Here is a 144,179-nt window from a genome sequence, read left to right as displayed (position 1 = left end):
TATTGACTTTGTATTACTGTGAAGTCAAATAATGTAAGTGAAAGAATTGCATGCAGCATATTTCATGCAGTTAGCGGCGTGCAGTCATATATATATATATAATTGCGAACTGTGAGGCCCACGTAATTGTAGGATAACTGAGTGACAGTAGAAAGTGCTGAACAACAGGCAGGACAAGAGGTGTACAATACCGTGGTTTGTTTTATTTTTTCCAACAATGTTAAAAAGAAACAAAACACAAAATAAAACATAGCCTGGAGTTTAGGGCCCTATGCTAAACTTTCTCCACCACCGCTACCCCCACTCACCACTGAGCCTACCTAGGGGCTTATCCCAGAAACTTTAAGTTCAATAAATAAACAACACAAGAGTTCTTTCTTCTAAACACAATCCAGAGTTTTACTTGGCAACATCAGCTTGGATCCTGATGCGTAGAGCTACAAGGTGAGATGAATACCATTCCACAGTTTTATGAACTCTGCGTTTGCTTTTATTTAGATTTCTTCTTTCTTTTACAAGTTTCCTGGACCGTCCACCAGAGGGCGCTGCGGGATCGGAACTTGCAGGTCAATAGTTGTGGTAGCACATGTTCAGTGCTCCCACACTTGGATCATTGGGGTATTGCACTATGAACATCTCACTGTTGTCCCTTCTGTTGCCAAGGTAGTAGTTAAAACATTCACAATTCCAAGTACAATGGCAAGTGTGTAATCCTCAGTTTTTCTTTTCTAGGCCTTCCTTCTCATGAAATACGGTGGAAATCCAGCCTGCTTTGGAACACCTTTCAAGTCTAGTCACTTCCCAATTTGGGGGACTTAAACAACGTAAATTGTCTGTTTAAATACACTTGCTCTGGTTGTGAAGAAACTACAATTCCCTTTGTTCCATCCTGGGAAGTAAAATGGTAAAAAGAGAAAGAACGTTCTGGAACTGTGTGGTTGGTGATCTGTGAAAGCTACAGGAAGGACATCTGTCAGCAAACCAGAAGCAATACTCATATAACTACCTTAACGTCATAAAATAAATAAGAAAAAAAGTAACATCGTTCAGTTCAGACTTTGTTTGATTAGACAAATTAAACTTGAATTGTCGAGGATCGAGGTTTCATCTGCATTATTTAATTTTCTTCTGTGTCACTTCTCTAACCAATGAGGCCAGCGTGAAACTCTGATCCACGCAAGGGGAGTTTCGTCTACAATTCATTTTCCTTCAGAAGAAAAAGGCTGTGATTAAAAGAAAAGGACTCGTTTTTTTTCTCTCATTCAGTAAATACCACTTCATTATTACTTCATTTTTAAATTTTCTTTGCTAATAGAAATATATTTTACATATTGCCTATTTGGTGAAGATCTGGTACTGTGTAAATATTAGTTGCAGGACTGTTTACTTTTAAATGTTCATTTGTCTTTTAGAGACAACACTGATTTTGTTTGGATAGGATGTAAAAGAACAGTTTTTGTTGTATATACTCCCACAACGCAGCAAACGTGCCATCTTGTAATAAAAAAGGTACTTGTACTGAACAACAACAATCTCCCTGGCATTTACAATAATGCAGCTGATGCTTTGTCTTATCTACAGGTCTCCAAATTCTACAGTTTGGTCCCTTCAGCAACTCCAGCTCCCCTCCAGACACCACAGTTTCATCACCTGGTCTTTGACTGAACCCAGCGCTCTGTAATCTTCTCCGCTCTGCTCAAGACCATATGGGAGCTGCTCTCTCAACGTCCACCAGATCCTCCTGTTCTATAGGCTGGTCTTCATTCTTTAAGTTTTGTGCACACAATAGAATATCTCCAATTCCCTTTAATCAAACCTGAACCCTAGCCTACATTGTCCATGCAAGACTCTCTACACCTGTCTCCATCAACCATAAAATCCTACAACATTTCTGCCTTATGTCTGTACTTTTGTTGACACATCTATCCATTCCAGCAGTTCACCTGGCACTCATTGGAATCTCGAAGAGTTTCCCTGCCACCTCCCCATCCAGATAACCTATATCAATAGACATTCTTTAAGTTATTCTCTATTCTCTGCAATGGCTGTTTCAATCCCTTCAAAGCCTTAGTTACGGAAACTATGTGCCTGATTGCCTTCTTCGGTTTCCTAAGATGCTCAGAATTTACAGTTCCATCTATTTCCAGTTTTTTGTCTCTAGGTGTCCGTTCCAGTGACCTCCAGATCAGCACTTCATCCTCTTTCTATGATCCTCCAAGACTGAACAGCTTCGCCAAGGACAATTCATCCAGCTCTCAAAAATAGACTCCCCCCTTTGCCCATATTCCTCCTTAAATAAGTACTTATCAGCTAAGAAACCTTTCAGCCCTTCTGACCGACTGTTTATTGACCATACCCGGTCTGCCATATAAAGACATTGGTTTCTAATCCACCTCTTTTCTCTTATCTCGAAAGCAGGAATTTCCCCTCAATTCTACACTCCCCACTCATTCAGAATCAGCGCAGACTTGACATTTTTACAGCACACCAGTCCATAACATGCCTGAGTGGAGTGGGGGGGGGGGGGGGGGGGGCGCCAGGACCACCAGAGGTTTTCCCCTAATAGAGTGGAATTTTTCCTCTCCACTGAGCGGATGGCTTACACATAGCTTGTTTCACTAACCATTTCTCTCTTGTCCTCATTTGTTTATATGTTATGCATCGGCACACAGTCTTGTTTGTCCTCAGTGTGGGTTCTCTGTCAGGAGCCGGGGGTGTCCACCGTGGGTTTTAATCTTTCCTAAAACCTCATTAACAATATAAGGCCCCTCCTGACCATCTTACCCACTTTTGATGCCCAGTTACATGTTGCCACGTCACACTCCATTTCCAATGGGCATGACCTGGCCTGGTCTCCCAGTTGGATGCATCTAAAAGAGGTAGGGGGGAAGGAGGGAACATTGGTTACATATCTGTCCCGTTGCTGGTGTGGCAACGGGGCAGGGGCAGCAGCTCTACCCTGGAGAGGAGGCAAGGTTGCCCATTGGGGCTAGAGAGCTAGAAGGTCTCGGCCCTGGTGTTGAGGGTGGAGCAGAGAGTGGAGGTGGTGTACGGCTGCTCCGGTGGACGGGAGCTGTGAGCCGGTTGGTATTGGTTGAGACCAGGGAGTCCTCGAAATGCTCAGCCAGTGTTACTGCTGCTTTAGACATACATATGGACAAGTGAACGGACAGTTAAACACCTCCACACATCTCCATAATCTGGTCAATAACTTCTGCTAAATAATTTTAAAACCAAGTTTCAAGTGTATGCAAAAATGTCAGTGTGACATTTTGGGAAGAGAATGTATCATTCTGGCTTGCTAAAAGTCTTTGTAAACATAGCCATTGTGCTCCAAACTATCAACTGATCCTAAAATGTAGTTTTATTCTGGATTTGTGTGAAAGCTTTAGAATTTGTTAAGGGTAAAGAGGGTTGTCTGTGTTGCAGCAGGATGAACCCTGGGATTAGTAACTGTACCATAGTTAAAGTTTCCCATAATGCAGCCATTCTGGAATATTATTTCAGTAGATAGGATGCAAATAATGAGATGTATTATTATTATTATTATTATTATTATTATTATTATTATTATTATTATTATTATATTTTGCTGTCATGCAACTTTAGTTTCAAAGATACAATTTTCATTGAGGGATCATAAATTTAATAATACCTGTCTGCTGCTTTCTAGATTATTGACAAATTAATCCCTTGAACTTTATTTTAAATGCACATGTGTGCTAGGGAATTCCACTCAACTCAAAACAACAGTGTATTAGCATAGGGAAAAGTGATTTTAATTAATTTAACATGGGTTGTTTAGTTCATGGTTTACAAAAGCAATATGCTCAGCTGAGCTGCAAGCCTTTGGGAGGGCTTTCTGATTCTAAAATAAATTATGAGAAGACACGTGCAGACTTTTTTTTTCAGCTGAGCACAATCCCCAGTTAACAGTCTTCTTGTGCAAGCACCATTTTCAACACAGCTGGTTGCAGAATAGCAATGGGCTGGCCTTTGACAAGGGCGGCAACAACTTGATTTGTCAGATTTGTCTTAAGAAATAGAAAACCCCTTCTGTCGGATGAGGGAAACCAGGCAAGAGCATTACCTGAGATACCCAGGTCACAGAGAGAATAGTATGATCAACAGTGTCAAAGACAGAGGAGCGGTCAAGAGAATCAGAATGGAGGGGAGGGAGGCAGCCCAAGCAGAGAGGAGATGCAGTGTGGTTCATTGGTTAAAGAAAATGGCTTGTAACCAGGCAATGAACTGACAAAATGCAAGATGCTATACAGCTTAGATGGCCTCCTCTCATTTGTAAATTGTAATTGTGGCAGGCTGGTGAGTGGATAGAGGCCCAGAGACAGTCTGCAGTTCAAAAAAAATAACTTTTATTATAAATATACAAAAATGAAAGGGAACAAGGGCCAAAACAAAGCAATTTAAACACAAAAAGAAAGACAAAAAGCAAAACTAACAAAAATAATAATTTCCAGGCTGGGCAATGCCTTCACTGGATTTATCAAAATTAAAAATCCACACACCAAAAACCACCAACCTGCTTCCTCAGCTCCCTTCTCCTCAATGAGAAGCAGAGGCCTCCTTTCATGTCAGGTGGCTAAATGATAATTGAATAATTACATTAGTTGATTGCTCCCACCTGGGGCAATCAACCTGGGCAAGGAGGAGAATTTAACTCCATCCCTGCCAGTATTTCCAAGGGCAGGGCCCTGCTCTGCCACAGTCATATTCTTGCAATAATATGTTGCAGAGCACTAATGATCATTGACAGGTGATATAAACAAATATTTTCTAGATTTGTTATACATCATAAATGTTATACAGATTTCCCCAAAACCTTTTTCATTCTATTGTACTTTGTGGCTAAATACTGATTTTCTGTATGATGTAATGGTACTTTACATTAGAAAACAATTTAGTACCATCAGCCAGTCAGCTTTAATGGGCTTCTATCAGACAGTAGATGCCTGCTGAAATGTTACAGCTGTGAATCAAACTCAAAATCAATCCACACAAGTGCCAGCTTTTTCATTTTGACTTGCCATAATGAAATCTCATCTTTTGGACAGTAGATGCTAAACACATTTTCTTTTGTGTTTTTATTAAAATAATAAACCTTCTATTCCCTTTTGGGTGCACTTTGTAGAGTTATTTATTGCCGTTTGCACTTTTTACTGATTTAACAAAACATTTGTACAATTTTAATCAATCGAAAACCTGTACTGATTATTTGCTGCTATTGTGTAAACTGTATACTTCTAGTAATCAGAGTAATTAGCAGGGTTCCGAAAATATAACGTTAGACGTCCCCAAGTGTTGCTACAACTGTTTAAATAACATACCTGTATTTTTTTTTTCATTACTAACATCCTTGCACTTATACCTTTAAAGTCTGTTTCAAAGCTATTTTCAAAATGTCTGCTCTAGTGCACTGATAGTGTCAGGGTTATTGCCTACACTGTCAAACAGCTAACACAGCAGTAACGATCCATGATGTGGTACGGAACAGAAAAGCCAACACAGTTGTTTCTTTATTTTATTTTGTTATCACTCTTCCTCCAGTGATTTAGAGGACATATCTCAAACCCCAGTGCACTACAGCACACATTTTGAAAAGAGCTTTGAAACAGACTTTAAAGTTGTCAGGATGTTAACAAAGAAAAGAAAAATTACAGGTACGTTATATAAACAGTTGTAGCAACACGTGGGGACGTATAAGGCTATATTTTCGGAACCCCACTACTTACTCTTTAATAGCTGTTAAATTAATAAAAAGGACCTGAACCTTTTTTTCTTATTTTGTTCAGTGCATCATTGCACTGACTTGGTGTAGACTGGCTATATTTAAAATAATCCCAATATGCGTCTTATTTATAACCCATTCTGAGCATCCACTGTCTAGCGGGACTTGCAGGTCCATGTGGTACGATTGTTTGCATTCTTTAAAGCATTCAAAGCAATCTGTAGCTGCAGGAAACCTCTTGCTGCAATGTTAGGACAGAAGAAACACCCAAAAGGCAGTGGCATTTTGAAAAACATTGACTCATTTAAGTTTGCAGCTGTGATGCTCATGGATGTTATTCCTATTGTGATTTTCTAGAAGACAGATTTAGCTGTTGTGAATCCAGCATTGGAAACAGTTAGAAGTCAGTTAGCTCACCAGTGCTGTTAGATGCTCAAATAGGTTGTTTTTGAGGTGAAGTGATTATTTATTATATTACTTAAAGTAACAATAATGCGTAAGTTAATGAGAAATGAAAGAGATACTAAGAAATTTCAGCTGAACTTTATAAAGAATTTATATTTATGTTAAGTGGAAAATAGCAAATTGTGTTCCCACTAGTGGCTCATCTGGTAATGGCATTATATTACAGTCTGAAGGGTGAGTCATTGTCAGGGGAGCTCTGGTGGAAGTGGAATCTATTTAAAATTGTGGCTGTAGCGTCTGATGTTAATGAGCCAGAAGCTCTGTCATTAATACACAGTTCAGTCTCTGATTGGTATATTCCTTTGCAGTTCCCCTGTTATTCAACTGTTCAACCCACCAAGTCATTAGATGTTTAAGAGAACAAATGAATACTATGATAGAGTTTAATTAATTTGGCTATTATTAGCGTAACCATAATTTAAAATGACAGAAGGCTAGGCCCCTTGTAAGATCCAAATGGGGGGACTAGAACAGGCACACCAAGTAGAAGACTCTGGTGTTGTAACAGATTCATCGCTGTCAGCAATCACATAGTGCAGGAAAGCAGTTAAAATGGAAAAAGGAATGCTTACCTAGTGTGAGCCATCCTAAATGTGACATAGAGTACTTGGGAGTAGCACAGAGCTGCTTGTAGTGAGTCGGCTCATGCAGAGACATGTTGTGAGCAATGGCCCCAGTGTCAGTGGCACTCAGCTGTGTCCTTGGTAAAATGATGGTAAGCACACTCATCTGAAACCATGGATTAGCAAAGAAATGAGACCAGAGCCTGTGTTCATTTAAAAAGAAAATGGAATAATCTTTTCTATGCAGATTGTCTTTACAGATTGTAGCTAATCAGAAAAAAAAACAATTGTGTAATAAAGCTCCTTCAGTGACTGTGTGCTTAATTGTACCATGTTAGGTTTCCTATCTGTATATCTATTTTATAATGAATATATGTATAGGCCGTCAGATTGTAGCTAATCAGAAAGAAAACAATAATATAAAATATGTTTTCTTAGTCGCTAAAGAAGGGCTGGTGACAATAAAAATGGATCTTTCAACCATTTGTAAGACATTGTGTCCTTGTGGAGATATCTGAGGTGTAAATGGACAGCCCAACTGATAGGAGTCTTTTAATCCAATTGACTCTAAAATGACTCAGGTCAGAGTTGTAAGTGTAAACACACTACTAACAGACTTTGTAAAATATTTTGGAGCTTTATAGTTCATTGGGAATTGAGCTTAATTAAACCTAATACTGTACTGGAAAGTCATTCTGTGTTTCATAGTCCAAAATCTAATCTCTTATCTGCCAGACCACAAGAAAATGTCACCCTCTCCAAGCTTCAAAGGGACTTAATTTATTATACTGGAAAGAGACTTCCTGGAACCAGGAATTTGAAAGGGCTGGTGTTTTAAGAGTTAATGGGCAACAGTGACATCTAGTGGATAAAACGTACCCTTTGGTAATACTCAATGGTCAGAGATAATGAGAAACTTGATACATCTAAAGAATATTTGTTGTTATTTTGTATTGAATCTAAAACGATATAAATGTACATAGGCATGAAATGTTCTTGTATGTAAAACCATAACACTGGGAATATTATAAATATTGGACAACAGTCCTAAGTGTTTTATACGGTTATTTTACTACATACATTAAAATATTTAGACGAACATATAAACAAACGTGTATTTTATGGTGAAAATAAAACTAAAGCCTGTAGTTAATTCCAAGAGACTAGGAAAGTTATCTCACTGTGAGAGTGAGTTTTGGGTTTTAAACATGTTTTTCTCAATGGTTGTAAGAATGCTAATTGAGGTGTAGTGTTATGGTATGTCATAAATAATATCTTAACGGAAATCCGCCAAACACAGAGTCCGAGAGAAGTATGTTCGTCCTCTTTATCCAATTAACCAATCCCAAGAGGTGGCCAAGAGCTTATCTGATTGATTATCCAAAATGCATTTAAGCTTGTGTTTGTCCTGTTTTGTACGTGCTGTCTTCCACCTAAAGTTGCTGCTTGCTTCCACCCAAGACGTGACCACTTCAAGGAGCGTGTTCTCGTTTCATCAGAGGTACTCACTGCCAAACATCATACGAAGCCATCTACATCACAGCATGAGTGAAGTAACCATTGATATGGAAACCATCTGATACGACCTTCCAAGCAACGTGCCTGCCTACATATCTGCTGGTCGACACTATTAAAGCTGTCCGTCTCCAGAAAAAATGTAAGCGAGATCAGGAACTTTGTTCTAGAAACTGCCGTTTCTCCATTCAAGTAACTGAGTGCACCATCCTGAATTCAAAGGTTATTTCTGACTTATGTAAACCTATGGTACGAATTCAGGTGTGATATGCAATGATGACTGTTAAATCTACTTTCTTCTCACATTTAAGCTAGTTTGACCACTAGTATTTAGGTTCAGGCAGATCCCTGTGACAACTGGAAACCATCATAAAGATCTATTTTAGGTCTGACCAAATATACTGTGGCAGGCTGGCGATTGAATAGAGGCCCAGAGACAGTCTGCAGTTCAAAAAAATACTAATTTTATTATAAATAAACAAAAATAAAGGTGCACAAGGGCAAAATAACAGATACTCAAACACAAATAAAGCAAAAACAAAACTCACAAAAATAAAGGTTTCCAGGCTGGGCAATGCCTTCACTGGTTTTAGCAAAAAAAAAAAAAACCCCAACCCCAACCCCAACCCCAAACCCCAACCCCAACCCCAACCCCAACCCCAACCCAAACCCAAACCCAAACCCCAACCCCAACCCCAACCCCAACCTGCTTCCTCAGCTCCCTCCTCCTTAATGGGAAGCAGAGGCCTCCTTTTATGTCAGGTGGCTGGATGCTGATTGATCATTAATTAAACTAATCATCTAATCAACCCCAGCCACCTGAACACAATGAACCCAGGCAGGTAGGGGAATTTAACCCCATCCCTGCCAATTTCTAAAGAGCAGAGCTGTGCTCTGCCACATATACGTTTATATTTACTCTACAAGTATAAAGTTATTTGCTGCACTTAAAGTATTAGTTAAAATCAGCTTTATCAACAAATAAGATTTTAGGCTAAATACATTCAGTTCTTTCAGCCTTCAATCTTCACAGCTCATTCTTTTAAGCCCTGGGATTAGTCTGGTTGGACTCTCTCCAGGGTCATAATGTCACCTAAAGAAGGCAACACAGATTTAAAATATTTTGTTAGCTTCGCCTGTGCATGTCTTTAAGCTAACATCAGAAATGCAAAATTCACTATGTCTAAAAATGTGCTTTTTGCATTCAACAGTGTGACAAGATGACTTTGTGGCGACGTCAGACGAGCAAGAAGGTAGACAACAGTACTGTGGTTAAATGCGCTGCTGCACGTTTTAATAAACAAAGTAAACAGTTAAACAAAACACTTCACAAAACAAAACGGCATGTTGGCCAAAATAAATACAGACAACCAAACGGGACAAACCAAAACCAGTATCATGTGGGTCACGAGTAGCAATTGTTATATTTAACTAACGTTCTTTCTTCCTGAACACAATAACCCTGAGTTAGTGATTTGTGCATCTATATTTACAGCTGTGCCGGGATTCAATCACTAATTAAAATTAATCATTCACTTGAATCCCAGCATGTGAACTAATTTGTGCAATCCTCGTGCCCACATACAACTACACATTTTAAAACACCCGTGCTGCATAACCTGTACTCCGCGCACCAATACATACACACCATATAAAACATAAAACACAAAAATCAAAACAGGGGCAGGACACCCCACCACAAATGGTTATGAATTCACGTGTTTAGAAGGATTTATTATATGATTGCATGCTCCATATAATGCAAACTCTTTATGCCACATTTTGCACAATTGCTCAAGCAAATGCATCCCTCATTAAGTGACTATACAGCTCTTCTGGGGCAGCAGGGACAAAGGGTGTTTTCTAATGAATGATTTTCCTTTCTAAGCCTTCTGGAACATTTAGGGTGGTGTTTGTGCATACTGATGGTAATGCAATGTTTGAAGTGAGCTTTATTATCCATTATAAAAAATCCTACTTTTATTTACTGCAGTATTGAATAAAATAGACACATTTCTATTGCTTATAACATTAACTACATTGATTTAAGGCCATTGCACACAAGATCAGTTTCTTTATACCAATTTAACATGCAAAATTGTCAAGCATACATTTCTTATTGTTCCCGGCACACCAGGCTAAGTTTGGAATTTGAATTTGTGGCAAGGCGGAAGCCCTTCTGGTATAAATAGGGGGTGGGTGTATTTTGGATTTAAGTTTGGCATGGATTATTATTATTGACAAGGGCCACACAGGCACCCAGGTTTATTTTGTTACCAACTGTGGCAGAGCAAAGCTCTGCCCTTTTAAATTGGCAGGGATGGGGTTAACTTCCCCTGCCTGCCTGGGTTTATTATGTTCAGGTGGCTGGGGTTGATTAGTTGATTAAATGTTGATTAACGATCAATCAGCGCCCAGCCACCTGATATAAAAGGAGGCCTCAGCTTCTCATTTGGGTGGAGGGAGCTGAGGAAGCATGTTGGTGTTTGTTTTGTGGTTTTTTTGAATTTTCTAAATCCAGTGAAGGCATTGCCCAGCCTGGAAACTTTATTTTTGTGAGTTTTGTTTTTGCTTTATTTGTGTTTGAGTATCTGTTATTTTGCCCTTGTGCACTTTATTTTTGTTTATTTATAATAAAATAGTTATTTTTTTGAACTGCAGTCTGTCTCTGGGCCTCTATCCACTCGCCAGCCTGCCACATTTGGTGTCAGAAGTGGGATAGCGCCACCTAGAGGCTCAGAGCAGTATTTTTTTTTTTTTTTGAGAAAAAAAAAATGGGAAAGAAGAGCAGACAGTGGAAAAGGCAGGACAAGCAGCAGCTGAAGAAATGTAAGCTGCTGCAGCCACCGCTGGAGGACCCGGCCAGCCTCTTCCCCTGGTGTTCCTGGTGTGGGAAGGAGGACCATCGTTGGCGGTCCTGCCCAGACGTGCCACCGGCAAACTGGTGTGGCCGGTGTGAGGAGGACGGCCACAACTGGGCAGGATGCCCCTACAACCAGGCCCAGGAAGAGGTGCCGTGTTCACCCCGGGCATCAGGGGCCACCCCACTACCTCCAGCACCACCACCTTCACCACCGTCCCAGGAGATCTGGGACTGGTTGATGCACCCTGAGGCAGACCTCGTCCACGATCTCCCCATAGTTATCAACACGCTGTGGTGTCGAGATGGGGAGAGGTGGGAACAGTGGGAGGAACAACACCACCCGGCGTCCTTCCCAGAGGTTGCCCTCATGGTGGTTAATTACCTGGCGGTAGACATGGGAGATCCACCGGTCACTCCAATAAAGAGAGGTGAGCCGCCTTCCCGAGAGCCAGAGAGGGGTGAGCCGCCTTCCCGAGAGCCAGAGAGGGGTGAGCCGCCTTCCCGAGAGCCAGAGAGGGGTGAGGAGCTGCCGTCGCTCCCAGAGCCAGAGAGGGGTGAGGAGCCGCCGTCGCTCCCAGAGCCAGAGAGGGGTGAGGAGCCGCCGTCGTCCCCAGAGCCAGAGAGGGGTGAGGAGCCGCCGTCGCTCCCAGAGCCAGAGAGGGGTGAGGAGCCGCCGTCGTCCCCAGAGCCAGAGAGGGGTGAGGAGCCGCCGTCGTCCCCAGAGCCAGAGAGGGGTGAGGAGCCGCCGTCGTCCCCAGAGCCAGAGAGGGGTGAGGAGCTGCCGTCGCTCCCAGAGCCAGAGAGGGGTGAGGAGCTGCCGTCGCTCCCAGAGCCAGAGAGGGGTGAGGAGCTGCCGTCGCTCCCAGAGCCAGAGAGGGGTGAGGAGCTGCCGTCGCCCCCAGAGCCAGAGAGGGGTGAGGAGCTGCCGTCGCTCCCAGAGCCAGAGAGGGGTGAGGAGCTGCCGTCGCTCCCAGAGCCAGAGAGGGGTGAGGATCAGCCGTCGCTCCCAGAGCCAGAGAGGGAGGAGGATCTGCCGTCGCTCCCAGAGAGAGAGAGGGAGGAGGATCTGCCGTCGCTCCCAGAGCCAGAGAGGGAGGAGGATCTGCCGTCGCTCCCAGAGCCAGAGAGGGGTGAGGAGCTGCCGTCGCTCCCAGAGCCAGAGAGGGGTGAGGAGCTGCCGTCGCTCCCAGAGCCAGAGAGGGGTGAGGAGCTGCCGTCGCTCCCAGAGCCAGAGAGGGGTGAGGATCAGCCGTCGCTCCCAGAGCCAGAGAGGGAGGAGGATCTGCCGTCGCTCCCAGAGCCAGAGAGGGAGGAGGATCTGCCGTCGCTCCCAGAGCCAGAGAGGGAGGAGGATCTGCCGTCGCTCCCAGAGAGAGAGAGGGAGGAGGATCTGCCGTCGCTCCCAGAGAGAGAGAGGGAGGAGGATCTGCCGTCGCTCCCAGAGCCAGAGAGGGAGGAGGATCTGCCGTCGCTCCCAGAGCCAGCGAGGGAGGAGGATCTGCCGTCGCTCCCAGAGCCAGAGAGGGAGGAGGATCTGCCGTCGCTCCCAGAGCCAGAGAGGGAGGAGGATCTGCCGTCGCTCCCAGAGCCAGAGAGGGAGGAGGATCTGCCGTCGCTCCCAGAGCCAGCGAGGGAGGAGGATCTGCCGTCGCTCCCAGAGCCAGAGAGGGAGGAGGATCTGCCGTCGCTCCCAGAGCCAGAGAGGGGTGAGGATCTGCCGTCGCTCCCAGAGCCAGAGAGGGAGGAGGATCTGCCGTCGCTCCCAGAGCCAGAGAGGGAGGAGGATCTGCCGTCGCTCCCAGAGAGAGAGAGGGAGGAGGATCTGCCGTCGCTCCCAGAGCCAGAGAGGGAGGAGGATCTGCCGTCGCTCCCAGAGCCAGAGAGGGAGGAGGATCTGCCGTCGCTCCCAGAGCCAGAGAGGGAGGAGGATCTGCCGTCGCTCCCAGAGCCAGAGAGGGAGGAGGATCTGCCGTCGCTCCCAGAGCCAGAGAGGGAGGAGGATCTGCCGTCGCTCCCAGAGCCAGCGAGGGAGGAGGATCTGCCGTCGCTCCCAGAGCCAGCGAGGGAGGAGGATCTGCCGTCGCTCCCAGAGCCAGAGAGGGGTGAGGAGCCGCCGCCGCCTCCGCCACCAGAGGGAGCCGGGCCGCCGCCGCCGCCTCCGCCACCAGAGGGAGCCGGGCCGCCGCCGCCGCCTCCGCCACCAGAGGGAGCCGGGCCGCCGCCTCCGCCACCAGAGGGAGCCGGGCCGCCGCCTCCGCCACCAGAGGGAGCCGGGCCGCCGCCTCCGCCACCAGAGGGAGCCGGGCCGCCGCCTCCGCCACCAGAGGGAGCCGGGCCGCCGCCTCCGCCACCAGAGGGAGCCGGGCCGCCGTCGCCGCCTCCGCCACCAGAGGGAGCAGGGCCGCCGCCGCCGCCTCCGCCACCAGAGGGAGCCGGGCCGCCGCCGCCGCCTCCGCCACCAGAGGGAGCCGGGCCGCCGCCGCCGCCTCCGCCACCAGAGGGAGCCGGGCCGCCGCCGCCGCCTCCGCCACCAGAGGGAGCCGGGCCGCCGCCGCCGCCTCCGCCACCAGAGGGAGCCGGGCCGCCGCCGCCGCCTCCGCCACCAGAGGGAGCCGGGCCGCCGTCGCCGCCTCCGCCACCAGAGGGAGCCGGGCCGCCGCCGCCGCCTCCGCCACCAGAGGGAGCCGGGCCGCCGCCTCCGCCACCAGAGGGAGCCGGGCCGCCGTCGCCGCCTCCGCCACCAGAGGGAGCCGGGCCGCCGTCGCCGCCTCCGCCACCAGAGGGAGCCGGGCCGCCGTCGCCGCCTCCGCCACCAGAGGGAGCCGGGCCGCCGTCGCCGCCTCCGCCACCAGAGGGAGCCGGGCCGCCGTCGCCGCCTCCGCCACCAGAGGGAGCCGGGCCGCCGTCGCCGCCTCCGCCACCAGAGGGAGCCGGGCCGCCGTCGCCGCCTCCGCCACCAGAGGGAGCCGGGCCGCCGTCGCCGCCTCCGCCACCAGAGGGAGCCGGGCCGCCGTCGCCGCCTCCGCCACCAGAGGGAGCCGGGCCGCCGTCGCCGCCTCCGCCACCAGAGGGAGCCGGGCCGCCGTCGCCGCCTCCGCCACCAGAGGGAGCCGGGCCGCCGTCGCCCGCCTCCGCCACCAGAGGGAGCCGGGCCGCCGTCGCCGCCTCCGCCACCAGAGGGAGCCGGGCCGCCGTCGCCGCCTCCGCCACCAGAGGGAGCCGGGCCGCCGTCGCCGCCTCCGCCACCAGAGGGAGCCGGGCCGCCGTCGCCATGCTACCTTGGACATTCGGGGCCCCCTCAACCAAAGAAGGCTTGGGGGCTCCGACATCAACCCCGCCCACCACCACCCACCATAACAGCCCACCCAAGGGACATAATTGGACTCTTGGGGGGAGGAGGGGGGGAAGGGGGGAGTTGGCCGATTGCGGCCGGTGTACGTTGTACATGGGGGGAGGTGTGTGGCAGAGCAAAGCTCTGCCCTTTTAAATTGGCAGGGATGGGGTTAACTTCCCCTGCCTGCCTGGGTTTATTATGTTCAGGTGGCTGGGGTTGATTAGTTGATTAGGTTGATTAACGATCAATCAGCACCCAGCCACCTGATATAAAAGGAGGCCTCAGCTTCTCATTTGGGAGGAGGGAGCTGAGGAAGCAGGTTGGTGTTTGTTTTGTGTGATTTTTTGAATTTTCTAAATCCAGTGAAGGCATTGCCCAGCCTGGAAACTTTATTTTTGTGAGTTTTGTTTTTGCTTTATTTGTGTTTGAGTATCTGTTATTTTGCCCTTGTGCACTTTATTTTTGTTTATTTATAATAAAATAGTTATTTTTTTGAACTGCAGTCTGTCTCTGGGCCTCTATCCACTCGCCAGCCTGCCACACCAACAATGGTATTTTTTTTCTTTGTTTGTTTTTGCTACAGTTCTTTCAACATGTGCAAGTGCCACACTAATGAACAGAATAGTCAAAACCAAATGATAAAAGGAATAAGGAAAGCAAAAACACTGTAAACCAAACCACAAAAAAGTGCTGCTAAATGCAGGTTCTCGCTACCTCCACTAGTCTGCGAGGTTTGAGTTTCAATGACGCGCCCCTATTTCTTATTATTTACTCTTATGGAGTTGAGCTAATCCCTAAATCTCTAAAGACCATCACCCGCACTGTATTTGCCCAGTACGGCTATGTAAATACAATAATCAAAGCGGCTGTCTTCTCCAGTTGCCTCCGTTGCTTTTCTTTAATTGGCTCCAACGCCACCAGCTGCTGTAAGAAGCACAGGCCCCTTTACTTGTACTCCCTCTGTACAAGTTCCTTCTCTCTCCTTATTCTAATTATCTTGCCAGAGCTTCTGCTGGGTTGTATCCTGTAAGGGCTAACCACAAGAATAGGAGAGCGTCGTGTTTATAGGATTGACCACCCACCCAAGATCCATCCCACAACCAATCAGAGGTCCCCGTGACACCCCCTCTTTATCTAATCAACATGATTGACAGATTGGTCAAATAGGGCTTCCTACCCATGCAGGATTAAGCATGCGCCCGATAGCTAGCATAGATCTTCCTCCCTGTCACACATCGTCATATCATTGACTCATTTTCTACTCTGATTTCCAGAGTGCACTTCATCACTATAATAGTATGCAATAGAGTGCACTTCATCACTACAATTCCTGCGTGCAGTACCTTACACTTTTCTCTGTTAAATGAAAAGTGTAAGGTACTGCACGCAGGAAATAAAAATGTGCATTATAAATATCATATGGGAGATACTGAAATTGGAAAAGGAATCTATGAAAAAGACCTAGGAGTTTTTGTTGACTCAGAAATGTCTTCATCTAGACAATGTGGGGAAATTATAAAAAAAGGCCAACAAGATGCTTGGATACATTGTGAAAAGTGTTGAATTTAAATCAAGGGAAGTAATGTTAAAACTGTACAATGCATTAGTAAGACCTAATGTAGAATATTGTGTTCAGTTCTGGTCACCTCACTACAAAAAGGATATTGCTGCTCTAGAAAGAGTGCAAAGAAGAGCGACCAGAATTATTCCGGGTTTAAAAGGCATGTCATAGGCAGACAGGCTAAAATAACCGAATCTATTCAGTCTTGAACAAAGAAGACTACGTGGCAACCTAATTCAAGCATTCAAAATTCTAAAAGGTATTGACAATGTTGACCCAAGGGAATTTTTCGACCTGAAAAAAGAAACAAGGAGCAGGTGTCACAAATGGAGATTAGACAAAGGGGCATTCAGAACAGAAAATAGGAGGCACTTTGTTTTCACAGAGAATTGTGAGGGTCTGGAATCAACTCCCCAGTAATGATGTTGAAGCTGACACCCTGGGATCCTTCAAGAAGCTGCTTGATGAGATTTTGGGATCAATAAGCTACTAACAACCAAACAAGCAAGATGGGCCGAATGGCCTCCTCTCGTTTGTGAACTTTCTTATGTTCTTATGTTCTTAAGATGGCATGTAACACATGATTAAATACACAGCTGTTTCTCTAGCTACAAAAAGTTGGAAATTGTTCGAGCTCTTGATAAAAACCTGACAATCAGACACAAGTCGCCGAACAATTTGGTCTTTCCCGTTCTGGTGAGTTGTTTTACCATTCTCTCTCCTTGGCTGACCATGGCTGATGGTTTTCCCTATATGGAACACAATTGCCAGTAGTATCATTTTTTGTTGCGTGTAGTTCTGTAGCTGGGTCGGGCCTAGCAGCTTTAGCCATGTGAAACTAATAAAATAAAATGAAAACCATTGAAATAAAAAAAGTAATGTTTATTAATGTTATTTAATATACAACTTTTTACACACAAAACAGGTAAAACAACAAGACCCTTTTTAATTTCTACAGACAGCACAAGACAGCTGCCCTATTTCAGTTTGAAAATCAACGCCACTCATTGGCTGAACAGGTTAACACGTAACAAGGAGGAAAACCGATCTCCCCAATGTGGATAGGGAGGGAATGGGCAGGGCGGATGGGATTGATTGACAGTTTGCAAGTGAATGAATCGAATGGATAAAAAGCATATCCAATGACAAAGTGCACATCAAATGGATAAATGACTCATATTTAATGTTTGTTAGTTTTTGACATTCAACTGTTGAATTTAGCATTCAATTTTGAATTTATTATTTGATGCTAAAATTCAATATTCAATACTTGCTTAAATTTAATGTATAATGAATTGTCATTTATTATTTAATTTTGTTACTTTCGCCTCCCATATTTGAGCAAAACTGATATGCTGATGCATTTTAATGTGTTGTCTTCATCAGAGCATATTGAAAGCAGGACTCATTAGATCTATTAACTGCATCCAGTACTCATTGTAATTTAACACCCTATTCGATTACTAGAAATAGTAGTAACAATCTGCTATACATTGTAGCTGTGGTGTGAAAACTGCTATTTGTATTGAAGCACTGGAACAGCAGGCAAATGGATGCTCTCTTATTAAATTATTTAGCTCAGATAAACAGCTCCAGGACATACTCTCACACAGCTATATGAAAACCAGAACATGACCCTGAGCTGCATGCAGGCAGCTCCTAAAAAGTCCCCCGAGCCCTGTTGGCTCACACACAGGGGTACATTTATATACACACGGTCCACGGACCCTCAGTCCCACTTGCTTACTCCTTCACCATGTGATCTAACAATTCGATCCACCCTTGATGCATAGCCAAGCCTTGCATTTCGGGCACCAGAATTTAGTCTTCTTGACTTGGCATGGATTGTCTTTGCATTACACTCTTGAATGTCCTCATGGTACCGTATGTACTTTTTGTGACACATAGCACAACTCCTGATGGATTAACTGGTTCAGTAGGGTGATGTGAGCCCAAATCAATTATCCGATCCTAGAGCAAAGATGGTTCAAGCTGCTTGCACATCACCTGAAGGAAATCAGAAACCGACTGCATTATGTTGTCATCCAAAAAATCTTCAAAGTAGCAAACCCTTGAATTGTGAGGACTGTGATCTCTAAAGTTGCCATTGATAATGAAGGAAGAAAGCATGGCACACTTCTGGATGATTTTCTTTTGCCACTTCCAGCATCGTCCACTGTGATTCAGCTTAGTGCCTGATCATTTATTGCCACATAGATTCAAATAAAGTAACACAGCTCTTAGACTCAGCAACATCTGGAGGAATATTTCTGAGCCTGTAATCTGCTTAAAATCACCTGAGGCATTGCACCACTGTGTGTAACTCAGACCAGGTTATAAATCTCATCTGCAGTAAAACCCACAAATTCTTCCTCTGAGCTGGAAGCAAAATGTAAAACTCTCCCTGACATTCCTCTACCTGATTCAGACTCAGACATTATTAATTAACTATATGTATTATATGTAATAATACCTACAGTCTTAACTGTCTCCTCCTTCACGAGTCTCATATTTTCTTTTTTCAAATCGTCAGGCATTAGGGTCTAGCTATTTTTTAGATAGATTCTAGTTAGATTCCTGGCTATAAATCTTTAACTAGAAAGGTTACAGGTACATGTCATACATGAAAAGAATGTGCACACACTAGGCTTTCATTTTAAAAAAAGTCTGAAACTCATCCTGTTCAATACAGATTAAAAAAAAAAACAGAAAAAGAGAGTTGTCCAGAAAAAAAAAAAACATTATTTATTGTTTGTAAAAAATATTTTAGCATGGTCAGCTCAAATTTGATAGTGAACAATGAAACATGAACATGGAAAATAAATTGAACAACTTGGATAATAAATAAAGGAATCATGGCCAAAAAAAAGGGACCCCAAAGGAGAAAAAAGAAATAAAAACCCATTTAAATTAGTTGTCCCAGGCACCCTGATCATGTGGCACAAGATGAAGCTGTTCACAGTGGCTGGAATGGGCAGCAAGGTGGCGACCATGGCAACATAACCCTAAACAGCTCTGGTCTCATGCATCTGATCCACAAACACGAAAAACAAATATATATATTTTTTGGAAAATAGGTCCTTGTGCCTTCATTACAAACACTTGCATTCAAGGCTCCAAATCTCCTAATATGGTCATCTACCAGAAATACACAAATAGGAACTAATTTTAAAGCTCCAAAATTCCAATGAAAAGCAGGGCTGTCTCTCACAATGCCTGAGTAAAAAGAGTTAAAGGGCCAGGTTGTCGGCGGGATACTTAACATTGGACGGACCCTAAAGAATTAAAGCTTTTGTTAACCAATGTTGCAGTTGTTAACCAATCAAGGCTATTTTACGTTAATGAAATCTTCCTGGTAACACATGATGTGTACGAAGCCGCTATTTCGGTTTGAGGCTTGCGATGTATGGGGCATGTATGTCAAGCTGTTCTGTCGGCTTCTGGTGTTTATAGAGTTAAAAACATTTCACATGTTTTTCTGAACGTAATAGAGAAGCAACCTTACATGACACCCAATTTACTATGTGGTTTAAACAGAATAGCCACAGGTTTTATTAATCACTGTAAATATTACTGAACATTTATGCGGTATGCAGCGAGTCAATATATATCAAATCACATAATGCTAAACCAAGCATCGACCAAGACCCTGATAGGATCCAACAATACCCACTGTAGAAATAACTGGACTATTTTATTTTAAATATTAGTTAGTCTTCCGAAAATGTATTTGGACAGTGTTTGATGCGATTAATATGTAAGCCAATGTATTGTACTTACATAATAAACAGCTGAAATTTTGGAATCTCTGCTGCCTTAGGCATGTTTCAAGAAGAGCACATAAGCAAACACATGCTTATCACCTGGAAATCACTGGCATTCATTAATGCTCAACAAGAAAAGCAACCAGAAACTACAAGGAGAATTTCTTTTGCGTTACGTAATGGACTCCTCCAGGCTTGTGACTCTGAATGACTCTATTGAATGATAACTGTTTCCTTTGAGGCACTTACAGGAAAATGGCTTTGATATGACCTGAAAAAAAGAGAATACATTGGTTAGAACTCTAGAATAGATGGAATAGATCAAAGGACTCCAGATTCTAGGAGATAGGATTCTGCCTACAAGTAACAGTTTTAATGAAATATTTACTAAGGATGTAGTTTCTCAATGGATCTGATCTTTTTGCAGAATTTTATCACAGTCTTATTTTTTCCATGTGTATTGTATCCTATACAGGCCCACTTGTGCAATTCTTATCATTTTAAGGTAATTGTTCTTTCTTTGCATTTTTTTTAAATGTTAGTGCCATCTTGAAACAATGTCAACTTTTTATATTTTTCAGATAATGCTAATTAACATACTGAAAACTGAAGTTTTTTAATGATAGTAGGAAAACTTACTTTAAAATGAACAATTTTGAGATTAAATTCTGTCCTCCCTATTGACAATAAAGACTTTGATTAAGTGTCTCTAATTACTGTGTATTTACATAGTATTTACTTAGTAAATGTGTACGTACACATAATTATAATGTTATTATGCATAGTTACAATGTACAGTATATGTAAGTATGCAATTGTATTAAAAAATGATTAGGGTTAGACCATGCAAAAAGATTTACGCATTAAGGACATTGTAACATGCCTAATAACATTGTAATTATGTGTAAGTACACACATGTATTTACTAAGTAACTACTGTGTAAATACACAGCAATTAGAGACACTTAATGTAAGGTGTTACCTCGACTTTATTTTTACCATTTAAGTCCCTCTCTTCGTTTGTATTTCCAGTAGGTGAAAGGCTTCAAATCCTAGTTGTCAAACCACTTGACACTTAAATTTCTAGCAAAAACTAATTTGTTGCTCCCCTTCAAGACTTGCCTGTCTCTCCTAGTCTCAGTTCTTTGTTCTCCACCGCACCACTGCCTCGCTTGCAACAATGCAGCCTCTCCTTCCAGGTGGTTACTAGACCCCGTCCCCTACCCTTGGATGTGACCTCAATTGAGGAGCCTTCTGTTAGCCTGTAAGGTGATATCTTATCACTCAATACATGTGATTTCTTAAATCCTTTTTTTTTATTATTACTTTCTCTGCTGTGAATAGCTGCAGGCTTTGGGTTTTCACTGCGGTGTACAGTAATGTCTGTCATTCACATGTCACACATCTGTTCTGGGCAAAACTCACTCTTCAGTGGAAGAATTATTATTTCCAACAGGACCTTGGCAAAAATGCATCACATTCATCCAATAAAATCAGTCACAATTTATTATTTACAGATATACTATACTTTAATTCTGTATGCATTTGTTATAGAAACATAGACAACAGTTTTGTGGATTCTTAATTATCCAAGGAGAAGTTAAGATTGCTCTAGGTCTGAAAGAGCAGAAAACAAAAAGAACTGCAAAGTCACACGACCTCAGAATGGCAACAATATTCAATGAGATGTCAATGTCATGCTCACATGTTCTGCATGCAGTGTTTAACTTCGTAAATATGAGGTCAGTACCTCAAATATCAGAGCGATGAGGCTTGATAGTGCAGCAGCAGCAGCTTTTTGAAATTGCTGACAGATTAAATACTAGTACAAAAGTTCCTTTTATATTTCATTTATACAAACTCAAATTGAAATCTGCAAAAACATAGATAAGTGCACTCTTTTTAAAGTCTCTCAGATGAGGCAACTAAGTGACAGAAGATTAATTTATCAAGAACAAGTATATTTGTATGTGTTGTTCAAAATGTTAGAAGACACACAATTCTGCCATCTAAGTTCATGTCATGCACTAAGAGGTAAACAATATAAGGGGTCACATGATGCTTTGAGGAGGATGGAGGCAAGGTTGGAGAGCTGCATGTAGAAAAGGAGAATTACATAAAATATTTAAGGGAAATTGTACTTCTGATGAAAAAAACATGATGTATCTATGGATAACAGTGGAGGGAATAAAACATTCAAGTTCAAGCCTCAAAAAAAGTCTTGGCAACAAGTGTCAGAAACCAAAGTCTTCACAACCGTCCTCACTGCCAAAACAATAAGAGGACAAAAATAATACTGAGAAGAAAAAAAATTATAAATTAAGCAATTTTTGATTAATTGAAAAACCTTCAAACAATGTTGGAGAAACTAATAACAAATAACATGGAATTTAAAAATCTGCTTCAGAACATGACTATACGAATGGGGGAAACTGAATCTCGAATATCCTGTGCAGAAGATGCGTTAAGGAAACAGGACTTGACTAGGTATAAACCTAACGAAACAGGTAGTACAATTAAAAGAGAAACTTGATGAATTTGAGAACAGAGCTAGATGCAAAAACATATGAATTGTTGGACTGACTGAGGGCTGCTAAGATACTAACTGTACAGAATTTATTCCACGATTTTTGACGGACATCTTCGGAAAGGATTCTGCGACTAACAGGTTTTCATTTGAAGTGGAGCGAGCACACAGAATTGGAACAGGAAAACAGCAAAGCTTTGAGTCCCCAGACCAATAATTGTCAAATTATTTTGATACAAGGACAAACAGAAAATATTGTGTCTGGCTCAACAAAGATCTACTCTTACATACAAGGAACGTCAGATTTCATTCTTCAGAGACTTTTCAGCTGAAGTGCAGCGAAAAAGAATGCAGTTTAACCAGGTGAAAAAAATACTTAAGGAAGGTATGACATGATTTACCCAGCTTGGGTCCAGATCACCTACATGAGCAATGGATAGCTCTTCAAAACTGTTGTGGAGGCAAAAAAGTTTATTCGGGACACATTTTCTGAGAGTTTGGAGAGGAGGGCTGCATAGATTGACATACTGTCTGACAGAAGTGATATTCTCTCCAAAGAATGGGGGGAAAAAAGTATAATAGCTATACATATGTATATAATAAGGTATGTGTTGCACTCTATGTGAACATTATATGGTTTAGCACAGGTTGCGCATTCTAATAATTAACCATATATATATATTGGAGTGCTCCCTGGATATGTATACAGTTGTAATTATTTGTAATGAATTCCTTAAATTAATCTTAATATTTAAGATAATTCAATATTTCTTTAATCTATATATATATATAAATTATTAATATATTATAATATATTATTAATAAAATTATTATTATAATCATATAATAAAATAATTAATTGCCTTTAGGAAATTGTTACATTCATGGAGTTTCCATGCGGGTCAATTTACATGTGAAATGGTGATGCGCATGCATGTTTGGGAGAATTACTGGGGTAAATCAGGTTTGTGGCCGAAAAAAACGGTCAAAGAGAGGGATAAGGTAAATCTCATTTACTCGTGTAAATGACGAAACACACGGGATATCCATGCCCAGTTTCACATGGAAACCCGCATTTCACTTGTAAATGTTAATGAGTGTGTTTATTCTTAACTATAAATATTACAAGGGAGCAGGTCAGTTGTTACTGTGGATTCCAAGACCTTAGAAAGTAGTGGCTGATGGGGATTTTATGGTTAGCAATGGTGTAGTTTATCTTAATGATAATGCGGGCGGCTTTTTTTTTTTAATTATTGTGTTTTGCTGTGTCTGATCTGTCATGTTGTATACCTCTTGTGGGTTTACAGTTCTCTCTAAACCACTTACCATGAACTGCATTATGCCTGTGTTATAGTATTAATGCAGCTGTTTGAGAATACCCTTGCTGTTTAAATGTCTAACTGAATTAATTCCTGTCCTTTTTTTGATCCCAGCTATTTCCAAAGACATCGCATGTATGCCCTCCACGTTAATAAATATAGTTGGTGAACTGGATGTCATGAGCCAGCTCGATCGCCCAAAACAGCACAACAACATATACCAACAAGTTGTTGATGCCCTCTCAGAACTGACCAAATAAAGTTGCAAATGAATGTATTGATTATCGTTAACAATGGTTATTTTAAATACTGATTGGTATTGTATGTTCTGTATATAATTACATACAATACTGTCATAAATGTCTTTAATTTTGTTTTGTTGAAAATTAATTTAAAAAATATAATTTTAAAGAGGTAAAGACAAGATAATACATTTGTGGTGGCATGTCAAATAGTCAGCCCAAAGACAAAATCAGTGAATACATACTGTAATAAAGCCTGTCTAATGTAATAATGTTTGTGGAGCAGTCCTAAAATATCACACACATCATCAAACTACCAGATTTCATTGGCTTTGCCTAGCAGGATTATTAAAGAATATCCATAACTAATAAACTTCAATTCAATGACAAATGTTTGTCATTGAAGTTTCTTTTAGTATTTCTAGATTATAAAAGAACATATGCCAGGGTTCATCCACCTATGAAAGAATACATTTTAACAAAAATTGCAGACGTACCCCCCACACGATTCTCGACAACAATGCTAATTTTAAATACTCCATAAGCAGACATATTTGAGTCATACGTCATTGTGGTCAGAACAATGCAGCAGAGTTGTCTTTAAGACAGTTATTTTAGTAATTTGATTAATAAATACACAGTCCAAAAGCAAAGAACATAGGCGAGTAAAAATAAAAATGACTAGTTGCCAACAAACAAACAAAAAACAAGCAAAAAGACATGGTTACACCGGTAGGCTATATCATGCTATTAAACTCTACAGCCCACTCAAGTTCATATTTAAAGAAAATCTATTTAAAACACAAATGCCATGTTTTAATTGAAAAAAGTAACATTTTATGTGAAACAACTTTTTTCTAAAGAGGAAAAAAAAAATTAGAAAATATATTTTCCTCAAAAGAAGCAGATGAGCATACTGCAATGAAATAAAATAATGTCTTACATCCTAGATGAACTAACTTAGCTTTAAAATATTGCCCATTCAGTTTTAGTGAAATACTGTAGATCTCTGAGTAGATACAAAGTGCATTCCTTGAGCACCCCTTTAGCGCAGCGGGCTTTAAATATAAATGTTGTGTTAGTTGAGCTTAGTGCTAACACAACAAGCACAAAAGTTAACCGAATCATGCCTAAAACTGTTCTATAGAGAAAAAAAAACAAGACAAGCCCAACAGTGAGAATAATGTTTTGATATTTTTTTATTACTTGGCCTAACTCCCTGCTTGCTTAAGTTTAATTAGTATTATTATTTCTAACCCATTCTCCAGTTAAGGTATTTTTGTATACACTGGTAAAATGTATTCTCTGCAATCACTGTGTTGAGATGAAAAATGTGTCAAAACTGTTACTTTGTATATCGTGGTGTAACTGTATGCTAACATTATTTCGCAGGTTTCGTTCAACTTTATGAAGCAAAATTAAATACAATTCTATAAGGTGATGCTAATCTTTTGGCCAGAGCTGCAGTATTTGGTTTAGAGAAACTGAAATACAATAAAGCCAAACATATTGTCAATACCAAAGAGTTGTTTTAAAACACAGTCTTAGATTTTACTAGACCCGCTGCATTGCTTAGAACCACACAGCAACCAATTGAAGTCACATTAAACCCTGTGACGCCTAAGCAGAATGACCTTATATGGACATGAATATGACAAGTTTGTGTTTTAGCGCTTGTAGTTTGGCACTCTTAAATTAGAAATTAAAACCCGATATATCCATACGCATGCACTCGCACACAGAGGTAAAAAAAAAAAAAAAAAAAAGAAAAAAAAAAAAAAAAAAAAAAGCATATCTAATGTTAAAAAAAAAAAAAAAAATATTTAAAAAAAAAAAAAAAAAAAAAAAACAAGACGGCTAGTTTGTCCTAGTACTTCCCTTTCAGGGTTTATATGGGCCGTTTACTTACTCCTTGAGCCTTTGAAAACATCAATAAAGTTGCATAAATCAGGCATTAAAAATCATTTTGCGAAATAATTCTTACTTTTCCCCTTTTGAAAATCAAGCTGTGTATGCATTTGCGAAGTTATGGGTATGACCCACACAAAAAAAAACAAAAAAAAAAAACAAGATTGGCATGGATGGCCGAGTTATGACATGAGACGTCATTGATCATGTGAGTTTTTTTATCTTACATTGCTGATTTTGAACTGCCATACTTTTTCCAGACCTTGAGCGATATTGTATATTTTCCATACTTTTTTAAGACCTGGAAAAGTTGTTATAAAAATTCCATAATTTTCCCAGACTTTCAAAACTGCATACAAACCCGGTTATGCTTTGTTCTTTTCATGTCATTCTCACCTTTTTTCATTCCATCTCCCTCAACTATAATCCCTTCCTTGCACTCCCTCCAAGACCACATGTCCCCTAAGAATCCGCTTTCCATGACTTCTGCATTGGGCTTTAGGTAATAATTTGCTTCTAAATGTATGCCCTGTTCATCCTACTACACAAAATAAATAAGTAAACCAAGCAAATAAACACCTAAAAATAAAGTAACACGACAAAGCAACACAATCTTTTCAGATGAAGGCGGTTTCAAAGTGTGCACTTTATCGGAATGTGTCACGGTTGTATCCTGTGGCTGTTCCTGGCAGTCTTGTTACTGAAGATTATTACTCAGCCCGGGGTGTCTTATCTGCTTGGAGGTTAATAAAAAGCCAATATGGTGCCTGTAGATACACAAAGGGGGGGGGGGGGGGGGGACACTGAAGGTGAAATTGCCCTCTGCTTTTCTATGTCAGTTTCCAGGCATGGCTTCACACGCTATGGAAATTGATGTTCCACTCTGTTATAATACTCATTGAAGCTGAGATTAATTGACTTTGTTTTGCTAGTTCTGCAATTGTGACATGACATGAACAGCATGGGGTTTTAGTGTATGAATTAAACTAGATGATCTTTTTTTTAAAAGTCTATATTGATATGCATTGATATGCAGTATTGTTAAAGATGAATGGAAGCAGGATGTATCATAAAGATCTTCATTAAAGCATTCGCAAAATTAATAGTGATTCATGACTTTTCTGGAGCACATTACAATACAGTATAGTTGCCTCTCACTAATCCGGGCCTAGCAGTCCATACAAGCTGCATCCTGTTATCAAATCCATGCTAATAGCAGCTGTAAAAAAACATACTTATTTCATAAATCTATGAAAAGGGTGTAAAATATTGATTTCATTGGAAAATACTTTGTCAAAACGTTTGTCTTTGTAACAGACATACTGTAACTGTCTCCCTCCCCCATATGAAAACATGAAACATACGGTAGACAATGCATTTCAGTATAACACAGATTACAATGCCCTGAAAAAAATCAATCATCTAAACAGGGTCCCAACTAATTACAGTTGCTTCATCAGTAAAATTCTGGAGCAGCATGTAGCAAAACAATAAAAATTCTCTCGTTTTAACATGCATTCAAATACCATTTCAGTTTGAAGGCTGGTATACCTGTGAACCAGGTAAAGCTCCTGCTTACTGCGGCTGAGAATAAACACATGTCCCCAAGTCCAGGGCTTCTCAAAACAATATATCTTTTTAAAATCTGTTTCCTATTTTTTAAAATATTACACATTTATCTAAACACCAGGTATGGTGTATTTGAGAGAATAAAGGAGACAGAACCAGGATAAACTGTATAAAACAATACGTTCCTTATTCCATCATCCAGCATACAGAACTCAACAGAAACCTTTTTCGAACACCTGGCTCGCACATGTGCCTTTGCATTTATACTCCTTGTTTGCACGCCACCTACATGTGCAGAGCATACCCTTTAATTAGCGTCTTCACATGCTGTGCACGTGAACAGTAACTGTGACTTTGCACTTGCAGACCAGCAACACAGCTCCAGGTTTATAAAGTAATTGCTCGTTTCCATGGCCAGCCAACTCGAGTTGACTCGAGTGCCCTCGAATAGATCTGAATTTTCCAGGAACTCGAATGATGGACAACTCGAGTTGTTGATAAAGGAGCCGTTTCCATGTGTGGTATAAGGGTACTTTACTGAAAACATTGCAAGTCTCATTATTCTCGGGTCACTGTGCCTAATCCTTGCTTATTGTTCATTACCTACAATGAACAATATGAAGCTATAATGTGCTTTATATACATGCCAGTCGGGCATAGAATACCCTAATGAAGACGTGGGGTGGTGTCTAGTCTAACGCTGAAATCAGAATAGGTCAGTGATGGCATGCCTCAATGAGGATCTAAAACTGGAAGGGAGTCCAGTCTACAATGTGTTCAGTGAACAAAGTCTACTGTTTTGCACATGAGGGATGGATAAAGCTAGTGGTACATACTTGATACATATAAATACTACCTATCATTGATTATTCTGACATTGTTTATTTAAATCTAGGTTGCATCTCTCTATAAGCTTGTTTTACCTTCAGTGTTACAGATGGATATATCATCAGTTGTTTTACAGAAACAATGACTGTGATGTTGTTGTTGGTTTTTCGTCGTATACGGGCACTCTGTTGGGCCTTATTGCATATATCACACTAATTCAATAAACTAAATATTAAAATGTGGGAGAAGGCCATCTAGACAAAATGTCATTTCAAAGAAGTAAGCTGCCAGTCTCGATTTATAAATGTGCATATACAATTTAGAACCTGTGTAACCTGAAACACTGGAAAAAAACATCTTCTTTCATAGACCTTTAACAAGTCTACTAACATAACAGACTTTAAAAATAACAGACCATGTCAACTGTATAGATTACAGTGTTCAAGATACAATAAAGCACATACTGTACCATGCACCGGTGATACAACTTTGAATTCTGTGTTCAATGTCGGCCACCACAGTACCACATGAACATTGCAGCCCTGGAGAACAACTAGACTAGACTAATCCCAGGGCTTAAAGGAAAGTTAACCCTGACCAATTCTTGTGCAGCACAGAAACCAGGACCAGTGGAAACAGTTTGTAATAATACAAGTTTGTTTATTTCTCAAAATAATTCCAGTCCTCTTGATGTGATTTTCAATAAAAAAAACAGTTTAATTCTGAGACAAAGGAAATCCAATGATACACAGTACAGAACGTAATCACATGCGAACAGCACAGACAAATCTTCAAACAAAACAATATTGTAGGTTTAACCTTACAGGACCCTTCAGCGACATCAAATGAGCTTGATGAAAGCGTACAGAAATATATAAGGCACTAGAAGGTTAAAATAGAAGGCAAAACCAGCCCCCCTTCTTGGAAGTCGCCCAGCTGAAGTCTTCGAAGACTTGTACCTGCGATCGTAATCAGTATTTTAATTAGCAAAGCAGCTCATACATAATCAAGGGTACTCAGGCATAGAGGTAGCAACCGTGTTTGTTATCTTGTCTATGTGATAAACTCCAGCTCCAGATCCCAGTTGTCTGTTCGTGAGAACCGGCCTTTTGTTGGGTTTGATAACCCTTATGTTAAACACTTGGAAAATCAAAGGGTCCTTTTAACTACAAAGGGACCAGATCTTGTCATGCTTTCCCAGTCCCTGTCTATAAAGCTACTCAAGGAGAGGGCATTAAATGGTTACATTTTTATATGAAACTTCGAATCTTACAAGCTGGAAACTAAGTGGAGACAGACTTAGGAGAGAGGGCAGGAGACCGTTTGTTTGTAAATGTTCTTATAGTATTGTGCTGTCCATAGGTTTTTCATGTACTGTACTGCAATGTTCTTCACATAGGAATTCTGGAGTGTCACATGTGTACAGTAACTACAAAAGTAATTTGGACAACAGGGAGATACGACAATCGTCTTTAAAAAATGTTTTATTGTTGCTTAATTATTAAACAGCATCAGCAGTTTGTAGCCATATTATCCACAAGACATGTTTTTTCGGATGATATTGCTTCTGCAGCCTAGTAGGTTGCCATAGTGTAAATGACAAGTGCTGCTTCGGTGACTGGTTGGATTAATAAACTAGCCATACAGTACAGCATTGTGTTCCTAATGTGGCCTGCAGTTTATAGTGGGAGGACCACTGATGCACTGCATCCAAGTTTGCTATTAGATACTAGTTTACAATAGGATACACTAGGGAATCATGAAATAATCAATTTTACTATCACATTAATTGGCATACGGTTTGTAATATATAAAACCTACTGATTATGACAGACAATGCAATGCAAGCTGTTAAAAAATAAAACAAATATGCTTTCTCGGATATAGTGGAAAATGTATTTTGCAGACTGGAACAGAAAGTTACATAGTGCACAGTGTGAGATCACAATGAAAAAACTTAAAATGAAGAAATGCCAGGTTTATGTAAGCAGTCCTGTTGAGGATTTGGGTGTTGAAAAGGCAGAGGATGAATACCCATCTGGCATGTATATCTGCACTGCTCGGTGAAAAATCACTTCATGTGCTATCTGTAACAGCAGAGACGGAAGATAATGCACTTAGAGCAACCTGCTGACAGGCAAGGAAATTGCAGCTACTGATCCTGAAGTCAAGAAGAAAAAATGAGAGAAAAACACACAAGCCCTGCTTTTTTTTTTTTTTTTTGAGGAAAAAACTTCAGAACATCCAGTGGCCCACTTGTGTGGACTGTGATCATGAGAAAGGGTTATAGACTAAGAACATTTTTTTTATGACTTACCTTTGTGTCTTGCACTGTTGCAAGTTCTTATTAATGTGAATTGGGTTAACATTCAAATGGGCATTGCCTCACATTTCAGCATGATGAATGTATAAAAACTGTTAAAGCACACGCTACCAACAAAATAATTCCAGTAAATCTTACCATATCTATCTATCTATCTCTCTATCTATCCATCATTCTGTAGGTCTCAGCTGTTAGTGAAGAATATTTAATGAATGCTCCTTGCAATGTTTCACGTCTGATCAACTTTGTAAGATTGCAAAAAGGAACTAAGTCTGGATTGAAAACACATCAGTCACAAGAAAAGCAGTGATTGGTACTCAAATGCGAGCAAATGCGTCTAAGCAAATTATAAAATAATAAAAAAAGAAAAACATTTAATATCCATAGTGTTCTTTTATCATTACGAAAGAAAATAAGAAACATTATAACATTAAAAATCAAACACACGTTTAAAAAATCTTGATAGAGGAAAATGTAAAATCTATGAAGTGATGGTAATACATATTAGAAAAATATTTACTGGACTTATTTTCTTAGCTATATGTACTTTAATACCAGAGCAAGAGCTGCAGGCTGCTGTTAAACAACAAAGGGTACCCAGCTAAAAAGTCTCAAGGACAACACAGATAATTAATTTACTGCACACTAAGTGATGCACAGCACAGTGGTGAGAACAGCCCACTGAGAATCTAGAAATAGGCCAGCCAGGAAAATAAAAATCTGATAAATGGACAATTACATGAGTTCAAATGAAATTAATTCAATTTTCACTTCAAAATTAGCTGACTTTTTCTCCAGTGAAGTTAGCTGTAGACCCCTTAGCAATGAAACTGAGTGCTGGGAAGTACCTAATAGAAAACAGTACCCCTCATTAGACCTTCGCTTGTTCGCCTGCAAGTTGCTTAATAAGTTAGTTCGAGATTGAAGAAAAGCTGCACTTTTTACATTTAATAGCAATTCTGGAGTAGAATAGTCATTTTTGTGCTTTACAGTAAGTTAATAAATTACGCGGAGGATGTCTCTTTGTCAGGTTGTTCTCTTGCCTGGACTGCATACGATGACATGTCTTATACACTGACAAAGATGCAACATATTAACTTTAGCCTTGTGGTAAGAATAGTATGTGCTAAGTACACCTGCTCTGACACAGGAAAGATCAATATTTTAATGGATAACAGTTGTACTTAAATCTGTTGTTAATGAGGGAATGAGCTAGTAGAATTTGTTGTAGCAAAGCATTAAAGAGGCAAGATTTATCTGTAGAGTCAGCATCAATGCCAATATTGAAATCCCTCATGCTAACAGAAGGGTTTGGGTTGCCAGAGATATTTAGCTAGTTTCACAGACCCAGATTAGCACCAACAGTGGAGACCATGGTCTCATTTGAAGTGTTTTTTAAAACCCCAAAAGTAAAGACTAAAGCTAAGGTTTACAATTTTAGAAAAGTAAACTATGAAGGTATGAAACAGAGACTAACAGAAGTAGATTGGAGTAAAATAGAGAAAACATCCACAGAAGAAGGATGGTTGTTCTTCAAAAATGTAGTACTAGAGACGCAAAACAATTACATCCCTAAAGTAGACAAATCTAAATGTAAAACTAAATTGCCAAAATGGTTTAATAGATCAATTAAAAAAAATATTCAGCGAAAAAAGGCACTTTATAGAGCATTAAAAAAGGACCAAAAAGAAAGTACGCAGAAAGAGTACACAGAACTGCAAACGCAAGTCAAAAAGGAAGTTAGAAAGGCCAAGAGAGAAATAGAAATGAACATTGCTAAGGGAGCTAAAACCAATTCCAAAATGTTTTTCCAATATTACAACAGCAAGAGAGCATTCAAAGAGGAGATTAAATGTTTAAGAGATACAAATGGCAAAATCGTAGATGAAGAAAAAAAAATAGCAAATATATTAAATGATTACTTTTCACAAGTTTTTACAAAGGAAGATACTGACAACATGCCCCACATGTCATCCAGTTCCTATCCAGTTTTAAATAACTTTAGCATAACTGAGGCAGAAGTGTTAAAGGGACTAAGAGCTCTTAAAATAAACAAATCCCCTGGGCCGGATGAGATCCTCCCAGTAGTACTCAAAGAAATGAAAGAAGTAATTTACAAACCGCTAACCAAGATCATGCAGCAGTCTCTTGACACAGGGGTGGTACCGACAGACTGGAAAATTGCAAACGTAATACCGATCCACAAAAAGGGAAACAAAACTGAACCAGGTAACTACAGACCAGTAAGCCTGACTTCTATTATATCCAAACTTATGGAAACTATAATAAGATCCAAAATGGAAAATTACCTATATGGTAACAGGGTCCTGGGAGACAGTCAACATGGTTTTAGGAAAGGGAGATCATGTCTAACTAACTTGCTTGATTTTTTTGAGGATGCAACATCGATAATGGATAATTGCAAAGCATATGACATGGTTTATTTAGATTTCCAGAAAGCTTTTGACAAAGTCCCACACAAAAGATTAATTCTCAAACTGAACGCAGTTGGGATTCAAGGAAACACATGTACATGGATTAGGGAGTGGTTAACATGTAGAAAACAGAAAGTACTGATTAGAGGAGAAACCTCAGAATGGAGTGTGGTAACCAGTGGTGTACCACAGGGATCAGTATTAGGTCCTCTGCTATTCCTAATCTACATTAATGATTTAGATTCTGGTATAGTAAGCAAACTTGTTAAATTTGCAGACGACACAAAAGTAGGAGGCGTGGCAAACACTGTTGCAGCAGCAAAGGTCATTCAAAATGATCTAGACAAGATTCAGAACTGGGCAGACACATGGCAAATGACATTTAATAGAGAAAAGTGGAAGGTACTGCACGCAGGAAATAAAAATGTGCATTATAAATATCATATAGGAGATACTGAAATCGGAGAAGGAATCTATGAAAAAGACCTAGGAGTTTTTGTTGACTCAGAAATGTCTTCATCTAGACAATGTGGGGAAGCTATAAAAAAGGCTAACAAGATGCTCGGATACATTGTGAAAAGTGTTGAATTTAAATCAAGGGAAGTAATGTTAAAACTGTACAATGCACTAGTAAGACCTCATCTTGAATATTGTGTGCAGTTCTGGTCACCTCGCTATAAAAAAGATATTGCTGCTCTAGAAAGAGTGCAAAGAAGAGCGACCAGAATTATTCCGGGCTTAAAAGGCATGTCATATGCAAGCAGGCTAAAATAATTGAATCTGTTCAGTCTTGAACAAAGAAGACTACGTGGCGACCTAATTCAAGCATTCAAAATTCTAAAAGGTATTGACAGTGTCGACCCAAGGGACTTTTTCAGCCTGAAAAAAGAAACAAGGACCAGGGGTCACAAATGGAGATTAGACAAAGGGGCATTCAGAACAGAAAATAGGAGGCACTTTTTTACACAGAGAATTGTGAGGGTCTGGAATCAACTCCCCAGTAATGTTGTTGAAGCTGACACCCTGGGATCCTTCAAGAAGCTGCTTGATGAGATTCTGGGATCAATAAGCTACTAACAACCAAACGAGCAAGACGGGCCGAATGGCCTCCTCTCGTTTGTAAACTTTCTTGTAAACAGAATCTCATCAAGCAGCTTCTTGAAGGATCCCAGGGTGGCAGCTTCAACAACATTACATGTTAATTTAGGTACGATTATGCAAGATTTGAGCTAAACAGAGTGTGAAACTAGCCGACAATGTGTTCAGAGGGAGGAAAATGTATAACTCCTCTAAAATGATTAAATCCCAGAAAATATGAAAATATCTGCACTAATCCATTGACATTATGTGAAGATTAATTTAATTTTTACATTAGAACACAGTGATTTAACACAATACTGTACTTTTGAATAGACACACCTTGAAATGTATTTGTCTATATAACAGAATTTATAAATTATGTCAGCAATAAATAACACACGTACACTCCTTTCTATAATGGGTAATTTGATGGTACTGGGTTTATTTGACAAAAGATTATTATTATTTTTTTTTTACGTTTTGTAAATTATTTTTTGTACTTTATATTTTTGTTTTCCAAGCATATTAAAAACAAAAAACATTTGCTTATATTTTGAAAAATAATTCAAACATGAATATTTTTATTCCCAACGCTTAGATTTTGCAATCTCTGTCCAAAAACAATAATAATAATTTAGACTACACAAGAAAGTAACAGTAAATAATTATTTAATTATTTTTGAAAAACAATGCAAATAAACCTCTTCTGTATGGCTAGAACAGTGCAGTTCCAGTTTGAGAAGTATTTTAGCTTCAGGTCTTTCAGCAGAATTCAGTGGAGGGGATCAGCCAGATAGGAGTCCAAGCTGTGGCAGCTGTAGCAGGCAACACTGTCCGGGATCCATTCTTGTGTCACCACACTTGAACTGTATTGCCGCTGAGTGCTGTTCCAAAAGAGACATTAGAAATATTGTGTGTAGAACCTCCCCAGCCTCTTGAATGGAATGTGGAGACCCTGGAGGACCCCCATCTCCTGGAGATCAGTAGACTTTTCTGAGGGTCAGAAGTACCCAGACAGTATTTATTGTAATGCACCACACCATAAACCAGGGAAAAAAAACTGATACTAAAAACTACAGTGAACACCAGAACCATGTAAGTTTCAATATACATGTTCTTTAATGCATTCCACTGATTTGTTTATGATCTGTTGCACCATATTTCTGGAATTGAAATGCCGTTTTAAACTTGTTTAATTCTAAATGTTTCTAAGGTGACAGTAAAAAACACTGACTTTTTAGAAAGATGGAATTTCATCTGTATAACTAGGGCTGGGAGTTTTCGATTACGTCTGACTGTATACAGAGTATCAACAGACCACTGCAAGCAACCATTAGCAATCAATAACATGCATCGGAATAATACAATTCCATGTAACAATTCAGTAGGGTATAATATTTTAACTACATCAGAATTCCTGTCACTTTAGGTGTTACTATTGTATAACATGATAATAAGTAACACAGCTGCAATTGAACGTGCAAAACTTATGGCCTCACCTTCGAGGTCAAAAAGACAAAAACGACATTAATGTAAAAGTTGTCTGAACAGTCTGAACCCCATACTGATCCAATTCCATAACTAATATTAGATAGATAACACATACATATGTAGTTTCCTGCTGAAGCTAAGCTGATATATATATCATCCAGTCAGTCGCAAGCATACACCAGGCAGTCAGATTATTATTTAGTCATTTAGCAGATGCTTTTATCCAAAGTGACTTACAGAGACTTGAGGGTGAATCTATGCATCACAACTGCTGCTGATGATGCAGAGTCACTTACAATAAGACCTCGGTTTTATGTCTCATCTGAAGGATAGTCTCTGATCATGTAGAATGACACCATCAGCACAATGCAACATCCAGCTAATGCATTACTTATTTATAAGTAGCAGTCTATAAGTGCCCAGTGTATTTTTGTCTTTAAAAGTATTTAAAACATGCCAGGGAAGGCCCTAAATCACTTACAGCGATCGAAGGACTTCATATTCTGTTAGTAATTTAAAAGGAGCAACACTTAAGAACAAAGACATCATGAACTGATTTGAAATTAAGCAGTACATAAGATTCTTGACACGTATTTTTAAGTCTAATGCTTTAGATTTGTTTAAAACTACTAACCATATCACTACTAAGGTAACACAATAATTTCAAAGTAGAATTATGTGCCCCAGTATCAGCAGCCACTACCTTACAAACAGCATTATACTGCGCCTTGAGAAAGGGAATGAACACAGCCTACTTTTATTTAACAGATTTTTTAAAAAAGGAATAGGAATCTAACAGTGTATTTACCTAAATCTGATCTTGGAAAAGGCAGATGGCTTTTATGATATACTTCCATTTCACGGATTTACGCAGTAGAAAGCAAAATTTGTAAATTACTCTGTAACTTAAAGATCCATACTTTCTTATTAGTGGCACTCCTGTAAGAATGGAAGCAGTGTCCCAGTATTCATGGCCTTGACCTGCAGGTCAAAGGTTTCCCCATAATCCTTGTTATCGTTTCATTTACCTGTTGAACCTCTATGACCCACTTTGTGAGACACGGACGGTGAAGGATAGACAAATGGAAAGCTTTATTTTTGTATACAGCATCTTTTGTTGCGGGGCTGTATGTAAAGTGTGTCAAACTTAATTTATAAAGGGGCATATTGTAATTAAACAGTTGATTTAAAGGGCAAAAACCCCTTTACTGTTTTTTTTTCTTATTATTTTAGGGATAGAGGATACAGTGGAAACCGCAGTGACACGAACTCAGACCTAACAATTCGCAGCACAACAGAGGGTGGTGTGATGTGCCATTTATTTACCAGCCATTATGTGCTTTTCATGCTAGAGGGTGCTATGTGGAATGCAATGGTTTTTCATGACATATCGTGTTTGTGCCACAAACGTTTACATTTTATATAAATGTACTGTACCCTTTTTTCTTTCGGAATATCAGTGGTTTGTAGAAATAGTTTGTTTTTAGACAGTTGCTTAGCAATACAGATTACCTGCATTGCAGCATTTCATGAAAAAAATAAATAAGTTGCAGTCACTAACTTTTCATGACAACAAAAATAAATCATAAAAATTTTGCGACACATGGTATAAAAACTGGGTAGCATTAAAATAAACAAAAATGGAAACTATAGGTAATATATTAAACATCCATCATATATTAGACTTCCATCACTGCAAGCTCTTCCTTAAGGGTGGACAGTGCAAGGAATCTGGGAAAAATCAATACATTAATCAATTCTCCTGCAGTGTCTCTTCCACTTTGGTTTATTTACTTACAGGGCTGTATGTGAATAAGCAAGGCTCTTTAATAACTGTGGCTACACCATTCACTCCAACTGACCTGTTATAGCTGATGCAGCATAAGTAAATAACTAAATAACATAAACAAATAACAGAAAATGTTTCAGTTCATACAGCAAGTTTTCTTTCTTTCTTTTGTAGTAAGTTTTGTAATTCATTTTGCGTTAAGTCGCAGAATTGCCGTTCAGCAGTTTTTTCATTCAGCCATTTTATCTTGTTGTTTAGGAGTGGAGGTGGTGGGCGTTCCTTTGAAAAGGGGCGGGACTGACAGTGATGTGAACCAATCACATGACAGACGGAGACCGGTGGTGTAAGAATGTGAGGCAAATAGTTAAAACCTATTTTTTCTCCTATGATGAGGTTTTAACCAATCACAGGCCAGAAGCACTATATAACATATTATATATTGTTGTTGTGCAAAAAAAATTAAAAATCACGATGGGGGGGAACCACACTGTGTGTAAAATGTGGTTTTCTGGTTGTAACGGAGTGGTGGTCTGAGCTTGCCCGCACCCACAATCACTTTTTTCAACTTAACACTGAGGTTTTTTGGAATATATATATAAAATAAACACCAACCTACTGTTTTAAATAGAGTGAATAACCCAAACTATCACACAGTAGGCCTATATTTAAATCAGAAAGTATTTATTGAAACCACCCTGTGCTCAACTAAGTAATGGAACTAATGCAATTCCTTGTCGAAATGTATTTTGTTTTATCCTTTTACAAGAATGCAACCATACCTGTCATCTGATATGCCATCATTACGGTTAACCAGGTCATGTTTCATCGGTGCAAATTAAGTGGTACGAAATTATCCTCTTATCTGCCTTCAGTTGATGACTGAGATTTTGGTAACTAACAAATCATACACACCTATAAAGCAATTTAAAAAAGTAACATGTGCCACATTATTGTTGAATCCTGCATTGTATGACCTTACAAATTATAAGGACAACCACAACCGAGCTGTTTTGAAAATGAAAGCTAATTCCAGCATGGTGCTGCTACATTTAAAAGTTTCATGCAACACTAACGGGTTTGTTCATAAATATGATTGCTCCCATCCTGCCTTTTCACTGCATTTTTAAATGCTGTACAATTTAAGAAATTAAGTAGTAATAACAGATTAAGTGATAAAAACAAAAACAAAATTGTTGGCATCTTCCTGATATTTGTATTTATTTTTCACAATTTTCTCAAAGCCCTACAGCAGATATGCTATATTAGTCAGATCATTTTATTATTTTTTTTCTTTATAAAAAGAAAAATTCTGGAGTGAGTTTTACAGTTTTGAGGACACATATGTAATGCTAATAATCATTGTGACTGCCAGAGAAGAAACGTCTGCCGAGGAAAGGTATATGAACAAATAAACAACAAATAAATTACTTTACAGGATTAGGACAATCCTATTAAATGAACATATCATATTTAAATGTACTTAATACATATTAAAGATGAAGTACTTAACTGATATGGAATGTTATATCAAGGCAATACAATAATACTGTCATATTAATAAAAAAATACTGAATGGATATAGCATTCTTCCAACTGAGTAGTATGCATATTTTGCTGCTTACTTCTGTTTGATTGCTGGTGCAGTTTCATTAGAAAATAACTCAGTTTCATTACGTTTCACACTGCTGTAAAACTAGCTTGTCCAATTGACCCTCATTTTTTTTTTTTTTAACTGCTTACAGAGTTATTTTGGATATTTCCCATTAACATCCAAACAAACTAAAGCAACCTGATATCGTACTAATGCCATCAATTGAACCTAATGTGAAAGGAGCCTATAACTATAAGAAAGTTAAGCAGACATGCTTACACTGAAGGAGGCACTAGCCTAAACTGGGCTACTTTACTTAACTTCTTCCAGTTTTAACCAAGTTTCTCAATTCTGCATTCTGAGCCAGTTGCAATCTGTGCATTATCAATATGGGTAGAACAATAGTCCAGTAAGAAAAAGACTGGGAGACTTATAAATATGTAAGAGAACAATGAGAACCCCTAGCCCAACCCGAATAAAGGAACAACGATGACTCAACCACAAAGGAAACAACTAATGTCCTGTTCAGCTATCTATCTGTGTTCAGTTTCTGTTACTGCCTAAAACCAAAAACAATAGCAACTCAGGCACCCTGTATGAGATAACAGGGCATTCAAGCTTCAGTGCCACTGATCAGGAGGCAGGCTACTCATGATTGCATATTAAATCACACTGTACCTGAATATTTGTATTAGTGAGAGTTGATAGCATTACAGCCAAATGCAATCCAAATGCAGGAGACTAGGAATGGATGGAAAAATATAAAATATATAATATATAATGATTTTGACTAGAAGTAAGTAATGGATAAATGCACAACATCTCTAATTTGAATAGAGGTACAAGAAGCTTTTTTTAAAAAGGCACAAGGTACATGTCCTTGCCATTGTTGTGAAAATCAAATCTACATTGTAATTAGGTTTTCACTGCATTAATATTTGCTTTACAAAGTAATGCCATCTTAATTTGGTTGTACTTTGAATATAACATTTTCCTTTGTTATTCAAACTTTTCTGCTGTATTAGTAATAGAATGCAAAATTATTTAAAATGCTCCAGGCAATATTTTTGTTTCAGACAGGATAATTCCTACATGAGAGACATTCAATCCACTTGGAATATGGCTTATCATAAATTATTATAACTGGCATTACATTTTAATGTTATGCAAATAAATGCATTTATATCTTACAGGCAATGTGTTTCTTGCATGTATTAAACAGCATCTTATAATTCAAGGCTTAAGTTTCTTTCCCCCGATGAAAATGGATGTAAATTACATCGAAGGAGTGAGGCCATTGAGCCCCTTAAGCTTGCAAACCAATTTTTGGAACAAACCAGTTGTGGATAATCTTTGTTCTGTGTTAGTGTACTCTACCTGCCTATTGTACCACTCGTCGTGTATTCTCCCAACCTCACTACTTCTCATGCTACTCCTCTGCTTCACACCCTCCCCTGGCTACCTATCTCCGCTCACATTCAATTAAAGACCCCTGTTCTTGCCTACCGCGCTCTTCATCACACTGCCCCCTTCTACCTCCAATCTCTTGTGTCTCCCAACACCCCTCTTGCCCTCTCCACTCCTCCTCTACTGGCCGACTGACCATGCTTTCCCTCCATTCTCCACCCTCCTGTACCCGCTCCTTCTCTTCCTTAGCCCCCCTGTGGTGGATTAACTGTGCCGGTTAACTTCAGGACTGTGTCGTCTCTCACCACCTTTCACAGCCTCCTCAAGACCCACCTGTTTAGACTGCACTTGTAGATCTCTTGATCTACTCCTCCTACTATGTACTGGACTTGCCTGACCTGAGAACCATGTTCTGGACACTCCCCTTATGCACTATCCTTGCACTACAATAATGTCATTATTGTTACAACTTGTTGCTTCCTAGTTCATAGTGTATTTTAATGAAACAGAGTCAAGTAAAAAATAATAATAAAAAAATCATAAGTCAGGCATCTCATAGTAAGAATTAAGCAAAGTTTTTTTTTGTTTTGTTTTCTAACAGTGGAATTATCGATTGTGGTACAAGAAGCCAGTGCACAGTACAATTACTACAGAAGTGACCAGAAGTTCAGATTAAACTGACCAGCCAATGTATTCTTGCAGGTGGAGACACTAGCTAATGTGAAACACTATAGCAGTGTAGTTGTTGAAAATGTTGTTGCTGAATATCTGCTGCCTTACATGCAATGGGTCTGCAGTGAATGTTCTCACACATCAGCAGACTTTACAGCTACCATCTATTAAACACTCAATAGCAATAACAAATGTATTTCATCTGAATCAAAACTTTGTTCTTTTATTTTAGTATGTACAGACATCTAGCAACCGTGCACATTTGTGTATTATTTATTTTAATGTGTTTATTTATCAGATGCCTTTACCCAGGCGACTTACAGAGACTAGAGTGTGTGAACTATGCATCAACTACAGAGTCACTTATAACAAAATCTCACCCGAAAGACAGAGCACAGAGAGGTTAAGTGACTTGAGCTGGTATTGGAACCAGGGACCTCCTGGTTACAAGCCCTTTTACTTAAACATCGGACCACACAGCTTCCTTATTAGCAAATAAAGTTATAAGGGCTTTGTAAGTATTGCTTTTTTTACTCATTGTTTTGAAGGATGGAGTATAAAAATAAATCTTGTTTGGAAAATTAAAAATGAAAGCACATGTGCAACTCTATTAATGCTTCTCCCACCCACCTCACATTTACTGTAACGGCAAGTAAAAATAAATTATTACAATTATAGTGGAATAACCTGTAACAGCTGCACACACATGATTACAATACTCCAAGGAAGAGTGCTAAATTTCATTCTGTGTGTCTGGGAACACATTTTCTATGGACTATAAATTGATATGTCATTAAACTGCTGTAGTTTAAGGCATACAAATAAATCATCAGACACATTTCCCCCAAATTGCAGAGCTTCGCTTCAGTGATACTTAGTAGGCATGAAGTTTTGTACTAATAATTAATAAAACCCAGTTATTTGTTCTTCCCATCATTAGAAACATACCTTTGCTCATACCAGTGAAAATGTCATAGCAGCAAATCTCATAGTCACTCAACAGCAGCTGAAAACAGAAATGCAATGACCTGTTAAAATGTTGGCACGGATTTCTATTTACTTTGCATATTTGTTGCTTCACAAAAAATGTCAGTTTTCCCAAATGTACTTGGAAATATTGCCTGCCCCAACACAAAACTTGGATACTTACGTATTCACTTCTAAACATACACAGTGGCTGACAGCAAGTCTCCCACATACCCATATCATTTGATTGTCATTCTTGTACTGTTGTTTGAGACTATTTTAAGTTTTCAGATTGACTTCAATTACACATTATTTCAACTATGCACTACTGTACTTTGCAAGTCTGTAGCATTTTACAGCTTCGTTGACTAGATGTTGCCATTTACGTGAATCTTTTTTTTTCATGCAAAAGCAGATTAGGCCAGGACATCATTGGGTTAATGCAAACCATGGTATAACATTGAAGAAAATAAAATGAACCGGACCATTAAAAGATCCTTTACACTTTATCAACTGGGATTCAAGTCACCCAGTGAAATTTCAAAATTGAAGTCAAAACATTTGTTACTGATTTTTTTTTTTTTAAATATTGAATTACTATTGAGTGTTTTCTATTTTAAAATGTAAAAAAACAGATATAACAATAATAATACATAAACAGTAGAATGTGTGCATTTGAGAAAACTCTGGGTATCTCAATACATCATCACATCAAATTAGGTATGCAGTTACAAACCTGGTTCCAAGAAAATCTCTTGAATGGAAGGGTCTGCCATATTGTGCAATGAAGATGGAATCAATGTAATTGCAGATATCATAAGTGACTTCATTACAATTTCTTAAATGTAACAGTACTTTTGTGGCAGGTTTTGCAAGCCAACTTTATGCAATATATTTTGGATTGCTGAACAGATCTTGCATTATTTGCTTGCACAAGGAAGAGGATCTTCAATAGTTAGATAAATATAAAACAGTAGTTTATTTTGTCAATACAGATATTGCAAGTGTACTGTATTTTATTGAAGAAATTGTTATGCAGTTCATTTCAGAATGTAATATTTTGAACATTTCAATCATGTTTTGATGGTTAGGTGTGAACAGAATTTGAATATTTCCCTGCAGATAATATTGATGCACCACGTTCTCCGCATCATTCATTTACACAGGTCCTGATGGGCACAGCAATGCTTATTTATTTATACAGGTCCTGACAGGCACAGTAATGTTTATTTATGATAGACCAAGTTTTGTTTCAATGCGTAACTCCCAGAACACATTTCTGCAACAAGATAAATCACTTACTAAAAGCACTTGCACTACAAAAAAATAAATAAATAAATAAATAAATAAAATAAACGTGTATACAGTACTTAAATATATCAAAAATAGAACTGTTTAACTTGAATGTTATTATTAGGTGAAAACAAATACACTGGTAAAGTTGAGTTATTGCCTTTATAGAACAAAGGATCAGGTTAAAATAAAAAATAGCTACACTGACAGGTTTATATATTCTTTGTGGATGTGGAAATTCTATGATACTGTTATTCAGCAGTCAGCCTTGCTTGTTGACTGATGGAGATCAGCTATACTTGAACTCCACTGTATTAAAAGTATAGAGATGAATTTCAGCCACAGATTGTCATGTTCACTGGAGTAGTTAATCCCCTTGTCTGCATTTTGGCACAAGACAATAGTTTCCCACGACTGTCTTAATTTTAACATGAGCCATGTAACCATGGTATCTAGCCGTATAGTTTATTTCCCTACTTGTAAGTCCAGAATTGTAACAATGATAAAAAAAAATAAATAATTAAAGCAATCTACAAACCATCTGCAGAAACAAGTTTTGTACAGCTCAGTAAAGTAACAGTTATTGTAAGATTCCATTATCAAATTAATGATCGTTTTTAATGCGGGTAGTTATTAAGTTAAACCAAAACGAACCTATTTATTGAATGTGCTAATTTCACAACATGAAAGCTACATTTTTACTGCCATAATGTTGTAATTGACAACGAAAATGTGTTATGAAACTACCAATTTTCTGGGTTAAATCTTTGCAATCTCACAATTCTCTGCAGAGTTGACTCCATTCTAAAAACAACTGTGTGACATCTAAATTATTTGATATCAAAAGGGTAAAAGAAAAGTAAATAAATCGTAGATAAAGATTGGTACTCAATAATTGTGTAAACTGAGGGTCTCCCTGCTTCAGCTGAGGGAACACCTTGTTTTGTGCTGAGTAATTCACTTTTTTTCGCATTTAACTAATACAGTGCCTATAGAAAGTCTACACCCCCTTGAACTTTTTTCACATTTTGTTGTGTCAGTGCCTCAGAGTTTCATGTATTTAAATGAGGATTTTTTTCCACTTATCTACACACCATACTCCACACTGTTAAGGAGGAAAAAAAGTTTTCATTGAGGAAAGAATTATATAATAAAAATACAAAATTGAAAGATCATAATTGGATAAGTCTCTAGGTCGGGTCTCTGACTGGGCCACTTAAGGACATTTACCTTTTATTCCATAGCCAGTCCAGTGTAGCTTTGGTTGCGTGCTTTGGGTCGTTGTCATGCTGAAAGGTGAACTTCCGTCCTAGTTTCAGCTTTCTTGCAGAGGGCAGGTTTTCCTCAAGGACTTCTCTGTAATTTGCTCCATTCATTTTCGCTTTTATTCTGACATGTGCCCCAGCCTGCTGATGAGAAACATCCCCATAACATGATGCTGCCACCACCATGCTTCACAGTAGAGACGGTGTTCTTTGGGTGATGCGCTGTATTGGGTTTGCGTCAAACATAACTCTTTGCATTTAGGCCAAAAAGTTTCATTTTTGTTTTGTCAGACCACAAAACTTTTAGTTTTTTTTGCAAACTTCAAAACAGGATTCAAGGTGGGCTTTCTTGAGTAATGGCTTCCTTCTTGCCACCCTGTCAAATATATAGACCTCATCCATCAGAGGCCTGGAGCCGGTTGCAATAAAGTCGGTCTGAAGTCTGACTTCAAACTGGACTTAAGTCAGACTTTTGTGTCAAGTCGGACTAGGCTAAGTCTAGCTTGAGAGACAGTTGCAATATAAAAGACTTAACCTAGTCGACTTGAAGTTGGACTTAAGTGGGAACAGGAATTCTAAAATGATAATAAACTGGCACGTGCCCTTTTCAGTTATTTTCGTTATAATTCTTAAAAGAATATTATTCGATATGACCATATTCAACTGAATTTACATCTTTATTAAAACAAATATGGTAACTGGGGGAAAAAGGATTAATTTATCTGAAACCAAGAAGCTAATTTTATTTGACGAAGTTCCATAATTATCACATAAATAACTTATTAGGCTAATAAGTTTGTTTCCCTCAACCCAGCCGAATATCATTACTCTACTTCAGTAGATGATTACCATACACTTCTTCCCTTCTCTGTGCAACTGCCATTCACTCTGTCAGGCCTGTTCTCTGAGGGGAGCGTAAACTCCAATCTGCAGTAGATGGGACTATAGAGTCCATGAGATTTAAAGATGCAGTGTTAAACATTAAAACAAGTTGTAGATTAATGTTTAATGTTTCAAACCTGTACCTAGCAGTGTTTACTGTAGTTGTTGTAATATTGTTTTGGTTGTTGTTAAGGAGATATCACCAAGTAGCAATGCAAATCACATTAATTTTCAGCCATCTACATCTACGTATCCTTATGAGGGGATTTTGACATCTATGTGCACAAACAGCAAATGTTTTAAAACACTCTACTTTTCCATGTAACTGTTTAAACAGACCTGATATTTAGGCAGTGGCATTTATCCCATCCGTCATGCATGATCAATCTCACGTAAAACTTATATTTCAGTAGTGTTGGGACAACTCTCTGAATATTCAAACTAATATTTTTTGACATGCATTCGGATACAAATATCAGATTACTTATAGCACTTATTTACCATCTCACAAGAAGTAGCGAGACGGTTTAAAAAATGGCAAATGAAAAAGAGCTCAGTTTTATGCAAGACTAATATTGTGTTATGCACGAGGGTAGGGTTCAGGCTCGCCACAATATATATATAATAAAAAAAAAAAAAAAAAAAAAAAAAAACGCAGAATCAACACAGCAGCTCCTGAGCCTTTTTAAAAGGTTTTACACAGCAAAAAGTAAACAAACCAGATTATGCACGCATAGTGATCTCTGTGGAAGGCCATCTGGGTCAAAAACGTGTTGTGCTGTTTGGAGCGAGTCAATCTCATGGGACAAAAAAAAGGCAAGCAATTATTTTTGAAATGCGCCACTTAAACAGTTCCCAACTTCCTGGATATGTTACGTAGTGATTTTTACATAGATTTTATATATGACATATTTTTTATTGTGACTTTCTGCGATGTGGAATGTAATAAACGAGAATCAAAACGATGATCCCCCCCCCCCCCCCCCCCCCCCCCCCCCTCCATTTTACAACACCATTTCCACGTGTGTTTTATTTGAAGTGTTTAAAGTTAAATTTCAGTTTTCATTTGCTTGTTCAGCTACAAAAAGGCACAAGCAAACCTCATGTTATTTCTTTATGAAAACGTGTCTATGGCCTGTTTACTGTGAAGTAACGGCAATGGCAAATAATGAAAAAATAAAAATAAAATAAAATGCAGTGTCAACTTTATGTACTATTTATTTGGGGAATAAACAAAACAACGTTTAACTTGAACTGCTAATGGCATCCTTTGTTTTGTAGGTAATTCACTGGGTAAAGTAAGGTCTACAACGTATTCTTTAATCATGGGATATTTTTCTACTTTAACCTGTTACATATTGAAACATCTTGCTGTAAAATAAAGGCACACACAAAGGGACCACGGCCAAGCCCCGTGCCCCTGCTGCTATGCTGTCTCTGCCTGCGTTCTGAGCAATGTAATGGCTTATTACTTTTTAAAAAACGAACAAATATCCGAAATAATACTTGAATTAAATTATCTCTATATATAACACGACAAAATAGCCCTATCATGAAATTAACCAAGCTTATTCTAAATATAGGTCAAATTCAAACTTTGGGATACAAGGATTCTGTTTATTCAGTGTTACTCCGGTTGATCGTTTAGGAGTATCTGATTTGAAGTGACAAGTTTGACTTTAAAGAGTAAGTAGCAGGGTTCCAAACAATATAGTGTTATACTTTCCCACGTGTTGCTACAACTGTTTAAATAATGTACCTGTAATTTTTCTTTTCATTGTAAACATCCAGACAACACTTTACACTTATAACTTTAAAAGGTCTGTCAAAGCTCTTTTCAAAATGTCCGCTCTACCACACTGGGGTTTGAGACTTCTCCTCAAAGTCACTGCATGAAAAGCGATTAAAAAAAACACATAACAAGCGCTCTGCTTTTCTGTTCCGTATCACATCATGGATCGTTATTGCTGTTACCTTTTGACAATGTGGGCAATAATCCTTACACTACCAGTGCACTACAACGACCATTTTGAAAAGAGCTTTGAAAGACTTTAAAGTTAAAAGTGTAAAAAGTTGTCAGGATGTTAACAATGAAAAGAAAAATTACAGGTACGTTATTTAAACAGTTGTAGCAACACGTGGGGACGTGTAACGCTATATTTTTCCGAACACCCCTACTTACTTTTTCAAGCCCAGGCTTCAAAAGTAAATCAGACTTACACCGTTTATAAGTCCACCTTGCAAAAGGACCTATTTTCAAGTCCGACTTCAAATCTGACCTGGGAGATAAGTCTAACTTACGTGCTTACTGCAATCAGCTCCTGAGCCAGGGGATTCCAAGCCCTGTGCCACAGCTAAAACTGCAAACTGCAGTAACTGGAAACCTCCCACTCAAAATACTACTGAAAAAAACAGCAAAAGTGTACTGACATTTAAAATCCTATTTTCCTAACGTATGGGCTTATTGGGAGAGAAAACGCAGTTTAAAAAATCTATATGGTTAACCATGTGCCCTGCAGAGTTGCCAAGGGCACTGATTGGAAGGATGCTTGCTAAGACTTCTGACAAATCGCTACAGCTGTTAACATTGGATCCATAATCCTGCAAAAGCACTATTTCAGAACTGAGCATCACTGCTGCAGGTTGGTGGGTTTGTGCGTTTTTGGCAGACATTGGCAGGATGATTCCCTAGTAGAATGGGCTTTAACCGGACCTGGAGAAGAGCTCTGTGCTAACCCATTCCTCAATATAACCTGCAAATCACCATGATGAGGTTTGTTATTGCTGGTACAGTCATTATTGCACAACCCAAAAAGATACAAACCAACAGTCTACTGGACTTACAAACCTCTACTGGTCTATTAATATAATAGAAACAGCCCTGATAACATGTTGAAACATGTGTCATTGAAGTATTTCTAAATGTTTAGTCAATGATAATGATGTAGGGATGTGTGACAAGGTTGGCAGAGTGGTGAAGTCAGGCCAGGATGCAGGAAAAAAGCACACAGTACTGCAGGGCAAAAAGACGCGTCGTGAACCGTTTATTTAAATAACAAAATAAAATAAAAGTTAACAAAAACACTGCTCGCAGAGCAATAAATATATTTATATATTTTAAATTTGGGAGATGGCCACCTTCTTCACGGGTTTATTAATGTGGATGGGGCTTCCCATCCACGCTGCAACACCATACAAAAACGAAACATACATGATGACAAATACAAATAACACAAATACAAAATAACACAAATAAGACACGGGCGGAGAGGGAGGCCCCGTTCTAAAAATAAATAATATATGTACAGGGCTCTTCGCCCTGTTACAGGATGACACTTATTTTCAGCAAGGCATCTCAAAGTCACAACACTAACACTAAGGACATTAAATCCTAAGATTATTAACAATCTTTTACCCCTACCTTTCCCCATGGTTGTGCGAGCTCTCCTGGGTCCTTTGTGATTCCTTCCATTGATGATATCTCTCCTCACCTTGAACTCAGCCTGCCACACACAGAGGATGAAAAACTATTATTACTTTATTGCTTTGCAGCAGCAGTAGAAGACAGAAGAAATAGTTTGCCCCCTGGGTCAAATAAACCATAAGCTTCCTTTTAAAATGGTTGGATTCTGCAACACAATAGAGAGAGAGGGACACACACAGGATATGACTGATGTTATTTTCACAACACAAAATGTAATGTTTTTTCAGTAAGGTTTTTCACTTACCTTAGATGCCATCTCACATCTATTCAGTGGCACCTCTATGTTGAGATATAATGAAAGTAGGTACCTAACAACAATTTATATACATCCACTTTAACACCTATATGAAGCGAACAAAGGGATCTGAAATGATTTAACCCATGTACTTTCTAAGCCCAAGCATAATTTTAAAAGTACATTTAAGTCCTATATCACTATATTTTTAATTATCATACTTTTTGTATTAGTAAACACAATTGTAGTAAATACATGCAATACCTATAGTTATGTTCCAAAGCAAATCAGGCATGTTTGTTGAATCAGAATTTCTGTTTTGTAATGTTTGGTTTTGTTTGATTTTTGGTGGACTCCTGATAAAGTCAACTCTGTTTATTATAACCAGGGGTTTGATAAAAACAGATTCATTAATTGTAAAATTAATAATTTTAAAAATGTCTAGTAAAATGCAATATTCATTTCGGAAAGCAATGTTCAAACAATTACCCACCTCATTAAGTACTTGTCATTGTTTAAAGAATTCCACAATCCCTAATAAACAGAATATGAAGATTAACGATCATAACAATGTTCAAAACACTTTTTAAAAATGCATTAAGAAAAAATAGACATAAAACTGAATCCTGTTGATTGTTGATGCACAGTTCATCCCCTAGTGTCTGTAAATCGCTTTAGATAAAAGCGTCTGCTAAATGACATTAATAATAATAATAATAATGATAATAATAATAATATGGATACACGCCAATCCTTAAAAGAGAAATTCTCTTTCTCCTGGTGAATGTTCCAGAGTGCTTTTTAAGACATGCATTCCCCAGTTGAATAGAAAGCCATGATGTTTGAATAAAAACTTCAATAGTCTGCAATTTTTAATATTATAACGCCATTATGGACAACACAGGACACTGCAAAGGCAGCGTAATGTGTTTCTTGTAAACAATGCATGCTGTTCTGTAACTCTTTAATTTAACCAATTAGAATTGTAGCACACAGGAAAGGAGAATTACAGTGCACTACAGCTCCTACATATACTCACATTGATAACTGACAATACTTCCTTCCTGCAATTCCCAAGAAGTACTTCAGCGTCCTCCCACCTACCAGCTCACAACCTGTACATGAAATGAATAATGTAATGACTGACTTTATCCGACACACCTATCCGACACTATAAAATTTTGACTTCAGTGACGGTTAAACGCGTGTGACGCATATCTGATTATTTCATTTTGGCCCATTCCAACCACTGTCCATTTTTCAGGGAACACAGGAAAAAGATACAATATGAAAAATACACATCTGAAAGGACTGCGTTTTAAAATAAGTTGGCTTCCAATCAGATCTACTGTATTGGTTTTGTTGGTACAATACTTTTCAACAGAAGCAGTATTTTAATTCAGAACAACAGGATTCTGAAAATATCACTTGCCAAAAGGGACAACATGTGGACTATAATACAGTACACATTGTAGTTGGGGGCAGCTGATTTGCAAGACAATGTGGGAATGGACCAGATTATAAACTGGGTAAGGGGATGGGAGTAGTCTGTAAATAAACTGCGTTATTCTTGTTCCGATCTGTTAGAGCTCTCTGTGTGTTGTGGTGCTGGTGTGACAGAGAGACTGCCTGTGTGTGACTGTATCACTGAGGGTGGGGAGTTTTGGACCAATGAGTGAGGAATGGGAAAGGACTTGGGGGTGTGTGTGGAGATGACAGCCTGAGAAAGAAGTGGGGTCTGACGGTGGGAAGAGGTTGAAGGCTTCTTTGAACCGCAACTGTTGTCTGTCTCATTATATCCCGGAAACCCCTCAGCTCAGTGCTACAATACGTTTAAATCCAGTACGCATTGTAGCAGCATGCAAAATTCCCCATTAACAACCAAACAGCACAATGAAATGAAAATGTTACCCATGCACAGCACTGTGCAAAACGTAAGAGGCAACGCAATTAAGCAAAATATTTAAAAAAACAACACCAGTTTCTGGAATTAAAACCATATCCAAAGTATTAAAAACTGCAGAATATAGTGCGCGATAAGGCCCTAATGTAACAGTTCACTAGCAAACAAAAATGCACAAAAACAACTAAAGGTCACAGATTAAAAAAAAAAAAAAAAAAAAAAAAAGGATCACAGTATCTAAAATGGTTAAATGATTAACTTTTACCATAGAGTGTCTCATTCGCTTTGGTATTGCTGCATTTTCCTCATGAGAAATTGGAGGAAGCACAGTGTAACAATCAAGGCAGACTGATTTGGCATGCAGTAATTAAAAAAAAAAAATTATAAAAAGTGTGGGCTGTGATGGATAAAGAAGTACATTATGACATTGAGCTGGGCTTTGTACCAGAAAAATGGTGACAGAGTTGGAAATCATGTGTAATGGCTAAGTGCATTAACCTGTTACATATATACACTGCTGTGCAAAACGTCTTAGACATGTTGCATTTTTCTACTCTGATGCATTATGAGCATCAACAATTTACACAAAGCCACTAGTGTTTTCTACTTTTATAACAACCTTGGCAAACATTGAGTGAAACAGCTTGCATCATTTGATTTTTCAAGGTGTGGTATCCGAAGCAAAATCAACAAGTACAGAGAAACATCATCTGTAATTGGCAAATCCAGGACTGGAAGACTGGAAGAGCTGTCTAACAAAGATGAGCAACACTTGAAGGTAATATCCGTAAGTAATAGAAAGAAGACAAGCATTGAATTGACAAAAGAACCAGCAGAAGGCACCGGTGTCGTCATCCATCCATCAACAGTCCAAAGCACCTTTGACCATTGTTCCATAGTCCAATTTCTGTGTTCTTGTGCATATCTTAGCCTTTTAGTCTTGTTCCTTTCTTAACAGAGGTATTCTTACTGCAACACATCCTTTATATCCTGATTTCAAGAGTGACCTTCGTACTGTTGATTTGATGGACAACACCACCTGTGCCTTCTGTCAGTTCTGTTGTCAATTCCATGCTTGTCTTCTTTCTATTCCTTAAGGATATTATCTTCAAGTATTGCTCATTCTTGTACCCTCACAATACCACATTATTTTATATATATATATATAACTTGTGCCAGGATATTATCTGCTGCCAAATTTCCTTTCTCTGCATTGCAGCAATACCTACTTATTGAGACACCTACAAGCAACATTAATCTCAAATAATTGAAGGAGCCAGCGTACTGTAATGTAAACCTGAGTGCTAAAGCTCAGCCTACACATTCTCCATCACAACAGCTAGTATTCTGAATGAGTAAGAACTCTCTGACATGTGCACATGCTGAGAACAAAGTGTAATCATTAAAGACCCTGCTCAGCTGAAAACAAAGGAATGTTATCACAAGGATTGTAACCAGTTTCCATGGAAACGGAAGCTTCTTGATAATTCTAATACAGTTGTTTATTAAGAAAGATTCACAACACTGATTAGAAATTATAGTATGTGCTTGAAATTTGGTCAGTGTGGGAACGTTATTTTTAATTTATTATTTTTGGGTAATAATAGTCAAAAAATCTCACTGTTACCTTCTGTACACAACAGCATTTGTTATATTTCACTCAGATTTGTAATGTTTTTACAGTTGTTGGATTTCCATGTTGTTTCATTTTTCCTCCAGTGAAACATTTGTACAGTACTCCATATGTGGTAGTTTGAAGTATGATACAGTCAAAACAAGGATAATCTGTTTTGAAAGAACATGCTCTGGAAATATACATTTAAAATCTGTCACACTGACAGAATGAGACTACAGTCATACGCCAGTTTTTTTTTTCTCAATGTATGCAATGTGTGTCTTTACACAATGTGAGGACCGGAACTGAATGCAGTATTCTAAGTGTGGTCTCAACAGTGCCTTATATAGTCCTCTCAAAGACTGGAGAATGCATTTGACCTGAAATGACTATTGTATACTGAAATACTGGTGTCGTTTATTTTACAATCTGAAAATGACATCCACTGTATACTGTAACACTGTCAACCTGTCAAGAGTTACCAGTAAATGGGTATGCACTCAGTAAAATATATTGCACATCACTTTACTGAACCAAAACAAAAAAACACAACACAGCATTTACTAATTAAGGTAGCACAAGTAGCAGTTACCTTAGTCCAATACAGTATAATTTCTTTGGTATATTATTCACAGCACTGTACGCAATACAGGAGATACCACAATTGAAGGCTTTAACTTTGTGTGAAGCATATCTCTACTTTAACTGGAGCAGAGCTCTGCTTCAGTACCAAGCTAAATACGTACATTTTCAAAATATGAGGAATAAATGTGGTACTGTACATAAACATGTGTTTAAAATATCTCTATTCCTCTCATCATTGTACCGATAGGGATAATTAAACTTTTAAATAAGGTCAATTGCTTCGTTTTGGGTTTTTTTTTTTTTACGATAAACGTTGAAAAACTAAAACTGTATGTCAATAACATACTGCACATCCCCCACAATGGCTATCAACTCAAAATTAGAGCTACAAACCACAACATACATGAACAGAATGAACATAAAAAGAAATGGTACATTTTAAATTACAATGTGACAAGTGATTCTCCTGTTAAAATGAAAAAGTGTGACATACAGATGGAAAGACCAAAAGGGACCCACTATACCCCCAGAATCTGATACTCTCAAGATCTTCAGCTACATAATGTCAAGAGAATATTGTGGAGAACAATAGTGCATATAAGGAGAACTATGAATGTACATATGCCTCCACTATATCCTCTTTGCTGCGCATTTCATCCACAGTGAGGTATCATAAAGGCTAATGACAGTACAGCAACCTTTCTCTTTCATTACACAATGAGAATTACACAACAAAGCAAAGGCAATAGAAGCCTTGTATGTAAGTAAGTAGTTATGAATGTCATGATGGAACATACATCAAGCATATCAATGGTGTTCAATGTTTTTTTATTTGTAGCTGTAATTACTTTAGCTGGATTGCACTACAGAATCTTGCATTTATTTAATTCACTTTGTGAAAACGCGAGAAGGAAACATACAGTTGCTTCCTGAAATTATAAATCAGATTTCCAAACATTCGGTACATCCTAATTTGCCATAAGTGTCGTCTCCTGCATTGCAGACTACCGGCTGACCAAAAAAAAAAAGACATGGATAATGGCAATTAAATGTAGACATGATTTATAATAAGTTAATATGTACAGCTGACCCTGTCTCTTATGGTATAAAAGTGCCCTCTAGTTCAAACTTGACGATGCTGTTGTGTTTCGAATCGTAGTCCTCTTATCCACCTAAAGTGCTAATGAGAAGAAACTATTATAACATAAGAGAGAGAGGGTAGACTTTGCTGCTTGCTGTAAGTTTTAGCTACTACAGAAGACCCAAGCGCTACACCTTGACTGATTTGCCAGCAGTAAACCAAAACTCTGACATCCCTGTAAAGGGGACCATATTAACCTTTTGGCAGCAAGACTCAGAAAGTGGACAGAATTTCTAGCTGATACGGTACTGATGCTAATCATTACTACTAGGTGATTGTGTTTTCCAGTTTATAAATGCTAAATCCGTTAAGTTAAATGCTCATCTGTTCGACACAGGATTCAGACGTAAAGGGAATGTTATCACAAAGATATATTTTGTTCAAGAATAAGGTAAATTACTTAAGAATAATGGATTCTGTTGATAGTCAAAAGGGCTCCCTTAAAAAGTAAGTTTTTCTCCTAAGATTTTTGGAAAGTAATGTAATATTTTGAAGGTATATATTAGCTATTCACATCAGGCTAACATCTAATATATGCAGAAATCAGCAAACATTAATTAAGTTTTGCAGTATTCATATTCAAAATAAATCAAAAAGAACATTGTAGTGTAAACCATAAACCTCATCATTAATTCAATTCTAATACATTAGTCTGCCACAACTGCAACCCACAGGTTTTTGAAACTCAATACAAGCATGTATCATTATGAAGTAAAGAGTCCAGAGACAGAAGATTTTATAAAGTTCATTTTGGGAAAGTTATTATCTAATAACTTAAATGAATACAGCAATCACAATGTTGCTACTAGTATAATAATCAGTACTAAAGTGTGTGAAGGGCTGTAGAGCAAGACTTGGCTAGTAAACGGTAGATCTCTGACGAATACATTGTTCTGGTTGGCAAGCCTAAGGATTGAACTGTGAAGAGGTGTAGCCTGGCATTCTCCAAGTTATTTTTACCTTGACAGATTTCAAGGTCATCACCACTCTGATAATTGTAATAACTAAAATTATATATAGTTAACTGTAATAATAGCCAGAACCAAAATTAAACGAATAACTACAACTAAAATAAAAAAAAAAAAACATAATTATATTATTATTATTACTAGATTGCCTCTCCGTTTTGGCAGGGATCGGAGGTTACCTTGGGGTTGTGTCAAAAATTATTGGCCGCAGCCATATCAGCCATCGAGCTGGGCTTACATTGCATGCGCCCACTGCAAGCGTGGCTCAGTGTGTTTCACTTATATCCAAAGCACTACAGAGGCAGTCGGCTGACAGTGTCTCACTTGTGTTCAGCAGCCCTGCGCTGGTGGAGGCGGACCTCTCACCTTCGCAAAGGCGTGTGGATGGGAGTAGTAGTAAACCATCAGTGGTGATGACAGACAACTCGGGTTGGGGGGCAGTATGGGAAGTTAGAGGAGTCTGCGGCACCTAGTCGGGCCATTGGACATCCCTGCACATAAACATGCTGGAGTTGCAGGCTGTTTACCTTGCTCTCCAGAACTTTCTCCAAGTGCACCAAGGGGCACATGTGTTGGTCCGGATGGAAAACAAATCAGTTTCTGAAAGAACTGCTGGATGCAGATAGGTCACCTTCTTGAAGGTGTATTTGGCGGCTATTTCTGAGTGCCATGCCCCCGTTGATTCTGTATCTCCGGGTGCATGTTTCTTGGCAATCCATTTTCTTAAAGGGTGCTCGGCGATTATACCGCTAAACAGGGAAGTTCTCCTCGAATGGAGCCTTCATATTGTACTGGAGGCTCTCACAAAGGCCCTGTTTAAGTATCAGTCTATGAAGACAGCCTTCCTCTTGGATATCACCTCCGCAAAGCAGGTCAGTGAGCTCTATAGGCGCTGTCGGTGCACAAGTCCTGTATGCGCATTTGGGATAATGATAGCAGGGTGTCACTATGTACAAACCCTGCTTTTCATTCTAAGGTGATCACAGCCTTCCACATGAACCAGTCTGTGGAACTGGAATCTTTCCATCCAACTCTCTTTTCTTCAGAATAGCACAGGAGATTGAACGCCCTCTGCCCAGTGCAGGCATTGAGGTGGCATGTGGATAGGACAAGAGCTGACCAGCTCTTCACAGTATACGGACCCTAGGACAGCCCCTCTCCAAGCAGTGACTGTCGCACTGGATTTCAGACACAGTCTCTGCTGTGTACAATAGTGCCGGCTTACCCCCATCAGGACGGGTAGCCGCACACTTGACCAGATCCCACGACCTGTCCCATGGCAGTTGCAGATTCAGTGCTGCACCCAATTACACATGCAAGAGAAAACAACCATGCCAGGTAACTAAATGCAATAAAAACAATACTTCTGATATTTGTGCCCAATGTGAAAGAGATATATGTGGTAAATGCACAGGAAAGGCTAAGAAGTGTTACATCTGTGTGGATTGTGCTCCTTAGGGTGCTACTTTGAAGTCCATTTCCCTGAAAGCACATTCACCTTACAATTGCAATAGAGTTATTATTTTTTTTTTACATTACTTTTTTTTTTTTTTAAATCATTTACAGTTTTGTATAAACATATACCTGTTTACACACCAGTTTCTTTTGAAATGCTTATTGTATTATAGTTTTTCATTTTTGAAGTAGTGCTTTATATGTGGGAAGTTAGAAAATAAGCCCTTTTATGTTTAATTTTCATTTAAATAGGGTGTTTTGGCTGCGCAGATGTTTGATACGATGTGCTTGAATAAAACTTTTGAGTTGTACCCGATAGTTTGTCTTTCATTTTAATATCGAGTGTTTAACATGTAACTATCATAACGACCGCCAGCGGCTATTCTAGGTAGGAGTATAACCGCGGAAGTTCTAGTGTGAAATAAATACTTGCAATCATAGTTGTCAAGGCTCAATTACCATAGAAACGGTCTGAAGGGAAACGGAAGCGCTGACTCTCATTTGCACAGATGTATAATTTGGATCAAGTTGTTCGGGAAATAAAATTGTGATGAAAGTGAAGATACGTTTGTTTCTAAAATGCTTAAATCACCCATAACACTTAAACAACGCTGCAAAGAATTTGACCATGAGGGCATGTATGCAGCTGATGAAAACAATGATGTGCAGATTTTCGAAAGATACCGTCATTAAGCATTAGCTGTTTATTCCTTTTGGGGAAAATCTGGATGTTTGCTTATATTTTGTATTAGTATGCTAATTCTTTGTTTTATTTCAAGTGGTAAAAACTTTGCACTGGAGCAAATGTGGTTTTGAATAAATTTGAAAGAATGAATCTGCTTTGCTTAGTGTTTAAATACTGAGAAACCCCAAGCTTGCTGTATACTGGAGCCCTGCTTCGTCTTATTGTATTTTTATAGAGGAGATGGGTACTATTTACTGTAAATAGGCAGTAAATTGGGGACTGTACTGCCACTAATGAGAAATTATGGTAACTAAATTATTTTTTCGTGCAAGGTCTGTTTGTTAAAAAAAAAAAAGATAATGTTTAATAAAAAAATATGCACGTAGTTAAAATGTATGTTAATATATATATTTTTAAAAATCAATCAATCCATCTATCTTCATTATTGAACACACCTCTGTATGCAATAGGAAAAACTGTATGCTGCTGCTCAGACCATGTAGGTTTGGTTTGAGGTTTCTCAATGGCACTTGCACTAATACCAGACAACAGTACATCCGTGCGTGCCGTTGCTATGCAGAAACTCAGCTGATATGATGAACAACTTTCATTAATACCAATTTTTTTTTTTTTTTTTTGCAGAAGATTAGCACATAATGTTCCAAGTTAACTGTGTGAAATGGAAATATTATTTTTCAATTTTGTACAAACTTATTTGTAATGTTACCTAGATGGGACTTATACGAAACGTACCCCTGTTTAAACAATAGCTAATATTAGCCTGTTCTATAATAAAATAACCTATAATAATTATATCACTAATATTATTAATGGAGGGGGGGGGGTAATCATCATAGCCTTGCAGGCATTTACCCAAAATGCATTCTAATACAAAAACAAGCCAAATATAAATTTAAGGGGTTTAGTTTCAAATATAGTTGACTAGTGAGCATTGAAACCTGGCTTGAACTAGTTGGGGAAGAAGGCTCAAGCAGTAGGTAAACAGAGAGAAAATATTTGAAACAAAAGTTTCATATTTAAAGTTGCAACACATTATAAAAGTATAATAAACTAAATGAGTAAGAAAATCTCAGGTCTAGCGGGATCAAAACTAAGGTTGTGCCAATGCTGGATTTGAACTATGATCGCGTGACTCACCCTGCTCTCTAAACACAGTGCATTGAGACGAGCCACCTCACCCTGCTCTCTAAACACAGTGCATTGAGACGAGCCACCTCACCCTGCTCTCTAAACACAGTGCATTGAGACGAGCCACCTCACCCAGCTCTCTAAACAGTGCATTGAGACGAGCCACCTCACCCTGCTCTCTAAACACAGTGCATTGAGACGAGCCACCTCACCCTGCTCTCTAAACACAGTGCATTGAGACGAGCCACCTCACCCAGCTCTCTAAACAGTGCATTGAGACGAGCCACCTCACCCTGCTCTCTAAACACAGTGCATTGAGACGAGCCACCTCACCCTGCTCTCTAAACACAGTGCATTGAGACGAGCCACCTCACCCAGCTCTCTAAACAGTGAGACCCACCTCACCCTGCTCTCTAAACACAGTGCATTGAAACGAGCCACCTCACCCTGCTCTCTAAACACAGTGCATTGAGTCACTGAGGACCCACACCCCCAGTTTGCAATTTATTTATTTATTTATATCGTGTTAAGTATTTAAAACAGTGATTTACATAATAACTTGTCATACAATACTGTTTGGGTTGGAAGGCAGGGCACAGAATGGCTATCCCACACACTTGATTACTAGTCTCAGTTATTAGCGAACAGCACTAGAGCATGCCATGAAAAGCTATGCCATGTGGTAGTTATGTTATGAGCGGATGCGGTGATAACAAATAAGCCTCCGTCATGGTTTTTCATGGTTCCTGAGTGAATCAGCTGCAATGTCTATGCAGATCTTTGACCATTTCTGCAATAAGACCTGCAAACGTCTTACAGCTACTGTTCAGAAAAACAACAACGGTAATCGCTCTTTACCCGTTTTCATGATGATGTGCGTAGTTCCAGGTGTTACTTGACTTGACAGTGTAACCTGTATTTTCTTGGCAAACTCTTGCACCAGCATCTGCGGTTAAGAAAACATTTCAGAAACTTTCTCACTGTGGAATCTTACAAAAAAAATATAAACCTAATGAATCCCAAGCTGAACATGCTGTTATATACAAAATGTAGTCTCACAGCCAAATGAATAACAGCAGGAAGATAATGGCATAAGCAATAAACTCTCATCGTAAGCACATCAGAGCTGACTGTGACGAACTGCGCCTCATCAGTATTGCTATTAGGAACTTGTTAAGGGAATGTTATTGTGGAGCTGTCAAAAAGCAAGCATAACTTCCTTATTTTAAAACTTGCTTTCTTAATTTGTATTATTAATCATTGGAAGAAAAAAAACATGGTTCTCAAGCATATTCTAATAAATTTTTCTTGGGGTAATTAATGACTTTTATGGGTGTGAATGCCCATTAATATATGCAAAATGGACGGTTTGCCTTAAACATCCCATCGTTGAAAAACTTAAAGTTTTACTTTACATTAAGCATTACTTTACTCTAAATGTCTCCTGAGTTCTACGCATTTAACATAAAGCACAAGTTTTTTTTTGACATTTTTATTCACATACCCTGATGATCACATTTCAGCAGGGGAATGAACAGCAACATAGTGAAATAAATATTATCCAAAGCTTTCTTCAAGGCATTTGTTACAATCTGTGTGTCGTTACATCACAGTGTTTGTGTCAGTGCTCAGTGCTCCCTCCTGCATCTGTGCTGGTTCTCTGTAGATTTAACCATGCCTGCAATAAATGCATCCTGTTTCAAGTTTCACAGATCGTGCAGTGCTGAAAAACCAGTGAATCAGGACTATGCAGAGGAGTTTGAGGCCCACACGCTTCCATAAATATTTGGATACTGTATTCAAAGCTTTTGTATACAAAAAAGGAGGAAAACTCCTCGAGTTACCAAAAAACAAAATGGTCATAGAAAAAGATTTAAATGTAAAACTCTCAGCTCAATACAGCCAGCCTGTACATATAGCAGTTGTGTTGCAAGAGTGATTATTGATGTGGATACAAGCATTGGATGTGTCTGCGTGAACACATCCAAGGAGAATTTTTTTTAAATGTGTGCAGGTTCATTCTCCAGGTTTTGTATAAAGATATGAAAACAAATCGAGATGTTACATTTTTGTTACCATTTCCATAAGTACAACACTTTAAAGTAAGACGTTTGTTGAATCACTGAATTATTCCTACAAACAGATGGGATTGTTCATTCTATATATAAAAAAAAAAAAAAAAAAAAAAACATACTGTACGTATCTAAACGTTGAAAAAATGTACTAATTAAAATATACCCAATAGTAAAGTTAATGAATGTCAAAAATGAAGACTAAATAAATAAATAAAATAAAAACTGTGCATACAAGGTTCCAACCAATTTCTAATTGAATCTAGATTCTATATAAAAGTGAGACAATTTGAGCAGTATGTTGTGAATCAATCAGGCAAAATGTGACCGACATGCAGAACACACATTATGCATACTTTTTGTTGTACAAGTTGCTGAAATGACCTTTTAAAGCAATACTGATCCAGTTGTTGGTGTCAGAATTATTTTTGGTAAAACCCTGCTACTGTAGCCATGTGCCCTATCATAACATTTTTAAATAAAAAATCCAGTTCAGTATTGCTGTCCTGCTTTCTTAGTAAAACATGGTTATAGATTTAAAAGGGATTGTTTACGACAAGCGCTCCCAAATCAGGAAGAAGGAGGTGTTGTCACGGATACAGACAATGTTTGAGGCACATTAGTCTAGTACAGTTATAAATATACAGGGAATGGAGGATGGCTGTTCATAAGACTGAAATGTGTGTAACTCTGTGTGGCAGTGGCTTGCAATGCTCAGGAATAACACACAAGACAGTGAAAGTTCAATAGAAGTTCAATAAAACAGCTCCTTTAGTTTTGTGTCAACAACACTTAAATAATAAGCACGGGCTCTACAAACAGTTAGCACAATCAGACAAACAAAACACGAAACATTCAACATAATTAATTACTTCCGTTTCCTAAATGGGTCCTTTCATAACCACAACGAAGGAACAGATAGCTCGACCACTTTGGCTAAATACACTCAATCACGCCCTCTTTCAGTGGCACGGCCAATCACTGGCTTCATTCCTGTCAATAAGCAATCAGCTGCTTCCCTCTACTAACTGACATGCTTTCAGCCAGTAACCGGACCCAGAAGACGCATCTGGGGTGAAAAGAACAAGGTCGTAAAGCAGTAACAGACTTCCTAGAAGCCAGGGCAAGCCAACTTGGTACTTTCGTTAACCTAGTGTAGTATCAGTTGTCTGTTTTTAAATAAAAATACATGTTTGCTACAACATGTGTTTCCTTAAACTGCACACCTAAGACCTATAAAGCTAAGGGAAGTGCAAAGTGAAATTTTATTTTGTTAGCTACAATTACTTCAATGCTAGGTTTTGCTGTTTCTATTGTTGCCCACAACAGATAAAATGTTCAACATAGACAAACAAGCATTGTACTGGACATGTAGAAACTCCAATACGTACACTATATAGAAGGAATGGCAAGTATATTCTGATTTTAATCATGCTCAGCATTCCTGAATGTATTCAGTCAATATCCTGGTTCTGAGACACCTCCGATTGATAGCTGGATAAGGTTGGTCTTATAATGAAGTCTGTGTACATTCGTTTTCTGTAATGCCAACCTATTTTTAAAGCAGGCCAAAATGAACCTGCTGAAAAATGTAACATGTCTGTCCAGGCAGAGAGTAAATAAATAAAAACTGTCAGGAGCCATTACTATCAATGTCAGAAAATAGCTGCTGTGATAATCAGAGTCGGTTCTGTGGCTTCCAAGTGCAGGGAATATTGAACTAGGAGTACATTATCATTTCAGGAGTCCCTTTTGGAGTCCCTGTGATATGCTGTTATGAGACACCTTTGACTCCATCCACGAATTGTTAATGTCCGGTTAGATTTTGTTAGCCCTGTTGAAAACCACAAGATATATAACCATAAAACAATATCCGAATGGTTTTAAAGATAAGTTGTTTCTAATGTCTTTTATTTTATTACATTCCTTTACTTTATGATATTTGCAATCATTTTCAGTGGTAAATGTAAACTTTCAACTCTTTGGCCCCTTCCAAAATTTGAAGGTTGGTTGGTGCCTTACATACATGGACAAATAGTTTCCAGTCAGAAAGACACATTTTAAAGCTCTAAATATACACATGACATCCAGCTAATTAGTTCTCTGCGCTGCAGTTTTTAATCAGACAGCAAATTAAGGTAATGACAAGGAGAATGTTATCCTCTACTTATACTTTGGAGATGAGAATTAACAATCCTGAAAATTGCAAAACTATTTCTTCGACGACCTGTCAAGCGGCATACAGGATGTTAAGAGATATGGGATGTTATGAAAATGACTGAGATGCATTGCAACCAGAGGCCCCAAAGATACAGCTGAGGTAAAATGACCTGGGAAGTTAGACAATAATAGACTGCAGAAAGGAAAGCATGCAAACTGAGCTTTCTAGAAGTGTATGATTGAACTAAAATAATTAGTAATTTACTATTATCCCTTTAACAATTTACCAGGGTCCTTATTTGGTCACTTGCAAAATGGCTAACTATCTTTGTGTCTAGCTCCAATGTTCAGAGACCTTTTAGAACCATCAGCAAAAACATTACCTGCATTTAATTTGGAAAGGTATACTGTACATGTTTGTAGACATACTATGCAGTAAAATGGCTTTTCATTTACAAGTCAGGATAAATACTGGTACATTGTCAATTTGTTAGACTTTGCGCTTCAGAGAGAGAGAGTGCCTAGGAATATACTTTGTATCTTGATTTATTTTATGTATGCATTTCGTTTGAAGTAAAGGAATACAGTAATGCATAATGCAGGCCGAGAGCTGTATCGACTTCTGTTTGATCTGTCAAAAGTTGTAGATTTGTCAGGGCTTGCCAACTTTTGTTCTGATCTCATGATCCTGAGAATTTAATGGCTTTGCTTCTCCTCATTGTGCAACAGCGAACCCTACTGGCCAGACACCAAGCACCTATAGAGTGTATAAAAAGCAGCGTTGATCTCTGTTCTCTGGGATTGGTAGCCCGCCCACCTCTGCTCTGGATTGCTTGGCGTAAAAGCAATTCTGGCTTTAGGCTTGTGAGACTGGATGATGCTCACACACCCTCAGAACGTCTGTGCTGTGAGGGATCTCGCTGCCGTGGAAAAAAAAACCCAAAAAAACAAACATAATTGGACATTCCAAATTGGGGGAAAAATAATAATTGGTCACTCAATTTAAAAAAAAAAAAGTGCAGTTCGAGAGGAACGTGACATCTCAAACATGTACTTTCACTATAAAACATGGCACCTGGTAATACACTAGGTAAAAGAAAGCTCTTAGTTTGCTGGCCTTCCCTTCCGGCAAATCTGGAACACTTGCACTTCCTAGTCCCTTTCACCTCAGCAGTGTCTTGGGTTGGTCCATGCATCTTACTGGCTGTAAAGCATGTCAATCATTAGGAGAATGAGCTGGTTGGTTGGAAAGACAGCCCTGAAGGGAAGGGGGCAATGTCACTCTAGATGAACAAGAAAGTGGAACACTATGAGAAGTAAGGGCTGTAATCAGATTTGTTCAGCCTAGTGTAGCTCCAGGTATCATATGATACCTACAGTTACCACAGAAAGTCTACAACCCCTTTCAAAATGTTCACCTTTTGTTGCCTTATAACCTGGAATTAAAATAGTAAAAGTATTCAAGTATTAAAATTGTATTAAAGTAGTCAATATTCTATTGGAAGGAACACAGTGGGAATATATGCAACACAGCAGGCAGCAAAGGGAAACTAAAATGTTTTGTTGTAAACCCGTCTGCCTGTTCAGTAACATTTGAATTCCTGGGTCAAGTGTAACAGATTCTGATACAATGGTGAAAAAGGTGTTAAAATTTCTATAACCATACCTGTGGCCTGGCTTTGCATAGGGGTTAAGGTGCTCGCTTGCACTGTGGCCAGTTTGCAGCCAGGCTTCACAGAGGTACATTTGTGCCACAATAACCCTGGATGGCTCTAGCCAAAATGTTTGTTTACTTAGCTGTATTTATATACAACAATGCTGCAGTGCAGAAACAATGAAACCACATCAATTAATAAAACCTGCTAACAAAGACACTGTACTGTATGTATCTGGTTTCAGAAACATTGAGATATCCTGTCATTTTAAATTAGGATAAAGATTCCTTCAGGCAGGTTTGCGAAATGTTGTCATTTGAAATGTCAAAATAAGATGTCATTGAGGTTAAAGAACCAATCACTGGGAAGGGGAACTATTGATGAAATGGTAAACAAAACTCTGATATTAATAATGCCTGAGGCTATACTCAAGAGAAACAAGCTCTCGTATATATTTTCTAGCCCGAAAAATCAATTTCCATTTTTTCATGTATTTGTAAATAGCTAAAAGAGCAGATGGGAGTTCAATACTTGAATAAACATCAAAGAACAACAAGGAAATGTCAAAAAAAGCCATTTTAAAGTTTACAAACAAGCAGAACAGATGTCAAGTTTGGAGAGTGAAATGTTACAATGCATAACATTCATGTGAAGCACAGACAAATCCTGTCTCCTGAGCCAGCTACACAGTAGAAATATTCAAGAGCAATTGTAACTAATTAAAAAGTTCCACTTGTGTGTTGGCACCTCCATCAGCTACTTAGGTCTCAAATGCGTAGTTCTGAAAGAAACACGTTATAGGAAACATGTATTTTCATTTTAAAACAGAATATCTGGTACTGCATTAAGTTATCAGTTTCCAAGTAGTAGTCACAGGAAATACGTTATACTTGTACTTCACAGGTAATTTAACTTCAGCAGTGTCATGGTGTCAAGCCATGTTACTGGCTGAAAGCATGCCAGTCAATAGAGGAGGCAGGAAAGACTCCGTTGAAGGGGTGAGGATGACTGAGGAAGTGTGACAATATCTGAAACCATGGCTAGCAAGCAGACATTTCTTTAACATAGTGTAGTACCAGATATCATGTTTTACTATAACATACATTTCTTTAAAACTGCACATTGAGACCCGAGTACCTAAGAGAAGTGCACAATATGTACGATTTATGGAATCTGAGAGTGGGGCATTTCCTTGAAATGATATTGGTATTCCTGAATAGATACTGTCTCTCTTCAAATATATGCAAATGATTTTGAAGAGCAAGACATCCCACTATTTTCGATGTTCTACCAATGCAGAATGACTGGGTCTAATATTTGTACTTAATTTTACTCCAAAAAGGTGACTGACAAGACCAGAACAACAGTCAATAAAATATTTATTATTTTATATCAATGGCTTAAAGTTAAAAAGCCTGCAAAAGACCTCACCACCAGAAAATAAAATACATACCCTTTATATAAAAGAAGAAAGGGAAACACTTGATCTTTCTTAAAATGCTACAAACATAATAATAATAATAATAATAATAATAATAATAATAAATATTTTCCAAATATTCATGAACAGTAAAATTGCACCATGGATCTCTGGTAATGTTCTGTGCTTGGTATGAATATTTAGCTCATACCTTTTTCTCCAGATTGCCCGTTCACCTTGCATGGGGACTCCTCCGATTCCCTGTGTTCCCTGATGCTTCAGCACTGCCTGCAAAACAGCCATCTCTTGTTCAAGGCAATTTAAGTTACTCTGCACTGTATCTTTTTACTGAAAGAGAAAATAACCATTCATGATAATCTGGCTTTGTTGAAATGAAATAGCCTTCACTGAATGTAATGCCTCTGTATTTCAATATATTAATATGTAAAACAGATCCCACTGATTAGTTTTAGAAGTACACAACATGTTAAAAAAATGCCTTAATATCCCACAAGGTGTAACGTCTGGCAAGGTGCAGGCCACTTCTCATACTCAATGTTCTACAATGCAAACTAGGGGATTTTCAAATTATACTACATCCTCAAAAAAATCAGCCCAACATACTAAATCACTCAACTTTTACAGTTTTGTGTAAAATTACAGTACATAAAAATACAACAAAGTACTGCAAAGTCCTTCGGTACAAAAAATTTTGAAGCAAGATGTTACAAGAACCCCAACTATATGCTCTACAGTTAAATAATTCTATAACTAATGATGGTATCTTGAACTTTTACAATGTTATTTCCCTACTACTACAATTCAATTTGAAAGTTGCTGAGATGCACTATTAAATATGTTCAATATTAATATGGTCAAATATTATCTTAGCTGGGTTTGCCACCTGGTGGACTCAGTGCCAAACAGTAGGTGGAAATTCTCACATCCTAACTTTTTGTAGTATAGTCTGGTATGTTCAGTTTGGTTTATTGCTTGTTATATATAATTGTGGATTAGCAGCACTGAAGACTAGATTGGGTGTAGCACAAAATTGAGGTAATGCAATGCAAGGACCCCAGCACTGAAAGGGGACAAGAGAACAGTTCAGACTCGATGCCCAGCCAATTATAGTCTGAGACTGCAAATGTTCCCAGTAGCAGTGGTGTAATGGTTTGGTGATGTGGACTACTGTAGGAGCTATAAGTTCATGAAAGTCCTTTATGTGTAACCTCACACAGGCTATTGTGTAAAAGGTAGAACAAATAGGGTGTACAAAATTAAATAATGCTCTCAGCCACCTATATCCTAGTATTCAGTTTCTGTATTTCATCACTTCTTTGAAACTTATTTTAAAAATTATGAGTTCTGCAAAGTTCATAACAATGTGTCGTCTAGTAATACCATCAGAAAATGCTCCTAGTTAGTTTACCACAAGGGCTTTGAAAAAGAGTGACATTAATTTGATTATCAGGCTCACCTTTTACATCAACACAGCTTCCCTTCTGACAAATATCATCTAGTTGAGTTTATTGCTGCTGCAAACAAGATGCACTAAGTCTGATGTATCACTTTTTTTTTATTACAGGGAAGCTTGCCTGTGTTAAAGGTGAGACTGATAATCAAATTAGTATCACTCGCTCACACTGATGTTGCAAAAAGCCCTTGTGGGGCACTCACTTAAATCATCCCAGAATGGACTTTAAAATATCTACTCTGGTGGAGTAGAAGATTGCACAGCCAACTGAGCGCTAAGGATGGCACAGGAGCCCACAGTCCGAAAGGCTTTCCCAACTTTTCGATCTTTATTTGAAATAAAAAATTTTTACTTCAGTGATATAATATATTAATTCAGCATTTAAAGCAATGCTATAATATATATATGATATATATATATATATATATATATATATATATATATATATATATATTCCCTTGATGCAGGAGGGCACATGTACAGGCATACTTCTGCTTCTACCAGTAGACAGAAGAGTTTGTGCATATTAGCTACCTAAAAAATACATTGAATAATGTAGCTGCTTTTATGCCACACAGAAAGTGTTACACTGAAAATCACAACAGGCATCACCCAAAAATCTGAGATTTTAAGAACAGGATCATACAGCAACAACCACCTGAAATACATATATTTTGAAAATAATTTTAAACTTTGTGCAGTTGGATCCTATTTTCCCACTGTGCTGTAATGGTACGTTTTTCATATTGCATATTCCTTAAAACTGGGAAATGTAACAAATTAAGGGGCATTTATATCATAACTTAACGTTAAGTACAAAATCCACTGAATTGTATTTTACATTCATTAAATAATAATAATAAAAAAATATTATACAGTAATATATACTTCTTAGCAGGTCCAGATACGGTGTAGCCAGTTAAAAGAAGAGCTTGTTATAGCCAGTCCGCTGGAATCATTCTTAATTGTGGAAGAGTTTCAGTGTTTGATTGCCTGCACATCACCGGCTCACAGTAAATCATCTTTATAACTGTAACCAAATATCAAAATCTCACTGTAATCATTAAACACTTCATCATACTCATAGCCCTGTCATTCCAAACCTCAGACTATAACCTGTTTATACTGCTGAGTATCCATGAGTAGAGGAAAACAAGGATTTCTTTAATAACCTAAGACTTACTTTGTTTTTGTCAAATTGTATTCATTACTGCCTGAAGCCGCTTCTTCACACACTCAGATTGAATCTAAAAAATACCACATGAAATAACTGTTTAAAAATAAATAAATGGTTAACATGTAACGATTTATTTATCTGACAAATAATTTTACCTTAGACTGAATAAGTGAAGACCTTCTTTCTCCTTCCTTCCTTTCAGATTTTCCCGCAATTACGCAACCTCAGTCATGTGACATTACGTATTTACATAAAGACGAATGATGGCACACGCGGCAGCCATACTTATGAGGGGCATAACAAAAACACTCTTTTTTTTTTTGATAGTGCACTGTAGATTGCGTAACACTGTCCCAAATCGAAAATAAACCCAAAAACGAAAAAAAAGAGAAAAGTTTTCCTTAACAAAATGGTAATAGAAACTGGATTTAAAAAAAAAAAAAACGAAAACAAAACGAAAAAATAAACAAGAAAAAAATGTCGAGTTGTGTTACTGTCGTTTCACGAAAATGCTATAATAGCACAGCCCAGCTGCGCTGCCTGCCTGTTCTGTGACACTTCCCAAAACACATGGGTGAAAGAGTTTGCACTGTCAAAAAAAAAAAAGAGAACCGCAATGTTAAGTGATTGATACTTTTTTGTTTGTGTATGTTTCTTTTTTGTTTTCTATGCAGACAACTGGCAAGATAAGAAGCAATACCAAAACAGCTTGTCAAATATTAATTGTACATGATAAGTCGATTATGAAATGAAAGCCTGTTCAATTTTCAAACCTGTCGCACTATAGAGCTGTTTTTGGACAAGTAAAGTTAATTTCGTCATTTCCTTTGCAAGCCGGAAACGCAGTTCTGAACTAAACAGCAGCAGAGTCAGAAAAAATATTATTTAGTATACTCTGACAAGAAATGTAAGGAATAAGATTAAGTCAGTGTAGTTTTAATGCTTTTATTTAAATGATCTTTTACCTGGCTACAAAACGGGTGAGTCAGTCATCCAGCAACAAATATTAAAAACATGTTATAGTCTCGTGTTTATAATGTTAATGTTTTATTTATTAAGATAAATGTTTGAATGTAACCAAGTATAATAGTTTATAAAATATCTGTATTAATTTAAGATATATATATATCAGTTCTTTATGTAGCTTGGTAAGAAGTGTTGTTAAATTCTGCCAGCTTTCAAAACAATGTCGTTCATGCAATTTGTGAAATAATAATAATAATTATAATAAAAAATACCTGTATATTACTTTGGATGCACGTATGTAAACTAACAATACAGAACATGTTAATGCCAACAGGGATAACTTATACTATTTATTTAATATTATTTGGTACTTAAAAACTATAAATGTCACTGTAATTGTTTGCAAATATGCAGTATAGTACCTCCACTGTTTGTTTTCAAACACACTTTCCCTTGTTAAACATACCAAAACCAACCGAAATCCGAGATACATAGGCTCTATATATATATATATATATATATATATATATATATATATATATATATATATATATGTGTGTGTGTGTGTGTGTATACTGCAGACCTGTGCTTTTTTCATGAAACTGAGCTCTCTAAACAGCTGTGTGTTACTGAACGACAGCTTATTGTGCCAGGAAGATGGAAACTAACCCTTATATTCCATTGCAGTGCTGATGTGGAGGGCTCAAAATCTTCCAGCTCCACTATGCAGGTGAGCTTCGTGTGTCAGCGCTGCAGCCAGCCTCTCAAGCTGCATACCTCCTTCAACGTGCTGGATAAGGTCACTATGCAAGAGCTTATAGGTAAATTTGGGAGTTTACTTACAATTTTATGTAGGTCCTTAATGCTGTTGAATCCACACATACAATAGTAATAGACGTATGTGCATATCAGCCATATAAATGTGTACAATGCGCAGAGCCGTAACTAGAGCGGGGCAGCCGCACCTGGCGCAAAGCCGTGAGGGGCGGAAAAATGACTGAAATGCATTGCCACTCCAGTTATAATACTTTTACTTTGTGGTTTTTCTTATGTTTTCTTTTGTCAGCTGTCAGCGCCACCCTAGCATGGTCTGAAGATTGCATGTGCGACTCTGCACTAGAAAAGGAATGCATCACTTCCTTAGCAACGGCCTTAATGACCATGAACCTGGTTCTACACAAAGGAACAACATGGCATCGTTAGTTGGTTGTTCTGGCACATTTGTGTCGTTTGCTTCCCCAGCGATGTGCAGGATTGTTTGTTTGTTTGTTTATTTATTTATTTATTTATTTATTCGCTCCTACAGCCTTCAGGACCAGCACTACTATAAACATTTATTTTGGGTCTGAAATGTAAATGCACGTTTCATAACACATACTAAGCACTTGTTTATTTATTTATTTATTTATTTATTTATATAGCGCTTTTTATACAAAAGTATTGCAAAGCACTCTATAGTGCATTACTGAAAAAAAGAACAAACTTCAATACATTTGTATAGCATGTCACACATACAACTGCCACAATCAGACCATTTAAGTAACTAATTTAAATAACAGTATAATAATAATAATAATAATAATAATAATAATAATAATAATACAAAAGCATACATTTTAAAGTTACATTAAAACCCACTAAGATAAGAAAATTCAATACTGCACAGGTAGCCAGTGTAAAGAGGCCAAAACGGGTAATATTACCACGTTTCCATTAACCACATGACCCAGTTACATGTTCGAGTTGCACTTTCACAAAGAAATGCAACGCGGTTTTGCATTTATAAATTTTTATTCCAAAAACATTGAATTAAATGTTTACTGAATGAAATCTGTCAGCTAAAACAGTGTCTCATTTACAGTAACTTGTTATAGCATCTGCAGTGTCACTGCAGCAACATGGAGAACAACAAAGAAAGCCTTCTCATCAGTTACAGCATTTATCATTCTTATACAGGCCTTAATATTAAGGTACAGGTAAACCTTTACGATAAGCATTTGCTGTCTTTCAGTTTTAAAATTTAGCTCTGGTTCACAATATAACACAGTGGAATGATCAGTGTCATGTAGTAATTGTAGGACAGTGTTGCCACGGGTGAAAACTTTAACAATAAAGCCGAAACGGAAATACTTTAATTTCAGACAGGTTAATAGACTAGCAAGCACTGGTAAAATCAGCTTTGTTTTATAAAGTGCAGAAATATTATATTTTAATGTTTTGTTTTGTTTATGGACTTTGCGATAGCTGCAAGTGGGTGCTGTCCTTAATATGAATTCATGGCAGCCATCAAGTCCTTTGTTTTGTACAAGGAATGCACCAGGGAAAATATCTCGGTAGGAGAGATTTCATCTTGAAGTTAGCCATAGCGCTTCAGCAGTAACATTTAAATCAGAAAACTGCAAAGCTGCAGGCTACTGCAGCTCAGTCTGGATTCTGGATGACACAAGCAAGAGCTAACATATGTTCCTTTCGTTAAGTACAGTTTTGTTTGTACATGTACCTATTTACACACTAGTTTCTTTTGAAATGTTAATTTTATTATTATTATTTTTATTTTTTAAAGTTGTGCTTTGTATGTGGTAAGTTAGAAAATAAACTCTTATGTTTAATTGTTCATTTAAATAATGCCGTTTTGGCTGTGCAGATGTTTGATATTATGTGGTTGAATAAAAATTGTTTGAGTTGTGTCCGATAGTTTTTAATTTTAATATTGATGTTGTTTAAAATGTACCGTTATAATGTCCGCCGGCAGTGGTTTTAAATATGAGTATAAATGTGGCAGTTCTAGTGTTAACTTGTGGTCATTTTTGTGGCGCATATATATAATAATATTGTCTGGCATTAGGTTCGAGCACTCTAAATTTTTAACACTCCAGTACTCGAACACTAAATTACTTGAATACTAAATTACTAATATTGTATAGGTGTGACTGCAAAAACTAATGTCAGCATTTTTCTGTTTTTCAGCACCATTAGTCACTGTAACACAAACAAAACCAGAAGAAAGCAAAGTGCACAAAAATGTACCAGAGGTAAGGATTCTCTGTAAGATCTGTAATGTAGAATACAGCCTTCAGCCACACCAATGTGGAATCTGACCTCGGGTTAGGCCTGGCCAGTACCTGGATGGAGACTTCCTAAGAATATCAATATGAAGTGGTGTCTGTATCTCAATAGGAGACTTTCTTTTGGTCCAGAACTCAATTTCTGCAAAGCCACTATGATAACATGGCCCTATTTCATTTGCAGATTAAAACATGTCCTGTGTAAAATGTTTAATTCTGACAGACCAAATCATCCCTTGCAAGGCTAATGCAATTCAGTTTTTACCATAATTCTGCTCATATAAATTGGAATGTATTTTCTAAAAGCAGACAGTATTAAATAATGTAATATCAGCTAACATCCAGTTGTGTTAATTTCTCTCTTTATTCTTTAGGAAATATTTATGGAAAACAAACAAGATGGAGTATCTAGGAAATTCATCCCTACAGCTAGGTAAGATCATTACAACATGAAAAATTTTAAATAGAGCTGAGAAAAAATATGACAATCTTTATTACCAATTTGGTGACTGCATAATTCCCATCTTGTTCAAATCTTGCTCAAAGTTCCAAATTCTGACCCATTGCTAATCAAAAGCATATTTTTTACTTCTGTATTTTCCATACATTGTACTTGTTGTAGAATAAGAATACCCTTTGAACATTCACGGAGTTCTATGTTTATTTCATACAACTATAGTGCCTAGTGAATGTTAATGGAGTATTTTCTATATTATCTGTTGTCTGTAGTGAGCGCATTTCTTGCTGAAGCCATGTTTTCTTTAAAAGTTTGGAAGATTGACCATAATAATGTTTATGAAGCTGATAATTAGTAATTTGATAAAGAAAACTCTCAGGATTTGTAAGGTTTTGAACACTGCTCATGATCTCATTTAGGGTGCTGTCCACAGAGAGTGCCAACAGTTTCACACTCATCGGAGAGGCCTCTGATGGGGGTACTATGGAGAACCTGAGCAGGAGACTCAAGGTAATATATAGCCTTTACAAATATCTGCTGTTTTTGCCTTGCTAGTTGCAACTATGTTCTCTTTTAGCAACACCTGATGACTGTGGTTGAGACATAACCCAGAAACTGTACAGCTTGCAGCTAGCTCGCCGTGCCTCAGGGTAGCGGATATAAATTACAGACATAAGTCTCCCAAGCAGTGCCCTGTTTTACACTGGTACTTGATTAATCTTGTTTGTGTGGCCCTGATGCTGCAGGTGACCAGTGACTTGTTCGATATCATGTCAGGCCAGACGGATGTGGATCACCCACTGTGTGAAGAGTGTACTGACACTCTGCTGGACCACCTAGACACCCAGCTGAACATCACAGAGAATGAGTGCCAGAACTACAAGTGAGTGGAGGAGACAGGGCAGGGTTTGGAAAAAGATAATTTATTGTCTTACTTGAGCATAACAGTGAAGGCTATATGTATCTTGGGAAACGTTTACTTGAATCAGAACTTTGTGTTAACATTTCTTAAATATTAGTTTTTGAACAAACAAACAGTACCATATTGACCTGAGTACTAAGTGTTTTTATAGCTGTGTACAACACTCTGAAATGACAGAGATAAAGACAGATAGAAAGACAAATAGCCTCCCTAAAACCCAAGATTATGATGCATTTTCTGTAGATACAAAACTCGAAAGAAATGTGACATACATCCTGGGCAGGGATAATAATGGAATGCTTGTGGCTGAAGTGACAATTCCAGTTTCAACTCCCCATTCACTCATCTCGCAGAAACTGCCTAGAGCTCCTTGCACACATGACAGAAGAGGAGGAAGAGACCTTGCTGGGGGAGTTGAAGGACCTGAGCACTGAGGAAGAGCATCTTATCCAGGAGCTGGAGAACATTGAAGCCAGGCGCAAGAGTGTAGTTGAGGACCTGGCCCGGAGCAGAGCAGACTGAGCGGCTTGATCAAGAGGAATTGCAGTTAGTAACAGGCTTCCCCTTGTGTTGGGCTTTCAAACAAATACATTTACGCCGTGGTGTTTTAACACTAAGGGGGGTTTACCAAGCTTTCGGTGCAAAGTTTGCACCACTTTTATGAAAGATGAGAAGAATCTAAAAGGAATAAAATGTTTGTGTTTTTGAGTCGCTATCAAATATGAGTTATTGCAACAATTGATTGCAGGGGTTGATACATAACAATGACATATAGAAACACAAGGATAAGACATTTTTGCAGCTATATATAAAAGTATGTCCAACACTACTAATTGTGCAATTGATAAATTCACTAGACCACCTACTTATCATCTGGTTTCTTCTCTTCTGCAAAGAAAGTTGTGTATTTTTCCCACAGAAGCAACATGAAGTGGCAAAATGTCCCACAAGTATAAAACACAAGCACAGATTCTGTTTTCACAATCAAGAAATCAGTTTTGATATCTGTATATTATTTGAGCAGTTGCAAAAAGTGCTGGTAATGTGCCTGTTTGTGTTGGTTATGTGTCTGTTCCTTGTGTAAACTTTGCAGGTATCAGAAGGAGTACAGTGAGTTTAAGAGGCAGCAGTTGGAACTGGACGATGAGCTGAAGAGCGTTGAGAATCAGATGCGATACGCTCAGATCCAGCTGGACAAATTCAAGAAAACCAACGTCTTCAATGCAACTTTCCACATATGGTAGGGCACTGCAGGACATGAAATATTAACAGTGCAGAAACAAATACAAACAGGGCTGCTATATATTCATCACAGTTTTTTTTTTTTTTTACTTTGTACAATGCATTTAATCCCAGGATTTGTCAGTAGTTAATAGCACTGTGTAACAAAAACATTTTTTTTTTGTTCCTGGGTAGTAAGTGTTATTTCCTAATTGCTTATGCCTCAAAAGTATAGAACATGGCTATTATTCCCCACAAACTTTGCTTTTGTGACCAGGACAGTGATATTTCAAAATATCACTATTTCCAATGGGAAAACGGGCAAATGTGTGTCTTTTTGTTCACATAAAGTCAGAAAAAAAACAACATATGAATCCAAATTAACATGTATTTATACTAAAGTAATACAAAGATGACTACAAAAGATTTAGAAGTGAGTAGTTTTTCGAGATTTACGATTATACTGTATTTACGGGGTTGGTGCTGGCTTTTAGTTTGTCTAAAAAGTTTGAATAAACCATTTGAGTTCAATGATGAGTTATCAGATTACAAAACGGTACTGTATCAATTTTTAATGGGTTGGCAACTAATCCCTATTGGTGCCAAAAAAGTTCCTGTTCCTTTAGGCAGAAATTTGGTTTCACCACAAGGTTGTTCCGTAAGCCAAAGTGTTCTCTTAGGAGGTGTTCCTATATGCGGAGACTACTGTATCTGTACTGTACTGTACTAATGTATTTCAAGTAAAAATTGCATTTTTACTCCAACAAAAAATGTAACCACCGTTTGCAGGCCACTAAGCAAGTAAAAGTATATTGACTCTTTTGAAATCTGTTAGGCACTACATTAATCTGAGAACAAGGTGCATGTTATGCCTATGACTTTCTTCAAGCTCTCTTATGGTTTAGGAAGCAAAACGGAAATTAAAAAGGGGTTCGGAGTAATGATATAATTTTGTCAAAAATTGCCGTAAGGTTAATCAGTTCTCATTTGATGGACGTTTAATGTCACGCTTTTAAATGCAGACAGCTCTTGGTAAAACCTAGCTGGGTGGCAGAGTAGAGGAAACTCTATTATTTGTTACATATCAGTCCAATTTATGTATACACATTACTAAAAAAAACTAGTCTCGTTCTGGCTTTAACCAAGCCTTCTCAAAAATCTAAGTGATGTTTTCTGTGTTTTCTTGCTTTCTTTGTCTATATTTATTCTAGGCACAGCGGTCAGTTCGGGACGATCAATAACTTCCGTTTGGGCCGTCTCCCTAGTGTTCCTGTGGAGTGGAATGAGATCAACGCTGCCTGGGGTCAGACTGTGTTACTGCTGCACGCACTCGCAAACAAGATGGGTCTGACATTTCAAAGGTGGGAACGACGCATTTACAGTGCAGTTTATTGACGAAAGGAGAGGGTTGCCACCATTTTCCTTTTTTAATAAGCTCCTTGCATTGTTACTTTCACCTGCAGTCTGCCGATAATTGTAGACTAATAATACTCTTAAAATAATTTTAGCTACTAGTTTCTGTACCATGCACATACTCACTATATGGATTTAAAACATGCAGTTTTGAAAAAAAACATGTTTATATTTAAATTTGAATACATAATATCTGATACTACACTAGGTTAAATAAATATCTGTTTGATTTTGTCGCAGCAGGAACAGTGTTTTTACATCTGTTATCCGTGTGTGCACCCATTTTCATAGCATTACATGTTTTAATCTAATACATTTTCCAATCTTCTTACAGGTACCGTCTTGTTCCTTATGGAAATCATTCTTATTTAGAGTCACTCACAGACAAATCAAAGGTAAGAAATATTTATAGCTGCCTACTTGTGAATTTCTTAATGTTTGAATCGTTATTTTACGTTGCATTATCTTCTCATTGGTTGGGCTAAGGAAGTACAGTACGCCCTTGCTATAATGCCCTTCATTATAACAAATCTTCTGTTATAACGGACCTGGCCCCTTGACCCCAAATAAAATAAAATAAAACAAATAAAACACATTGTCATCCAGGTTTGTATGCATGGGATGCCACCTCCGCAGAGAAGTCAAGTGTTTTTTCTTAATAAAAAGTGTGCGCTGTTTAACTATGCCTCAGAAACGAAAATCATTTTATGTTACAACAAATCTGGGAATTATATTGATACTGCGTTTTAATTCTTTAACAAATTGGATAAAGTAAAGGCAAAATACTGCATACACGAAACAAACAGGTACATGCAATTCTGCATTTATTCACAATCTCATCTCTTTAACGTACTCCAACAGTTTATCATTTATTTCGATTGTCCTTTCACTATAACGAACAATAGGCTTGGACTCCAACAGGTTTGTTATATCGAGGGTGTACTGTAGTTCACTTGAATTTAGTTGTAATTCCACATACAGCATTTGAATGTTATAGAACCAATGTTTTCCAGGTACATGCCCCTGGTTATTGGTGTTGAAGGATATATTTGGTGAACTGCTTGTCCTGGTAAATTAATGAATGGGCGTTAGGATGAACAATGTTGTAGGTCACGGTGATCTAATTTTTATAATATAGACATCTGTAATGTTATAAGTTATTACATTGTGTGTAACTTGTCTTTTACTATTCTCAGATATGCTATCTTGTGCAGTTGGGGCAACATCTGGCTGCTCAAACTGTGCATAATTATTTCTAAGTGTCAACATATCATAACATAAATCTCAGAAACAAAGACTGTACTCATTGGAAATTGCTCAGTAGTTCAGCAAGAGAAAATTCCAGCATGTGTTGTAGGAGAGAGCACGAACTGGGATACTGAGATGTTTAAAAGAAAAAAAATCTTTCTCCTGGTGAACTTTCCTAAATAAAAGTTGAAAAAAAAAACAATTCTCTAGTTTACTTCCGTATGTCTGAATAAAAAAATAACAACTGCACTATAACACTGCAGGGGGTTCTGTAACACTTTAAACAGCAGTCGTGTGATTAAAAAAACATTAACCATGTTATTGAGAAGCTCTGTGGAATTGTTACATTCTTTTTTTAATGCTATCCCAATGCCAGAAGCACTACTTGAGACAAATAAAACATTGATCTTCATTCTAGGAACTACCCTTGTACTGCTCAGGAGGCCTGCGGTTCTTCTGGGATAATAAGTTTGACCATGCAATGGTCGCCTTCCTGGATTGCGTGCAACAGTTTAAAGAGGAGGTAGAGAAGGGGGACACTGGCTTCTGTCTTCCATACAGGTAAGCTGTCTTGTGTATGTATACCAGCTGGCAGTAAAGAGTACTGTTAATACTGTAAACTAAAAATCAAGACACGCAATTTCAATGATGAATGCTAAACAGAAAAAAAATAAAAACTGCATTGTCTTGAAGGGTCTCAAAGGGTTAACAACACTGTCACATGAAACTTCAGAAAAATATAAAGCTCCAGTCATTTCCACATGAATGAGCTCTACAGTTTTCTAAGTCCCATGTACTTTGTCTTGCCTGAAAGTAATTTTACCCATAACTGTGAAGGTTATAACATTCAAAGAAACCTTTCGACTGTATAAACACCCAGTAGTTTCTAGTTAATATGTTTGTTATTGAATTAAATAACTTTTAGCATTTCTAAATTGAACACTATTGTGTGTTTAATAGTTGTGGATAAGGATACGATTATATAGCAATGGTCATGAATTTCACAGGACCCGTGAATTCTGACATTTGTTTCCCTCGGCATGAAAATAGGAAGTGAGCAGTACATGTCTGTAGAATTGACGGCAGTGCAAAGTTAAAGCAGTTTGCGAACGTCAGATAAAGGAATACTTTCACAGGACTACAAAAAAGTAGTGATGAAATTAAGTTCCAAGCATCTAGCAGCTATGCCAAAGTGGAAGGAGCAGATTTACAGGAGAAACAAACTTTTCAAATAACTGAAATCTTTTGTATAGATAATGCAAAAACCTAAAGGGAGAACGGTTTACAGTTTTGAAGAAACCTCAATTTGCAGTAGTTGCCCTACGGTGCTTAACTGCATCAACAGTGTAGATGCAGAACAGTTCCTCTAATCTTTTAACAATGTGCTCAGGAATGGCAGACATCACATCAAAAGTGAACTTTTAACGTACATCTTGTAGTACCAAAAAACATTAAGTACATTAAATATGTTTATTTTGCAGAAATATTACAATATATTACATTAATAATCTCTTTAAGTCAAAATCTTTGCAGCCGTGATCATTCCATGAAATTGTCTGATTTTAGCCTTGACTGATGTGATTTTTACATGTTTTTACTGTGACAAAATCATGTTCTTAGCTCTGGATGGTATATATTTGCTGTATGTATCCTTGTGGTGATATGTGTTCTTTAGCATAATCATTTTTATTTACACATTGTAAGTCATAAATCATCAGGGCAATAAAACTTAATGTATAAAACTTAATGTATATGTATGATTGAACGAATGCTCCGTCCTGCAACACAATCAAAACGTCAGCATTGCTGCAGGATGCAGAATTCACAAATAAAACACAGTATGCACTGATGCTCAGAAGGTAATCTCAGAGGCAAGCCATCGATGCTTGTTCAATAGCTGATTGATCCCAGAACTTAAAGGATTTAAATGACTCAGCAGCATCTCATAACCCTTATATTGATTAAATAAATTCAGTTCTCTTATCTTCATAACCCATACCTTTTAACCATGAGATTAGTCTGGTTGCTGTTCGCTAGACAATCTACAGTGACACAATGTAATTTTTGTAATGTGCAGACCAGAACTGAAAGCAGTTTTCTAAGTATGCTCTTAACCATTCATATTACAAAAAAGCCATTACAGTATTTCTACTGTATCTGTATGTGGGTTCATTATACAGTAAAGACAGTGCTAGTGTGAATTACAGTGCTTTGTTTTTCTCTTTTGTAGAATGGATGTGGAGAAAGGCAAGATTGAGGATACTGGTGGGAGTGGTGGCTCTTACAGTATAAAGACCCAGTTTAACTCGGAGGAGCAGTGGACAAAGGCACTCAAATTCATGTTGACGAATTTGAAATGGGGCCTTGCCTGGGTGTCTTCCCAGTTCTACAATAAATGACAGTTTGCATTTAACAGAATAATGCTTTCTTGACCATTTTGATGCAGGAACACACAGCTGATACTAATGCACAAATTCAGTCTTCAGAAGAGCATTTAGATTATTCAGTCAATCAAGCCTCTTTTTTTCATTAAGTGTGTGGATCATTATGTATTCCTAAAATGTGTCATGATAATGACATGTGCATAGTTCTTGAATATCCAGCAGGTGACCCCAGTATAACAGCCTTTTTGTTGAATAACTTCACATAGTGTAGCTGTTTTTGTCATTCACAGCAATATGTCAGTGTTGATATGGTAGTCTAGTGTGGACATACCATTGCTAACTGGTCTGTGACTTTCCCTATGACGAGGCAGTAGACGAGTAGTCAGTATAATTCTTACTGTATGCACTTATCTTTCTGAATACAGATACAGTATGGGAAATTGTGGCTGCCAGTATGTCACCCAGTGAAGTTCCACCATTGAATCTTTTCTGATGCAGTTAGTGTTATACAACTCATATGTAGCCTAAACCAATGTTTCCAGACAGTTGATTGGAAGTTGGCTTTAACTTAGAGACATATTTATAGACAAAACCTAAAAGTGTTTAATGACATCAGGGGCCTAATGTTGCATTCACTTTTAGTAAATTGTATGAAATTATAAATGCATATTTAATATATCATCATAGTGTGATAATTGTACTACCATTTTCAGTAAAATTGGAAGTTATCTGCTGGGCTGAATACAGATGTCATATTTTATCAAACGTTTTATTATTTGATTTTTCACAAAACATTCAACAACAGCTACTCTTTTTATTCAGTGTAAAAAAAATCTGTAACGTAATTGTCAGATGCTGTGGCATCAATTAAACTTAATTGGGACATGCCTGCTAGTAACTATTGGTCATGTTGTAGTTAGTCCTTGGACTCCTGTACACAAACATGAACATCAAGTTTTAGAAAAACTAATTGTCTTTCAATTAGCAGGCTTGTATCAAAGATGTTATGTGTACAATATTATTCTACTAGTAATGGACTACATGTGTTGCTGTTTATAAATGCACAGACATGCACTGACAAAATCGCTGCATAATACTTTAGTTATCTTGTATAAGTAAATCTAACGTATTGTACCACTGTAACTGTATAAACGAAGACACAACGCTTCAGAATAAATAAAATACAAAATATTGTATACATTTTAGTTGCATTCCTTTTTACTGCATGCAAAAAAAAATATCTGGCATACTATCCCAGTCAGTTTAGTTCACACTGTGTTAATTACAAACAGTCTTAGTTCAAATACTTTGGTTTAAAACAAAGAATGAAGTTGCTTTCTGTGCACACTTACCTGGAAGAAAATGTATTGAGTTAGTTTGGGAGTTAAATAGTTTACTTTTTGGGTTCTTTTCTACATGCAACACTACCAACCAGCTCCACAAAAATAATCCGGAAACTTGACTTCCTCCTGATTTAACTATCCAGTATTTACAGTATAATCGTAAATCTCGAAAAACTACTCACTTCTAAATCTTTTGTAGTCATTTTTGTATTACGTTAGTATAAATACATGTTAATTTGGATTCACATGTTGTTTTTTTCTGACTTTATGTGAACGAAAAGACACACATTTGCCCATTTTCCCATTGGAAATAGTGATAATTTGAAATATCACTTCCTGGTCACAAAAGCAAAGTTTGTGGGGAATAATAGCCATTTTCTATACTTTTGAGGCTTAAGCAATTAGGAATTAACACTTACTACCCAGGAACAAAAATTGTGTTACATAGTGTAATAATTACGCTGCAAGTCTATCCTCAGCCATCTGGTTGAGCTAAACTGCAGCCTTAACCAACAATAAGCACTTGTTTTGCCTCATAAAGAATATTTACTGGTAAGTGTCGTCATTTGCACGACTGGCTAATGACATTAAAAACTGATCTGAGAAAAGAATCGTACATTCCAGCAAAAAGCAAAAGCATAAAACAAAATTGAGTTGAGTGTTCTGAACAAAAACAAAGCATCATATAGTACTATGAGGGGAACATCATCTCAGATGACTTGTAAACAAATGAGTAATGGAACTGAATTGTGACAGTCACAGAATACTGCTGTGTGCCAAACATGAAGACACTAGCGTCTAAGTGTCCTTTGTCAAATCTGTCCAGATGGTATCTATCCTAGATACATAAATTCCACTCTACTCTGGATTAGAATAGTAGTCTAAAATGACTTTCAATTGATTTTTTACCAAAGGCTGAACACTTTTAAAATTATTATATAACCTGTTATGTGAACATGACAATTATAATCTGTAAAAGAGAAAAATGAGACATTTGTATAAAGCAAACATGTATTTTTATTTACTTAAAAAAACAAAAAACAAAACAGGGGCTTCATAATCAAAAAGCAGAAAAGCAGATTTTTAACAAAACAAAACAAAACATTTACATAGTATCAAAATGTACAAAAACAACACCAACTGCCTCCGGTGCAGTCGAAAACCGCGAGCCAGCAGCGCTGAGCAGGGAACACACATACACAAGAGGAGAAACAAAAACTTTCAGGCATCAGAGAATTACACAGAACCCAGCGGCCAGCGTTGCACTGTGTGGGAATCCAACCCAGTCGTTCTTGAGTCCTGATCTTTTTATTTTAATTTGGGCCACAGCATGTTTCAAAGGAAGCAGGGTGGGCTGCCAGTTATTAAGCAGACATAAGAACAGTTATGAATGAGGAGGCCATTTGGCCCATTTATTCCTGTCAGGTTCCTAGTAGCTGATCTCAAAACTATAAGAACTTAAGAAAATCCACAAATAAAAGGCCATTCGGCCCACTTGTGACACAACGGGTGGAGGCAGTTCTGATTATCAATCACCCAATAGCTGCTTCTATTAATTAACACTAATACTCTTTCATACTCTAGTTCTGTCATCTGTAACTATTAAATACTCAACAGTGCTGAGTTTAGAAATACTAAAAGAAACTCAATGACACGTATTTGTGAGTGAATTTATTACATTTATTTCAGTATGTCTAGAATAATCTTGTAAACATCTAATCTTGTAAAAACAATATTGTGCAAAAAAGTAATTTCTCCAGCTCCAGCATACCACTTGAACTAATCTGCACCCATTATAGAAGTCACGAGCACAGGGGCTTTAACCCAAACTGTGGTCAGGAAATGTGTGGGTGTTAACTAGTACAAAGGGTACCCATTATGTAAGACAGGTCTTTAATCTTTGTAAACTGAACGTATTAATTAATACAACATGCTTCAACAGTTTAGGCCTGCTGGGACTAAATATGAAACCGCCATTCAGGTATTTTTCCTTATTACTTTCTTATCTGTATCTGTGTCAAGAACTTTTCCAGTTACAGCTCTCCAGCAGTACAAAATACCTTCTAAACCCTTCCTGTACTTCCAACTTACTTTCACAAGCCATCATTGCATCTCACTCCAATAGACAGAGCCATCCTATTCTGTGCCAACTCACCCACCTGCCTAATACATTGCCTTTTCTTTAGGTAACTCCCCTACATATACACTGTATTTCAGTTTAGAACCCTTACTTGAAGTTCCCTACTATTGCCTTTTTTTTTTTTTGCTCCCACTCTTGCATTTCAGCATGATGCTAGGACTCTACTGTGTTTTCTTTGGCTACAGTTTTTAAAACCAATCCTGTTCAGTGTAAGGGCTCTGTGTAATATTCTGATGTCATTCAGGGCTCAGTTTGGATAACTACCACAAACAACACTGTTCGAACCATTGGTGCTCATCACAGGGCAGAGCTGTTAACACGCAACTGACCAGCTGTATGCTAACAGTAAACAGATTCACTTAATAGTGTAAGCAATTCCGACCACCTTTATTCCTGCCATAAAAAATGGCACATAATGTCTGTATAAATGCATTATCATTGGAATACATGTGATTTTTCATTTTATAAACACAATTATGCAAAAGCTTAGTAGATCTGGTTGTCTGTCCCTGCAACTTCAGACTGTGGGTGATCAGATCGATACTCACTGCTTTGGCAATGACAGGGTATATGAACCTGCCTTACACAGCATAACACTACATGCATGCATAGTACTTGGTATTCAGAATCAATATTCCACTTGAAAAATGTCACAGGCAAGGAGCAGTATTCAAATTATCATTATTCCAAACATAAAAACACATTATTCTGAATGCCTGCTCTAGGCTCTAAACACAAGCCCAAAATTAGTTTTGAATACTTCTGTCTGAATATTTAACTGGGGAGGTGGCCAGGTTGCATTGGTGGTTATAGAGTTTGTAACCTCCTCTAGCCAACAGGGGTCAGAATCCATAACGGCCAGTGCATCACACAACACTGTCTGTTCCACTTGTATACATTGAATAATAATGGGCTCTTAATTGATTATTCAGAATATCTATTTGGGACACCTGGATTAGGAATAATTGAAAACACAGTGTTTGTGAAGCTATTTCTCTATTATTGTAACATAGTGTTCGGAGGCCCAATCGGCTGTATTTCATTTCCTTATTGCACTGTTCAAGAACACAATGTGATTGTGCAGACATTGTCCTTCATCTTCTACACCTTTCAAACTATCTACAATTTCATTAGGAACTGAAAAGTATAAAAGCAAACTAACAACAACTAAAATAGTACTTGCATGTATAAAAATGGTACACTATTTTGCATGCAATTTATACAATATAGCAAAAAAGCCATTTAATTGTTTCCCCATGGTCTAAGCAAAAAAAAAAAAAAAAGTTTTAAAAACAAAGTTTTCTATTTGGTTATTTCTACCAACGATATTTTCATTCAAGAGTCAAGAGCCAGCACAGGTGCACATGGGAACAGAAATTATTTGTTTATAGTTGATTTAATTTAAAATCAAAGTAGGACTTGTTATTATGGTTTTGTTAGTGTGGGTTTATGTTTTCAACTCCTGTCAACTTTTATAATTCAGTTAGTCTACTGAACTTTAAGGGAGAGTGGATCATTGATCACTGGCGTCTGGTAGTGTTCACCTCCAAGACTAGAACCGATTTCAGCAGAACAATTCAGTTTACAGGTTAAGCTGTAATGTGGTATAAATCCAGTTGGTGGCACGTTTTCCAAAACATGAAAGATTGTGTATTGCTTCCAGTGTGTGACGTTATGTGTCTGATGAATTTAGTCGTCACTTTATTCACAGAGAAGATTGAAGCACAGGGAAAGGCAAGATCTTTCGACTAAAATAATTCCATATTTATTATATTCTTCTGTGCACTCTAATGTAGATACAATATTAATTTCTTCCATAAAACCTGCTTGTAAAGCTGCCACACTCCTACTTGCACCAGCAGGGGGTTATAAAAGACATACATCCCTTCCATTAGAACCAAGGATATAAAATAACAATTAAAAAGGTGGGATAATTATCCATGAACAGTTCTGGGGAACAGGCTCTTTTCAAGTTACAGTAAAATTACCCATTTCATCACCTTTTTTCTGGCAGTTATCTTTCGACTTCTAAATTTGTGAGAAATGTCATTTCTGTTGAAAAGACCTTTGGCAACGTTTCTCATTCCACAGGTAATTTGGCAATGTCCGACTATATTTACATTTCAAATTGGTCGGACATGACCAATGCATACTGTAACAGTAAAAGATTTACCAAAAAGCACAGCTGTAACTTGTCGTACCGCAATATTTGCTACATGAAAAGAAAAACTAAAACAAAACAAACAAAAAAAAAAAAAAAAAAATAGTTGCTTCTTGCCCATACTTGCAGCTGCATCTCTTTAGATTGTTCCCCCCAGTGTTCTGGTACTCTCCCCTGTGCTGTTTCTCTGTGCTGGCTCTGGTGTAGGTGTGTTTGGTCAGTTTGCCTGTCTATCTGCCTCCACGGTTACTCGGGCTGCTCGTTCATCTCCATGTCAGACACCAGGATGTTCTTCTCGGTTGCCTCGGTGGGGGTGGATGTGGTGCGGCTGTAGCGAGCGCTCTCGAAGGCCCCACGGCCTCCGCCTGCTCTCTTCCGGTATAGGTAGATGATGGCTGCCATGAACAAGCACAGTGCCACCATTGCCATGACTACCACAACAATCACTGTGGTATTGTCCTGGACCGCTGGAGCGAGAAATAAAAGAAACAATTATACCACATTCAAAACCAGTCGATTTACTGTCAAAAATAATCACAGAATAAGTGGAAGATACACAGGGGGAACCACAGGGCCATGTTGCTTTTAACAAGAAGACTAACTTCAATAGTCTCATTGTAAGAGATGTGCTGAGTATTTTATGTCAAAGTTAATCTAATAAACAGTATCAAACCTTCAATATTCTTTTGTCTTTTACAGAGGAAAAAAAATACAATTGGACATAAATGTTTTCTGGTCTGCTATTTTGAGTGGAGTTCTATCCTAGACCTGTGAACAGGTCTGCAGTGTTGAAAGAGTTAAAGGAAGAACATGGACTACTCTTCCCACCACCAGAAGAATATAAACACTGAAATACCAAAATAAAACATTCAACTTTGATGTACAACAGCAATACTTCTTTCTATATTTGGGAATTATGAACTGGTTTAGTATATAACAGATCACTTTGATTGAACTAATTAAACAAAAAATCTCACACACAGGGCACTCATAAGTGTTATACTTACAGGATTTAGAATAGCTGGTATCTATAACTGTAAAAAGAAAAGAAAACAATTGTAATACACACCCACACATGCAGACAGCACCCTATTTAAATATCTTTCATTGCTAGTGCATATACCTGTATCCCCTCTAAAGTCGCTTCAGCTGCAAAGATACAAGTGTATGCCTTCCCCACAGAAACACACTCCTCATTATATCAATCTCAACTAAATACATACACCACTACTGGCTCTAATAACTAATGAAGAACCTACAGAAGTGGTTATACATGCATTTACCATAGTTTACTATGGTTCGTTTTACCATACCTATCTATGCTTTACAATACGTATGCCTATGCTACATATTAGTTGTTCCTGAGCTACTTTTACAACATGGCTTGGAGCAGGGGTGACTTTATTTCTATAAACAGCATGCTTGATAGCAGCCCTGGAGACTGCAGGTATCTGTTAGTCTCCACTCAGGTTACTATGCCCTGGAGAGTGTGGGCTGTGCTGGGTGGATACCTCGTGGCATCTTGCAGATGATGCCTCGTGTGACGTTGGTGCAAGAGCCCAGCCCCCAGACCCCGTTGTTGCTCTGGACCCAGAAGCAGGTGTTCGGGCTCAGCATGCTATGGTGGGAGTCCTGCTGGCCCCAGTTTGAGTACTCTACCACAGAGCTGTCCGGCCACACCAGGCTGCCCACTGCAAGAAACACAGGCAAAGCAATACGATTGTCTTTTATCTAGTACCCTGGGCACACGGTCATTACATATCTATTTTAAGCAAAAGGTGTTTAGAAGTAACAGAATTGTCTAGTAATGCCTGATCTGGAGAGACTTACTGCTTTTATACATATTCGATACATATACAAATTCGATACATATACATATTTCATAGTCATTCACTGTTGTATTGTTTCTGTTTTTAGTACAGCATACTTTCTCAAAATTCAATCCAATTCAAGTGTAATTCCAATTGCCCACTGAAATTTCCTTGTTATGTCTGTCTTATGGTAGAACTGTAGTCTAGAAAGCATTTAGTGTAAATTTGTAGAGGTTCTGGAGATTTATTATGGCTGCTCAGGGAATTTTCTTGTTATTCAATTTTCTGCACACACATTCTAGGACCCTTTTACCTAAATGCTGAGAAAACTAATTCCGTAACAAAAATTCACAATAATGTATACTGACTACATACAGTAACAGTAAGCAGTGATATGATACATAATTGTACATAAACTGTACATAAGGCTGTGAATCTATCAAGGGTTTCTGGTGACAATTACAGTCTTATTTGCACAGTTTTCGAGTATATTATTTGTTATAATACATGGTGACATAAGAGACAGAAATTGTAGTGTTTATTTTTTTACAGTTCAAGAAGTGTGGAGAATAACACTGTAAAACAGAATTTTTTTTTTTCTTCTTTCACCTTTGGGGTTAAAGGTCATCCCCAGCCAGGCCCCGCTGGACTGCCACTCGTAGTCCTGGATATGCTCCCACACAAACACGTTCTCAGTTTCATCCACGATGGACAGGACCGTGGCTCCCACTGTGTGCAGAGAGAGAGCAGGACAGAGCAGAGAGGTCAGTGACAGCACCTAGTTCTTGGGAAGATGATCACATTGTACTCCCAATTCTATTGGAGATTAATCTCGGTTTAAAGCGAACCTTTAAGTGTTAATATGTGCAATAAAACAGCCTTTTATTATTCTGCTTTGTAGCTTGGCCTGCTTATAGATTGAAATGGAGACAACAGCAGAGGTGACAAAGTCTTAGTCTATGATGGCAAGTTGTGTTTTGTATCCTACGTTTGGTCGACTTTGCTTTGTTTTGAAAAGTATTTTGTTTGTGAAACTTTGTAAAAACATATAAAGTTTCTCAAATCCCTTTCGCTCACCCCAGCATGCCTGACCGGTTACACACATATAGAGATATAAAATAACAAATAAAATGAAATTGGATAATTTAGTCTTTGGGTTTTTTTCTGTGGAAGAGTTTGTTGCTGTCTGGCTTTATTACCAAGAAAATCTAACCAGGATGTGTTACTGTATAAAATGTGCTGATGTGCATGTGGTCAACCCAGTGCATAGAAACATTTACTAGCAGTATTTATCAGTGAACCATTTTTGGGCAAGAATGCTTTTAAAATATATTGCACAACAGGACACATTAAAAGATAGGTAATACAATCCTATATTGTTTCGAATAGATATGCGACCTATAATAATAATATCATTCAGCCCCTAATAATACCTCCTCGGCACTTCTTGGCTGCCTCCGTGGGGGTGGTACGGGACTCCAGATGAAAGGAGTAGCACGAATCTCGGAACGGGACCCAGCTGGAGTCCTTCAGGGAATGTGGGCAGTCTCCAGAGTAACTCCACTTGTGGGACTTGGCTGGCTCTGAGATGATAAAATGATCATCACTTTAACCAACCTAGTTTTTAATCAAGCATATGTTTTTGCAATTAGTGAGCCCAAGTTAGTAGGTACATAATATATTTAGGGCTTATGATTTTCAGTGTTTTAACCTGACTTTTCCACTTTCCTTTACGAACTCAAATGATACCTGTTAAGCCATTCGTGTATCTCAATCACAATTGAGAAATGTGTTAATATAAAAATATTTTCTGTGAAACAATTTTTTATTTTTTTTAATTGGCCAAGACTTCATTTTTCATGTACAAGCAGAACGTACAAACGAGATCGCAACATGTTAAAAACAGACTAATCTGTATTAAAGCTATAATGAAAAATAAAGTATTGTATGCCGGACACACTATTACAATCGTTCTGCCTGACTGTATTTACATTAATAAAAAGGAGTCGCTCCTGCTTTTAAATGAAAAATAAAGACTTACAATTTAAATTACCATAACACATTTCTCAGTTGTGATTGAGATACACGAATGGCTTAACAGCTATTAATTGAATTCTTAAAGGAGAGTATGAAAGTCGTCAGAAAACACCGAAAATCACAAGCCCTAAATATACTGCAACTGGTTCCCCAGCAATACCTGTGTTTATCAGACAGATGGCGCCCTGCAGCTTGGTTTCGCAGGAGATTGTGTTCCACAGCCCATCCACACCCATGTAGCCGCAACCAGAGGTCCTGGTCGGCTCGCCATCCTGCCAGCTGCTGTAGGTCACCGTATTCTCCCCCAGCCACGAGAAGCTCCAACCCTGACCAGACAAAGGAGGAAAGAAGGACAATGCATTACTTTCTATTGATAAAACATTTGTACTTGGATCACAAATGCTGGTTATTCTTCAGTTCAACGCCCCTACATTAATAACACATACGGTAACACTCACCACCACATCTTGAAATAATACTAAGAGAATTCATCATCATACAAAATCACCTTGACCTACATCTTCAGTATGTACTGTATATAAAAATGTAAATGTACATATGTATGTGGTATGGCTGGACAGGCACCCAGTATTTTAATACTGCTTAAGCATGTCCTTTGTTAAAAGTGTACAGGCAATGTGGGTTAGTTAATAAGTGAAACATTTTTTCATTAACAAAAGAACTGTACTTTAGGTACAGACGAGGCAATAAGGCACATAAATTCACTGATTTTAGACATATTTTTAGTTAAAAGCCACTCAAAAGCTATGGCTGTCAATGCAGTAAGTGGAGGGCAGCGCTGCTTCTTACCCTGTCCTTGTAAAGCCCGATCCACAGCGGCTTGTCCAGGCCATTGATGAGCTGGGTGAGGTAGGCCTGCTGGTATGGATCATGGATGCTGGCCAGCGAGGAGTTGCGAGACTCACACAACAGCACAGCCTCTTCCCAGCTCAGCGGCTTCTTCACGATGCGGTACGTGTGATTGCGGTAATGCAGGGGGGAGCTGGGGGGTGGGGGGAAGGCATCCACAGAGGCTGGGATGATATACTGATCTGCAAACACAGCAACAAGATACCTGACCCTCGAGCATTGATGAAATAGTGGGAGCCCAAGCGTCCAGTGCCCACAAGGGGGGAGCCCGAGCATCCAACGCCCACGAGGGGTGAGCCCGAGCATCCAGCGTCCACAAGGGGGGAGCCCGAGCGTCCAGTGCCCACAAGGGGGGAGCCCGAGCATCCAACGCCCACGAGGGGTGAGCCCGAGCATCCAGCGCCCACAAGGGGGGAGCCCGAGCATCCAGCGCCCACGAGGGGGGAGCCCGAGCATCCAACGCCCACGAGGGGGGAGCCCGAGCATCCAGCGCCCACGAGGGGGGAGCCCAAGCATCCAGTGCCCAAGAGATACGATATGTTAAATAAACAGGGAAAAAAGAAATGTGTTAACCAGATTATTTTGCCTTTTATTGCAACTGTGGTACCTTTGAGTGAGTGAAAATTGTAAAGGGTACTGTCTTCAGCTGAAACCTCCCGTGACACTAGAGTTACAGTTTCAAAAAAGGTTGAAAACTCCTGTTCTAGGTGGTGTTTTCCAAAAACTCACTTTTAGAATTTTCCAATAAGTTTTCCGAAAACTGTGTTTGTATGACTTTTTGATATCAGAATTACTTTTTGGAAAACTATATATTCTGAAAAATATCGGAATTCTTATGTTCAAACTCACTGAATGAATTAGACTGAAAAGCTAAACCAGAATACCACAAGATAAGGAATCATTTGTGAGCATGAAGTAATCATTATCCATCATTTTGAACCATACTACACAACAGACTTTATAGGTGCAAATGTCTTAGTTGTACCAGATCTTACAGTGTAGTCTTCAAAGGCATAGCCTGGTATACAAGAGTGCATGGCTAGGCGAGTTGTTCCATCAATGTGAGTGAAACTACTGTACAGAATTTGAAAATTTTACATTATCTCTTGAAGGGCTGACAATAGACTACACATTGCAGACTGAAACATGCTGTAGGACAAGCTTACTTTTATATTTCTGGCAGATGAAGCCATTTTTTTCCTGTGCACAGTTCCTGTCGTCCCAGTGGCCTGTGTAGTGTGGTGGGGCTCCGTGCCAAATCACAGCACAATTCATCTTTAGAAAACAAGAGACACAAGAGTGTAACAGGAAGCTGGGTTTCACATGCCCCCCAGCCCTGCCTGACTGCCCTCATCTTCCAATCTGTTTCTCATGTATTAATATTGTTATAATTGCTTGTGTCTTTATAACAAGTGGCAGCACAGCAGGTATAGTGAACCTTCATAAATTACCAGTCTCCATTTCCATTTCTCTTATAACTGCCAACAAATGTGCCAAGGGCTCATCGAGACATTTGTGGGTTTGGGCATGTAGAATACACTGCTGTCCACTGAAAGCAGCTGGGACCATCGTTAAAAAAGTTTCCCATAGTAAAAGCATAGCAATGTCTTATAAAGCATAGTGAAAGCATAGTTAAGTGTTGTAAATGTATGCCGAAAGTCTTTTTTTTATTTTAAACATGGCAAACCATGTTTAAATAAATAGTAGCAAAACAAATTCCAGTGCCTGAAGTACATACAGCTAACACAATCATTCCAGTGCCTGAAGTACATACAGTCTTATCTAATGTGTATTACCATCACTGTGTAGATCTCATATGTTCTTATATGAAAGAGGCACACATTATTTCAAAAATGTATTTGATTTGTAATGGTATTTTTTCATACCATGTATAAACAATGACAGTGGTGAGCGATTCTCCCAGAAGCTGGACACACTGGCTCACATTAAATTCTGAAATGGCGACTAAACTCCTTCTTACAACTTTAGGAAATTGACCACAAGTACAGCATTAAAGTATCTGCAAGGAACGTTCAATAAATATTATTTTCCACCGGAAATATGTTACCATTAAAAAAGAAAAACAAATTCACCTTTACCATAATGTGTATTTTTCATATAGGAAAACTTGAGACCAATAAAAATGACAGTAATATATTTAATGGATACGATTTACTGGAGTTATTTTGTTGGCACCATGTACTTTAACCGTGACCCAACCATAGCATGAATGTACTCCTTACAGCAGTTGTTTTTGTGCTCACGTTGTCCCGGTGTCCTGAAGGTTTGCCAGGGGCCCAGTTGACGTATTTCAAAGGCTCCTCGGTCCACTGGAAATCCTGTTTGGAATCCTGAAGGCCGATCCACAAGTCGAAGGTCACGTTCGGAAGCAGGGTTGTGATAAAAGCTGTCAGGGAAAAAAATACACTCATTATCTGATTTGCCAAATCAGTCATTGACATGCAAGGATTTCTCTATTTGTACATCAATGAAACAACATGTTTTATACCCTAAATACGATTGAACCCCAGGCTCTAATATTTGGTATCAGGAATTTAGAAATGAAATCTGATAATGGTCCACACTATGATGAATACCAGTTAGTTATGATCACTGGGGCGTGCTGGATACAGTACCTTGCTCCAGGTGGTTGGAGATGGTGGCCAGTGCACTTTCCTGTCGCTCACATGCTCCCTTTGCTGCCGGCCATGTGGCTCTATCATTCCCATTCCACCCATAGATCTTGAAACACTGTGGGGACAAAAGATTGGTTAAAATCGAGACTTAGGAGGATTCTGCCACATTTGACTACCTTTTAATTAATGGGCTTTGTCCATTGTTTTAAGTGTAAGTGTAAGTTTTGTTGTTAAAATTGAAGGGACTGTCTCTCATTGCTCTGAAGCACTGCCAAGGTGCAGAGACTGTGAGTGATAAAGTCATGCAGAGTTGCCAGGTCCGCGGTTTTCCCGCAGAATTGGGCTACTTTAAAAAGACAGCCGCGGGAAATATTTAGGAGCCGCGGGCTGGTACTTTTTGGGCTACTTTCAAGAGGTTTTTTTGCAGTTTTTGGGTCTAGTTTACTTTATATATATAAAAAACAATAACTATTAAAAATGAATAACCTAATCACAAAAGTATTTAATTGAACAAATGATCCCTGTCCACAACTTGCAGCCTTCCCGCTGCAGTGCACACAGACTATGTAAAACTGTGTTTCCCAATAAAATAACATATTGTGCATGACCACAACCACCACTGCGCATGACGATGCGAGTGGACTGAGAGATGAATGATTGTGTTAATTGATTAGGCGATTGAAGGTAAGAAGTTTATTTTTTTTTTTTTGTTTGTTTTGTTTTTATGTTTATGTATTATAGTTCAATCCATGGGGCATACTTATAATTAACTGTTAACTTTTTTGTGTTTATTTAAAAGAAAAAAACAAAAGCTGTTGGTCTATTTTATGCAGTTTGTTAAGGTGCATTTCATTGACATTGATCATCTAAGTATATTGATGGTATAACTTTAAAAGATTGAACAGTTTTCTTTACATTATTTATAATGACGTGTGGATGAGCTGTGCTGGGGCTTGTCATTTTTATCAAATCTATACTAGATATCTTTTCTTACAAAAGCTTTTGATTGTTTGTTTTTTTTATGCACAGGCCTATGTGTTAATAATTATAAGCTTGGTTAGTCAAAATGGAGTGGCCATTTTGAAAAGAGATTTGAAACAGACTTTTAAGTTTATAAGTGTAAAAGTTGTCAGGACCTGACACAGTTCTATATTTCTTTCTGTTCTAACAAGTCACATTTGGAGTACACATTTCTGACAGTCAAACATATCTTCCTGCTTCAATGCCACTAAAATAATGATAGAAACCCACAATGCCTGTACCTTGTATTCAGCCATTCACCCCTCTACAACACCTGATTCTCAATTACTTACTTCCCATCTAGAATGAAACAATTACCCTATCAACAAGTAAGAAACATACTTAAAATACTAGAAATCAAATTAAATGTGACATTAAAAATCTCTTTGGGACATGCATTTGTAACTCCTTAATCTCGGAGAATGCATTAGTTACACCACCTGTCCTCTTTATTGAAATCCTTGGCTGACGAGCTCAAATAACAAGACAAGAGGTCTAACTAATGCATCCTCCTTGAAACAGTTTTTTAAAAATCTATATATCGAAAACATGGAATTTTAAATAACTAGCCTGCACTGTACACTAAGAACACATATAGTAGCACTCCTATAATGGACAATACCAAGCTGCTCCTGTGCTGTACCTTATTGATGAACGGAAGCCAGCCCTTTGGGCAGCCCCCAGGGGCAGGCGTCGGTGCTGGAGGCAGGGGGCTGATGTGGCTGCTTGTGTTGGTCCGTTTGCAAATGTACGGTAAATCAGTGAAGCACTTTTGGTCACCCCATTCCTCTGTGAGAAAGACACCAGACAGATCCATACTATTATGTTAGCTGCTGTTACTGTCAGCCTGCTACAGAATACTAGGTAAGCTGCCCCCCTTTTAGGAAAATAAACCAAAGAGTCTTTCACAGTAGCACAATAAATGACTACAAGCAGGGGAACAAATATAGTTATATAATTATAAAATGCCGATAAATGCTAAAGTAATACAGTCAAACTGCTGGAGCTATCTACAGTAGTGATTGAAAACTATGATGTAACTTGTATAATGGAAACTTGGCTCACTTTAGTGCTGCATATAAGAGACGGATATTAAGTACTGTGCAGATACTCCAATTTTCCCCAAGTAATTTTCTTGAACATTGTTTCTTGTTGTAAAGTATTCAATTAAACATTCCTGTTAAAATTTGTGCTGCAGGTGGTGCACAAACAGGCTGCAAAACTAGCAAATACTGCTGATTGGTCACATACACCTTGAGAGCTAATCACTGACAATTATCTACCGATGTCGTACACTTGGAGATGTATTTGTTTATTGATTTTAACCAAGACAGTACAAACACTGAAACACTGGAAACATTGGAACCACTGGATTTGAAGTATAATGGAAACTTAGGATAGTATCTCGTAACAGATTGGTTTACAGCTGACTGAAGGAATCACACAAACTGGGGGGAGATGCAGACACCCATGAATAGGTGAGGAAATCTAAGGGATCCAGACAGCATACATAGCTAAACAGAAACATGTCACATTGACGTTTAAAAATGTACACTGTTGCATGCACACAATTTGAGTATTTAAGTACCAAATGGTATTCCAATACCAAGTAAAAATACCTACTATTCATGACCAATCTGTGAGGCAAATTATTAATAACACAATGTTGAGACCCACTGGAATTACCACTAAACAAATTCTGTTTCTATTTATCAACAGTATTTAATTATTTATTTATCAAGATTATATATTTTGTTATCTATGTATCAATCAATTTTTCTCTTTAAATGTGGCAGCCTGCTCTAGCTTCCTTACCACTTTTGGGCATCATGTACACACACTTCTTCTCTCTGGAGACAGGACGAGGCTTTTCTTGTGCCCAGGACACAAAGTTCAGAATAGACCGGTCAGACCACCTTAAACAGAGAGGGAGATACAAAGAGAGAAGTCGAGGGATGTGACCACTGTCTACAGTGAGGTGCTTTTAGAGCTTCTCCTTACAGCTCAATTCTGCCCTGAAGACACTCTGCACTACTCTGTCCTGAACACTCCCTACATTACTCTGTCCTGAACACTCCCTGCACTACACTGTCCTGAACACTCCCTGCACTACTCTGGCCTGAACATTCCCTGCACTACTCTGCCCTGAACACTCCCTGCACTACTCTGCCTTGAATACTCCCTGCACTACTCTTCCCTGAACACTCCCTGCACAACTCTGCCTTGAATACTCCCTGTACTACTCTGCCTTGAATACTCCCTGAACTCTCCCTGTACTACTCTGCCTTGAATACTTCCTGTACTACTCTGCCTTGAATACTCCCTGAACACTCCCTGTACTACTCTGCCCTGAACACTCCCTGCACTACTGTGCCCTGAACACTCGCTGAACACTCCCTGCACTATTCTGCCCTGAACACTCGACTCCCTCCACCAATCTGCCCTGGGTCTCAATCATACAAATTGTGTTGGACTGTGTGCTGTGACATAAGTTCACATTGAGGAAGTACAACAGTTTGTTAAAATAACTTCAGATTGAAATTCAATGAGAGGAAACCGGAAAAAAAAAAAAAAAGTGCTGCTCATTAAAACATGAGCCCTTCTGGAATGCCATGTTGTACAAACCAGTGATGGGAGGGAGGGGGTAAAGCACGGCATAACTTTCTGAAAGCTACAGGTCACATTTTCTTGTGATGGCAGTACCACATGACTTTCGTTATGAAACTTGGTTGTTAATAAGGTCTCCTATATCACAATGGCCTCAGATCTGCAACCGTATGAAACAGTGAAATATAAACTACTAAAGAGACTTGCATTTAATGTAGATAAGACCTTGTACTGAGCTTTCCAATTTGTTTTGACCATTCTGATTTAGTTATGTCACATTACGAATCAATTACTCCATTGTAGCCAGCAAGACCAAGCTTCAAAATACCTGACGAAACATACCCTCCCTTCCATTTACCAAAGCAGTAGTGGAACAGGATCAGTAGCAGCTTGAGACAAGTCTCAGTGCCATTGCAACAGAAACGTGTAAAACCCTATAATGTTAACTGTTTGGGCAAAAGAGGAGATTATATTATCATCCTACCCCAGCTTTGTTGTCTAGTTTTTGTCAAATTGGTACTACATTCAGACCGGGAACTTTCAACTTGGATTAGCGGTTCTCCAGATAAATGAAACAGTCTGTGAAGTGAGACACACTTGCATACGACTGCGTCCACTCTATCCCCTTCACAGGGATTTCATTCCCACTGAGGGATAAAGACATGACTGGATCTATCCTGTTTAAATGAATACAAGAGAATAGGTCACCTGAAGCGGCCATCATTTTCATAGGTGTGCATCCCAATCCACCAGTGCTGGTTTTGAGCTTTGGGTCGCTGGCATAAAAAAATAAAACAAGGTCAGATTTGCATGCATGTAAAACTAGACTGCTTTTTAGTTTTGTAGACTTGGAATTGTGATAGTTTTTCTCTGGTGTCAGAGCTGCTAAAGGTCTACATTAAGTAAGGTGAAATGACATAGGAATGGATTTGTTGTGTTGTGTATTTTAATAGATGTGCTTTTAAACGTTAGGCTTCTATCCTTACTCAAACCTAGGTGCTGTATCTTGCACCACTTCTTTTTCTGTTCAGTTCAGTGGGTCAGATTTATTAAGAATGTACTCCAGTGATAACTTATCACTGCTAGTGTAATGTGACATTTCCACAGACTGCACCTTATTTATAGTGTCTTCTTTATAGAGGGGTATGGAATGGGTTACCTAGTCATGTTGTTGATGCTGAAATCATTGGGATCCTTAAAGATACTGCTTGACAAAGTTTTGAGACCAATCAATCAGCTACTAGGAGCTGGACAAGCACAGAGGGACTGAATGGCCTCCTCTTGATCGTACATTTTCTTACGTTCTTATATTCTTATAGTGTCATAGGTGAGAACTGAGATATTAGTACTGAAGACTGCATCATGGAAAGGGCAGTATTATAGACATTACCAGCCATCAACAGGATGTCATATATACAAATAAATCCTTGTTTCCCCAAATGGTTCAATAATGATATTTTACCAGTACACAATTATTAAATTGCAGCATTGAAACTACAAAACTTGATCTTTTAAATTTTATTTTAAGGATTAACATTGACAATGTTGGAGTTAAAGATTTTATGAACTAGGGAAATACAGATCATCACCATAAAAAGAGCACCATTTTGGATTCACAATCAAATCCATTCTTTCAATGCTAAAAAAGCATGAACATGGATTTAAAACATTATAGACTGATACTGAATTCAAGCATGTTAGCATGTGAATAAGTACAGTGTGAAAAATGTATAAAATGCAAGAAGGTACGTGCCCCTACCTTGAGTAGGGCCTTCCCAAGAAAGTCAAGCTCTTCCTGGCTGTGGATGGAGGCGAGATACCCGCCAAACCAGGTGCAGATGCGCTGGGCCTGCATCCAGGTAGAGTGGTGGTCAAAGAACTTGTACTCCACATCCTGGAAACGCATCCACTCCTTTGAGCCATTTTCTGGAGGGAGATGGGCACGTTCACTCAACATTAGGTACAGGGATGCATGAGAGGCCAATGCATTTTAGGTCTTGTAAATGTAACAAACACTGCAAGCGTCTTAATGACTGTGCAAAAGCGCAGAGCTTTTAACCTCATCTCATCTCACCGACAAGCGGACACAATCCATAACAGCAGTGCATCACACAACACTGCCTGTCTTGTAACGTCTGAGCTGAATGATGGTGTTACCTAAAAGAGGCTGTAGAGTGGCTGGGGTACAAGCCTCGTTTTATGTGTCTCACTTTCTCTTCATCTGTGTCAGTCTTCAAACTGTTTCAAACTCTCTTAATAAATAGGCTATGTTGAAGTGCCTTACTTGTGTAGCAACAGCCATGGGATTGACTTAGAATAATCCCTACCACACAGAGCACCGAACAATAAACAAGGTTAATGGCCATGGATAAACAGATTTGAATGAACTTTACCTGGAATCAGAACTGTGCGTATTCATACAGAATACTTGATTATAAACTTTGAAAAGAACAAAAATCACAACAAAAAAATAAATAAATCACATGGTTTCAGGCAGAAAAGGCTTTCATATCGTGTCAGATTCTAGAATACATGTGGTCCGGATTGCAGAGAGTTTCACACCACTAATTTCAATAGGGATTTAGTCAGGAACCCAAAAATGATTCTGATTTATACAGAATGCTGGTACATAAAGGGCATGGATTAGACTGTACTGTAGTCTTAATTGCTTGTGTATCAATTTACAGATGTGACAAGGACATACTGTATGTTGCTTTGGTACTGAACCATCCTGAACCATCTGTATGTTTCACCAGATATTAACAAAAGAGCCGTTCCAGTACATAGTAAAGGCAGACTAAGGTATACACAATTAACTAATTCGCCCATGTATCATTATTTATTTACTTATTTTCTTTATTTTAGAATCTCCAATTATTTTCACCCAATTTGGAATGCCCAATTATTATTATTACTATTCTCCTTCACTGCGGCGACTCCCCACACAGCTCAGGGGCCTGAAGCTTGGTAGGCGGCCTCCGACCCCACGAGCCAATCTTTTTACACCTGGGAACTCGAGAGGTTACTGGCCTCTGGAGGACAAAGACCAGCCCAGCAAATCTCCACCCCCAAGCTCACTTGGTGTCTGGCCCGTACGGGTCGCCACAGAGCAGCGAGGAGAAACAGTCTGAGCTGGATCCCACCCCCTCAACCCCGGGAGGCCAACGCAGCACACCCCCCACCCCCCCATCAGAGTGATGTTGCTCAAATAGAAATAATGGCTGGAGGAAAAAAAGAAATCATACTGAACTTACCCTCATTAATTTCTGGCTCTTTCACGTCAGTCCCTGAAAAACAAAACAGAAAAAAACTGAAAATCTAAAACCATAATTATGTTATTGAACAGCATAATACTAATATTTTAATAATAATATATATGAATGTGGCCTCTGGAGGACAAAGACCAGCCCAGCAAATCTCCACCCCCAAGCTCACTTGGTGTCTGGCCCGTACGGGTCGCCACAGAGCAGCGAGGAGAAACAGTCTGAGCTGGATCCCACCCCCTCAACCCCGGGAGGCCAACGCAGCACACCCCCCACCCCCCCATCAGAGTGATGTTGCTCAAATAGAAATAATGGCTGGAGGAAAAAAAGAAATCATACTGAACTTACCCTCATTAATTTCTGGCTCTTTCACGTCAGTCCCTGAAAAACAAAACAGAAAAAAACTGAAAATCTAAAATGCCATAATTCGGGTTCACCCCTTCTGGACACTGGACACTCGGGCTCCTCTGGGCAGATGGCCTCCACATGCCCATACAATGGTGCACCGGCCCGCGCCAACTGGGATTGCTTCAGCTCCCAACCCTCTCATGGATCCGGCTGACCACCTTGTCCACTGCGTTCAAGGCCCCCTCTAGTGCTGGGTATTCCCCTCTGAGTCCCTCCAGTTGGACCTCAGGCGGCAACTGGACGAAGTCTTGCAGCATTCTTGCGGCAACTGGACGAAATCTTGCAGCTACCCACAAAAAGACTGATAAAATCCAGACAGAGGCAGAGAGCCTCAGTCATCTACTTACCCTTGGGGATCTTGCAGATCCAGTCGAGCTCAGACTCGCACTGCATTGCCAGCCACTGCATGGTGCCCAAGTCTGCCACCGCGCACTGTCGGAAATCATCCTCGTGGTGATAGCGGCCAAAGTTATGATAGGAGTACTGTCGAAGAGGATACACATTAGACGGCTGTCCTATTGATCTAGTCATCTATCTGAAAAGCATAATAAACAAAAGATAATTCCCAAACGAGAGGGGGCCGTTCGCCCCATCTGTGCTCGTCCAGATCCCCGCAGCTCATTGAACTCAAACCCTTGTCGAGCTGGGACTTAAAGGATCCCAGTGACTCAGGATCAACAATATGATGAGGTAACCCATTCCATACCCTCACCACTGTCTCCTACCCTCGCTCTACAGTAAGTCTATTTCCACTTAATTTCCAACTGTGTCCTCTGGTCCAGTATTCTCAACTCCTTTTAAGAATGTAGTCTTCAATCAAGCCCCCCTTAATTCTTCTTTGTTAACTACTTATTTAAGTATTTAGAGGTTATAGGTGTTTATTTTATATCTATTTCATTTTCATGAATAATTTGTGAACCTCAATGCTTTAGGATACTGCAGTTTTAATTATATTACCATATATAATAAGGATGGGATGAATATAGTGGTTCCAAATAATTTTCCTTTAAGGTCTCACTGAACCAACACATTTCAATTGAAAGCCGGTTAAACTTTTAAATCACACGATTTTCCAGATGTAACTTTTAATTGTCTGCTTTATTAACATTATATTTTTTATCTATTGTTTTTACATCTGCTATTTAATATGTAGAAGTTGTGTGTGTGACCTGCCTGGGGACCTTTATACAAAGGTATTGTGTTGTGTAAATGTAACTGCTTGTTTTAATGTACTGTACAGTGCTTTGTGATACTTTTTTTATAAAAAGCAATATATAAATGTAATAAATAAATAAAGTGTAACATATATATGTACGGACACATGACCGCCTGCACCATATCCCCATCACTGGTGAGGTCCATCCCCTGGAGGGAATAATGAAATGCCCAATCTGATTCTCGGACTGGAAGCTCACCCCCAGGCCATCGCTCCACTTCCAGCTCCAGTTGTCCAATGGGTTTTTCCGATTTAGTCCGATCCAGAACCAGTGCTGTTCGTGGTCGTCTGACTCCCTACGTGAACCGAGAACACAGACAGACACACAGAATGAGCCGCAGGACAGCTGATAACATGTTACACAATCTCATTTGAACTTCACTTTGTATCTATTTGTGTACATATTTCCCATTTTGTTAGGTGTTTGGTTGTTACTATCTGCTTATTGTTAAAGTTAATAATACAGATGACCACTCATACCTATACTGATACTGTACCATGTATAACATAGCTACAAAGGGAGAATTGCACCAAATTCCCTTGTAAAGTGCATCACCTAGGCTTTCCAAACCAACTTTAATGTACTGTAAAGCTGGGCAGTTGTGAATATATACACGACCTTTGCTTCCACTGTGAATCCTATAAATAATTTGTGAAAAACAATAAAATATTCCATATAGACTATAAATAAGTAAGATTTACAGAGAAAAACAGATTAATCCCAGTTGCGCAAGTATTCAACCCCTTTGCTACTGCAGCCCTAAATCAGCTCAGGTGCAAATGATTTGTTTGAAAGGTCACTAAATGAGTGAAATGGTTTCAGCCTGTGTGTACTCAAAGTGGTTTAACTTGCAGATAATTTCCCTCAGGTATATAAAGACTTTCAAGCTGCAACTCATATAGTGATACAACAAATTAACCATGAAGAGCAAGGAGCTTTTGAAACAAGTCAGGAATAAAGTGGTAGATAGGCACAGAGCAGGAGAAGGGTGCAAGAAAATTTCAAAGACGCTAATTATCCCTCTCAGCACAGTGAAGTCCACCATTAAGAAGTGGAAGATGCATCATATCACCCAGACACTACCCAGATCAGGTCGTCCTCCCAAACTGAGCAGCCGGGCAAGCAGGAAACTGGTTCGGGGTCACTCTGAAGCCAACAATGACCTTGAGAGATCTGCAAAATTCTGTGTCTGAGATGGGAGTCAGTGTTCACACATTAACAATAAGCCAGTCCCTACACAAAGCTGGCCTGTATGGACGGGTGGCAAGAAAGAAACCATTACTCAAAAAGCCTCATCTTAAGGCATGTATGGAGTTTGTGAAAAAGCATGTAGATGATACTGCAGGCATGTGGAAAAAGGTTTTGCCAGACGAGACAAAAATTGTACTTTTCGGTCTAAATTACCCAGTCAACAAAATCCCAACTGTCAAGCATGGTGGGGGCAGCATCAAGCTAGTAAAGACCTATCCATAGCAGTTATTGCTGCAAAGGTGCTTCTACCAAGTAACTGACTTAAGGGACTGAATACTTATGCAACCAGTAAATCTAATTTTATACATTTTCTTTGCAAGTTTTGCTGATGTTTAACTTTCTTCTCATATAACAGTGTTCAGTTTAACCACTTCAGCTTTGAATAAAAAAAAAGTTTGCACACATTATTTGTAATTCAACAAAATGTGACATTATTGGTAGGGGGTGAATACTTCTGCAAACCGCTGTATATGTGTGTTGTAGTAAAAAATGGCACATAGCAGAGTATTAGCTACTTGCATAATGAAAAAGTACAAGTTACTTGTACTTTTTCAAGACCTGTTGTTTTTTCTACCATATAGGCTTTAGCAAAACAATTACTATATAAGGAATTGTCTAGTTGTCTAGTAAAAAGGAGAAGTAACCGGAAACTGGCAGACGCTGCAGTTTTAGGGAACTGTAGCTGTCAAAATAGAAGAATAGGTTGAGTGTATGTGACTTTCCACACAAACACCCAACCATCTACGCCATGATTAAGCTTGCTTTTGTCCCAGTGACAACGTAGACATAATTACGCATTATTATTGGATGCTCTTATGCTCAGTTGTTCTGTTATGATTGGCTAATGTATATGTATAATGTTAGTAACTTACTAGTGTTAAAGGTATATAAGGAACTAACCTGCTTTTGTATGTTTGAACACTGCTCGATGATTATCTAGTACCCTGCGTGTTGAAAGTGTTTTCAGTTTGCAAACTTAGAATTTCCACGACAGTGTGTGTGTGTGTGTGTGTGTGTGTGTGTGTGTGTATACATAGTGAGTCAGAGTGTGCAACACGTGTATAAATATTGTAAGCATTGTGTACTAGGTGCAAAGTATAAAAATTGTGCAGTTAGTCAGCACTAGGAGGTCTGCAGTGTGAAAAGCGTCTGTGTGACACGACCTTCACAATCATAGGTAAATTTGTGTTTGTTTTTTTTAAAAAAAGAAAAGAGTGTGTTATTGTTTTTTACAGGAAAACAGCTTAGCTGTCCTGTATTTAGTTTATGCTCCTGTTTGTTTACAAAGTACTCCAGAGAGACTTAGCTTTTAATTTAAGTGTAGAAAATGCAGTCTTTAAGTTCTTTTTATTGTTTTGATTAAATAAAACAAACAATGAAACACTCTCCTTCTGATGTAGAAGTATTATTGGGTACATGCTGCTATTATATTTTCACGCCAATGTAAAGGAAGGTAAGTAAGCTGGGTGGAGCTGAGTGGGGGACGGAGGAGGGTGATGCTGAGACTCCTGAATCACTGTCGAGCCCTCTTGAGGTATAGTGGGCTAGTCGACGAAACACCAAGGCAGAAGGTTCCCACTGGAAGACCCCAGAGAAGTACCCTATTAAGCTCAGTCCAGACAGATGTCAAGGTGATGTTCTAGGGAGGCTGAACTGTAGTTGATCCCTGAAGCCAGTATTGCAGCCGTTGTGTGTGTTGATGCACCAGGGAGGCAAAATAGGCCGATCCCTGGAACCAGCATTACACTTCAACCATCAACACGAAGCAGAAGGATATCTACCTCATCAGATATAAGGAAACGCAGATGGATCTCATTAGTTTACTGTAAAGCTATGTCTTAGTTGGTGTTTATCTTGGCGAGACCCGAGTCCAATATCAGCATGAAGTTTTAACACCTACTCTCATGTAATGGAATTCATCCCTCCCTATATAAATGCCAAACTATGCAACAAACCTATAAAACAAAACTATAAATTTCTCTTCCACATACGGTAGAGATTTGAAATCCCCAATTAATATAGTTTTTCCTTTGCTGCACGAATTTCTAATGTCCTTGTATAACAGATTATTTTGCTTGGTGTCTGAATTTGGCAGTCTATAGCATGCCCCTATTATTATGCCCTTTGAATTTTTGTCCATTATTCTGACCCATACTTATTCTGTGTTGTTTCTTCTAGATTTATCACCTGGGCGTCAAGATTATTTTTAATGTATAGTGCTACCCCTCCGCCTCTTCTGTCCTGCCTGTCTTTCCTATAAAGTGTATACCCACTAATATTACATTAGTCTCTATCACTCTTGGATAATCAAGTTTCTGTAGCACCTATCACATCGTAGTTACTTGTTAGTGCAGTAGCTTCAAGTTCTAACATTTAGTTTTTGAGACTTCTTCAGGCGAGTGCATCACTTTTCATAAATTATTGGTACGATTCACAGATGCACAAATGGCTGTGGAACAATTCATAATTGGTCTTCTTTAAATTAAAGGTGGTTTGGAAAGCCTAGATGATACGGTTGTGATTTACAGCCTATTTAATGAACCTCATTTGCTATAGGGGCATATGCACATATATGGAATATTGTAATGATTGTCACAAATTCTTTATAGAATTCACAGTCGAAGCAAAGGTTGTGCATATATTCACAACTGTCCAGCTCTACATTACAGTTGGTTTGGAAAGCCTAGGTGATGCAGTTTCAAATATCAAACATCGAACATCAAACCAACTTTACCACGGTAAAATATTTTGTTCGGTAAATTAAAAAGATGCAATGCCAATGAAGAATAAATAACTGCACTGAAAGATATTGTGCTTTATTTTGCATTTCACTTCTTCGTGCGTGTGTTTTTTTTTTTTTGTTCCAGAGTACTTGTTTGTGTTGATTGTTATAAATATTTAGTGTGTGTGTTACGGGGGGGGGGGGGGGGGGGGATGTCTGGTTTGGAAAGATTCTTGGCAGTGAACATTTATGTACAAGAGGAGGCCATTCGGTCCATCCTAAGCTCGTCTGGTTCCTAGAAGCTGATTTATTTTAAAACTTTCTCTTGGGTGTTAAAGGATCCATGTAATTTTGCCTCAAATCAAGATAACCAATTCCATAGCACCTCCACTCTCTGTGTGACGAAATGTCTCCTACCCTCTGTCCTCGGTCTAACTCCACTAATTTCCAAGTGTTACGCTACAGTAATTAGTCATATGGCAATCTTTCTACCCCACCACATATCGAGGCTTTATTCAGTGCTTTGTCTGCTCTGGGGAGAGCTGGAGAGGGAGGGAGGCCCAGCGGGGTGCTGGCTGTTTAAAAAAATCTCAACTGTCTGGCAAATATCCTAGAAAGCAGAATTCAAAATCGTTGTGTCAGCAACATGACAATTGAACTCAAAATGCACTCAGATTTTTTTTTCACCTTGGAACTGAGCAACTGGACCTGATTCTATTTGCAAATGATATGATGTTACATCGTTATAATATGAAGCTATTTAGTTGGGCTGGTGTAGGTTTTAGTTGGGTCTCACCCAACTGCTGTAAATACTAAAGAACCATAGGTCATATTTTCTTTAATGAACTCCTATTTATTTTTGAAGAGGTAAAATGCCTGTTAATTTTACAAAACTATAACCAAACATCTAAGTTACATATTTCAAGTTATATTAAGCATTCTCAAAGTGTTTTACTTACCATTCTGTAACATTAACATGATTTTATTCTTCTTTCAAAAAACAAGAGTTAAATAAAGCAGGGAGAAAAGGCTTTTAAAATACGGTCCCATGTGTTCAAATATTTTTCTAAATAACTCACAGTTCATAATTAAGCATTTTTTATACATTTCAACCTAATCCCCAGAAAATACGCTTAAGATATTTTTCTTATGACATCCCCAAAATGTCATGTGTGGAAGGAAAAAATATTTATAATATGTTTAAATATAAAAGTCCCTTATAACAGAATTTATTAAGTGGAATGTATTTTAGGGGAATGAAGTTTTAACATTTACTCGCATGTAATGGAAATCATATTTACTTATATTTAATTGGGAACCTTCAATCCCACTTTTATTAAGATACAGTAAGTAACTGAAATACTTAGAACTGTGCTTTACTTTAATTTTTCCCCTAGACATTTCAAATTAAACCTTAAAATATACCTCACACATACAATTACAAAAGGTTCCAGTATAGCAAGTTGTTAGAACAGTTTCCAGTGTCCAGCTGGTTAGTGAAACAGGACATATGAATTAATTGTGATTATGTTTAAAAATAAATTGAATATACATGGCATAGGACACAAAAATGAGTACATCCACTGCCACCACAGAAAACATTTCAACTGGATAAGCGGTTCTCCAGATGTACAGTACAGTATGGGAACCATGCTGACAGTCTGCAGAGATAATAATTATACTGTACAGAGTATGACAAAGTTCACTTAGAAAAACATTAAATAAAAGCTTGTTTGGCAAACAATGTCAGTTTGGTTCTCTTTGCAAAATGCAGTGTAAACAAGCAGGGTCTCTGTCTGTGTGCGCAGGAGAATCACCCCGAATACACTGAAGTGAATCGATTCCTGTCATCACACGTGATGTGTTGTGTGATGTGTTCTCCAGTGTTGGAGAAACACATACACACTTTTTGCTTCCAGATGGTTTATAATGAACCCATTGTGGTCCTGACCCCTGCAGACTCACCCAAAGAGTTCATGCAGAATCTGGCTAACAAACTGCTCCTCTTCGAAGCTGGCAATGCTGAGGAGCTGAGCGCCCTGCTCTCGGCAGAACAGGTGGGCCTGGAGCCAGCTCAGCTTGTCCTGGACCCCCACGTAGTGGAACACCTGGGGAGAGAGGGGGTTCGTGGGATGGGTTCTTCAGACTCTATAATATAGTTTGTGGCTAAAAAGGTCTGTTTGAAGATCTTTAACATTTACTTAATTTCTTTAATGTTTAAACACATTTAAACTTTAACACGATTGGATTGTTGGTAACCACTCATATAACCCACAGCAAGAAACACTGCAACAGAGTGTCTAAAATAAATGACATTATTTATGTGTAAAAAAAAAAAAAAAAACTGCGGGCCATATTATCAAAGCGTTTACTTAAGTCTTTAATTAACTCACATTTCTGAAAAATGCAAATTCAACAGTAATCTACAAAACTGAAAAAAAAACTTAACTAACATTACTCTGGGGTTTGATGTTAGTCAATAAGTGTTAGTCCTGATTTAAACTCTAAAATGTGTGAAGCATTTTAAATGCCAGCAGCTCCTCTTAGTCCTTACATTTCTGTGTCAGCTTTTGGATTTTTTGGCAGGTCAGCTTCAACATGACAATCTGCTCACCTCAGAGTACTTGAACCCCAGTGGGATTGCACGGGACTGCAGCCAGCCTTTAGTTTCTGCTTTGATTGGAAACACATGTGGCTTGACGGTGCAGCAAAGTGTGACAGTCTCTAGTGCATCAGTTACACCAGCTATGCAACAAGTCTTCACTTTTAACTAAGCAAGCCAGCTTGGAATGGTGGGTAGACCCCGTAATAAATAATACAAACAGAGCTATGTGGATCAAGCAGAAGAGCAGGAGTTTCTTTTCCCTAGGCATATTTCTATTGACTGAAGCAGATTACAGATTATTCAATACATCATTTTTCAAGTTTTTTTTGTTGGCATTTTTAGGGATTTGGGTATTAAGGACTTGAAATTAAATATGCATCTTGAAATTAAATTTGCAAGGGTGTAGGGGACAGTTATGCCAGGTGAAAGATGTATTTTTACTTGCATTAGAGTTTACGACACTGGGGTTAATACTTGTTTTTTTAAAATAGCCCCATTAATAGCAGAGTAGTAGTTTAACATCTCACATAAAGCAGCCTAACAGCCCCCTCAGTTAAGATCCTGTCACCCCATCCTACATAACCTGCTACTCTTCAGAAGTCATATTACTCATCCCACATATCTCCTGGGTGCTGTTGTCCGGTGCGGGACTTTAATTTACCTTGTAGCAGTGGTGCAGGGAGCTGGAAGTGCTCCAGCCTCTTGGGCAGGTCCCGGTTAGACTCGGGGTGGGCACGGGCACAGGGAGCTCTGGGCTCACCGAAGTGTCCTGGTTTTGTCTGCAGATGTACTTGGCTCTGCTTTTACAGTCCTTCACCTCCCACAGACCTGTGGAGCTGCCTGTTGCCAGGACCACACAGCCACCTTTGCTGTATCCTGAGGAGAGAAACACAGACAAATAAAAAAAAAACACATTCAACATATGGTTATAAATACACCCTTAGTCTGCTGTTGATGAACTGAGAGATGCTATCCCTCAAAAGAGGTATGGTTGTTTTTAACGTATTTCAAAGCATGGATGCCCCTTGAAAAATCCTGCGGTTATTAATAAGGTTAGAATTACAGTTTTAGCAAGGCATTTTTTAAACAGTTTTTCATCCATAACTACTGAACACTCAATAGCGATACATTTAGAAATACTAAAAAAAATGTCATAAGTTCAACGTTTCGATAATATAAGATAAATGATCTCGTGACCACAAGATGATGGCATTTTTTTCTCAAGAGCCTGAGATGAGTGATCCCATGAACTCAACATAACAAAGGTTTTCGGTGGCCTCAATGAGCCGCCATACTAATGTCAAACAACTACAGTTAAAAGTGTTCATCAAAAAAAGTAGGCTAACATTAATCTAATACATAAAATATCCACTAACCTAAATGTGTCTTAAAAGCAGCAAGACTATTTGTTACTTTATAACTAGATATAGGTCATTAAAACATTTCCAATGTATTCTTGAGCTCTCAACAGCACCATTGGTGTCTTGCTCCCCACAGCTGTAAATGCGTTAATAATTTAAAACAGTAAACTGTTCAGGAGTTCAAATCATCTCCAAACTCTGAACCCTTTGCCCTGGTTTGCTTGTGCATGTAAATCACACCGCACTGCACAAAGCTGCTTTCCTCTTCTGTCCCAGTGGTTCGTACCTGGCTGGTCCCGGTTCCAGTTGGTGTACATAACCTCATCGCCACTGAGCCAGCGGAACGAGCCGGTTCCGTTCTGGTCATGGAGTGCGGTCCAGATTAAATCGTTTGTCCGGCGGTAGACCAGACTGCTGACAAAGGCCTGCTCGAACCTAACAGGCAGAGAAGATGACGTTTAATTCTACATGGTAACATTGCCTTGATGCAATTCTGAAAGCTGAGAAGTCACAGCAGCTTTCACAAGAACTCACAAACGACTGTGTAGCACAAGACTAGTGAATAAACTCAAAGCTGACTATAGCTGATGGGGTCGGGGCTCAGCTGACAGCAGTACCTGTTGGTGATGGTGACAAGGTTCGACTCTTTGATAGAACATGTCTTCCGCGCTTCCTCAAAGGACAGGAGCTCCTCTCCTAACCAATAGCAAGACGGACTGTGCCACTTCCAACCCTAAATAGGGGAGGCAGCAGGGATGAGAACAACTAAAACAACACAATTATATAGCAGAAGCCACCAGTGTGACAATCATGGAACTGAACTTCCTTCCAAGTATTTATTAACTGCTAATCAACTTCTGTCAGAAATTACACATGCTTTTGTTTAGTTTTCAAAAACATGACTGCTCTTTAAGTACTGGATAATCTATACCCACTATGTGTGCATGTAAAAATGCATGGTTGAAATACAGATGCCTCCAGTTCTTGTGCTCAAGAATGTCCTTACCAGTTTTCATCACAGTGCAATTATAAGCCATTTAAGTTAGCGATTCAATGTATCACACAATGAGCTTTATAGTATCGTCTGAGAATAAACACAAAACCCATCAAGTTACACAAATTAATAATAATACATACAAATGTAGCTTTTCTGATGTTTAAAGTATTTTTTACTAATTAGCATCCCATTCAACTACAAGACTTCCAGCACCATCTGTTCTTCAGATCTTCAATCTGTTAGCCAGATGTAGCCAACCATAGGAAAAAAAAAATATTTGAGTGCACTTGAAAAATAAATGGCTAGCTAAGAGGTGTGTGCTAGAAGGGCTAGGATTTATAAATAACTGTGATTGCTTTTTTGGAACTACTATATTCTACAAGACTGCACCTAAACAGGGATGGGGCTAGTAGGTTAGCCGCTAACATTGAAAACCATTTAGCAAATTATTTAAACTAGGAACTGGGGACGGGAGAGGATTTAAAGAGGTTTGCCGTGTTGAATGGTAAAAAATGTAAGTTAAAATATCTTACCACACAGTATTTATTGCCTTTTAACAGACCCTGTGGTGTTTGTTTTAGTATCAAATCCCTACTACCTCTGCCCAGCTGCACGCTTCAGATAATACAACTTTCCACCTGGCTTTATTTAATGTTAAAGCTCTCGCTAATAAAGCGCCTTAAATTCATGGTTTAATTAAGGACTTTAACCTGGACATTTTAGCTTTAACTGAAACTTGGCTTGGAGCTGAGGACAATGTTTCTTTGATTAAGGCTTCTCCTCCCAATTATTCTTTCTTTCATAAAGCACGGGGAGGGAGGGGAGGGGAAGGCATGATGCTAACACGATCCGGAGCTGTTACTACAGGCCAGCACAAAACCCAGACAACACTGCACTTGTTTCATGATAAACTGTATTTGCACGACGTGCACTACAGCACTCACTTTGGACTGGTGACCGTGTTTGTATATTGTGGGTGCATTAAATACCGTGTTTGTTTCAGGACTCAACCGCAGGGTTAAACTGCGTCGTACACAGCCTTGTGTTCTGCGTCTGTTTTTCTGCTATGTACTGTACATTGCTTTAAAATACTATTGTACAAAAAGCGCTATCAACCTGCAAGTAAAAAAATAATGATATCTTATGTCTCTTTAATGTTAAGGTGTAGGGCCACCAGGACAATACTGATTCTAAATCACAACTCTGTAAGGTATTTCAGTTATTCTGCAAGAAAAACAAAGATGTTATAACTTTAAAGATGTTACAAGGTCATTATGTTATTTTTATTTAATCTCTTAAATGTACAAAATAAATAGGAAGTTTTCAATTTATCTTTGAAAAGTCCATTTTGTTGACTCAGTTTGGTGCCGGAGGCTTTCAACAGTAGAAAGGGGAACAGTGAAGTAAACATGCAAAGTATATGTCATTGCAATGTAGCCATTTTTGACAATTTGAAATATTTTTCACAAAGATATTTTTTCAAAGTACCAGTATACAGTATTTAAATATGATCAAGTGCAAGCCTTTTTAAGTCCTCATTGAAAAAATGGTGGCCCTTTTATGCTAATCGTGTCTGTGCATCCATCTGTCATACTTTCCCAAGTGAACATGATAACTGCATTGTATTTGTACCAATCTTTACAATACACTAGAACAAGAAGGTAGGAAGAAGGTAGCCACCAAGATGAAGACAGGGGTCAACCTTGGTCCAGAAACTAGCAAGCACAAGCTGGGGAGCATCAGCTTCAGTGTTACGGACATCAGCGATGGCCCTTGTGTACTCTATAGCCAAGTACTGAGCACCTGTATGGACCAGAAGTAGCCACACTCGACATATTGATGTCCAGCTTAACACTGCAATGCGGTGCATCACTGGAACCCTCAAGTCGCCCACAATACTCTGGCTGCCCGTTTTGTCACACATCACTCCCCCATCCAATCGTCGGGATGCCACAACCCTCCGGGAAGTCCAGTGAATTGTGGAAAATGAGTGTCTCCCCATCCACCAGGATCTTAATAACGTCCCTCCCCACTGCTTTAAGTCACGCAAGCCCTTTAGGGCCCAAACGCTTAACCTTCGCCAATGCAACTTCAACCCTGATGATGCTTGGAAAGCCAAATGGAGTTCACAAAAAGTCACAAACATCTTGTGAAAGACCCAAGATCCTTGGCTTCAAACTTCCATGGCGCTTATGGACAACCCTAAACCACAACCGCACAAACCATGGCAGATGCAGATACTTTATGCACAAATGGAAAATTAAAAACTCTCCAGTGTGCAACTGTGGTCACCCAGAACAGACCATGGAACACAGAACAACCCAATGCCCGATTCACAAATACGAAGGAGGCATCACAGCGATACACTCCGCTACTCCTGACTCAATTATCTGGTTTAACCACCAGATTATCTGGTTTAATGTAAAATGATATTTGTTGCTCTACATCAGACATACGAAGAAGAAGCAGTAGCTCTATAGTGGTCTTGGATTGAATTTGGCTATAATCTGATAAACCAGCAGTTTTATATGAATAGATGTGGGGATACTCTTGGAATGTTCATTAACAATGCGCCACTGGTTTCCTAGAATTCTTACACACATCACCATTTTAATACAATCCTCTCTAAATAGGCCCCAGACATTGGAATCTATTTTATAAACTGACATTTAATGGTTCAAAATAGTGTTTTGAGTCTAGTGGGCTGTTGTTGAATTGTAGCACAATTGATTTGAAAAAAAAAACATATTTATTGTAATTATGAATTCTTGGCTTGCGATGCCCATGCTTAATGATTGACAATATTATGTAATCGGTGTCTCAGTTCTGTGCAACACCACCGTCAACCAGACCTCGTTTATTTTACTTTTCACAGCCCAACAGTTCAAGGCTGGGTTTACATTTTTTTGCAGCAGGACTGCAAAAGGGGACAGCTAGCTTTCTCCCCTCAATAAAACTGTCTTCTCCTGCTCTGCTGTCCGCATCCAACTAGCTCCCACTGCATAAAGCTGAGACGTACACGCTTGCTCATGAAACTGGACAGAAACATTGCAAATAACATCTATAGGTAATACATGTACAGTAATACATATACATAAGTGGGCTGTAATCTTGTTTGAACAATCGTTAAAGCTAGGAACGAAATGCAAAAACTGAGTTTAAATCTAACTTCTGTGTAATTGATGGTTTACAAATTTGCTTTTGTGACTGAAAACAAACAAATGTAGTTCTTGCTGTTTAAACAAGGAATGAAAAACAACATCTCCCAGAATGCCACAGCTATCCAAGAACACTGATTGACTAACAATCAGTTAGACTATTACACCTGCTCGTAATTTAACAAGTCAGGTAGGTATAAAATGTCCAGGTTCAAAGACAATAGCTGTCTGTGGGAAGGTGAGGAACTGTGTATAGACCTGAATGTGGTGTACGTTAAACTAAGTATATTAAACCTGTGGTTTGTGTATTTAAAGCCAGTAACCTGGGTCAGTGTCTGACTAAAAGTACAGTGAGGATCCTGTTAAGTTTAGTTAGAGCTCCAGAACACAAGCTAGGGTTTATTTCTGTTTTGTACTGTTTGTTAAAAGAAGCTGTGTTCCTACTGGAAAAGGGACACCACGGAAAAAATAAACGTCTAGGTATTGTCCTGTTTAAAGGCATCCTCTGTTGTCATGCTTGCTTTATACACCAAAGACGTGTTAGGAACCCAGAACTGTGTTCAAAGTTATACCTGTAAATAAAAAACCTGTCACAATTTATAATTATGAAAAAAAAGTTTTACATTGTTTATGTATAATTGCATTATTCTACTTTTAGCAAACAATATGAAATGCTAAATTTAAAATCGCAAGCCCTTTTCTAAGTGTTAAATTTGAAATATTCAATACTAATTAATTAATTGTTGACACGATTGTTGCGTAATAAAATGGTATTTGCTTTTCTGTTGAATTGTTCTGACTCACTGTGGTTTTGTTAATGAATCCACACTATTCTATGGATTCGCAGCACTGTGGATTTGTTAATCAAAATATATATCTGCCCCGCACTCCTCTTCTCTTCAAAGCCACTCAGTCACTCTTTGTTAGTAGGTTCAATCAAAAGATCAAGGGTGATGTCACAGAAATGTTTTAATCCAGGACAAACAATTAACAGCCCACAAACAAATATACTGGTTAACTTTCACAGTCCACTTGTTTCCAGATCTGAAGTGTTCATCTGGAACCCCAGACACTTCCTGCATTTCAGTCTCCCTTTCCAATAAATCAATTTACGAGAGTCTTGTTGTGTGTGTCAATTACATCATTTCCCTCCATGCTCTATGCTTATAAACGTAACCAAATAACCAAATCTGCACACAATTTAGTCTGCTCTCTCATCAAGTACAACAGAGTTCGGTTTTTTCTCACATGCTAAGCCAACTGGTCAGGGTTTTACTTGTTTTACTTCACTTGGGTTTTAATTTATTGCGGGGAGCAGTTTTCAGTTTTTTCAGATTGGTCCTGCACAAAACACAGAACAGCAAGTATATTACAGAATCACGTAAGTTCTGTGTTTGGCTAATGCCACTATATATTCTGATTTCTGACCCACATGGACAGGTTTGGCTTTTTCCTGAATGTGCTGTGCTGTGCTGTGCTGTGCTGTGCGTGTGCGTGTGCGTGTGCGTGTGCGTGATAGGAATGGGAATTTTAAATGTTTAAAACGTATAAATTCTAAAGAAGTGGTTAAACATTGAATAATATGTAGGCTTGCTACATTTACCAAAAGCACATCATTAGTGTTACAAAGGAACTATGCATGCAAACATTACATTCTAGCTACAGTATCTAATGTAAGGTTCACTATGTGATGTCATGAAAAGATACTACATAGATAAAAAATGGTCATAAGTCATTTCATAGTGGGTAAAGTAAAAATAAATAAGAAAATAAAAACAGGTGTGTGACACAGCTGGCTGAGTGGTGACGTCAGGCCAGAAAGAAACACACACAGTACTGAGGTGAAATGATGAAGGCAATTGCTTGTGCCTGTTTGTAAATAAAAAGGTTGAACAAAACAGAAAAACACAGACTGAACAAACAAAACGGCACATTGGCCAAAGTAAATAGATGAACAAACAAAATAGTCAACAAACAGAAAAACAAGTACCGTGCTGGAGCTTCCAGCACACTGCAGCAACTGTTAAATTAATTCTCTCTCTCTCTCTCTCTCTCTCTCTCTCTCTCTCTCTCACCCGTTCTCCACTTAAGAACACACAACTCTGAGTGCGTGAAAACATGCTGCTTTTATGCAGCTGTACAGAGACTCAATTGCTAATCAATCATTCAGTTGGAGTCTCGGTACAACTGCACATGAATTAATCTAGTGCACGTGAAGTGCTGTGCAATCCTCGTGCCTAAATACAAATATACATTTTAAATCACTTGTGTTCACAACCCATATTATATCCTGTGTACCAACTACAATACACCAACATTAACACAATACATACAACACCTAACACAAAAATATGCACAGGGGCGGGGCATACAGCCACAAAAAGATTTTCCCCCGAAAAATTTAGAAATTAAGAAATGATATAAAAAGTACACAGAAAAAATAAATGTACTCTTTTCAGTTCGGGCAGCCTGCTTATTTAAATATTTGTTTGTTAAACTAAGATTTGGGGATTGTTCAGCCAGAGTTAACAGCTGTAATGCATATCCTTTAATATCCGCTGCACAGGAATTTCCCACCATCCAACAAATGTCTTGCGCAGATTGCTGGGGCGACTGCCAGCCCTCAACAGCGCTTTTTTTCTGTGTGGACAGAGGATAATGCCGGCCAGGGTTCAACTCAGGACAGTCACGATTAACAGAAGAGCTTTTAATATTTACAAGAAAAATCGAAGTGCTCAATATAAACAGCTGTTGAAATGGCCTGAACAGAAGAGCTGCTGCTGTGACAGCACTGAGTGGAGGACAGGTTAACAGGACTGCCTTAGGAGTTCTTTGTTTCCCTTCAAAACAAATAATTAAATGCAATTGCTACGAAGACTGAAGCCCCCAAATGTGCTTGGTGTAGTTTGTTGCGTACATTTTGAATGAAGAATAAATATGATTTAATCTTGGTACTGTAATGTCTTGAGGGGGATTGCGGATCCCACAAGGAAGAGACGTTCCAGTAGTGGGGTGACACCAGGAGAGCGCCCCTATTGGTGAAGGGGACAACTGGGGGCAGGGCCTACGAAGTGATAAAAGAGGGCTCTGCATCGTCGCGGGGGTGGCAGTTGGACGAGAGTAAAAAAAAAACAACACGATAAAAATAAACAAACATTAAAAGATCATTAATTGGAGGGAAAACAACCTGGAGATTACAAGGGGTAACGGACCAGAGGGAAGAATAGGGTCGGGACGCGACTGGTGGAGAAGAGTGAGAGGGGCAGCGAGACCACTGCCGGAGCAGACCACAGAGAGAGAGGCGAAGAGGGGAGAAGCCGGAGGATAGAGAGGAATCGGAGTAGACTTAGAGGAACTGGCTCCAGTCTTGTGTCTATGTGTGTGTGTGTGTGTGTGTGTGTGTGTGTTCTCTCCAACCCCCCTTACCTGACCACTTTCCTGTCGTCTTTTTATTTCTAAATAAATACGGGTCTTGAACTGCCCCAAAATTGATTATTGTCCCTTCGCTTGATTCCACTATCTCGCTAGTTCTGAAAATGGTATTGTATGAATATACTACTGTCAATGGTTTTGATCTTGTTGCACATCATGCAAACCACAAATGTAATTTTAGCGCACTGTTACACATCTCAGTGCAAGCACTGGAGGCTACAGTAGGTGCTACTGTATGCTGGGTTATACCACAAGTCTTTCAGGAGTGCTTCCTTTGACAAGCACTTTTTAAGGAATCCTTTAATACAGTAACACATGGCATTACTAGGATTTTGGGCATAAGCCGAAAAATGCATTATCCAAAATATTTTATACAAACAGCATTGGAAGAATGATGGTTGTTTCATTCTACAAGTGTTTCCTTTCAATCAAACTTTAATATTTAAAAATATGACTTACTAAGTGTGTGAGGTGAAGATATTGCTGATAAAGGTCCTGTGAGACAGTACAGGACAGTGAGTGTCCTGAGGAGAGAACAGTGTCCTGTCCAGTAATCAGTTTGCTGAGGACAGTACAGGACAGTCTTATGTCCGTATTATAAGAAGACCTAAATATACTAGAATAGACCCAAAGTCCCCAAACATATGCAGAGTATTATGGGCTTCTGAATAAAGATTGAATACGCTTTCCAACATTGTTATTCGACATGACCTTTAGACAAACTGAAACAGCCTAGGGGGACTTTGGCTCCCTCTATAACAGTCCCCCTTTTTAAAAAAAAAATTTTTTACCCCTGATTTTCTCCCAATTTGAAATGCCCAATTATTATTATTTTTCTCCTTCACTGTGGTGATTCCTCACACAGCTCAGGGACCTGAGGCTCAGCGGGCGTCCTCCAATCCCAGGAGCCAATCGACATCTTTTTACACCCGGGAACTCTGGAAGACAAAGACCAGCAAAGCAAATCTCCGCCACCAAGCTCACTCGGCGCCTGGCCTGTAGGGGCCACTGCAGAGCGGTGAGGAGAAACAGTCTAAGCTGGATCCCACCTTGACAACCTTGGGATCAGCAAAGGTAATGCAGCACCCCCTAGAGTACCCAGTGAAGACCATCTACCTCGCACAACCAGGATTTGAGCTTGCGATCTCTGGTTGTATGATTCACTCTGTACGCTGCACGGCAGTGCTTTTACCAGGTGAGCCACTCGGGGTCCTCTCTAACAGCCCCCTTTTAACCAAAAGAAAAGTGGTGTTTGTGAAACATCATTGATTTAGCAAAAAAAAAAAAAAAAAAAAAAAAAAGTTTCTTGGCAACGGAGCAGGAGTGTGTCACTGATAATAACTCAGACTGAAGGAGTTGCAGCTCCCCTGGTGATTGCAGAGTGTGCTGGACCGTAAGGCTAGGGCATTATTCTTCTGAAGGAAAACAGCTGTGAGAATGACAACCAGATGGGAAGCAGCAGCAGCATCAGGCTGTCTGCAAGAGCAACTACAGTGAATGGTTATTGCTTATTGTGATTAATCTCCTTAAATAATCACAGGGCTCCTTATGCAATTATAACACATCTGCAAGGAAAACAGCTAGCAGTCATTAGCAATAATGATGCTTTGGGCACAATTATTAAATCATGTTCAAACTGAAAGACAACAATTATTGTCTTAGTTTAAGTGACTCAGCACTGACATAAGAATTGTTTGAAAGAAACTAATTACTTTACCTTTTCTGTATCCTCTGTTGTCCATATCGTAGCAATTTTGTTTCAATATATTTGACTGATTTTTTTTTCACACATCATAGGTGAATTAATTTCTACTTGGGAACGTTCACCAGGAGAAAGAGTTTTTCTTCTAAACATCTGTGCTTCCTGTTCCTGCTCCCTCCTGCAACAATGCTGGTGCTCTGATTGGAATTAGTACAGCAGGGTGCATGATACACAATACTTGGATGAGATCATTGTTTATCCTATTGACTGCTCCCAAGTAAATGTTGGGAAATGAATTGCCCGGTTGACCCATGATGTGTGATTAATATTGCAATACAACACTTTGATATGTACAACACAGAACACAGCAAAGGTATATGGAAATCACACATCTTTTGCAGCATACTCGACTTCGAAATATGCGGCCCAAATAAGTTGTTTAGACCAAATAAGTTTTAGAAAGATGTACTTGGTTGCTTTTGTATGTACTGTATGCTACTGTATGCTTCTCTTTATACTTTTCTTAATGATTCATGCCATTGTCCAACATACCAGCACATGCACATACAGAGGGACCTCATAATCATGCAGTAATCACACAGTATCTTCTAAATATTTATATAAAAATCAACAAGTTTATTGGATGGATGAACTGACACTCATTAGTTTAGTCCCTTAAAAATATCTCCAAATGATTCAGTTGGGTTTTGAATAATAGTGAACAATTATACTGTTGTTGGACTAATGTCATACAAGGTTAAAACGCTAACACTTAACCCTTCAACCATGTTTGTGCACCTAAATCCCATGGTTTTAAAACTATTACTACCAAATATGATTCCAACAGAAATAGAAACAAATGTATATTTCAACTCCATCCTATTCCAGGAAAGAATTCAAACATTTAAGCAACACAAATTGTGCCATAGTATTGATCTCACTCATCTACAGCAGTAGTAGTAATATTGGAGTGGGCATTTCCAAGTTTCCTAGCAATAACTGTCTGGACAACTTCTTGTTTCTACAACTTCCTACTTTCTCTAGCTTGTCAGTCAAATGCAGAGGTGTAAATAAGTCTTATGAAACACCAGCTTTAAGGATGCAGGATCATTCAGAAACGGTATAAACAAATTGATGCTGAAAATATAAGAATGCCTATTGGCCCTGGACTCTACCTTCTTGCATTCGTGGTCCTCTTCCTTCTTGTCGGTCTGTCGGCCCTCTTTCTTGCAGATGGATGGCAGCGTCATGTTACAGGGGCTGTCATTCCAGCGGCCCTCCTGAGCAGCACAAAGAAGACCAGCCACATTGTTTACGTTGCTTATCAATTCATGGAATTCAGTGTGTTATTACATAACAGACAATAGAGTTGCACCGCACAGTGGTTCAATGTTGAAGTGATCTTGTTTTTATAACAAACATATTGATGCCTGCTTCAGTGTGTAAATTGTAGTTTTGTGGATGGCCTGTTTATTTCAAACAATCCGTAGAATGTTCAAGTCAAATTTTGATTAAAGCATCTTCAGATTTATATTCTGCAACACTTGTACACATAATCCACTTTTGTCTCATCTTAGTAACTGTAGCTAACAAAATAGTTCTATTTTGTCCTAAAGCTAGAATCACTGACCAGACTTTTCCCACTTTAGCCATATTGAGAAATAACATTCCTTTTGCATTACTTAGTGTCCGAAGAGCGACAACTTTAGTTTTGAAACAGGCACTGATTGTCAGTGGGATGGACAGCATTGTAATGGTTCTCGACGGATCTAAATACCACCACTGTTTAGATAACTAAAATAGAGCCATTTGGTTATCAAGGTTATGCAAATCTCACTGTACATGTGACACTGTACATGTATACATATGTAAATTGGCAGAAAGGTCCTAATTGATTATTTAAATGATGGTAGTATTAAAGTGCAACTTGGTATGGGTGTAAAATATTAAGTAAAACTTATATTATCCTTGTTTAGACAGTACAGCGACACTAGAGTAACCACCAATCCCCCCCTCCCGAAACACGGTTCCCCTAAAGTAAGAAACACATCAATAAGAAATACCACATAAAACAAACAGATGTAAGAAAGACCACTATTATTTTATGTGGTGTTGTTATATTTTTACACCCGCTCGGGGTGCAGTGACGCAGGGGGACAGGTTAACGGTTACACTCTGGTGTACCAGCTGAACTAAGAGAGCAGACATGTTAGAGGGCTCTGTTGAGGCCAGGGTGATTTAAATATAAAAAAAATAAAAATAAATAAAACAGGTCACCAGGATGTTACAAAACAGAACATAGACACAATTAATCATTTAGTTCCAGTATGTAAAAGGAGAATGGTTACCCCTTAACTGCTGGTGCTGAATGATGAGCAAATAAAGAACAGAACACAGAAAAGAGAGGCCCTTCATTAACTCGTAGCAGGACGACTCCTTTACATGTATATAGTAAACCACTCATGACGCTTGGTAGGGGGCTTTCAACCCAAGGTCTTCGGGGTTAATCACAAAACAGCATTGTTCATTGAACGTTTCCAGTATAATGAATACAAAGAGAGCTGTGGCAGGGTGTAATAGCAGTGAGACTGTGTGTCTGTGTTATTGACAGCGATGACCATGTCGTTTATTGAAGGGGTTCATGTTTAGGACATACAGACTATCTGTGATCCTCTGTACTCACAGGCCCCCAGATGGTCACACAGTCCTCCCTGTTGTTGCCGAAGTTGTTGGGCTCGAAGGGGTGCCAAAAGGTGAAGTGAACTTGGCTGCCATCAGACCACTCGAAGTTCATCTGCTGTTTGCCGTCGTTCAGACCGATCCACAGCTCATCCACATCTGAGAGCGAGGAATGGCACACAGGGGTCAAAACAAGACACAGTCACAGGGCAGTCTGATAATACAGTAAACTTGATAAATACCACAGCTGAACCGCATCCAATTGGGAAATGTCTTCCTCAATTGTTAATGTATTCCAGTGCAAGCTATTCACATGTTTTTGCAGTTTAAAGTAATTTTAGCTAACAAGATAATTCCTTAAGTCTTTCCCATTTTGCACTTTAATTATTTAACTAGGTCTCAAGAGCACAGTTTTTAAAGAAACGCATGTTATAGCAAACATGCATTTTCATTTAAAAACAAACATGGGGCACTACACTAGATAAAAGAAAATTTCAGTTGTTTGTCTCAGTTCAGGCTACAATACTTTTAAATTCAGTACGCATTGTAGCAGTATGTAAAATTCCCCATTATCACCCCAACACCAAAATTAAATCCAAATGTTACCCATGCACAGAACAGCGTAAAACATAAAAGGCAATGCAATTTAGCAAAAGATAGAAAAAAAAACACCACCAGTTTCCAGAATTAAAACAGTACCCAAAGTCAGTATTCAAAATTGCAGAATATAGTGCTTGATAAGGCCCTCATGTCACAGTTTACTTGCAAATGATAATGCAAATTTTAATAACAAACATGAAATAATACACCTACGATTGTGAAGGTCGTGTCACACAGACGCTTTTCACACTGCAGACCTCCAAGTGCTGACTAACTGCACAATTTTTATACTCTGCAGCTGGCCCTAATTTACAATGAAGGCCAGCTGCAGGTAATGATGGGTCTAATAATTAACAATTTAATACACTTTAAACAATAACAAAGCACCTAGTACACACTACTTACAAAACTTACACACATGTTACACACTCTGAATCACATATATATATATATATATATATATATACACACACACACACACACACACACAATTCCTTTACATATACCAGTCCCCTTCCCATTAATCCGCCACAGTCCCTCGCTGATCGATCAGCTGTGACTGTATTTACACCACGAGCACTACAGCAATCACCCAGGACTGGTGACCGTGTTTGTATATTGTGTGTGTACTTTGACTGTGTTTATTATTTGGGACTACAACCCTTTATTTAGAACAGTGCAATACACATTGCTGTGTATTGCCTGGGATTTACTATTTACGGTCACCAGACCAGGATTATAATTAAACCTCTTGCATTTGGAATTCTTGTTGTCTGCCTTTCACTGATCACCGCATCACTCCTGCACCTGCACACTGCAAGCCACGCTGCCACAATGCGCCATCTTGTTGAGGTCACATTGTTCAGCCCATCTAGTGCCTCTGTCTATCGGGAGGCCAGCTTTTCCACCCTCCATCTTCCTTCAGCCTGTTACAGTTACGTTTCGAATCACCGCAAAACCACGTCAATTGCTTCCTGATCTGATCCACGGAAAGTATGTGCAACTGCCAAGCAGACGTCTCAAGTGACGTATTCATATGTTTTCCCTCCGGTGTAGATTGAGGGGAAGCAACGGGTGCGTGAAGTAGTCATCCAAAAATGGTAAGTAAACCATTTTTATACAGAAAATAATCAAATAATAATGTAAAGAGCGTAAGTTGCTCAATAGCGAAGTGGCGACAGGAGCTCTATCAGCAAGCAGCCACCCCAGCGGTAAGGTCACGTGATCTCCATCGTAATTGTTCTTTAAATACAGATAGTTGCTTTCATATACTCCCAGATTCTGATCCTAGCTTGTAATAAAGCATCACTAGTTTCTCTAATATGTAAAATAACCAGTGTGACAGAGAGACCAAAAGATAAACAGGATGCCCCATATAGATGTTTTCCATATGTATTGGCCTGTTTTGGCCTCTTTGCACTGGCTCCCTGCGCAGTTTAGAATTGATTTTAGATTTTAACTTCTAAGGCCATGAATGGATCTGCACCCAGTTACTTACAGGAACCATTGACTCTGTACACTCCTAATCACAGGATGCAGGGCTGCTGGTTATTCCTAGGGTGAATACAAATAATATAAGAAGGTGCTTTTCTTGTGAAGCTCCTAAAATCTGGAATGCTCTGCCTTTTTCTGCCAGGGAAGCTGGGACGCTTACTATTTTTAAGTCAAGATTGAAAACGTATTGTTACAAAATAGCTTTTCAATCTTAGTTTTCCTATTTTACAATCAAAATGCTTTTTCACGAGGAATGTACTGTTTTTTCAGCAAATTCAACAACACGCAATTTCAAACCTGGCAATTTCAAAACTAGCATTTTCGTTTTTTGTCTGACGGTCCTACATTATCCAGTGTATCCAAGCCTTTGGCTCACAGGTTCGTTATGCACGACTTATTTGACCCAACACAGGATTTTTTCTTTTTCGGTGCGTACTTGCGCACTTTTATTCACACAATTAAATAAACAAACAAAACAAGACAAAAACCTAACTCCAACCGGGAGTGCTAAACTAAACTTTCTTTTTCTTTCTGATTAATCCTAACCTAACACTACTTGACGGCTAAGCCATTTCCCTGTCACAGACATTCCAATACAGGTCTCCACAGTGCCTGTGCTGATTCTGACCAGACAGGTCTCCTCACAGCTGTACGCAGCCCTCATTATGGGGTTTCCCCTACCTTTATGCAAGGCCCAATTAAAACAAATTGGAGCCAGGTGCTTCACCTGACTCCTCCCCCTATTCTGCCACACCAGTCTAAAAAAGCACTGCGATACAACAAGCTCAAACTTGATACATTTACTCGGCTTTCTAACCAATAGCTGTTTGCTACGGATCCCAGGGGAAGGTTTAGTCTGAATGTTGACAAATCAATGGCTCGGGAGGGTGGAAATAAAGAAATCCACAGAGATTGGCAGCTAGTGTTAACAGAGAAGCAGTATAGCTGTGACATTTTTATTCTGAAAGAGTCTGAATGTTTACATTGAACATTCAAAGTGACTTAGGGTATTGAGAGTAATAAATTAAAACTTTTCATTAGAACAGTGGTTTTTTTGTTAGAGCCTGAAAAAATAATTGGGATGTTGACCGTTACGTTTGTGTGAGCCATGTTAACTGTGACTGTATTAATCCCATTGTGGCACTGGTACCGTAATTTAATATTACACACACCAGTGCATACGTCGCACCGCTGTATTAGTCACTCCCTCCTAGAAAATCCACTTATTCAATGTTTTTTATGATAACAGAATAGGCTCTCTGTGTTTCTTTTTTGTTGTTTTATGCCTTGGTGCCCTTGGGTTGGATTTATGTTTTGCCTTTTTCCCCCCTAGAACTTCAATGGTGTCTGTGAATCTTCACGCCCAACGAAGGCAAAATTGCCTTGCACTTCATAACTTTAACTTCATCTCAGCTCAGACAACCACACAGTTATAGAAAAAGAACATTCTACTCTGATCTGATAAAGTCCTTGTAGACCTAGACACTTTGGTGCATGTTATCCCTGTGTTAAGTCCAAGCCCCTCAGCCTTCCTCTTACCGCGCTTCATGGACTTCACGACAAACTCGAGCTCTAGCAGGGTGTGGATGCTCACAAGGTCAGCCTCCATCTTGTGACAGGCTTGGCGGGCCTCCTGCCAGCTCATCTTCTCATTATTGCAAAGATAACAGCTGGACTGGAACTGCTGCCAAGATCCATCACACTCCATCCTCCGGTAAGTCTCTGTTGCTCCATGGCCATGTTTCAAAGGAAAATATAAAGGAAACATTTTACAGTTAATAAAGTAGTATCTTTTTATAAATTTAGTGTGCCGAATTATTTTATCCCTGATTTTCTCCCCAATTTAGAATGTCCAATTATGTTCCTTCACTGTGGCAATTCCCCACACAGCTCAGGAACACTGAGAGTTCAGTGGACATCCTCCGATCCCACCACCAAGCCAATTTCCTCTTTTATACCCAGGAACTCGAAAGCAGAATTCAGCAAGCTACCACTCTCTGGAGGACTGCTTGAGCTCGCCAGGCCCCTGGTCAGTAGGGTTCGCTCTAGAACAATCAGGAGGAACAGTCCTTGCTGGTTTTGCCTCCCTGACTCACAGGAGTGCCAGAGCCAACACATCGCTCCTTCCAGAATCCCCAGTAAAGAGCGGCGAGCCAGGACGAGAATCTGCACTCAACTGACTGGAAAACCCACTCTGCACACCACACAGCCAGGATGAGAACCTGTACTCCACTGACTAGAACACTCACCCTGCACACCACACAGCCAGGACAAGAACCTGTACTCCACTGACTAGAACACTCACCCTGCACACCACACAGCCAGGACGAGAACCTGCACTCCACTGACTAGAACACCCACCCTGCACACCACACAGCCAGGACGAGAACCTGCACTCCACTGACTAGAACACTCACCCTGCACACCACACAGCCAGGACAAGAACCTGCACTCCACTGACTAGAACACTCACCCTGCACACCACACAGCCAGGACAAGAACCTGCACTCCACTGACTAGAACACTCACCCTGCACACCACACAGCCAGGACGAGAACCTGCACTCCACTGACTAGAACACTCACCCTGCACACCACACAGCCAGGACGAGAACCTGCACTCCACTGACTAGAACACTCACCCTGCACACCACACAGCCAGGACGAGAACCTGCACTCCACTGACTAGAACACCCACCCTGCACACCACACAGCCAGAACGAGAACCTGCACTCCACTGACTAGAACACTCACCCTGCACACCACACAGCCAGGACGAGAACCTGCACTCCACTGACTAGAACACTCACCCTGCACACCACACAGCCAGGACGAGAACCTGCACTCCACTGACTAGAACACTCACCCTGCACACCACACAGCCAGGACGAGAACCTGCACTCCACTGACTAGAACACTCACCCTGCACACCACACAGCCAGGACAAGAACCTGCACTCCACTGACTAGAACACTCACCCTGCACACCACACAGCCAGGACGAGAACCTGCACTCCACTGACTAGAACACTCACCCTGCACACCACACAGCCAGGACGAGAACCTGCACTCCACTGACTAGAACACCCCTGCACACCACACAGCCACGCTTTTACCAGATGAGCCCTTGTGTATTGTTCTTAAAGGTCACTTTCTATGTGTGTGACAGTACAGTGTGAGATATATGTTTTTACATCTGATTGCCCTTTTCAAAGTTTACCACAGTAAACTTACAGTTTTCCCATGGTTATACTCTGCATTTACTATAGTTTACAATGGTTTGCCATGATTTTTAATATGCTATAAAGGTGATTAAATATTTTTCTGATTTTAATATCTATATACAGGAATCAAATTAATATATTACTTCTGTACAAATATTGTTTACAGATGCATTTTGAAATGCACCAGAATGCACATTTTTTAATTACTGTGACTTACAATGGTGTGGGTGACTATGAGTACAGGTTTTGCAAAACTGTTTGTTTGTTTTATGATAACTACTGTGAACTGAGGTCCACTAACTTCAGGCTTCGTGGTAATGGTATGTGGTAATGAAAGCTAACCTGTAGTACTGTTCGGGGCCGTTTTGGGTTTCTTCTTACAAACGTAGGGCAATGCCATGTCACAGTTTTTGTTCTGCCAGCGACCGGAAGTCTCGGTCCGGATAACGCCACAGCTCTCCTCCTCAGAGTTATCCGGCTGGTCTTAAAGGGGGGGGGGGGGGGGGGGGACACTTATAAGTGTTCAAGGTTTCGTACTGTACATTACATACCAAAAAAAGACACATTTTTAAAAACACATCAAAATAGTTCCAGTGTAAACTTTTGGTGTACAATTTAACCAGCATTTTCACATAATTTAGGATCGAATTCTGTGAGAGATCTGCTGTATGAGTTATTCATTTTTCAGATATCAGCCACAACTATCAAGACATTTAACATGGAATCATCCAGTTGTTAACCGTTGTAAATATAAAACTGAAATAACTATCTGAGGCTGAAGAAGATATATCTAGGTATCATAAAACCACCATGCATGCTATGAATGAGATCGCAATGGTGTTTTTTTTTCAAAGTAAAAGCTATTATTTGTTATACAGATTTTAACGTCTGCGGTTATTTTATGTACATTTTAACTTAGATTTGGACTTCCAAAAAGCCTTTGACAAAATGCCACTTGAAAGACTAATCCTCAAGTTAGAAATTAATTGGAGATAGAATTAGGACAGAGGGAAGGTGACACTTCTTCACACTGAGAGTGCTGAAGGTATGGAATGAGCTACCTAGTAATGTTGTTTAGGTAGAATCAGTTGGATCCTTTAAGTTGACAGATTTCTGACATCAATCATCTACTAGGAACTGGATTAGCTTAGATTGGCTGAATGGACTCCTCTCGTTCATAAAGTCCCTTATGTTCTTATCATTGGTGCATATATTCTAAATGCACTGCTGTGTTCGAACAAAGAAGAATTAAGAGGACATGACTGAAGTTCACTTTAAGTGACTTAAAAGTTGTTGGCATAGTTAGGAGGACCAGAGGACACTTGGATCTTTTAAGACCCAACAGTATTGAGAACAGCTCCTAGGAGACGGAACAAGCTTAATGTGCACATAGAATGGCCTCCTCTGCGCAATGATCAGAGAGCTACAGATCCAGGGCTTACCTGCCTCCCAATTGAGATATTTGAGAGGAGAAGCATCTGACCACTGCCAACCGCCGTTGATGTCCAGGTCATTGAGGCCAATCCACAAGGAGGAGCTGTACCCAGTCAGCAAGCCTGAACAGATACCCACACAACACACAGATACACAAACACACAACACAGATACGCAGACCCACCACACAGACACACACACAACAGATACACACAGGCACACAAAACACACACAACAGATACACACAGGCACACAAAACACAGATACACACAACACAAAACAGACACACACACAAACACATACACACACACAACATAGACACACAGTACACACAAACACACAACACACACACAATACAGATACATGGACACACACACAACACAGACAAAGACAAAAGGGCAAACATGAGTCAGAATAAAGTGTTCCTCTTATAAAAGGTAAATGTGCCAAGGGAATTTGAACAATTAAGGAAACTATGTAATTTGCAATGGTACCATGTTTTCTTTTATATGCTTATCAATATGCTTTACATACATCTCTTAGCTTTTTTTTAACATCAATGTTTACAGATGCTTTTGTTATGCTTTATTGCACTTTGCTTTGCTTTTACTATGGGAAACTTTTAGAATGGTCCGTGCTTTTAACATGCTTCCATAATTGTATTCCCCATGCTTGACTTTACTTTAAAGGCCACTAAACACAACAGTCTTGCCAATTATTATATAATTTCTTTCACAGGCAGCTTATTAGTTATCCCTTGAACCCATAGATGCTTCTTGCAACAAAGGCCTTTCATTCCTGGTAATTAGTCAATTTTGTTTATGGACACTTCCTCAACGTTGCAATGGGTTTGTGTGTGTGTGGTGGACGCGGCTGGTGTTGTTGCTCACCATTAATGTAGGTCTGCTCGTGGATCTCATTAATGCTCAGCAGGTCAGCCCCCTGCTGTTGACAGCTGACCCTCGCCTCGCTCCACGACAATGTTGATTGGAAATTGAACTGGTAGCAGCTGTTGGTCATCGGATCCTTATCCCAGAATGTCTCACAGCCGGGGCCTGGAGACAAAGCACATGGCACTGAGGACCAGCTCTTGAAGAATATGTAGCTGCTAATTTGTGTACAGACCACAGCAAACTCTGATGGCAAGTTATACAGACCCTGATTAACACTCATCTTCGACTACCTTACCTAAGGTTAACAAGTCTGGTGTCAGCATTCAATTAGCTAAACTGATGAATGCCTACCCATCTAAAAATGTGATTGTCACCTTAGTGCATGGAAATAACGCTAGTCATATAACGCACACCTCCACGATCCTGCTTTAAAAATAAATCCTGTTCTGTAATACTGATGCTGTTTCTGCAGTTTCCAGTTTACTGAAGCTTTGCAGCAGTTAAAATACAGTTACATTGCTAACAAAACCACTTGGCATTCAAGTCCCCAATCATAATGTTGAAAATTGCTCATTTTTGTTTCTTCAGTTTATGTGTTTCATTTTATAATTGGTTCCCAATAAAAGTATGTTTTCTGTTTGATTATGTATCCAGACAGTAAAGAGCACGTTTCACTTTTGCTGGAATTGTGATGTTTATAACCCTAAAAGGACTTGACAAAGTAAATCGTATGCAAGAGGATTAATAACAGAACTGGTGAGAATTAGGGGCAGAGATAGGACAGAGAGTAGGAGACACTATTTTACACAAGGTGTGATAAGTGTATGGACTGGGTAGCCAAATTAGCAGCTGCTGAGTCCTTCAAAAAAGAGAGAGACAAAGTTCTGACCAGGTGTGATGGATTGACCCATTTTTCAATAGGTAGCCAGCAATCACCTTTATATTTACCTTCGTAATTTTTGATGTGTATTTATTTTTAATATGTATTTTCAAATGGAATTAAGGGCTGAATTATAACACTAAAGGGTAAAAATATTCAGAAGGTGTGTGTATCACTGAATGATCTGTCTGAAAACTGCCCTCTCTTGTGTATGGGTTGGCATTTATATATCTATTCTACTTGGATGAAAATGTTTTAGTAAAACAGCTTGTGACTAAATCACTACGGCTTTGTGCCAACAGGCCTGACCCGGCTCAGCTTCTGAGATATTACATTGAAGAATGCAAGATGGTAGGCTGAAGGCACCTCTTGCACTGTATGGAGTGTGATCTGTTGGGGCAGGACTGCTGAGGTTTTTGGCACATGGTTCTAACCACATCCAGTGTTTTTCTTGCAGGTATTTCTAAAAGAATCATGCCTGGGATTAAACATCACAATGCCATATACAATTGCAGCTAACAAAATAATTTCATAAATCTTGCCCATTTTGCACTTTCATCATCTACATATATATTAAATGTGCAGTTTTTAAAGAAACGTGTGTTATAACAACATGTATATTCATTTTGAAACAGACACCTGGTACTACACATGCAAGTTCTCAGTGTGTTTGCCTTGCCTTCCAGGAAGTATGTTACTGCTTTACTTTATTGGTCATTTCACCCCAGCAATGCTTTCTGGGTCAAAGCATGTTGCTGGCTGAAAGCATGTCAGTCAATAGAGGAAGCAGCAGATTGGTTATTGACAGGAAAGAAGCCAGTGAAGGGGCAGGGACATTTTCACTGATCGGTTGGCCCAGGAAATGAAAGAGTATATTTGAGACCTGCTGTATATAATGAATGCATGTGCGCGGCAGACAGCATGTATTGAACTGTTTTGTTAGCTACTTCATTTGGAATTGGAACACACAAGACTATTGATTTCGATGAGTTGAGGAAGGCAGAATGCTCCCTGTATTCGAGCAGACGGACAGGGTTGGGTTAGAGTGCTGGTACTTACTCTTGACTGGACAGAAGCCCCAGCGCTCGTCCTTGCCATAGTCTACAGTGGTAGCACACCAGAGATGGCCGTCCTCTCGGCCCGTGCTGGTACACTCGTGGAACCACTGATTGTCATACTTGAAGGGGATGGTGCACGGCTTGCCATGGGAGTTTCCTTGGATGGTGTAGATCTCTGTGGAGGCAGACAGAGAATGACTATTCATTTGACAGAGTCAAACTAAAGTAAATGTATTTGACAATGTGGTGCTCTAGTTGGGAATACAGTGCTTGGTAACACTTGTTTATGCACTATATTTTAAAGAATCTCTTTAAAACTGTTTATTAATGTTCTAAAAGTGCAACTGCACTTCAATCCACCTGAAACCGCGCGCTTCACAATTACTTCCCTGCTAGGTGACGTGCGATTAGACTACCAGTTCCTGAGGTCAACTATCACTTTTGTATGCGACTATACAGTGCTACAACTAGTTGATAGTGCTTCAAAATCAGGCCTTCTGTGTTTACAACTGTTAACAAAAGAAAACACAAGAAAGTCTACAGAAAGTGGAAAGCGACAGGAAGTTATGGAGTCCCTTTGGATCATGTTTTATGTTGGGTTTAATACAAAGTTTATCATTGTTAGTTATTATTGCTATTTCTTGAGGTTAATGTTTTTGATGTTATAAACATTTTAAATGACATACATAATTATGCTGAGCTGAGAAGTAAATGGCAACTTTATAAACAAGCAATTAGTCTTCAAAAACAGAGTTTGACTCACTTTGGTTAACAAGTATCAAAAGGTTTAATAATACTGTGAAATTCAGCCATTCAATTAGTGTTACTATAATATATGTCAGTGGTTCCCAAACCGGTCCTGGGGACCCACTGTGTCTGCTGGTTTTCATTCAAACTGAGCTCTCAATTACTTAACTAGACCCTTAATTGAACTGATCATTTGCTTAATTAGACCTTTTTAATGGTTTTCAGCTCTGAACAGTTGCATATTTCAAGTTAGTTATAACATTTAAAAGTAACTTGAACTCTGCAGCTGTTTAAGAGCGGAAAACAATCAAAAAGGTCTAATTAAGCAAATGATCAGTTCAATGACAGGGTCTAGTTAAGTAATTGTGAGCTCAGCTGGAATGAAAACCAACAGACATAGTGGGTCCCTAGGACCGGTTTGGGAACAACAAATTAATATCAGACAGATTCACACACATATCAGTAATTTTCTACAAACTGTTACTAAAATGCAGCCACGGTAATAAATAAAACAAAAACCATCAAAGTATGAGTACCGTGATTACTATTTATGTTTACCGGAGCATTTATATATATAAAGATCATGAGCAGCACAGAACGCTCTCCATGGATACAGTCGGCAGACTCCTGCTTCACCTATATATTTGAGTGGAAAGGAAGGACCTGCTGTTCTGTTTGTTTACACCAGACTTGTTTTAACCCAGGGTTCCAGGGAGAAGGGGAGTGTGGGCACTGGGAGTGGATCTCTGAGGATGGAGTGGAGAACAGTGCCACGCCAGGAGTGAACACTGTTGTGTGTTGGGGTGAACGGGACTGTGGGGTACCTGTGTTGTCTTATCACGGATACACAGTAAAACTTTGTTGCACCAAATACAGTGACTTTGTTTGTTTGAATATGCACCACACTCCACCCAGGGACACCTTCCCTCCACTCTCCAGCCTCCCGTGCCCGCTCCTTCTCTTCCCTAGTCCTTTGTGGTGGAATTTTCGGACTTCTGTGACCTCCTCAAAACCCGTCTGCTTAGACTTCACTTGTAGATCTCTGATCTATCCCACCTCCTATGCACTGTATTCACCTGACCTACGCATGTTACTGAATCCTGTATGATTGCACTACTTTGTCACTGTAGATATAACTTGTTGTAATACTAACTTGTTGCATCCTATTTCATATTGTATTCTATTGGTATTACTGCACTTACTGTAAACTACATTGTACTTAAACATTAGTCTTGCATTGTAATCCTGTACTGCCCTGTAACACCTGTAAGTGGTCTACCAAATGAAAAATAATAATAATACAAATAAATAACAGAACAGTGAATGTATCCCATTGTATACTCATGTTTGTCAATGATCGTACCATGGTAAGGCTTGGAGCACAGGTCCTGGTTGGTCCTGTAAACCCTCCATTGGCTGTCGCGGGCTTGGTCTATTCTGTCCGAGGGGCTGAGTGAGGTGTTGCCAGGGGAGATGTGTTGGCTTATCTTCTCTCCCAGGGAGTTGCAGTTCCAGACCATATAGTACTCACGGTCGCATTTGTACATGCTCAGCTCGGGGCTGCTGGTGTTGGTGCCTGAGAGACCCAGGCATTTTGTGGAGCCCAGATTAAAGAGGCGTCTCCGCGACACCCAGATCCACTGCTGCGCCGGGTTTGACTCGTTACAGGAGCGGGACAGCCGCAGCGCTGTGCCCATCGTCTCCAGGCAGCCCTGCAGCTCATCACTGAAGATCAGGAACACACCCGAGTCTGGGAATGAGAACAATATGGGTATCAGGCTTGGGGTCCTAATACAACAAGCATCTATGAAACTGTATGTATCTATAATATAGCCTGGATTAAAGAATTAGGAAGGGATCTGTTTCAAATCTTCCACATCTTAAAAGGAGATGACAAAGATAACCCTACCCAATACTTTAAGCACAGTACAGAAACGAGGACTATGAGACACAGCTGGAAATTAAGTGGAGACTGTTTTGATAGGAGACATTTCTTAACACTGAAAGTGGTGAGGGTATGGAATGGGTTATGTCATGGTGCAGCTGCTGAATCATTAGGATCCTTTAAGATCTAACTTTACAAAGTTTTTCAGGCACTGATAGGCCATACTTTCTTATGTTCTACATCAGTTAAATGTTTTGTCTGCATTTACTTTGTATAATATCTAGTTTAAGCAATAATTATGACCATACAACATGTAAATGTGGTGGCTGAAGTTCTATTTCTAGTAGACAATTAGCAGCATTTTTTTCTCAATGAGACATGAAGACATGCGTGTATTCTATTGGAAGCAATAGACTACACACATATGCCACTAAACCCTCCAGTATGACAGTGTTATAGTATCAGTGAAGTCGACTGCCCAGCCTAAGTATTGTTTTATGTGTTCAAGACTTTGTTTTGTTAAACCTTTTATTTTGGTCTGTCAACAGGTTTTGCGAAAGCATTTTGTTTAAATAAATACGCGCGTACCGGCGCTTTCAACCCCACAAGTACCTGCCTCTGTGTCAGCTTCCTGGTCTGGGAATCGTCATCACCCAGCCAACCTGTCATAGTGATATTATGCAACATTTGTTGCTGGTCCCTTGAAATTCGTATTAACGAGAATTGACTGCCCTGTAAGTATCGGAACTTGGCAATGCGGCAACATGATCTGTTTTGTGTTAATTGTCTATGCTGCCAAGTTATTCAGGGCAGTAGCCAGCCATGAAAAATCATAGAGGCCCTTCACCATGCACTGCTGCTAAACAACGCGTTAAGAGCATAAATAAACAATTATTAGTATGATGTGCCTCACAGCTGGCTACGGCCTTGTTGTTAATAATAATAATAATAATAATAATAATAATAATAATAATAATAATAATAATAAGCAATGATTTATACATTTAAAATACATTGAGCACTAGAAATGTATGTGTGTACGATTTTATTGTATTTTGTTAAACCTGAAACCTCTTAATGTCGGACAAACATAATTGGTTTAGCGAGGGGTTACTGTGGTTACGAAAAAGCTTTTTGATAGAAACACATTTATTTGGCGGTGGTGGGGGCCTCACTATAGATTCGGATGGGATTAAACTACCTTTCATTTTTACATATACTGTATATAACAGTATTAAAAAATGTCAAATGAAGACTGAACAGAATGCATTGTATAGATGACATTTACATTTAACAAAAACAATGTTATTTTGATTCTTACACAGTTATCCTTAGGGCACCCTCTGCTGCAGGAAAGCACAACTCAACTCCCACTATTTATTTGAACAATGTCACATGATTCTCGCAATGTATAATCTCTCTAAGAAGACACAAGAAATATTTGGATGAGTATATTGCAGCTGTCTTCATTACCATATTCTCTTAATACATACGGCAAAATGTTTACTTTAAGTGTCACAACGAAAATGCAAATTGCGGTATGTTTGCTCTGCGACTGGCCCATCTTAGTACACCTACCTCTAAGTGTACAACTATGGCCAAAAGTTTTGGAATTTTAGGATTGAGACATAATTAACAAATAAATAATAGATGAACTTTAGATCTTTTATTTAATATCGTAATCAAAGAAACTACAAAATGATATTGGAAAAGTCTACAAGAAGCCAAACTAGTAGTACAGCATTTCATGTTGGATTTCAAAATGTAAAATTGTTTAATTTCTCAGTTTTTTGTTAACTATATGGAAAACTACAAAGTGGTAAGTAACGTTTCAAGCTTTAGGATTTAGACCAGATTACTGTGAAAATGAATTAAATCGACTCCCAATGGTCTGTCACTTCCTGTGCATGTCTGAATGATTTGTCTTGATCATGTTTCTCAAACTAATTTATAATTATAGTATCTCATGGCTGCATTATGAGATGAATGTTTCAATACTGTGCAATATTTAATTCGGCATTGTGGTGTTTTTTCAGTTTTTACAGATCGAATAATAAATACCAGAACCAAGGTATCAGCAGATGCTTTTCAGAAAACCCTTTCTTTCTCTCAGCCAAGAGTAAAGCTACAGTATTTGCTGTAACTTGTTTGAGTCCTTTTTTCAGTATTGATGACTACATTTAACGTCATTTTATTTTTAGTGTGTAACATATTTAATTTCAGTCAACATTTGTCCAATCAGGAATTCTCATTCTGAGAAGATTCACATTGAAAGTATTAAGTACAATATCAAATTAACTGAACATTTTCTACAAAAATAGTACAAGGTACACTGAGACAAACTAAAATGAAATATGTGTATATAAGTGAATTTGATAACAGATAAACAACAATAAGTGTTTATTTTTTTAAAGATTCAAATAATTGTTAATTTGGTCAGAGGATTTGGTTTTTACTCTTTTGTTAAGCTTAGTTCAAACAGTTTTGTCTCATGTTGTGGGAATGTTGTCATGAGTTCCTCTGAGTTTGAAATCCCACTTACACAGACAAAAGTGTCTGTTGTAAGTGAAGATAGCAGACAGGACAATGTTTTAGATGTCAAACATTAGGCGGCATTAGAAAAATAAAAATGCAAAAATCAAAAGGAAAATGAATGTAGAGTAAAGTTATTGATTAAGACCTAAATATCGTTGCCAGCAATCGTTTGTTTGAACAATGGTTAAACAAAAGTGGTGCTTTTAAAATGTGTAATACTATAATTAACTAATTGTTGAAATGATTGTTGTGTAATAAAATTATATTTGCTTTTCTGTTGAATTGTTCTGACAGTGATTTAGTTGATGAATCAACAGTTTTCTGTGGATTCGTAGCACCAACCAGGGATTTGTTAATGAACAACACGTCTGCCAGCAATCCCCTTCTCTTCAAAGCCACGTTTAAATAGAAGATTCATATAACTAATCAATCAAAAGATCAATGGGTGACATCACAGAAATGTTTGAATGTTGTATAATCATTTTCAGCCTGGGACAGTTAAAAATTGTTTTATGTGGAAAGTTCTGTAATCTAAGTCCTTATTAATGAGACGTTCTAATTACATACTATGTGCAGATAGCATTTATTAATATACAGCTAAGTATTAACTAATTCACAAAGCAGCACTTATGTCTACAGTTTGAAAATAAATATTTGAACACACGTAGTGTAAACTTCTTGTGCCAGCATTCAACCTTTCAGAGCATCATCTCTGCCTGCTGGCTGTTAGTGCTGAATCATGCCTGCTGTAACATAGCACCTGGGCAGACTTTGCAGCCACAGGATTTAGGGGATGGGCTGGCTGGGAAAGTGTCTTTTTAGGTAATGAACAGAATCACGAAATAAACATTGCAGGTATTCTATTCTTGATAGAATAGTGTGGTGCATATATCTGTACCAAATACTATTAATACCATTGTGTCCCACGTATTGTTTGCTATGAAACTTGGTAAGGACAATTAAGAAAGGTACATCAAATAAAGTTAGGCAAAGTTTGGTAAAAAAATAAATAAAAAAATGACAGAATAACATGATAAATACCAGAAAATGAACTTACCATGCACATTTGGTAAACTTTTCAAGGGTGCTTAGCTTTTAATCAAAAAATACTTTCAGCAGAAATCACAAAAAAAAAAAAAAAAACAATCCAGACTCATGACTATTAAACAAGTACAGGAGTTTTCTTTCTTTTATAAAGACAATAAGAAACAACTTACTCAACAGGAAATGCACAGATCCAGCTTAGCTCAGCTTGGCCATAGCAACCAAAAGACTGGCAAAAAAGCAACATCAACAAGCACAGGGCCTCAGGGTAAGCAATGGAAAATGATGACTAGGTGGCCTCCAAAAATCACAATAAAAGCCTTTTCTAGTGAACCAATGATGCCTTTTCTGACGTCCCATTCAGTTTAGTGACAATTTCTATCCTGTAATTGAATCCTGTAAAATGTGGATTTTGTGGGGGTCGATTTAACAAATACTGGTGTACCCTGAGGTGCCTCATTGCTTAGTGAAGTACTGTAAAATGTTTGGCATGCCTCAAAAACTCATGATTGATATTAAGCTAAAAGTAAGTAATTCCGAATCTCTAATGCTACACATGCAGAATAGCAATACTACCACTGTGCTGCCCTGAAAACCCACTAGAAGAACAGTATTACCAGTAATTCAGAACAATAATTTCCCCATATGGTACTACAGCACAATTGTGTATACTGGATCACACTGTTGTTACCTTTGCCCTTTAGTACAAAACTGTTGCGTTTTCTTTGTTTTGCCATTAAGAATCGTATGTATCAGAATTTATATCACATACATTTCAATAATGTCTTCAATTGAATTGGGATATTGAAAGTGTTCTTTGGTAATAGTGCCTTTTTGTGAAATGATTCTGGGGCATTTTCTCAGATTTCAATAGGCAATGACCCGTGCCAAGCTGCGTACCCCCTGCTGGGTACGCATTAACAGCAGAGACTGTCACATTACAGTTTTGCATATACAATTTCAACGTCACATTTCCAAGTCACTGAGGACTGGGATATAGGCGGATAGGTGAAAAAGTCGGACTTGCGAATATCTACAGAAAATGACATTTACACATGCATAAATAGGGTACTGAACAAAAATAAAGTGCAAACTTCTTTAAACATGGGGAAATGCTTTACTTTAAAAGTAAGCAAACGTAAACGAGATTAAGCATACATTGCTATGTGGTTTACAATAAAACAAGAAGCATATTAAAGAAATACACACAAGGGGTACTAAATGTACAGTAATTTATGGGTGGCTTCTTAACTAAAAGAAGTCCTTAATGGTTTTCTGTTTAAATAATCTCTTTTTTGCAACTATGTTAACCAATGATCGCACAAGAATTAGTTGCTCTAGGTCTGCCTCCGCCACTTCTGCTGCAGAGAGTTCCTTGCCTTGGATGCCCAGCTGTTGTATTCTGTGATACTGTTGAAAACACTTTAGCTTAAAAAGCCTTGAACTGAAGATCGCCATCCAGCAGAGTGTTTAACTGTTTGGCTTTATCTCTCAGAATTGAACCAGATATTGGCATTCCTTTGTTTCTCCTTTGTACAAACCAGGTACTGCTTTGTCCAGCTGATAATTTTGAGCACCTTGTACTGTTTTTCTGTTTGCAAACAATCAATGATTCCGTTGATCCCACAACCGATTTTAGATTTGGTTCTTTTGCCTATCCCAAAATATGCTGCTACCTTTTCCCTAGTTTCTCCTTTTTCAAGTCTTGAGAAAATTTCCAATTTTTATTGGAATGTTAAAACAACACGCTTTTTTTTTGTTGCCAGCGCGGACGCTGCACATGCTGCTGATGCCATTACCCCTGTACTAAGCATGGGCAGTTAATTGGTCAGGGCAGTTATGTGACAGTCAGGTGTGAGATGCTCTGCTGTATATAGAGAACTGTCACAAAACTTGCTAAAGACATTCTTTAGCACAAGCTATACTGTATCATAATCCTGTGGTATATTGAGACATTGAGAGACTTCTATTCAAAATGTTTGTCATTGAATTTTAGTATATTTTAGTATTTCTATTTTTACCATTGAGTGTTTAATAATTAGGGATGACATATGGAGGCTGTTTATCTAACAGTCCGGTTGTCTTTATGTATGTCATTTTAGACCCATGGTGATGGTTCTGCTGCTGTTGGGGCTTTTTTAAAATAAGGTCCTACCAATGATTAATTCTAATGAACTTTGCCAGATCAGTTGTGACTTGAAGGCCTTGCCTTCATCTTAAGGAGGGAGGTATGTCTCATTTGTTCTGCAGCTGGCTTTGAAAAGGGGGCGGGGTTAGAGCACAACAATCTACAGCTGTCTGCAGATGCTGGAGGATTTGTCACAATGCTTCAGTGACCTATCAAACCCTGGCTGTCTGGACTCCCAGCAGGAGTTCTGAGACAACACTGCTCCCCCCCGCTCCCACTGCTACATGACTTTATTAGCGAAGCTCATCTCCTTTTACTTGGGTCCACACAAACTCTTTGTTTATTAACCCACCACATGGCTACCTAGTTGAGCATCAAGGCTCTATACCATAAATCTCAGGCCAAGAAAATAAACCTTTGCACCAAAAGACAGGTTGTGAAAAGCACAAACAAAAACATAGTTCACAAAAGTATTTAAAATATTTAAACATACAATGTTTAAATGAAGTCTTTCTCAATGTCTCTTTTTGACAGACTTATGGTCCAAACGATTGTCTTGAATTCCAAAATGTTTGCTTTATTTATTTATTTATTTATTTAAAGCTCCTGGATTTCAAACCTTGCCTACAGATGTAATACCCTGCTGTGATAGCCATTCGAATAACCTGCTTAGCTGTGACGCTAACACAATGCTTGAACCCTTTGCTGGGATGCAAAATCAGGACTGGATAAAAACTGCAACCAGTTACGGATGCTCTCTCTGACAGTCAAATTGCATACATTCACTCCTTACCCTTTTAAAAGTGTACCAAATTAAAGTGTCCCTATGTTTTTCCCATGGTTATAACATGCATTTCCCATAGATTACCATAGTTTGACATGTTTTTGAATATGCTTTACCATACCTCTCTTGGTTTAGCAATGCTTACCTGTGCTTTTTGTGCTTTGTTACACTTTGTTTTCCACAGTAAAAACACATCATTCACAAGGGCCCCCTCCAACACTACATCAAGATACAGTAATCATTGTGTGCTAATTATAACAAGATAGCATCTAAATAATTGACACAATATATGTAAATCTCTGTCCCAGATTAAATCCATGAATTATAATCTAGCTAGAGGAATCATAATGACTAAAATCACGGTTGGAGAGTTTAATAGTTCGGGGCTTTTCATGTGTCAGACTGGTTTATAGCCATGTTACTTTAAAAGGGTTAAGTCAATCACAAGTTGGTTATAGAGTTAATGTACTAAAGTTAGAATTGTATAATGTCCCTAAAAAATACATTATATATATATATATATATATATATATATATATATATATATATATATATATATATATATATAATTTCACACAGTAGGTTTCAGGGATACCTACTGTATAGACTTAAATTGTATTCCCTGCCTCAAGATGGCTTCACATGTACCTGGACGGACTTCTCAAAACTACATTTCCCGTTATCCTCCTGCTCACCGGTAAATCTATCTGTTACATATGTCAGCACAAGGATGATGGGAAATGTAGCACAATAAAATAAAATGGTCTTTATGTACTCTAAGTCCTGCTTTACAGTAGAAGCTGTAGTTTGGATGTGTCCATCTCTGTTAATGTTCTTCCGCACTGCACTTAAGGATTTGTGAAAATACATTATTGTGCAGCTTGGGGAATAAAGCTTATGCTTTTCTTAATGTATTTTTTAAAATCGTGCAACACCTACTGTTTGCCTGTAAAATATTGTTTTCAATACATATAATATAAATTACTTGTCTTTTCTGGTAATAATCCTTGCCCAAAAATACTCAATTCACAGCATGGGGCCTTATACATACCCTAATGTTTGTGGGGCATACCATATTCCATTTTTATATATATATATATCTATAATATATATATATATATATATATATATATATATATATATATATATATATAATATATTTCACACCTAAAGTGGATTTTTTTAATAGTTATCAAACATGATTGTGATATTTGGCTACCACTTGGTGAAAAAAATGAAAACCAACCTTGATATTTGCCATAACGTCTAAACGGTATTGCAGCATTATTTACAAAAAACGGTTCTTAGATAATAATAGTGTATTTTTATTTTGTATTTAAGACATTAATTCAATTGCAATTTCCTCGTGATTAAATACATGGTGTTATGAAAAGTATTCAGATGTAAATATTCAATGTTGTTCTAGCTGTAACTAAAGTTTACGTTACTAACAGCTACAAACAAAACTACAACAGACTGCACTGCGCCGCAGCATAAGTCAACTCTTAATTTTTTTTTAAAAAGTGTTCCAATAATAACCAATGGCTTGGTTTAAAATATACAGTATATTACAAAGAACTGAACCAGAAAAAGCGAGTCCCCTCCCCCTTTAAAGGCACATCTGGTTTTACTCAACATTTGGGCTTTCGTGGCATTCCTTCGCTGCAGTTTATCCAACTCAGCTTCTGATATATATATATATATATATATATATATATATATATATATATATATATATATATATATATATATATATATATATATAAAGTAACACATCACTTTGCATAAATATTTTGCACAACCTGGGTTAAAACATACTACGGCAGAATTGTGTGTAAGCTCTAAATACATTCTGCAATATTAGCCTAACAGTTGTAAGCAACAGTAACTTTTACGAAACAGTTTTTCTTCTTACCTGCATTTGCTGTCCTTAGTCCCAGACTAAGGATGCAGAAATATAACGTGAATTTGCAGAAGATGAAGCCGGTCCACAGAAAATAGGTTTGTTGGTCGATGCGTTTCATTCTCAAGGCTGGATGGGAAATCTGGTGTTTTTTATTTAACTATTTATTTGTTTTCACAAAAGTAGTGATAGATGAGAGAGAGAAATAGAGAAAGTGTGTGGGTGAGAAAAGTAGAGTTAACTTTCGGACGAAAAGTGTCTCTGTGGCTGTGCAATGATTCCAAAGAGAACGTGATTCATACACTGCGTCACTACAGCGGCTGCAGCCACTCATTGAAGGAGGTAGAACCCAGAATTGAGTCTCAAAACTTGCAACCCCCTTTCTGGTTTATTTTCCAACAGCGGAAACATTTGCCATGCACTACTTATTTTCATAGCTTTTGCTAATATTAGAACACTAAAAGACTACAGTTTGAACATTGTAACAAGTGTACAGTTAAAACACAAATATATAATACAAAACGGATGTGTTATTATAGTCCGCGTTCAAACGTGGTGCACCGTGTACTGCGCTTACCCGGCATGCGCAAATGATTTTATCTCAGAACACATGAAAGGGGTGCGATATACTGCGTTTGGCCTTTAAAGTTTATAATATATATATATATATATATATATATATATATATATATATATATATATATATATCTCTCTCGCTCTCAGAGAGAGAGAGAGAGAGAGAGAGAGAGAGAGAGAGAGAGAGTAGCGATTTTTTCACAATTCAACAAATATAAGTGGCTTTTAACTGGTGATGAGCAACACAAATCAAAAATTGTAAACATATACGATTTTGTGTGTGAACAACAGTTTGTCTTGTTTGTAGTGATTTGTGCAGTCGTCAGTCACATCATTGACAGCGTACCATTTTCTGGTGTTAAAAGGGTACCCGTACCACTTTCCGTTATACTGTACGTACAACCACGTGATAAAATGTAAAAAAATATATATATATATATATATATATATATATATATATATATATATATATATATATATATATACTTAAAGCATGACAAAGGACCGCATATTAAAGGACATAATAGTAGCATAAGCACGGAAATCTGCAAAAGCAACATGCAATTGTACCTTAACGTTTATACCATGGGTCTCCAACCCAGGTCCTGAAGAGCTACTGTTGCTCATGGGTTTTGCTTCAACCAATCTTTTACTTACTAAATTGAACCAATTATTGGCTTCGTCAAGATTAACAGGTGTTCCAGATCTTTAGCCACTGATTATGTAAAGACACCAATAAAACCTGCTGGACAGCGGCTCTCCAGGACCAGAGTTGGAGACCCCTGGTTTATGCAGTAGAAAATTGTGTACTTTTTTTTTTCTAACGACTAACACACAACGAATGGATTTCTATTGACGTGTCTGTACCTGAATTGAACAGGCGCTGTGGTCAGGACAGGTTTTACATTTCTGCTCAGGGCAATCAGGAGGTAAGAAATGGGCAAAGTTTTTTTTTTTTTTTTTTTTTTTTTTTCTTTTAAAGGTACATTTTTAATTTTAGTGGATTTTCTAAAAGCTTCTAATTTTCCTGTCTGAAAACATTGTGTTCCTTAAGATTATTGATAATGTACAAGTCCTTCCTTTACTAAGATGGCAGATGTGCTGTGACATCATACCAGTTGGCAGCTACAGCCACTGATTTCTATAGGATTTCTCCAGACTGCTCATTTCATGTGCAGCAGGTATGAGTGCACTTAGGCCCACACAGAGTCTGTGCTGCACAGAATGAGTGAGAGGCAGAGGTGGGGGAAATTAAGAGCTGTGAAAGAGCCATGTTTAAGTGTTGTGCCAGCAGTGAATATACATTCTGGTAAATGAAGAGAAA

At 38.7% G+C, this 144,179-nt stretch overlaps 1 protein-coding gene, 2 long non-coding RNA genes and 1 pseudogene across 7 annotated transcripts; 1 reads left to right on the top strand and 3 right to left on the bottom strand.

Annotated features, from left to right (window-relative positions):
- Window positions 1-34,637: 34,637 nt before the first annotated feature.
- Window positions 34,638-44,520, bottom strand: LOC121325043. The gene is made up of 3 exons (XR_005951294.1): window positions 44,482-44,520; window positions 41,941-41,998; window positions 34,638-34,926 (listed from the first exon to the last, which is right to left on the bottom strand). It is a non-coding gene; the product is annotated as an uncharacterized LOC121325043 (long non-coding RNA).
- Window positions 44,521-44,566: 46 nt separating this feature from the next.
- LOC121324787 lies at window positions 44,567-69,319 on the bottom strand. 3 transcript variants are annotated; one of them, XR_005951277.1, is made up of 7 exons: window positions 68,732-69,319; window positions 68,583-68,646; window positions 66,137-66,213; window positions 50,157-50,232; window positions 49,611-49,651; window positions 48,820-48,901; window positions 44,567-44,660 (listed from the first exon to the last, which is right to left on the bottom strand). It is a non-coding gene; the product is annotated as an uncharacterized LOC121324787 (long non-coding RNA). The 3 variants fall into 3 exon arrangements; XR_005951278.1 differs by having other exon boundaries at window positions 44,567-44,657; XR_005951279.1 differs by lacking the exon at window positions 68,583-68,646 and having other exon boundaries at window positions 68,732-69,021.
- Window positions 69,320-69,455: 136 nt separating this feature from the next.
- Window positions 69,456-81,438, top strand: LOC121324786 (annotated as a pseudogene).
- Window positions 81,439-82,657: 1,219 nt separating this feature from the next.
- LOC121324201 (C-type mannose receptor 2-like) lies at window positions 82,658-142,589 on the bottom strand. 3 transcript variants are annotated; one of them, XM_041265799.1, is made up of 30 exons: window positions 142,292-142,589; window positions 133,364-133,750; window positions 131,255-131,428; window positions 129,313-129,477; window positions 128,431-128,544; window positions 127,331-127,471; window positions 125,306-125,488; window positions 121,677-121,831; window positions 120,169-120,273; window positions 110,322-110,437; window positions 109,991-110,139; window positions 109,005-109,219; window positions 107,704-107,846; window positions 101,964-102,060; window positions 100,896-101,031; window positions 100,489-100,521; window positions 98,637-98,803; window positions 97,586-97,653; window positions 96,086-96,186; window positions 94,914-95,059; window positions 93,251-93,365; window positions 92,879-93,021; window positions 91,781-91,889; window positions 90,555-90,796; window positions 89,905-90,070; window positions 89,141-89,290; window positions 88,317-88,436; window positions 87,408-87,587; window positions 86,904-86,930; window positions 82,658-86,363 (listed from the first exon to the last, which is right to left on the bottom strand). In XM_041265799.1, exons 1-30 carry the CDS (start codon window positions 142,398-142,400, stop codon window positions 86,143-86,145), a joined length of 4,377 nt encoding a protein of 1,458 aa, XP_041121733.1. In that variant the 5' UTR covers window positions 142,401-142,589; the 3' UTR covers window positions 82,658-86,142. The 3 variants fall into 3 exon arrangements, with proteins under 3 accessions (XP_041121733.1, XP_041121730.1, XP_041121732.1); XM_041265796.1 differs by having other exon boundaries at window positions 92,858-93,021; window positions 142,292-142,588; XM_041265798.1 differs by lacking the exon at window positions 100,489-100,521 and adding an exon at window positions 100,132-100,164 and having other exon boundaries at window positions 92,858-93,021; window positions 142,292-142,588.
- Between the last annotated feature and the right edge of the window lie 1,590 nt (window positions 142,590-144,179).

This window comes from Polyodon spathula, chromosome 12 (genome assembly GCF_017654505.1).
Source record: "Polyodon spathula isolate WHYD16114869_AA chromosome 12, ASM1765450v1, whole genome shotgun sequence".
Taxonomy (NCBI): domain Eukaryota; kingdom Metazoa; phylum Chordata; class Actinopteri; order Acipenseriformes; family Polyodontidae; genus Polyodon; species Polyodon spathula.
Note: the sequence above shows the minus strand (reverse complement) of the source record. Positions and strands in the feature narration are given on the sequence as shown.

Coding starts and splice junctions, on each gene's coding strand:
- LOC121324201 (XM_041265796.1), bottom strand. CDS start 142,400: ATGAAACGCATCGACCAACAAACCTATTTTCTGTGGACCGGCTTCATC. Junction 97,654..98,636: donor TTGGGAAGGCCCTACTCAAG/GTAGGGGCACGT, acceptor TTTTTATGCCAG/CGACCCAAAGCTCAAAACCA. Junction 89,291..89,904: donor CATCTGTCTGATAAACACAG/GTATTGCTGGGG, acceptor TTATCATCTCAG/AGCCAGCCAAGTCCCACAAG.